Raw genomic sequence first — 109,804 nt, 5'->3', positions numbered from 1 at the left:
AAATACAAAAATTGGCTGGACATGTGCCCGGCCTAGACCCCATCTCTTAAAAAAAAACAAACGTGGGCCGGGCGCGGTGGCTCAAGCCTGTAATCCCAGCACTTTGGGAGGCCGAGACGGGCGGATCACTAGGTCAGGAGATCGAGACCATCCTGGCTAACACGGTGAAACCCCGTCTCTACTAAAAAATACAAAAAACTAGCCGGGCGAGGTGGCGGGCGCCTGTAGTCCCAGCTACTCAGGAGGCTGAGACAGGAGAATGGCCCGAACCCGGGAGGCGGAGCTTGCAGTGAGCTGAGATCCGGCCACTGCACTCCAGCCTGGGCGACAGAGCGAGACTCCGTCTCAAAAAAAAAAAAAAAACAAAAAACAAAACAAAACAAAACAAACGTGGCTAGGCATGGTGGCTCACGCCTGTAATCGCAGCACTTTGGGAGGCCGAGTGAGTGGATTGCTTGAGCTCAGGAGTTTGAGACCAGCCTGGGCAACGTAGTAAGACTCGGTCTCTACTAAAAATACCAAAAAAATTAGCCGGGTATGGTGGCGCTCGCCTGTGGTCCCAGCTACTTAGGAGGCTGGGGTAGGAAGATGACTAGAGCCCGGCGGGGCAGAGGCTGCAGTGAGCTGAGATCCGGCCACTGCACTCCCACCTGGGTGACAGAGCAGGACCCTGTCTCAAAAAACAAACAAACAAAAACCCCACCGCAGAGGCTCAAACAAAAACTTGTAAATCAGTGTTCATATTGGTTCATCATTAACAACAGCCAAAACGTAGAAACAACCCAGATGTCCAACAACGTATGAACATATAGGCCGGGCGCAGTGGCTCATGCCTGTAATCCCAGCACTTTGGGAGGCCAAGGCAGGCAGATCACGAGGTCAGGAGTTCGAGACCAGCCTGGCCAATATGGTGAAAGCCGTCTCTACTAAAAATACAAAAAAAAGGCCGGGCGCGGTGGCTCACACCTGTAATCCCAGCACTTTGGGAGGCCGAGACGGGCGGATCACAAGGTCAGGAGATCGAGACCATCCTGGCTAACACGGTGAAACCCCGTCTCTACTAAAAATACAAAAAAAATAGCCGGGCAAGGTGGCAGGCGCCTGTAATCCCAGCTACTCGGGAGGCTCAGACAGGAGAATCACTTGAACCTGGGAGGTGGAGGTTGCAGTGAGCCCAGACTGCGCCACTGCACTCCAGCCTGGGCAACAGAGGGAGACTCCTTCTCAAAAAACAAAAACAAAAAAAGAAAAAAAACCATATGAATGGAGAAACTAAATACAATTTAGTAAACAATTGTAAATAATACAATTGCACCATAATGCAGTGGTGTGTTTTTCAGCCACAGTAAGAAATAAAACTCCGACACATTATAAAATTATGCTAAATGAAATAACTAGGACACAAAGGTCACCTGTGGTGTGATTCCAGTTCTACGAAATGCCCAGAACAGGCAAATTCACAGAGGCAGGAAGTAGACTCGTGGATGCCAGGTGCTGGGAACAGGGAGAGTTGGGAGGGACTGCTGTGCACTATGGGGTTTCTCTGTGTGGGATGATGAAAATAGTAGTGATGGTTATAAAATGCTGGGATTATACCAAATGTTACTAATGGCAAATTTTATGTTATATATATTTTGCCACAATAAAAAAAAAATGTGTGCATTCTCCTAAGTGTGCTGAGGCTTAAGTTTTCACATCTTAGAAGTCCGAAAAGGTGTGCTTATCAAAGGCAATGAGTTAGACCACGGAAAATCAAACAGTGAGTCATGACCAAGGACCTCATTAAACCCGAGCAGCTGGCATGGGGGTGGGGAGGGCAGGGCATGGGTTGTCTAGAAAAGGTAACTAGGGAAAAGGCAGCAACAGAACGTAGGAGTGTCTCACTGCCAGAGCCTGAGGGGCTGGGGCCAGGGCTTGAAGAAGAGGAGACGGCCATTTGTTCAGCAAATCTAGCCACTATGTCCCCAAGGAAGGGATGTGTGAAATGTTTAAAACATAGATTCCTTTGGCAAAGGAAAGAAAATGGAGTGAAAACCAGAATGCTACAATTCTGGGTTTCTATCTTTAAGGCTTTAAACTTAAGAGCTTTAAAATTGCAGCCAAGAAATTTGAGCTCTGAGCCTCAGCTGTCCTCATCTGTTGGGAGCCAGAGCTTCGAAGAAAACGTGTGGGAAAGCACTTCTCAAGGAGGGGCATCAACCACCACCACCAGGAATCTGAAAACACGACCCATCCATCCATGGGCCCACGAGTCCTGACCTACCTGGTCGTGGGAGTGCCCAGAGGAGGTGCTGCCCGAAGGACGTGCTCGATGTTGACTCCTGCTGGTGCATCTGGTTGTGAGCTGTGGACACGGAATCTGTGCCTTCGTAAGCCCAGGTGGACCTAGGGATCATAAAGCTACTTGTAAAGTGCAGCTCAGGCAGCCTGCAAAGGTGTCAGGTGAGGAACTTAGATCCTTCCAAAGACACGATTCTCAGCGGCGGCTCCACATGAAAATAACTTGAGTGCTTTGGCAATCCTGGTGCCACACTCCAGAAGGACTCAGTAATAACCTCAGCGCTTTCGCGCTCCCGACGCCACGATCCAGAAGGACCCAGTAATAACCTGAGTGCATTCGCAATCCTGATGCCACACTCCAGAAGGACTCAGTTGGCCACTCTGGGCGGGGAGTCCCAGTCAGGAGCGGCTGCTAGCACTCTCCAGCTGACTCCAGGGTACAGCCAAGCAGAGAATCACAGGCTGAGAAGTCTGCCCTTGTTTGGTTCATCCCACTCTACCAGATGAGGGCCAGACATCTCCTGACCCTCAAGGGGAGACTCCACCCCCCAACAGCCAGCCTAGAAACAAGGCAAAGGGGAAAGGGCCTCTTCCTCTGAAGACGCCGCCTGACCTGCATTCTGCGTTTTCTGTTCCTTGGAGTTCACAGCAAGCTTAGTAAAGTCAAACCAAATGCAGACCTCAAGCTAGTAAATGACATCGCTCCTTTTCTTAATCATTCTTCCAACACCTAAGCTATGACCAAGGGACCCTGCAAGACAATTCCTATTCATGTAGTTTGGATTTATAATTTTAAAAAATCAGTAATATATATATATATATATACACACAATGTTTATGAGGGCCGGGCGCGGCGGCTCACACCTGTAATCCCAGTACTTTGGGGGCAGAGGCAGGCAGGTCGCTTGGGCCCGGGAGTTTGAGACCAGCCTGGGCAACATGGGGACACTTCATCTCCACCAAAAATAAAAAAATCAGCCAGGTGTGGTGCTGGGCACCTGTCATTCCAACTACTCGGGAGGCTGAGGCAGGAGGATTGCTTGAGCCCGGGAGGTCAAGGCTGCAGTGAGCCATGACCATGCCACTGCATTCCAGCCTGGGCAACAGAACAAGACCCTGTTTCAAAAAAACCCACAAAACTTAAAAAGTATAAAAGGGTAAATCTCCTTTCATCTTGTGGCTCCAGGACTCAAGAGGGGAAGCTTGATACTGGTTTCATATGGGTCCTTCCAGAAGTATTCTCTGTGTGGACAAGCATGGAGTATACGAAGTACACACTTTATATGAAAAAAATGTGACTGGAATGGCTGAGTTATAAGGTGGCCTCTAAAAATTAAAGGAAAAACAAAATTCAAACCACTCTCTTATCTCTACTGCATGATTGGTCATGTTAAATCAGACCAAACTGGACATTCTGTGGCAGGGACAGAGAAAAGTACTGTCATTTTCTCAACTCCTGCCTTTTGAATTGGAGAGCCTGGCTGAAAGGACAAACATCTCCCGCACGCACGGGCCATCTCGGTAACACGATTTAGAAGGACAAAGGGAAAAAACTCTCTAAACGCTCATTAATAACACAGTTGGGGATTTGGGTCACCTGTGTCTTGTGAGTACCTACAATTTGGCCAGTGTCCTCACCTGCAGAGCAGAATGAAATACAACATATCACATACGTGAGGGAAGATAGAAACAGAGGCTTCAGAAGGCAAAGCCCCGGCCGGGCGCGGTGGCTCAAGCCTGTAATCCCAGCACTTTGGGAGGCCGAGACGGGCGAATCACGAGGTCAGGAGATCGAGACCATCCTGGTTAACACGGTGAAACCTCATCTCTACTAAAAATACAAAAAACTAGCTGGGCGAGGTGGCGGGCGCCTGTAGTCCCAGCTACTCGGGAGGTTGAGGCAGGAGAATGGTGTGAACCCGGGAGGCGGAGCTTGCAGTGAGCTGAGATCCAGCCACTGCACTCCAGCCTGGGTGACAGAGCGAGACTCCGTCTCAAAAAAAAAAAAAAAAAGAAGGCAAAGCCCCACTACAGGACGCAAAAGACGCAAAACAATGCGGGTAAAACTGACTTAACCAGATGAGCACCCACCTGAGCCAGCACTGGGCTCCACTCTGGGAGGGTTCCCAGATAGTCAGCCCCGTGGTGCCTCCATGGGGACTCTCCTACCACTTGGGTGAACCCCGGTCAGGATAGAAAACGGCACTGAACATTTTGGGGAGGATCATCATTTTAACTGACAAACACGGGTTTCTAAAACTGTGAGTCAGCTGTCGAGGCGTTTGTGAAAAACACAGACTCATCTAAGATCAAAAGAGTTTGTGAGAAACTGGTTTAAAAATCATTAATAAGGCCGGGTGCGGTGGCTCATGCCTATAATCCCAGCACTTTGGGAGGCTGAGGCGGCTGGATCACCTGAGGTCCGGAGTTCGAGACCAGCCTGGCCAACATGGTGAAAACCAGCCTCTACTAAAAAATACAAAAATTAGCCAGGCATGGTGGCAGGCTACTTGGGAGGCAGGGGCAGGAGAACTGTTTGAACCTGGGAGGCGGAGGTTGCAGTGAGCCAAGATTGAGCCATTGCACTCAAGCCTGAGGGACAAGAGCGAGACTTCTCTTAAAAAAAAAAAAAATCATTAGTAAGGCTGCGAGTGGTATCTCATGTCTGTAATCCCAGCACTTTGCAAGGCCGAGGCGCATGGATAGCTTGAGCTCAGTTCAAGACCAGCCTGGGCAACATGCTGAGACCCTGTTTCTAAAAAGAAAGAAAAAAAAAAATCAGCCAGGTGTGGGGGCACACGCCTGTGGTCTTACCCACCCAGGAAGGTGAGGTGGGAGGGCCACTTGAACCCAGGAAGCTGAGGCTGCAATGAACCATGATCATGTCACTGCCCTCTAGCCTGGTGACACAGAGCGAAGCTCTGTCTCAAAACAAAACAAAACATCAATAAAAAACCCCAAAAACCCACCAATCAATCAATTAAAAAAACACCAATCAACCAAGCGTGGTGGTTTGCGCCTGTAATACTAGCACTTCAGGAGGCCAAGGCAGGCGGATCACGAACTCAGCAGTTCAAGACCAGCCTAAACAACATGGTGAAACCTCATCTCTACTAAAGTACAAAAATTAGCTGGGTATGGTGGCGTGCGCCTATAATCCCAGCTACTCAGGAGGCTGACACAGGAGAATCGCTTGAACCCGGGAGGCAGAGGTTGCAGTGAGCCAATATCACGCCACTGCACTCCAGCCTGGGCAACAGAGTGAGACTCCCATCTCAAAAAAAACAAACAAAAAAAAAACCAAAACAAACACCCATCAATCATCAGGAGGCTGAGGCAGGAGAATTGCTTGAACTTGGCAGGCAGAGGTTCACTCAGCCTCCCAAGTAGCTGGGACCACAGGTACCCACCACCACACCTGGCTAATTTGTGTATTTTTAGTAGAGACAGGGTTTCACCATATTGGTCAGGCTGGTCTAGAACTGCTGACCTCGTGATCTGCCCACCTCAGCCTCTCAAAGTGCTGGGATTACAGGTGTGAGCCACCATGCCGGGCCAAAAATGTAAATATTATTTTTAACAAACATTAAACTAAAAGGAAATAGAAGAGAATGTTTATGTAACCTTGGTTAGGAAAAGTCTTGAAAGCATGACCCCAAAGGTGGAAATCATTAAGAAAAACACTGATGGGACTAAATATACTCTGAAATGTCTAACCCAAGTTTGTCCAACCCTTGGCCCAGTGTGGCCTAACACAAATTCATCAACTTTCTGAAAACATTCGGAGATCTCATCAGCTACCGTTAGTGTTAGTGTACTTCACGTGTGGCCCGAGACAATTCTTCCAACGTGGCCAGGGAAGCGAAAAGATTGTTACCTTGTCAGCCCCGCAAAACAAACCAGGATAAATATTCCTGGAGATTTCACAAACCCACAAAAGAAAGGCAAGGACCCCAGCGGGGAAAGAGGAAACGAATTCGTAACTGTGCAGTTCACCGAAGAGCACACTCCAGTGGCCGGTGCCCAAGGGAAACACGCTCAGTCTCACTCATAGACACAGCAGGACAAATGACATTAACAAAAGTTAACCATTTCATTTTATTTTGAGACAGGGTCTCACTCTGTCACCCAGGCTGAAGGGCAGTGGCGATCTAGGCTCACTGCAACCTCCTCCTCCTGGGTTCAAGTGATTGTCCCACCTCAGCCTATCAAGGAGCTGGGACCACAGGTGTGCACCACTGCACCGGGCAAATTTTTGTATTTTTTGTAGAGACGGAGATTCGCCACGTTGCCCAGGCTGGTCTTGAACTCCAGGGCCCAAGTGATCCGTCTGCCTCAGCCTCCCAAAGTGTGGGCCACGCCCAGCCTAAAAGTTAAGCATTTTAAAATATGTTGGTGAGAATATAGGATAACAGGTCTGTAGTACAGTAGGAGTGGGAATTTGAAATGGTAGTTATTGGTCAAGTGCGGTGGTTCACGCCCGTAAATCCCAGCACTTCGGGAGGCTGAGGTGGGCAGATTACCTGAGGTCAGGAGTTTGAGATCAGCCTGACCAACATGGAGAAACCCCATCTCTACTAAAAATACAAAAAACAATTAGCCGGGCCCGGTGGTGCATGCCTGTAATCCCAGATACTTGGGAGGCTGAGGCAGGAGAATCACTTGAACCTGGGAGGCAGAGGTTGCAGTGAGCCAAGATCACGCCATTGCACTCCAGCCTGGGTGACAAGAACAAAATTCCGTCTCAAAAAAAAAAAAAAAAAAAAGATGTTACCATTCAGGAAGCAGACTGCAGGGTCCAGCTCTGTGCTATTTTTGCAACATCTTGTGAATCTATAAGTAGTCTAAAATAAAAACTATAAAATAAAAAATCAAAGGAGAAAAGAAAACCTTTACTAAGGGGGGGTGGGGTCAGAGGTTCATGTAAGTTTAAGAGGAAGAACCAGCTTCTCCATAGGCAGCCTTGGTTGGTGCTACCTTAAACATGAAGGTAGCTACCTTATGTTTACAAAGCTACCTACCTTAACATGAAGCTATTTTGTTCCAGAGGCAGGGGTCTTTTTAGTGTTTTGTTTATTTTTGGAAGAATATCAATAGTTGAGTTTTGTGGTAGCCTGAAGAAATACTGAAACAAGAGCCAAACCTCTGGCATGTTACGATTCTCCATTACAAATAATTATCAGCTTCCTCAAAACCATTCATTAAAATAATTTCCCTTTCTACTGTGGGGAAAAAACGGATACACATAGCATTTATAATACTACTCCCCAATGCTTCCCAAGCAAATGCCAGAGTTTAAAAGGGGTCGTCACCAAAGTCAGACAACATGGTGACAATGAAAATGCCCCAAAGGGTGGGAAGTCTTACTGCTATACAGCCTCTGTACAAGCTTTCACACTGGCCTGGCCACAGAAAAGGCCACAGAAAAGGCCTTAACACTAGTAAGGCCTGTCTTTGGAAAATTAAAAAGTTGGTCAGGAATTCCTTCACAGGATCCCCAGGTAAGACTTCCTTTTTGGAAACTTTACTCAGCCACCAGAAAATAGGGGTAGTTATTAAAAGCCACAACAGCAAGGCAGCCAAAGCCAGCCAGGCAGTTCACGATTCAACCAGTTTGCAAATAAGGACACCATGAGATAGGTCCAAAGATTTGCTCATCAATGGCAAGAAGATATCAATGTTTTTCTCGACTATGGTCATTAAAAATACCAGAAACAGTAGCGAGAGCTTCAGGAACCTGATTGACAGAGAAAATCCCCATGGACCCAGGTCAGAGAGACTTGAGCAGGGCACTGTCCTTGCTGTACTTGAGCATCCATACCATTGACCACAGAGAGGCAGGCCATGTGGCTATTTAAAAAAAACAGAAGACAGAACTCGACAAGCTAATAACCAAAAAATTTAACTTCATGGCCAGGCACGGTGGTTCATGCCTATAATCCTAGTGTTTTGGGAGGCTGAGGCAGGAGGATGACTTGAGGCCAAGAAGTCGAGACCAGTCTGGGCAACATGGGGAGACCCCATCTCTACAAAAAGTAAAATAAAATTAGTCACATGTAGTGGCACGCGCTTGTAGTCACAGCTACCTGGGAGGCTGAGGTGGGAAGTTAGCTTGAGCCCAAGAAGTTGAGGTTGCAGTGAGCTGTGATCACTATCATTACATTCCAGTTTGGGCAACAGAGTGAGACCCTGTTTCAAAAAAAAAGTGAGGGCTCGGAAAAAAAAATTTGTCAATATGATATGTATTAATTAAGGTAAAAGACCTGACACTAGCTGGGCGTGGTAGCTCAAGCCTGTAATCCCAGCACTTTGCGAGGCCGAGGTGGGTAGATCGCCAGGTCAGGAGTTCGAGACCAGCCTGGCCAACATGGTAAAACCCCATCTCTACTAAAAATACACAAAATTAACTGCGCGTGGTGGTGCGCATCAGTAATTTCAGCTAAGGAGGCTGAGGCAGGAGAATCGCTTGAACCTGGGAGGCAGAGGTTGCCGTGAGCCGAGATCACGCCATTGCACTCCAGCCTGGGTGACAGGGTGAGACTCAAAAAAAAAAAAGACCTGACACCAAAAATAACTTGAAGAAAGATAAACAAAATACCCCATATATGGTTATTCAAACAGATGATTCCCCTGGCCTACAGAACTATCGGTAAGCCCATGGTGATTCATGCCTATAATCCTAGCATTTTGGGAGGCCGAGGTGGACAGATCACTTGAGAACAGGAGTTCGAGACCAGGCTGGCCGATGTGGTGAAATCCTGTCTCTACTAAAAATACAAAACTGGGTGGGTATGGTGGCGTCTGCCTGTAATCTCAGCTACTGGGAAGGCTGAAGCACGAGAATCACTTCAGCCTGGGAGGTAGAAGACGCAGTGAGGCAAGACTTCTGCACTCCAGCCTGGGCAACAGATCAAGACTCTGTCTCAAAAAAAAAGGACTGTCAGTAAACCAGCCATCCACTCTAGGCTGCTGAGACTGCCACACCTGTCTGTCCTCCAGGGAGTCCACAGGCTACCCAGCCCTCAGTGGAGACTCTGATAAGGAGGAAGAACAAAAAAATCCAGCACAGCTCATTAACATTTTGGCGGGGGTGGGGCAGGAATACCACAGTCCATGCTGAAAGGAAGTAACGGGTCTCTCCCTTTTCTCCAAGGGTTCTTTCTCTAAGAAGTTTACTGAGTCACAGAGAACAGAAAATAAAAACAAAAGTCTCATTCTAATTGCTCTTTTTTTTTTTTTTGGACACAGAGTCTTGCACTGTTGCCCGGGCTGGAGTGCAATGGCGCGATCTTGGCTCACTGCAACATCCGCCTCCCGGTTTCAAGCGATTCTCCTGCATCAGCCTCCTGAGTAGCTGGGATTACAGGCATGTGCTACCACGTCAGGCTAATTTTGTATTTTTAGTAGGGATGGGATTTCTCCATATTGGTCAGGCTGGTCTTGAACTCCCTACCACTGTGCGGTAGGGGCGGTGGCTGCGCTGAGCCACCGCGCCCAGCCTCTAATTGCTTTTTTTTTTTTTTTTGAGACGGAGTCTCGCTGTGTCGCCCAGGCTGGAGTGCGGTGGCCGGATCTCAGCTCACTGCAAGCTCTGCCTCCCGGGTTTTTACGCCATTCTCCTGCCTCAGCCTCCCGAGTAGCCGGGACTACAGGCGCCTGCCACCTCGCCCGGCTAGTTTTTTGTATTTTTTTTAGTAGAGACGGGGTTTCACCGTGTTAGCCAGGATGGTCTCGAACTCCTGACCTCGTGATCCACCCGTCTCGGCCTCCCAAAGTGCTGGGATTACAGGCTTGAGCCACCACGCCCGGCCTAATTGCTTTTTAATTAGGAAAAGTATATGTACTCCAGGAAGGGCAGAATAAAAATCATCACAACGAATAAAAATAATCACCACAAATCCACAAATAAAAAGGAATTCAAGGCCGACGCGGTGGCTCACACCTGTAATCCCAGCACTCTGGGAGGCCAAGGCGGGTGGATCACGAGGTCAGGAGATCGAGACCATCCTGGCTAACAAGGTGAAACGCTGTCTCTACTAAAAATACAAAAAATTACCTGGCCGTGGTGGTGGACACCTGTAGTCCCAGCTACTCGGGAGGCTGAGACAGGAAACTGCAGTGAACATGGGAGGCAGAGCTTGCAGTGAGCCAAGATCGTGCCACTGTACTCCAGCCTGGGAGACAGAGCGAGACTTTGTCTACAAAAAAAAAAAAAAAAAAAAGCAATTTAATATTTTGAAAATAGGCGGTCAAAAAAATTAAATAAAGAAAATATTTAAAAAGTGAAAAATAAAAATGAAAATAGGCCGGGCGCGGTGGCTCAAGCCTGTAATCCCAGCACTTTGGGAGGCCGAGACGGGCGAATCACGAGTTCAGGAGATCGAGACCATCCTGGCTAACACGGTGAAACCCCGTCTCTACTAAAATACAAAAAAAATTAGCCGGGCGAGGTGGCGGGCGCCTGTACTCCCAGCTACTCGGGAGGCTGAGGCAGGAGAATGGCGTGAACCCGGGAGGCGGGGCTTGCAGTGAACTGAGATCCGGCCACTGCACTCCAGCCTGGGTGACAGAGTGAGACTCCGTCTCAAAAAAAAAAAAAAAAAATGAAAATAGGTGGTCTAGGTCAGGCATGGTGGCTCACGCCTATAATTCCACCACAGTGGGAAGCTGAGGTGGGCGGATCACCTGAGCTCAGGAGTTCAAGACCAGCCTGACCAACATGGAGAAATCCCGTCTCTACTAAAAATACAAAATTAGTTGGGCGTGGTGGTGCACACCTGTAATCCCAGCTACCTGGGAGGCTGAGGTGGGAGAATTGCTTGAACCCGGGAGGTGGAGGTTGCAGTGAGCTGAGATCTCACCATTGCACTCCAGCCTGGGTTACAGGGTGAGACTCCATCTCAGAAAAAAAAAAAAAAAAAGGAAAATAGATATTTTCTAAATTTTAATTGCAGAATTTGATGAAAACTTTTTTTTTTTTTTTGGACACAGGGTCTTGCTCTGTTGTCCAGGCTGGAATGAAGTGGTACAATAATGGCTCACTGCAGCCTTGAACCCCCTGGGCTCAAGAGATCCTCCTGCCTTAGGCTCCCCAGTAGCTGGGAGCACAGGCATGCACCAGTTAATTTTTATCCAGCTAATCTTTAAATTTTTTGTAGAAATAGGAGCCTCACTGTGTTGCCCAGGCTTGTCTGTAACTCCTGGGTTCACGTGATCCTCCCACCTCTGCCTCCCAAAGTGCTAGAATTACAGGTGTGAACCATTGTGCCCAGCCTGAAGCAGTCATTTTTGTTTTTTTTTCTTTCTTTTTCTGTAGACCTCCTCTGTGGTCAAGATAGTGTTTTAGGGCTAGGCACAGTAGCATACACTTGTAATCCCAGCAACTTCAGGAGGCTAAAGCAGGAGGCAGGAAGATCACTTGAGCTCAGGAGTTTGAGACCAGCCTGAGCAACGTGGCAAAACCCTGCCTCTACAAAAAAATACAAAAACTAGCCGGGTGTGGTGGTATGTGCCTCTAGTCCCAGCTATGCGAGAGACTGAGGCGGGAGGCTCCCTTGAGCCTGGGAGGTCAAGGCTTGGTGAGCCGAGATCTCGCCACTGCATTCCAGTCTGGGCAACAGGGCAAGACCCTGTCTCAAAAAAAAAGAGAGGAAAACAGTGTGTTTTTTTTTTTTTTTTTTTTTTTGAGATGGAGTCTCGCTCTGTCGCCCAGGCTGGAGTGCAGTGGCGCGATCTCAGCTCACTGCAAGCTCCGCCTCCCGGGTTCACGCCATTCTCCTGCCTCAGCCTCCCGAGTAGCTGGGACTACAGGCGCCCACAACCACGCCCGGCTAATTTTTTGTATTTTTTAGTAGAGACGGGGTTTCACCGTGGTCTCGATCTCCTGACCTTGTGATCCGCCCGCCTCGGCCTCCCAAAGTGCTGGGATTACAGGCGTGAGCCACCGCGCCCGGCCGAAAACAGTGTTTTAAATGGATAAAATATTTAGTTAATATTTAGAGAAAAACTATGATTATAGATTAATATTACTATCTAGTTTCACCAGTTAGAAACAGAAATTGGGGCCAGGCGCGGTGGCTCAAGCCCGTAATCCCAGCACTTTGGGAGGCCGAGACGGGCGGATCACGAGGTCAGGAGATCGAGACCATCCTGGCTAACACGGTGAAATCCTGTCTCTACTAAAAAATAAAAAAAACTAGCCGGGCGTGGTGGCGGGTGCCTATAGTCCCAGCTACTCGGGAGGCTGAGGCAGGAGAATGGCGGGAACCCGGGAGGCGGAGCTTGCAGTGAGCCAAGATCGCGCCACTACACTCCAGCCTGGGCGGCAGAGCGAGACTCTGTCTCAAAAAAAAAAAAAAAAAAAAAAGGAAAAAGAAACAGAAATTGGAAGGATTTTGTCAATGGATTAAAAAATAATAATAATAAGCCCCCAGCTGGGTGTGGTAGCTCACAACTGTAATTCCAGCACTCTAGGAGGCCAAGGCAGCCAGATCACTTGAGGTCAGGAGTTCGAGACCAACCTGGCCAACACGGTGAAACCCCGTCTCTACTAAAAATACAAAAATTAGCTGGCATGTGGCGCATGCCTATAATCCCAGCTACTAGGGAGGATGAAGCAGGAGAATCGCTTGAACCCAGGAGGCAGAGGCTGCAGTGAGCTGAGATCGCACCGTTGTACTCCAGCCTGGGCAACAAGAACAAGACTCTGCCTCAAAAAAAAGAAAAAAAAAAAAAGGCCCAGGTGCAGGGGCTCACGCCTTAAACAAGTTTGGGGTGACCCCTGCTGACCCTGGTTAACTACATTCCACCCCAGAAAACTCAGTATTTTTCTTTCAAAGCACTCATCATACCTCTCTCACCTGGCAGAAAGAAAGCTATTTATTTAAGGCCAGGAAGATGTCTACTGTGTCCCGAGTGAAACGGATGAGAGAGAATTTAAAAGACAAGTAAGATAACTCACAATCATTCTCTCTGCTTCAGCATCTGAATTTTCCCCCAGACTTCATCATCCATAATCACTAACCAATCTTGGAGCAAGTGTGCCCAAATGCTTGTCCCCAAATCCAGCTGCTATACACACAAACGACTTAAGAAATGTATTTGCAAAATGTGGCTGTGTCACCACCAAGAACACTCCGGGTATTTGACAGCAATTCAACAGGAGCCTCAGAGACACCCACAGTAGCCAATGGAGCTTCAGAGACACCCACGGTAGCCAATGAGGCAGATGTTTCAGCTGAGCAAAGCAGATGTCAGACAAGGACAGCTACTGTGTCCAACTGTTTACAGCAAGCGGCTATTTCTCTCTCCACCAAGAATAATCTCAAGACAAAGAACAGGCCCATAACCATTTTTCCAGAACCACTTTAAAGATCATGGTTCCATGACAAAGGCAAAAGTATCACAGCACTTTCAGTCAACACGCAAAAGCCCAAACACAAGTTCCTTTCCTTTACAGAACTGAAAAACTTTTACAGTACTTGAGAAGGGCTCACAATGCCTCCTAAAAATAAGTTGAGGGCGAACAGCTGACGGGCAACTATTACATAGAATAAGTTTTGTAGTCTATCCAGAAAATACCATGGGGTAAGCCTTTCTCCTGAATTCCAAGGTAGATTTCCTGCAACTCCCCCACAAATTAGTGTTAATTTTATTTATTCATTTATTTTTGAGACGGAGTCTCTGTCACCCGGGCTGGAGTGCAGTGGCGCAATCTCAGCTCACTGCAAGCTCTGTCTCCCGGGTTCACACTATTCTTCTGCCTCAGCCTCCCAAGTAGCTGGGACTACAGGTGCCCGCCACCACGTCCGGCTAATTTTTTTGTATTTTCAGTAGAGACGGAGTTTCACCAAGTTAGCCAGGATGGTCTCAATCTCCTGACCTTGTGATCCATCCTCCTCGGCCTCCCAAAGTGCTGGGATTACAGGCATGAGCCACTGCACCCGGCCCAATTTTTATTTATTTTTATTTTTTCTCGAGACAGAGTCTTGCTCTGGCGCCCAGGCTGGAATGCAGTAGTGCAATCTCAGCTCACTGCAACCTCCACCTCCTGGGTTCAAGCGATTCTCCTGCCTCAGCCTCCCGAGTAGCTGGGACTACAGGCGCCCACCACCATGCCCAGGTAATTTTTTGTATCTTTTAGTGGAGACAGGGTTTCAGCATGTTAGCCAGGATGGTCTCCATCTCCTGACCTTGTGATCCGCCTGCCTCGGCCTCCCAAAGTGCTGGGATTACAGGCGTGAGCCACCGCACCCGGCCCCATGAAGAATTTTGCAAAGCACAAGTGGGTACAAAATTCACCAAGTTTGTAGGGTTTTTTTATTATTTTTGAGACGTAGTCTCGCTCTGTTGCCCAGGCTGGAGTGTAGTGGCATGAACTTGGCTCACCACAACCTTTGCCTCCTGGGTTCAAGCAATTCTCCTGCCTCAGCCTCCTGAGTAGCTGGGACTACAGGCACATGCCATGACACCCAGTTAATTTTTTTTTTTTTTGTATTTTCAGTAGAGATAGGGTTTCACTATATTACCCAGGATGGCCTTGATCTCCTGACCTCATGATCTACCCACCTCAGCCTCCCAAAGTGCTGAGATTACAGGCATGAGCCATGGCGACTGGCCAGGGCTTTTTTTTTGTTTTTTTTTTTTAAGACGGAGTCTCGCTCTGTCGCCCAGGCTGGAATGCAGTGCCGCGATCTCAGCTCACTGCAAGCTCCGCCTCCTGGGTTTATACCATTCTCCTGCCTCAGCCTCCCGAGTAGCTGGGACTACAGGCGCCCGCCACCTCGCCCGGCTAGTTTTTTGTATTTTTTAGTAGAGACGGGGTTTCACCGTGTTAGCCAGGATGGTCTCGATCTCCTGACCTCGTGATCTGCCTGTCTCGGCCTCCCAAAGTGCTGGGATTACAGGCTTGAGCCACCGCGCCCGGCCAGGTGTTTTTTTTGAGATGGAATTTCACTCTGTCGCCCAGGCTGGAGTGCAGTGATGCTATCTCAGCTCACTGCAAGCTCCGCCTCCTGGGTTCATGCCACTGTATTTCAGCCTGATGAGTAGCTGGGACTACAGGCACCAGCTACCACACCCAGCTTATTTATTTATTTATTTATTCATTTATTTATTTAATTTGGTGAGACGGAGATTTACTCCTGTTGCCCAGTCTAGAGTGCAATGGTGCTATCTCGGCTCACTGCATTCTCCTGCCTCAGCCTCCTGAGTAGCTGGGACTACAGGCATGTGCCACCATATCCGGCTAATTTTGTATTTTTAGTAGAGATAGGGTTTTACGGTGTTGCCTAGGCTGATCTCGAACTCCTGACCTCAGGTGATCCACCCGCCTTGGCCTCCCAAAGTGCTGGGATTACAGGCGTGAGTAACCGTGCCCAGCCAACACCCGGCTAACTTTTGTATTTTTAGTAGAGACGGGGTTTCACCGTGTTAGCCAGGATGGTCTTGGGTCTCGATCTCCTGAACTCCTGATCTGCTCGCCTAGGCCTCCCAAAGTGCTGGGATTGTAGGTGTGAACAACCGCCCCCAGTCGGCTTTTTTTGTTTTTTTGAGACAGAGTCTCGCTCTGTTGCTCAGGCTGGAGTGCAATGGCATGATCTTGGCTCACTGCAAGCTCTGCCTCCCAGGTTCACGCCATTCTCCTGCCTCAGCCTCCCAAGTGGCTGGGACTATAGGCGCTCGTCACCACACCCGGCTAATTTTTTCTATTTTTAGTAGAGATGGGGTTTCACCATGTTAGCCAGGATGGTCTCGATCTCCTGACCTGGTGATCCGCCCCCCTCGGCCTCCCAAAAGACTGGGATTACAGGCGTGAGTCACCTTGCCTGGCCAGAAGAGTAATTTATTAATGTATTCATTAATAAATTAGGCTTGGCCCTAGCTAATTAATCAGATTCCCAGAGATTAGGGCCACAACCCCAGCTGAAATCACAGGACTAGGCACTCTTGTCCCACAGGAGTGGTAAGTCGCATAGTGGTTTTAAAATGTTTGGATGGGGGGCAGGGGCAGGGGTGGTGGCTCATGCTTCTAATTTCAGCACTTTGGGAAACCAAGGCGGGCAGATCACCTGAGGTCAGGAGTTCCAGATCAGCCTGGCCAACATGGCAAAAACTTGCCTCTACCAAAAATACAAAAATCAGCCGGGCATGGTGATGCACGCCTGTAATCTCAGCTACTTGGGAGGCTGAGGCAGGACAATCGCTTGAACCTGGGACGTGGGGGTTGCAGTGAGCCGAGATGGAACTACTGCACTCCAGTTGGGCAACAGAGTGAGAATCTATCTCAAAATAAATAAATAAATGAAATAGGCCGGGCACGATGGCTCACATCTATAATCCTAGCACTTTGTGAGGCCGAGGCGGGAGGATTACTTGAGGCCAGGAGTTTGAGACTAGCCCAGCCAACATGGTAAAACCCCATCTTTACTAAAAATACAAAAATTAGCTGGGCGTGGTAGTGCATGCTTGTAGTCCCGGCTCCTCAGGAGGCTGAGGCAAGAGAATAGCTGAACCAAGGACAAGGAATGAGCCAAGATTACATCACTGCACTCCAGCCTGGGTGACACAGGGAGACTCTATCTCAAAAAAAAAAAAAAGAATTTCATTAACAAGTATTGTGGTGGAAACCTTCCACTTTCACTCTGAGGTCACCTGCTCTAAGGGAAGATAATTACCATGTGAGGACATGGGCCCGAAGGAAAGCTCCATGAGGCAAGGAACTGAGGGCTCCTGCTACCAGCCAAGAGGGAACTGAGGCTTCCAGTCACCAGGCTTGTGAGTAAGCCACCTTGGAATCAGATCCTCCAGCCCTGGTCCAGTTTTTATTTTATTTGTTCTTTTTAAATTTTCGACCTCTACAAAAACCAGAAAAGTCTCCATCAAGTTTTTAGACGCCTGCAGCCCCAGCCAACATCTTGGTTGCAACTCCAAGAGACCCAAAGTCATAATCACCCAGATAAGCCACTGATCAATTCCTGACCCACAGAAACTGTTGGATAATAAATATTTGTCACTTTAATCCATTAAACTTTGTGTTGTTACAAGCAGCAGAAAACCATTCCAAGTCAGCAGAATGGAAGCAGGAGCCTGAAAAGAAAGTGAAGGGGTGGGCATGGTGACTCATACCTGTAATCCTAACACTTGGCAAGGCCAAGGCAGGAGGACTGCTTGAAGCCAGGAGTTTGAGACCTGCCTGGGCAACACAGTGAGACCCCATCTAGATATTAAAAAAAAAAAAATACACAAATAAACAAATAGGCTGGGTGCGGTGGCTCACATTTATAATCCCAGCACTTCAGGAGGCAAACAAAGGAGGGTCACTTGGGCGCAGGAGTTCAGGACCAGACTGGGAAAGAAAGTGAGACCCCATCCCTACAAAAAATTTTAATTTTTTTTTTTTTTTTTTTTTGAGACAGAATCTCGCTCTGTCACCAGAGTGTAGTGGCACGATCTTGGCTCAATGCAACCTCCGCCTCCTGGGTTCAAGAGATTCTCCTGCCTCAGCCTCCCAAGTAGCTGGGACTACAGGTGTGCGCCACCATGCCCAATTAATTTTTGTATTTTTAGTAGAGACAGGGTTTCACCATGTTAGACAGGATGGTCTCAATCTCTTGACCTCATGATCTGCCAGCCCCAGCCTCCCAAAGTGCTAGGATTACAGGCATGAGCCACCGTGTCCAGCCAAAAACAAATTTTTAATAAAAATAAATATGGGTGTTGTGGCACATACCTGTAGTTCCAGACACTCAGGAGGGTGAAGCAAAAGGAAAAAAAGAGGGCCAGGTGCGGTGGCTCACACCTGTAATCTGAACACTTTGGGAGGTCGAGGCGGGCAGATCACCTGCAGTCAGGAGTTTGAAACCAGCCTGGCCCACATGGTGAAACCCCGTCTCTATTAAAATACAAAAAAAAAAAAATTAGCTGGGCATGGTGGTGGGCACCTGTAATCCCAGCTACTTGGGAGGCTGAGTGGGGAGAATCGCTTGAACCCGGGAGACAGAGGTTGCAGTGAGCTGAGCTCTTGCCACTGCACTCCAGCCTGGGCAACGAGAGTGAAACTCCGTCTCAAGAAAAAGAAAAAAAGAAAAAGAAAAAAAGAAAAGGAAAAAAAAAAGACGGAATCCTCCACCATTTCTAAATCCTGATGATCTCATTCAAGCCCTTGACCCCATCTTACTTCTGGTTCCTTGGACTTCCCAGAGCAAAAGCGAATGGAATGCTTCCATAGCGTGAACTAGTTTTAATATGTTTTCGATGCTTTATGCCAAAAGCATCCCAATCAGTATGGCAAGGACTAAGAGAACTGGTACAATGCCCAAATCCTTGTCCACTTGAGGCCAGGGTCATTCTATTTCCTCCTTCCCTGATCTGCACTTACTCTTTAGCTTTTTTTTTTTTTTTTTTTTTTTTGAGATGAAGTCTTGCTCTTGTCAACCAGGCTGGAGTGCAATGGGGTGATCTCAGCTCACTACAACCTCCGCCTCCCGGGTTCAAGCAATTCTCCTCCCTCAACCTCCCGAGTAGCTGGGATTACAAGTGCCTGCCACCACGCCTGGCTAATTTTTTATTTTTAGTAGAGACGGGGTTTCACCATGATGGCCATGCTGGTCTCTAACTCTTGGACCTCAGGTGATCTGCCTGCCTCAGCCTTCCGAAGTGCTGGGATGACAGGCGTGAGCCACCGCGCCCGGCCCAGCAAGCTCCATTTTTTATTTATCTAATATACTACCTGTACCCTCCAGTGGAATAGAAGCTCCTTGAGGACAGGAAGTTCTTTTGTTGAGTACTATATCCTCAGCCCCTAGAACTATCCCTGGCTCCCAGCAGACACTCGGAGAGTATTTGTAGAGATATTCTGCTCTAATTGAATGCAGATTGAAATTGCAATCAAAGAAGTAGTGTCATCTGATGCTGGCGCTGGAAAGATACCGGCAGCCAATACATGGAAGGGAGCGCGTCACAGCCTCCTCAGCTGGAATCACAAGGTTTAGAACCCGGGAGTAAACGAAACCGCCTACCCTGATAACCTATCAGTCTGTCCATGGGCAATCTCTCTCCTTGACAACTGTCGGCCAACGAACGTAGGGGAGAGCAGGAACGCTAATCACAGTGTTTGGCCTGAGTCCCTCCCACAGACGAGCAACCTCGGCTGCGCTCGGGACGCTTTCCCGGGATGCCGGACGCACGAGCTTGCAGACAGCGTCCTGAGAGGACACACCTCCCTGATTCCCGTGAGGCTTCTCATCCACATTCTTCTACCATAAAAAAACACCCTCAAGCAACCTGGGCGGCACCAAGAGCGAAACTGGCCACGGCCGGCTCACCTACTCTGCGCCACGGCGGGGAGCTCCCCAACGGGAGGTAAAACCCCGCTTTGAGGAACAATGGGGTTTGTTCTGAACGCCACTGAAGCCCAGGCTGCGGCAACCGGGGAAACCCGACAATCAGCCTCCAGAGGCGCTGCGGCCGACCCACTGAAGGCCTTGGGGCCCCGCCGCAGCCTCCCGGCCCGCACCCGACTCGGGAAGGCGGAGGAGCTGGGCGGCAGCACAGGCGGGGTCCTCCAGGGGCCGAGGGACTGGGGAACTTGGGGGCCGGGGTCGCCGAGGCAGGGGCACCGCGTCCCAGAGCGAAGGGGCGGCCTGCGGCACCCCTGCGGCGTGCACGCGCGAGGACGAGGCCGCGCTCACTCACCTGCCGCCGCGCCCTCTCACCCGCCCGCGCCGCGGGCCCGCCCCCTGGCGTCACTTCCGACAAATGGGCGGGCGGGGCCGGAAATGCTCGGGCTCTGACCCCGCCCCGCCGGCATGCTTCGGTTGCTCAGCAACGGGGATCGTGGGCGCGGCCTCCTTCGGGAACCTGGCAGTGTCCTGTTTGTCGCTGTCGCAATGGATGCTGAACGTCCTCGCCCCTCTTCGTTCCCTTCCCCCCCTCCGTCCTTGCTCCTTTCCGTCCTCTTTCCCCTCCTTCCCTGCGTCCTTGCTGCGTCCTCGCTCCCCTCTCCGTCCTCTCCCCACCGTGTCCTCTTCCCGCCTTCTTTCTCGACGTCGACCCGCGATCGCCGATCGCCGGCCTCGCCCCTGCCTCCCGGTGCTCCCAGCGTTTCTCCTCTTTGACCACGAGGAGAATTGCTGGCAGTGGGGATGCGAATTTTCGACCTTGAAATATTGTGGCAAATTGGGAGTGTCACGTGGTTGTACTGACACCCCACGTTGATCAATATTGGGCATGATGATTAGAATCACCACACAGATCAGGGTATCTAAGAACTCCGGCTCCAGCAAGCCTTCCGCCTCCACCTCCGGAGTAGCTGGAACTACAGACAGGTGCCACCACGCCCGGCTGAATTTTTCCTGTTTTTTAGAGACGGGGTCTCACTGTGTTGCCCAGTCTGGTCTCACCTGAACTCAAGTGATCCGCCCGCCTGGGCCTCCCAAAGTGCTGGAATTACAGGCGTGAGCCATCGCGCCCGGCCATCTTCCCTATTTTTGGATGAGGGTATGTAAATTATCTATCCCATTTTATGTTCAGTGTGTGGAGGAAAGGTAATGTGTCTTGTTCATTCACAGGTCTCTGCATGAACAAGAGTTGCACCTGGAAAAGTTCACCCAAGAGAAGGCCCAGTGGAAAGAAAAAGTTGGGGCTGGCTTGTAAACAGCTTAAAATTTTAATGCATTTTTTATTCCATACACATATCCTTCTTCAAGGCTGTAAACATTCCTGTTTTTTTTTTTTTTGAGACGGAGTCTGGCTCTGTCGCCCAGGCTGGAGTACAGTGGCCGGATCTCAGCTCACTGCAAGCTCCGCCTCCCGGGTTCACGCATTCTCCTGCCTCAGCCTCCCGCGTAGCTGGGACTACAGGCGCCAGCCACCTCGCCCGGCTAATTTTTTTTGTATTTTTTTAGTAGAGACGGGGTTTCACTGGGTTATCCAGGATGGTCTCGATCTCCTGACCTCATGATCCGCCCGTCTCGGCCTCCCAAAGTGCTGGGATTACAGGCGTGAGCCACCGTGCCCGGCCAACATTCCTGTTTTATGGGTTTTGACCCCAAAATCTAAGTAAACAACCATTGGTTGTCCAGTAGACTAGGCTGATTTAGGAATGACCCCTTGGAAGACATACTCAAAAATAAAAACAAGAATTAAAAAATCCCACAAAGCCAACGAATGAGCAGAGACATCAGCAGTCAAACACTGTGGGAGAGAGAGACTCTAACAAAATTACTCTGGGCTGGCCGGGCGCGGTGGCTCACGCCTGTAATCCCAGCACTTTGGAAGGCCGAGGCGGGCGGATCACAAGGTCAGGAGATCGAGACCATGGTGAAACCCCGTCTCTACTAAAAAAAATAGAAAAAAATTAGCCGGGCGCAGTGGCGGGCGCCTGTAGTCCCAGCTACTCGGGAGGCTGAGGCCGGAGAATGGCGTGAACCCGGGAGGCGGAGCTTGCAGTGAGTCGAGATTGCGCCACTGCACTCCAGCCTGGGCGACAGAGCGAGACTCCGTCTCAAAAAAAAAAAAACAAAAAAAAAAACAAAATTACTCTGGGGCCGGGCGCAGTGGCTCTTGCATGTAATCCCAGCAGTTTGGGAGGCTGAGGCAGGCGAATCACTTGAGGTCAGGAGTTTGAGGTCAGCCTGGCCAACATGGCAAAAACTGTTCCCTACTAAAAAGACAAAAATTAGCTGGGCATGGTTGCCTGCACCTGTAATCCCAGCTACTTGGTGAGGCTGAGGCAGGAGTATTGCTTGAACCCGGGAGGCAGAGGTTGCGGTGAGCTGAGATCATGCCACTACACTCCAGCCTAGGTGACAGAGCAAAACTCTGTCTCAAGAGAAAAAAAAAAAAAAAAAAAAGAAATTACTCTAGGCCAGGCATGGTGACTCATACCTGTAATCCCAGCGCTTTGGGAGGCCAAGGCAGGAGGAAGATTGCTTGACCTCAGAAATTTGAGACCAGCCTGGGCTACATAGTGAGACTGGCATCTTTATTTATTTATTTATTTTTATTTTTATTTATTTATTTTTTTTTGAGACGGAGTCTCACGCTGTTGCCCAGGCTGGAGTGCAGTGGCGCGATCTCGGCTCACTGCAAGCTCCGCCTCCCGGGTTCCCGCCATTCTCCTGCCTCAGCCTCCTGAGTAGCTGGGACTACAGGCGCCTGCCACCGCGCCCGGCTAATTTTTTGTATTTTTAGTAGAGACGGGGTTTCACTGTGGTCTCGATCTCCTGACCTTGTGATCCGCCCACCTCGGCCTCCCAAAGTGCTGGGATTACAGGCTTGAGCCACCGCGCCCGGCCTATTTATTTTTTAAAAAATTTTTTGGCTGGGCACAGTGGCTCATGCCTGTAATCCCAGCACTTCGGGGGGCCGAGGCAGGTGGATCATGAGATCAAGAGATCGAGACCAGCCTGGCCAGCATGGCGAAATCCCATCTCTACTAAAAATACAAAAAATAGCCAGGCATGGTGGTGCATGCTTGTAGTCCCAGCTACTTGGGAGGCTGAGGCAGGAGAATCGCTTGAACCCAGGACTTGGAGGTTGCAATGAGCCGAGATCGCGCCATTGCGCTCCAGCCTGGGTGACCGAGTGAGACTCCATCTCCAAAAAGGAAAAAAAAAAAGCCGGGTGGGGTGGGTCAATCCTGTAATCCCAGCACTTTGGGAGGCTGAGGTGGGCGGATCACGAGGTCAGGAGATAGAGACCATCCTGGCTAACACGGTGAAACCCCATCTCTACTAAAAATAAAAAAAAATTAGCCAGGTGTGGTGGCGGGCGCCTGTAGTCTCAGCTACTTGGGAGGCTGAGGCAGGAGAATGGCGTGAACCTGGGAAACGGAGGTTGCAGTGAACTGAGAAGAGCCAGACCCTGTCTCAAAAAATAAATAAATAAATAAAAAGGCCGGGCACAGTGGCTCATGCCTGTAATCCCAGCATTTTGGGAGACCGAGGTGGGGGGGGTGGATCACCTGAGGTCGGGAGTTCAACACCAGCCTGGCCAACATGTAGAAACCCAGTCTCTACTAAAAATACAAAATTAGCCGGATGTGGTGTCGCATGCCTGTAATCCTAGCTACTCGGGAGGCTGAGGCAGGAGAGTTGCTTCAACCAGGGAGGCAGACGTTGCGGCGAACCGAGATCTTGCCATTGCACTCCAGCCTGGGCAACTAGAGTGAAACTCCGTCTCAAAAAGAAAAAAAATGGGGTCTCCCTCTGTCCCTCAGACTCAAGTGCAGTGGCAGGATCACGGCTTACTACAACCTCTGCTTCCCAGGCACAGGTGATCCTTTCACCTCAGCCTCTGGGGTAGCTGGGACTACAGGTGTAAACCACCATGCCCAGCTAATTTTTTTACTTTTTTGTAGAATGGAGTTTTGCCATATTACCTAGGCTGGTCTTGAACTCCTAGACTCAAGTGATCTCCTGCTTTGGCCTCCCAAAGTGCTGGGATTCCAAGCATGAGCCACTGTGCCTGGCAGTTGTCTGATTTCTAATAACTGGCAGTTTGGTAGGTGCATAATTCAGATGATGTAATTGCTTTGTTCAAATGGCCATTTGGAAGCAAAATCATGCCTTAGAACATTATTTAAAACTTGTCGGCCGGGCGCAGTGGCTCATGCCTATTATCACAGCACTTTGGGAGGCCGAGGTGGGCGGATCACGAGGTCAGAAGATCCTGGCTAACATGGTGAAAGCCGGTCTCTACTATAAATACAAGAAAATTAGCTGGGCGTGGTGGCAGGCGTCTGTAGTCCCAGCTACTCAGGAGGCTGAGGCAGGAGAATGGCATGAACATGGGAGGCGGAGCTTGCAGTGAGCCGAGATCGCACCACTGCACTCCAGCCTGGGCGACAGAGCGAGACTCCGTCTGAAAACAAAACAAATGAAAACAAAACTTGTCTTACCGTGTCTGGACTTTTGATGCTTCTAGCCCACCAACAGTCTTTGTTGTATTCTTAGAGTAAGTCTTTTTTTCCCCCTTCCAGGGCAGCAATCATTAAATTATCATTTGTGAAATGATTTTTTGTAAATGTAAATTTTATTTTTAAATTAATTTTTTTGAGGTGGAATGTCAAAATAGACCACTCCTGGCCTATTTTTTCTTCTTCTTCTTCTTCTTTTTGAGATGGAGTCTCCCTCTATTGCCCAGGCTGGAGTGCAGTGGCACAATCTCAGCTCACTGCAACCTCTGCCTCCTGGGTTCAAGTGATTCTCCTGCCTCAGCCTCCCGCGTAGCTGGGACTACAGGTATGTGCCACCACGCTTGGCTAGTTTTTTTCTATTTTTAGTAGAGACAGGGTCTCACCATGTTGGCCAGGCTGGTCTTGAAGTCCTGACCTCATGATCCATCCGCCTTGCCTCCCAAAGTGCTGGGATTACAGGCGTGAGCCACCGTGCTCGGCCTTTTTTTTTTTGAGATGGAGTTTTGCTTTTGTTGCCCAGGCTGGAGTACAATGATGCAATCTTGGCTCACCGCAACCTCTGCCTCCCAGGTTCAAGCAATTCTCCTGCCTCAGCCTCTGGAGTAGCTGGGATTACAGGTATGTGGCACCACGCCTGGCTAATTTTGTATTTTTAGTAGAGATAGGGTTTCTCCATGTTGGTCAGGCTGGCCTCAAACTCCCGACCTCAGGTGATCCGCCCGCCTTGACCTCCCAAAGTGCTGGGATTACAGGCATAAGCCACTGCCCCCCGCCTGGCCTGTTTTTTAAGTTTTAAGTCAATTTTTGAGACAGGGTCTTGTTTTTTTTTTTTTTTTTTTTCTGGCCTCCTAAATTGCTGGGATTACAGGTGTGAGCCCCCGTGCCTGGCCAAGACAGGGTCTCGTTCTTTTGCCCAGGCTTCAGTGTAGTGGTGTGATCACAGCTCACTGCAGCCTTAACCACCCAGGCTCAGTCTGTCCTCCAACCTCAGCTTCCTGAGTGGCTGGAACTAGAGGCAAATGCCACCACACCTGGCCTATATTTATTTATTTATTTTAAATAGAGAGCGGGGGCCTGGCGTTGTGGTTCACAGCTGTAATCCCAGGACTTTGGGAGGCCGAGGTGGGTGGATCACCTGAGGTCAGGAGTTTAAGACCAGCCTGGCCAACATGGCAAAACCCGGTTTCTACAAAAGTACAAAAAAAAAAATTAGGTGGGCATGACGGCGGGTGTCTGTAATCCCAGCTACTGGGGAGACTGAGGCAGGAGAATCGCTTGAACCCAGGAGGCAGAGGTTGTAGTGAGCCCAGATCGCACCACTGCACTTCACCCTGGGCGACAGAGCGAGACTCCATCCCAAAAATAAATAAATAAAAAATAAAGGCCAGGCGCGGTGGCTTATGCCTGTAATCCCAGCACTTTGGGAGGCTGGGACGGGTGCATCACCTGAGGTTGAGAGTTCGAGACCTGCCTGACCAATATGGAGAAACCCCGTCTCTACTAAAAATACAAAATTAGCTGGGCGTGGTGGTACATACCTGTAATCTCAGCTACAAGGGAGGCAGAGGCAGCAGATATTGCTTGAACGCGGGAGGGAGAGCCGAGATCAGGCCATTGCACTCCAGCCTGGGTAACAAGAGCGAAACTTCATCTCAAAAATAAATAAATAAATAAATAAAATATAATAAAAAATAAGAAAAGTTTTAATAGAAGTCTATGCCAGACTATGCACACATAAGTGCATGCTATAATTCTATTATCACATAAAGTAATTGCTGAGACATACCTGTTTTTAGCCCCTGGGACGGTAGACCATGAGCTCACAGAAGGACGACCACGAGGTTTTTTTTTTTTTTTTTTTTTTTTTTTTTTTTTTTTTTTTTTTTTTTTTGAGACGGAGTCTCGCTCTGCCGCCCGGGCTGGAGTGCAGTGGCCGAGATCCGGCTCACTGCAAGCTCCGCCTCCCGGGTTCACGCCATTCTCCTGCCTCAGCCTCCCGAGTAGCTGGGACTACAGGCGCCGCCACCTCGCCCGGCTAGTTTTTTGTATTTTTTGGTAGAGACGGGGTTTCACCGTGTTAGCCAGGATGGTCTCGATCTCCTGACCTCGTGATCCGCCCGTCTCGGCCTCCCAAAGTGCCGGGATTACAGGCTTGAGCCACCGCGCCCGGCCGACCACGAGGTTTTAATCATAGAACCTAATATTAATGCCATAACTGATGGGCAAACATGGTGGTTCACACCTATAATCCCAATACTTTGCCGGGCTGAGGAGGGAGGATAAGGAGCCTGGGAGGTCGAGGTTGCAGTGAGCGGTAATCGCGCCACTGCACTCCAGCCTGGGCAACAAAGCAAGACCCTCGCTCAAAAATAAATAAATAAATGAAAATAAGTAAAATTCCATGCTTTATTTAACTTTCACAAAAATCATATGAGGGACACCTTTAGGAATCCTCATTTCACAGATTTAAAAAAAACGAGCGTCGGGGAGCTAAATATGCTCACGGTTTCATGGCTAGCTTAGAAAAAGCACGGATTTATCTTGTTTTTGATAGACTGTATTTGACATTATTGTAGTTTACCCTCCGTAGAGACTCGTTTGAGGTCCTGGGGGTCTAGAGTAAAATCAGCGTTGGGATTTTGGTTCCTTCCTTGGACAACTTCCGTAGGCCACTCAGAACCTCATTCTCCCCCAAGCACCCACCCTAGAAACTACATTTCCCAGCAGGCTGTGCGCCGGCGCCTTCGTACTTCCTCCCGGCGTCCCCCGCGGCGGGAAAGAGCCGAGTGGGCTCGAGGCCGACGCGACCATCATTTGTCGACGCCGCTGCCGCTGCCTTCCTGAGAGAAGCCGTCGCGGCCGTCCCCACCGCCTCCGCCGGCTACCATGTCCGCCCAGGCGCAGATGCGGGCCCTGCTGGACCAGCTCATGGGCACGGCTCGGGACGGTGAGTCACAGCGGCCAACCAGGCGAGGGTCTGGGGTGGGAGTGAGGCGAGGCCGCCGGGCGGCCTGAGGCGGGGGCCGCGATCGTCTGCGCCTGCGCTTGCGCGGGGCACCCCTCCTCCTCCGCCGCGCGCCGACCGCAGGCGCCGGGCCTTTGTCTAAGCCGGTTGGTCTCTGAGGCGGCCGTGGGTCCAGGTCCGGCTCCTCTTTCGGAGTCTGCGCCACGGATGGGGCTTCAGCCTCCTTCCCGTTTACCGTCCCGCTACTTCCTCCCCGACGGGCGCCGCGGCTCCGTGCCCCTCCGCGAACTGTGGAGTCGGCGAGGGGCTGGAATCAGCGTGGGCTCCAGGTCGCTGGCAGCCGGGTGGCAGAACTCCTCCGAGGCTCCTTGGGAAGAAGCTACACCCGAGGGAGCCGGATGGGCCTCGAAACCCTGGCCCGTTCTGGTTCTGTACCATTGCAAGGGGAGCCGTAAACTGAGCCTTTCTAACGTGGGTTTCTGCCGAGTACTTTTCCAGCTCCCTCCTTCCCCCAGCACACAGGAGAGCCTCTGTGTAGCCAGCGCTTGGCAGTGGTTAGGTAGGTTGTACTGTGTAGGGAGGAGCTCAAGATCATGATGGTTGTCACAGGAGAAAGCGGTTGCATCTTCGCAAAACTATATACCTGCTGTGGTTTGTGTTTTCTTTTCTGCTGAAGTAATGAAGTTGTAAGTTCACACTGGCACATTCTCAGGGCTGTGCAGATTATTTGCACTTTATTTCATAGGTGAATAAGTGCTTTTTAGCTTTCTTTGTATATTGAGTTGCTTTTGAATTGCTTCCCATATTTTTATTTCATACAAACTGAACAATTGTGGCCCCTCTATTTTATTTATAAAGGTTCAGTGTATCTTTGCCTGCCTACATCAATCTGCAAGGGAGTTGCAGAAAGCCTCATGTTCATCGAGCCGTGAGTCACAACCAATTTCTAAGCTGTTATAACAAAAAAGTGTTTGCTTTTTTTCACAAGTAACTTTAAAAGTGTAGTTTAGAAAGAAAACATTTTCAATAAAAAGACACTACATTAATCCTGGATGCTTGCAAATCCTAAAATATATTCCTCCTCTAGCGTTGCACAGCTCTGTGTTGTATACACAGACTAGCTTTAGAATTTGTCACATACCACTTTGCCTTTACTTTTATGTATCATTCCCCCGACTTCCTTACTGCAGGTGTGGGCAAGAAAACTTTTCCTTTAACACTTTTCAACAGCGGGCATAAAATTCTGCAGCTGAGGTCTTGAAGAATGCAGATGGGTACAGTATGTGTTGGAGCTCACAGTGTGTATTGACTAACCTAGTTCCTTTTTGCTTTTTTTGGTATTGTCTTGTTAAAAGTGACTCCCAGGTAGCAACTCTCTTTTTTAAGGGTGGGGACGAAAGGGGCATAGGAAGAATAGATCTAGATTATTTAACAGTCTTCGATAGCGTTTGAAAGCTTTCTTCTTCATTCAATTTTGGGCAAAATACTGCCTCTGCATTTGTTCCTAACTAAAAGATTAATAAGTAGCTTTTGTTGGTGGAAATTACCAGCTCTATAAGTCGCCCTTGGTGGTTCATGGACCTCTGATTAGCTTGGGTTTTGGAATCTCATTGCCACATGTATATGTGGAGCCAATGGCCTTTTGGTGCTCAGCTGCTTACATCTGACTCCTTGACTACTTTGGTACACTGATGGAGTCAGATCTCATTAAGTGTGATTCTTCATGATATAACTGGCCTCAAAAAAATGTGTATTCCACTCCAGTGTAAATATCTTTAGATCAGCTTTTCATTGTATTTGATGGGGAGAACACAGAAATGATAGACTGCAAATGATCCAGGTGAATCATTACACTAGTGTTTTCTTGTGGTTAACGTGATAATATTGTCTTATTTAAAACCACAAATGAATTTCAGGAGACGAAACCAGACAGAGGGTCAAGTTTACAGATGACCGTGTCTGCAAGAGTCACCTTCTGGACTGCTGCCCACATGACATCCTCGCCGGGACGGTAGGTGCATTTTGGGGGACCTCATGGAACACTCTGACATGAGTGCTGGGTAGGCAGTGATGGTTTTTCTGTGTTGAATTTTGTTTTAAGTCTTTTTCTCTAAGTGGCTGAATTACAGCAGGTAATCCTCCACTTGTATGTATGCATGCATGCGTGCGATGGAGTCTTACTCTGTATTGCCCAGGCTGAAGTGCAGTGGTGTAGTCACAGCTCACTGCAGCCTCGAACTCCTGGGCTCCAGTGATCCTCCCGCCTCAGCCTCTTGAGCTTCTGGGACTACAGGCATGAGCCACTGCTCCTTGCTCAGTCCTCCACTTTTTAACAGGCAGAAATCCCTGATGCCGTTTAAATGATAGATTCTATTCATTTGGTAGGATTTTATATTATGGTACAGATTTCACTGTTGTAAAATTCTGTCTGTAAGATTACCAGATTTTTTTGTAAAGTCATTTATACTGCGATATTCACAACTAAATAGGGCAAGTATTCTAATTTGGCTGTAGCAAAAAATATGCTTTAGGTCAGCCTGAAGTTCTTTGAAGATTCTGCGTGGGTTGGTTTGTTTGACCTCAAGTTGAATGTGTGGAAGACTTTTGATCTACAAAGGTACATTTTCTTCCCCAGATTATTTGGTTTTTAAAAAATCAGTTGAGGATACGTTGATTTTGTAGTTTTGTGTTGTGCCACCCTTTCAAGAAATCAACATGCTATGTGACGAATATAGACACCTGCAATTTTAAGGTCACTTCAGATGAACAAAACGGATAAATGCTAGCTTTGTGTAATGTGCATTTATTCGAAGTAAGAATTTGAAAAGACTGAATAGTGGAGGATTATCTGTGGTGATTCAGCCACTGAGACAAAAGGAGTCCTGTAGAGACCACCCCCATTCTAAGGTTTCACAGCTACCTCACAGAGGATAAAAACTGTTCTCTCATTTTAAGGATGAAATGTGCATGTGTTAGAGGATGTTTTCTTCATGATGAATCAATCATTGCTTTTATTAGGGAGAAGCACCTTCTGGAAAACCCCTCAGATGTGTTAAATCTTCTCAATCTGACTTTTCTGACAGCAAATGCAAAATGAATGCCAAACCATGTGCCTCTGTTCCTTAGGTGTTGTCTGCTGTTTGGCCTGGGCTGGGAAAACGTTACTGTTTGCTGCAGATTACTGTGGGTACCGAGGTCAATACAGATTAATGATTTCCACTCGTCAAAGGCAGTTTCACTGTAGGGTGTTTTCATAGGATGCTCAACTTGGAATTCTTGATAAACCCATAGTGAAAGAAGTCAGAGCAGATAGCTGTGTACTCTCAGGAAGATTTCAACCATGTTTTCCTCGGCCAGACCCTGTGTGTGTAGCGTAGCTGTGGAATACTGGTGAGAAAAATCTCAGTGAGAGGATTTCTCATTCTTCTTTTTTTTTTTTTGAGTTTGCTCTTGTTGCCCAGCCTGGAGTGCAGTGGCGTGATCATGGCTCACTGCAACCTCTGCCTCCCGGGTTCAAGCCATTCTCTTGCCTCAGCCTCCCAAGTAGCTGGGATTACAGGCATGCACCACCACACCCGGCTAATTTTTGTATTTTCAGTACATACGGGGTTTCACCACATTGGCCAGGCTAGTCTGGAACTCCTGACCTTGTGATTTGCCCACCTTGGTCTCCCAAAGTGCTGGGATTACAGGTGTGAGCCACCGTGCTCCGCCAGAGTGAGGGTATTTCACACAAATGTTTATTGTTAGTTACAGGTGAATTTGCTAGATGTTTATTGGATACCTACTTTGTGCCAGGCACTGGAGATAGTGTGCCAATAAAGTCTTTACTCTCATCTAGTGGGGTGAGAGGATGCATGATGAATAAGTAAATGAGTAGATAATGAGCTGTTGTAGATTGGGGGAGGAGGAAAGGCCTCTCAGGGACGTGTGAGCAGAGACCTGAATGGTGAGCAAGAACACGTGTAAAGTTTGGGGATTTGGTGCTCTGGGTGGAGAGTGCAGAGGAACAGAAGGAACACCCCTGATGTTTCTGGACTGGCGTGAATTAGCAGCGAGAGGGAGGCAGGGGTTATGGAGGCCTGTAAGAACCAAGAAGCCATGGATTGAGGGCCGTCACTCCAGTGTTTGGAATTGGGCAGGGGCAGCTCAGCAGCAGGGGTTGGAGAAGCATCCTGAGAGGGAGGAGGAAACCCAGGAAACCCGTGTGCATGTGAAGACAGTGCCTTGCACAGGTGTGAATGAACAAATGTCAGAGGCTGCTGATGGTCAGTTGGAATAAGGATTGGAAATTCAGATAGGGTTTGTTGTAGAGATTGATCCTTGCTGGGTTTTTTGTTATTGTTGTTGTTGTTGTTGTTGTTGAGACGGAGTATCACTCTGCTGCCAGACTGGAGTGCAGTGGAGTAATCCTGACTCATTGCAACCTCCGCCTCCCGGGTTCTCCCAAGCGATTTTCCTGCCTCAGCCTCCTGAGTAGCTGAGGTTACAGGCACGTGCCGCCACACTCGGCTAATTTTTGTATTTTTAGTAGAAGCGGGGTTTCACAATGTTGACCAGGATGATCTCGATCTCTTGACCTTGTGATCCACCTGCTTGGCTGCCCAAAGTACTGGGATTACAGGTGTTAGCCACCATGCCTGACTGTTTTGTTTTTTTTGGAGACACTGTCTTGCTCTGTTACCCAGGTTGAAGTGCAGTGGCTCGGTCTTGGCTCACTGCAACCTCTGCCTCCCATGTTTAAGCGATTCTTCTGCCTCAGCCTCCTGAGTAGCTGGGTATACAGGTGTGCAACACCACGCCTGGCTAATTTTTGTATTTTTAGTCGAGACGGGGTTTCACCATATTGGCCAGGCTGGTCTTGAACTCCTAACCTCGTGATTTACCCACCTCGGCCTCTTAAAGTGCTGGGATTACAGGCATGAGACATTGCGCCTGGCGAGAACTGTGTTTTCTGAAGGTTCTGGAACCGTTGGTGCCCTTCCTGGTCAGCAGTGTTAGACCAATAGAAGGTACAGAAGAGAACACAGGTTGTTGAGTAAAAAAGGCCTGACACACTGGATTTAGCAGCCATTTGGAATATTGTGGAAGGACTTAATGAATGTGATATCTCAGCTCTGCTTGATGTTAGGCATCCAGGGGAATGGCCAGTAGTATTTTTCCCTGCCTCCTTGGCAAAGCTGAAAAAGGTACATCCAAAATCATAGAACCCAAGCCTGTCCTCAGTGTGCTTTAGCGGGGACTGTTTTGGGAGCTCTCACATTGAAAAGTAAGTGCTGAATTTTGCTTCATGTGAGGTTTTTTTTTTTGCTTGCTTTTTTTTTTTTTTTTTTTTTTTTTTTTTTTTTTGAGACGGAGTCTCTCTCTGTCGCCCAGGCTGGAGTGCAGTGGCCGGATCTCAGCTCACTGCAAGCTCCACCTGCTGGGTTTACGCCATTCTCCTGCCTCAGCCTCCTGAGCAGCTGGGACTACAGGCGCCTGCCACCTCGCCCGGCTAGTTTTTTGTATTTTTTAGTAGAGACGGGGTTTCACCGTGTTAGCCAGGATGGCCTCAAACTCCTGACCTCGTGATCCGCCCGTCTCGGCCTCCCAAAGTGCTGGGATTACAGGCTTGAGCCACCGCGCCCGGCCGAGGTTTTTGTTTTTGTTTGTTTGTTTGTTTGATAGAGTCTCACTCTGTTGCCTAGGCTGGAGTGCATGGTGCGATCTTGGCTCACTGCAACCTCTGCCTCCTGGTTTCAAGCAACTCTCCTGCCTCAGCCTCGTGAGTAGCTGGGATTACAGGTGCCCGCCACCGGGTCCAGCTAATTTTTTGTATTTTTAGTAGAGATGGGGTTTCACTGTGTTGGCCAGGCTGGTCTTAAATTCTTGACCTCAGGTGATCCGCCCGCCGTGGCCTCCTAGAGTGCTGGGATTACAGGCATGAGCCACCGTGCTCAGCCTCATGAGGATTTGTAATATCGTATCTTTCTTGACAGTTGAGGTTTTTATAATGGAAATCAATTTGAACTTAATACTTTGTTGTACTTAAGGTTTTAGGGTCTACTTCCTTTGGTGGTAGTTTGTCTTTGAATAGAAAGCCTTGATTAGTTTAAAGCATTTTTTTCTGATAGCTAGCATTCATTTTTCAGCTACAGTGCTTAGTTTGTGGAGACTATGTGTGTATATTTTTTTGTTTATTTGTTTTTTGAGATGGAGTCTCGCTCTTTCGCCCAGGCTGGAGTGCAGTGGTGCGATGTCGGCTCAGTGCAAGCTCCGCCTCCCGGGTTCACACCATTATCGTGCCTTAGCCTCCCGAGTAACTGGGACTACAGACGCCCGCCACTGCGCCCAGCTAATTTTTTTTTTTTTGTATTTTTAGTAGAGATGGGGTTTCACCTTGTTAGCCAGTATGGACTCGATCTCCTGACCTCGTAATCCACCAAAACTATATATATATTTATATATATATTTTTTGAGATGGAGTCTCGCTGTGTTGCCCAGTCTGTAGTGCAGTGGCGCAGTCTTGGCTCACTGCAAGCTCCGTCTCCCGGTTTCACGCCATTCTCCCACCTCAGCCTCCGTAGCTGGGACTACAGGCGCGCACTACCACGCCCAGCTAATTTTTTGTAGTTTTAGTAGAGACAGGGTTTCACCGTGTTAGCCAGGATGGTCTGGATCTCCTGACCTCATGATCTGCCCATCTCGGCCTCCCAAAGTGCTGGGATTACAGGCATGAGCCACTGCGCCCGACCCGAAACTATATATTTTAAGGGAAAACACCAGAGCTTAGAAGAGTGAATGAGGCCAGGTGCGGTGGCTCATACCTGTAATCCCAGCACTTCAGGAGGACTAGGTGGGCAGATCACTTGAGGTCAGGAGTTTGAGACCAGCCTGGCCAACATGGTGAAAACCCATCTCTACTAAAAATACAAAAAAATCAGCTGGGCGTCGTGGCGTGCCCCTGTAGTCCCAGCTATTCGGGAGACTGAGGCGGGAAAATCACTTGAATCTGGGAGGTGGAGGTTGCATTGAGCTGAGATTGTGCCACTGCACTGCAGCCTGGGTGACAGAGTGAGACTCTGCTTAAAAAAAAAAAGAAAAAACAGAGTGAATGAAGTAAAAGTTGTCAGATTTTCAGTGACAGTGATTTTAATTGCAAATCTGGTTTCCAGAACCACTGTTATCCTATCTCTAGGTCTTCTGTGTAACCGACCATAACGTGAGTTCCATCTGACTTCAGAATAATGATAAAGGAGAAAAGTCAATCTTTTGTCAAAATAAAGATCTCCATACAAGGCAGACCCGTTGTCTGCCACCTCCATGTTGGCTTTGTTATTGGTGATACTGAAGGACGATTTGTTAACGAGCATGCCACATGGTTTCTTTTTAAATTTATTTATTTTATGTTATGTTATTTATTTTATTTTTTATATTTTATTTTGTTGAGACGGAGTCTCGCTCTGTTGCCCAGGCTGGAGTGCAGTGGCATGATCTTGACTCATTGCAAGCTCCGCCTCCCGGGTTCAAGCCATTCTCCTGCCTCAGCCTCCTGAGTAGCTGGGACTACAGGCACCTGGTTAATTTTTTTTTTTGTATTTGTAGTAGAGACAGGGTTTCACTGTGTTAGCCAGGATAGTCTTGATCTACTGACCTCATGATCCGCCTGCCTCAGCCTCCCAAAGTGCTGGGATTACAGGTGTGAGCCACTGCGCCCGGTCTAGCATGCTACATGCTTTCTATGAGACTGTATCCCAAGAGTCAGACATGCAAGCCTCTCTATTTTTTTTTTCCTCAAGATGGATTAAAGGTTTAAAGCCTTCCTTTAACTGAGAAGAGCCAGACCCTGTCTCAAAAAAAAATAAAAATAAAAAGGCCGGGCGCGGTGGCTCAAGCCTGTAATCCCAGCACTTTGGGAGGCCGAGATGGGCGGATCACAAGGTCAGGAGATCGAGACCATCCTGGCTAACACGGTGAAACCCGGTCTCTACTAAAAACTACAAAAAACTAGCCGGGCGAGGTGGCGGGCGCCTGTAGTCCCAGCTACTTGGGAGGCTGAGGCAGGAGAATGGCGGGAACCCGGGAGGCGGAGCTTGCAGTGAGCTGAGATCCGGCCACCGCACTCCAGCCCGGGCGACAGAGCGAGACTCCGTCTCAAAAAAAAAAAAAAAAAAAAAAAAAAGCCTTCCTTTCTTTTTTTTTTTTTTAAAAAAAAAGATGGGGTCTTGGCTGGGTGTGGTGGCTCACGCCTGTAATCCCAGTACTTTGGGAGGCTGAGATGGGTGGATCACCTGAGGTCAGGAGTTTGAGACCAGCCTGACCAACATGGAGAAACCCCGTCTCTACTAAAAATACAGAATTAGCCAGGCGTGGTGGCACATGTCTGTAATCCCAGCATTTGGGAGGCTGAGGCAGGAGAATCGCTTGAACCTGGGACGCAGAGGTTGCGGTAAGCCAAGATTGCACTCCAGTCTGGACAACAGGAGTGAAACTCCCGTCTCAAAAATAAAAACAATTTAAAAAGATAGGGGTCTCTGTTGCTCAGACTGGAGTGCAATGACTCAGTCACAGCTCACTGAAGCCTTGAACTCCCAGGCTCAAGCGATTCCCTCACCTCAGTCTCCCAAGTAGCTGGGACTATAGGCACATACCAGCACACCCAGCTGATTGTTAATTTTTTCATAGAGACAGGGTCTCGCTGTGTTGCCCAGGCTGGTCTTGAGCTCTTGGGCTCAAGTGATCCTCCCATCTTGCCCTCCCAAAGGTGCTGGGATTACAGACATGTGCCACTGCAACTGGTACTAACGTCCCTTTTTTTTTTTCCTGATTATGTAGACATGTTCTTTTGTCCTACTGGGGGTGTCTCCTAGTTGGGATGTTGGGTTTTGTTAACATGCACTCTAACCTGACACCATGATCCTCAGCACACAAACCTCCCTGTAGCTGTGTAAATGGCCAGAGGCAGAAGGTGTCTGCATAAAGTCCTATACTTAGGATTTAGATTAAAATCATACACTGTTATCTAATCGTACTGCATATGGTACACATAATAGCATATCATGCTGTTCTTACTGACAACATAAATCATTTTGTTTTAGTAATCAAACGTTTTGTTTGTCAAATGGAGGAACTGAGTGGGACAATTATCTGTCCTTACTTAGATGTCCAGGGTCATTTCCCAGGTTGAGAAAATGTGTAAAACATTTATTTGGCTATTAACCAGCCTGTTCTCCTTGATTCCCTTTGATATATAATCAGCTACACAAAGTCAAGTGTTAGGTTGTGATGTAATTGCGAACACCTAACTTCTGTCCGCTCTTTCCTCTTCCTCTGTATCTGCATCTTAGGCAGCGAGCATCTCGAGTGGTCAAGATTGCAAGACAGGATGCCTAGAAACTTGTTGCAGTGAGACTGTTTTCTGGCCCTTTCCTTTTTTTTTTTCCCCCTTTTTTGAGACAGTCTCACTTTATCATCTAGGCTGGAGTGCAGTGGCATGGTCTCAGCTCACTGCAAACTCCACCTCCTGGGTTTGAGCGATTTTTGTGTCTCAGCTCTCTGAGTAGCTGGGATTACAGGTGCCCCGGCACTACACCTGGCTAATTTTTGTAGTTTTAGTGGAAACTGGGTTTCATCATGTTCGGCAGGCTGACCTTGAACTCCTGACCTCAGGTGATCCGCCTGCCTCACCCTCCTAAAGTGCTGGGATTACAGGCATGAGCCACCACGCCCAGCCCTGGCCCTTTGCTATCCCTGCCACCCCATATGCTACCATTTACTGAATCCTTGGACTGATGCATAAATAAAACTGGGCCGGGCACAGTGGCTCACACCTGTAATGCCAGTGCTGTGGGAGGCCAAGGTGGGTGTATCACTTGAGGTCAAGAGTTCGAGACCAGCCTGGCCAACGTGGCAAAACCCTGTCTCTACAGAAAATACAAAAAAAAAAAAAAATTAGCTGGGTGTGTTATTGTGTGCTTGTAATCCCAGCTACTCGGGAGAATGAGGCAGGAGAATTGCTTGAACCCAGGAGGCGGAGGTTACAGTGAGCCGAGATTGTGCCACTGCACTCCACCCTGGGTGACAGAGTGAGACTCCTTCGGAAAACAAACAAACAAAAAAGACCGACAAAAGCCAATTAATTTAGTTGTCATGATTGCAGTCCAGTTGTCTCTGAGTCTAAAATAGAAACTTTATTAAATGCATCAGTTTCAAGTATCATGTAGTCACGATGGTAAAAGTGAAATGAGGCTTCTCAGCCATATCTCCTTTCTTAATTTTCTTATTACAGTTTCAGTGTTCCAAAAAATGATCATTTATTTTGGTGACAGTTGAAATACCAAGTCCTGTTACATGCTTTCTACAGTAGGTGGGCACTCAGGTCTACATTTTTTGTTTTTTCCCACAGCGCATGGATTTAGGAGAATGCACCAAAATCCACGACTTGGCCCTCCGAGCGGATTATGAGATTGCAAGTAAAGAGAGAGACCTGTTTTTTGAATTGGATGTAAGTTTTATTTGATGTTGATTTATTACTGCTGTGAAGAACCCAATATTGAACTAACAAGAAAAATGTAACATACGTAAGTTTATGAAGCAAAATAAAGTAGTTGCTTGTTATCCTGCCACTCAAGCTGAGAGCTGGAATACAGCCAGTAATGCTTAATCTTGTGTCCACCGTCCTATCACTATTCTAAATGATAATAAGTGTTATCTCATTTTGTTGCTTTTAAAAAATATTTTAATTACATTTTTATGAGTCCTTGAACAATGTTTTTTTTGCTTAGTTTTGAGCTTTATGAAAATGGTTTCATAGTGTAGAGAGTCTTTAAAATTAGATTTTTTTGGTTCAGTATTATGTTTCTGTTTACCCAGGTTGTTGCATATTGTTTTCATTGCTGCTTGAATAATCCTCAAACGGTCCTTCCTTTATTCGTAGACATTTAGATTGATTCTAGTTTTGCTATTGCAGACTATGAATATTTTTGCATAACTCCGTTGTCACGCAGATAAGGATTTATCTTGGGTATATTCCTGGGAAGGGGATCGCTGTTTTGTAGGGGATACCCATATTTATCCTCGCAAGACAATTTTGTAATGTCTTCTTGTTTCTATTTGGTGAAGTCCCATAGCAGTGTCTACATGCTCACCAACACTTTGTATTATCAGACTATTTAATTTTTGCAGTTTAGTGGTTGTAAAATGGTATTTCTTTCTGTTCTTAATTTGCATTTTTTAGTATTCAGTAGTTGTGTTATTTTATCTGCGTTAGTAAATGCTTTTTTTTTCTTTTTTTTTTTTGAGATGGAGTTTTGCTCTTGTTGCCCAGGTTGGAGAGCAGTGGCGTGATATTAGCTCACTACAACCTCCTCCTCCCAGGTTTCCCAGGTTCAAGCAATTCTCCTGCCTCAGCCTCCCGAGTAGCTGGGAATACAGGCATGAGCCACCATGCCCGGCTGATTTTGTATTTTGTATTTTTTATTTTTTTTTTTGTTTGAGACGGAGTCTTGCTCTGTCGCCCAGGCTGGAGTGCAGTGGCCGGATCTCAGCTCACTGCAAGCTCCGCCTCCCGGGTTCACGCCATTCTCCTGCCTCAGCCTCCTGAGTAGCTGGGACTACAGGCGCCCGCCACCTCGCCCGGCTAGTTTTTTGTATTTTTAGTAGAGACGGGGTTTTATCATGTTAGCCAGGATGGTCTCGATCTCCTGACCTCGTGATCCGCCCGTCTCGGCCTCCCAAAGTGCTGGGATTACAGGCTTGAGCCACCGCGCCCGGCCTGATTTTGTATTTTTTAGTAGAGTTGGAGTTTTTCCATGTTGGTCAGACTGGTATCGAACTCTCGACCTCAGGGCATCCGCCTGCCTCAGCCTACCAAAGTGCTGGGATTACAGGCATGAGCCACCACACCTGGCTTCCTTTTCTTTTTGATACAGAGTTTCACTTTGTTGCCCAGGCTGGAGTGCAGTAGTATGATTATAGCTGACAGTAAGTGAATTGCTAGGCTCAGGTGATCCTTCTTCCTCAGCCTCCTAAATAACTAGTAGTACAGATGCACATGATCATGTCTGGCTAATTATTTATTTAATTTATTTTAATTTTTATTTATTTATTTAGAGATGGAATTTCGCCCTGTCACTAGACTGGAGTGCAGTGGCACTGTCTCAGCTCATTGCAACCTCCGACTCCCTGGTTCAAGCAATTCTCTTGCCTCAGCCTCCCAAGTAGCTGGGATTACAGGCACGTGCCACCATGCCCAGCTGATTTTCTTTGTTTGTTTTTTTGAGACAGAATCTCACTCTGTGCCCCAGGCTGGAGTGCAGTGGCGCCTTCATGGCTCACTGCAAGCCCCGCCTCCCGGGTTCACGCCGTTCTCCTGCCTCAGCCTCCTGAGTAGCTGGGATTACAGGCGCCCGCCACCACACCTGGCTAGTTTTTTGTATTTTTAGTTGAGACAGGGTTTCACTCTGTTAGCCAGGCTGGTCTCAATCTCCTGATCTTGTAATCCACCCACCTCAGCCTCCCAAGGTGCCGGGATTACAGTCGTGGGCCACCGTGCCCGGCCTGTTTATTTTTGAGACAGGGTCTTGTTCTGTCACCCAGGCTCGAGCGCAGTGGCGTGATCATGGCTTGCTGTAACCTTGGCCTCTTGGGCTCAGTGATTCCCCTGCCTCAGGCTCCTGAGTAGTTGGGGATACAGGTGTGTACCACCACACCCAGCTATTTTTCTTCTTTTTTTTTGTAGAGACAGGATCTTACTATGTTGCCCAGGCTGGTCTGAAGCTTCTGCCCTCAAGCGATCCTGCCACCTCGGCCTCTCGCAGGTTTTGGGATTTCAGGTGCAAGCCACTGTGTCTGGCCAGTACATCCATTTAGAGCAGCATTTTTCAGCTTTTTTTCGTTGTTGCCCCCAGTGGAGCCTTTTTAGACATTTTTTTCTGTTGTTTTGAGACAGAGTCTCCCTTTGTTGCCCAAGCTGGAATACAATGGCCCAGTCTTGATTCTGCAACCTCCACCTCCTGGGTTTAAGCGATTCTCCTGCCTCAGCCTCCTGAGTAGCTGGGACTAAGGCATGCGCCACCATGCCCAGCTAGTTGTTTTGTATTTTTAGTAGAGACAGGGTTTCACCATATTGGCCGGTCTGGTCTCAAACTCCTGACCTCGTGATCCACCCGCCTCGGGCTCCCAAAGTGCTGGGATTACAGCCATGAGCCACCGTGCCTGCCCTAGACTTTTTATTCTAATTGTCCCATTTTACCCCTCACCTTGCCGTCACTATGAAATTTTGATGACACAGACAACCTGCATATCCGTTTATGTACTGTGATTTTTTTGCTGGGCCACAGACCATTGTAATACATGGTATTTTTTTACTCTTTAAAATCAGTGTTCTTTCCTGCTTCCATCAATAATACATTAATTTTTTTTTTTTTTTTTTCGTTTTTTTTTGGAGGCCGAGTCTCACTCTGTCACCCAGGCTGGAGTGCAGTGGTGCAATCTCAACTCACTGCAGCATCTGCCTCCTAGGTTCAAGCAATTCTCCTGCCTCAGCCTCCCAAGTAGCTGGGATTACAAGTGCCCACCACCACACCCGGCTTATTTTTGTATTTTTAGTAGAGTTGTGGTTTCACCATGTTGGCCAGGCTCGTCTCGAACTCTTGACCTCAGGTGATCTACCCACCTCAGCCACCCAAAGTGCTGGGTTTACAGGCATGATTACACCATGGCTGGTAAGGATAAGAATACATGATTTAAAGTCACTCAATTTTAATTATTTTTTAATCACCTAATCATCCCTCACTAGTATGACCAGAGGTGAGTAGAGGGGTTTGATGCCTTTCTGGTTCTTGAAGGAACTGAGCGTGGGATGAGGGAGCCAGTGAAAAATATAAAACCCAAGGGAAAGGGTCCCTCCCCTTGCATTACCAGATGTCAATACAGTTTAGAGTAAATTCTTTTTTTTTTTTTGAGACAGAGTGTCAGACTTTTGTTGCCTCGGCCCACTGTAAACTCCACCTCCTGGGTTCAAGTGATTCTCCTGCCTCAGCCTCCTGAGTACCTGGGATTACAGGCACTTGGCACCATGCCTGGCTAATTTTTTTTTTTTTTTTGAGATGTAGTTTTGCTCTTGTCGCCCAGGCTGGAGTGCAGTGGTGTGATCTCGGCTCGCTGCAACCTCCACCTCTTATGCCTCAGCCTCCCAAGTAGCTGTGATTACAGGTACCTACCACCATGCCCAGCTAATTTTTGTATTTTTAGTAGAGATGGGGTTTCACCATGTTGGCCAGGCTGGTCTCAAACTCCTGACCTCAGGTGATCCCACCTGCCTTGGCCTACCAAAGTGTTGAGATTACAGGCCTGAGCCACTGCACCTGGCCTCGAGTAAGTTCTATTTATTTATTAACAAAAAATTATTTTTATCATTTTTTTTTTTTGAGACAGAGTCTCGCTCTTGTTGCCCAGGCTAGAGTGCAGTGGCGTGATCTCGGCCCTCTGCAACCTCTGCCTCCTGGTTTCAAGTGATTCTCCTGCCTCAGCCTCCTAAGTAGCTGGAACTACAGGTGCACATCGCTATGGCTGGCTAATTTTTGTATCTTTAGTAGAGATGGGGTTTGCCATGTTGGCCAGGCTGGTCTCGAACTCCTGACCACAGGTGATCCATCCGCCTCAGCCTCCCAAAGTGTTGAGATTACAGTTGTGAGCCACTGTGCCCAGCCTATTTTAAAAATTTGTTGTGGCTACATAATAGGTGTGTATATTTTGGGGGTACGTGAGATGTTTCATTTGATACAGGAATGCAGTTTCCAATAAAGAATAAATTCTTGGACTGTGTGCGGTGGCTCACAGCTGTAATTCCAGCAATTTGGGAGGCTGAGGTGGGTGGATCACCTGAGGCCGGGAGTTCAAGACCAACATGGCCAACATGGTGAAACCCCGCCTCTACTAAAAATGCAGAAATTAGTTGGGCGTGGTGGTGTGCTCCTGTAATCCCAACTACTCGGGAGGCTGAGGCAAGAGAATGACTTGAACCCGGGTGGTGGAGGTTGCAGTGAGCTGAGATCACACCATTGTACTTTATTCTGCTTGGGTGACAGAGTGAAAGTCCGTTTCAAAAAAAAAAAAAATTCTATTTAAAATAGTAGCCTTGCCGGGTGCGGTGGCTCACGCCTGTAATCCCAGCACTTTGGGAGGCCGAGGCGGGCGGATCACAAGGTCAGGAGATCGAGACCACGGTGAAACCCCGTCTCTACTAAAAATACAAAAAATTAGCCGGGCGCGGTTGTGGGCGCCTGTAGTCCCAGCTACTCGGGAGGCTGAGGCAGGAGAATGGCGTGAACCCGGGAGGCGGAGCTTGCAGTGAGCCGAGATCGCGCCACTGCACTCCAGCCTGGGCGACAGAGCGAGACTCCGTCTCAAAAAAAAAAAAAAAAAATAGTAGCCTTGGCCAGGCGTGGTGGCTCACACCTGTAATCCCAACACTTTGGGAGGCTGAGGCAGGCGGATTGTTTGAGCCCAGGAGTTCAAGACCAGCCTGGGCAACATGGGGAAATCCCGTCTCTACAAAAAAATGCCAGAGTTCGCTAGGCGTGGTGGCATGTGCCTGTAGTCCCAGCTATTTGGGAGGTTTAGGTAGGAGGATTGCTGGAGCCTGGGAAGTCGAGGCTGCATTGAGCTGTCATCACAGCACTACACTCCAGCCTGGGCGACAGAGTGAGATCCTGTCTCAGTCAATCAGTCGATCAATCAATAAAAGCACATCTCAGCATTGCCAGTTCTGAGAGGGTATTTGGTACACTTGCATATGCACGAAGATAAATTTGCTGTCGAATATTCATGCACCATTATAACCTCAGAAGGCAGGAACTGAAACTTCTGTGAGGAGCTGGTCAAATCATAGCCTTTTCTTACAGTGGAAGGACACGTAGCTGAGAAAAGGGACTGAGGTAGGTTAGTGCTGATGGGAGCTTATCTCCGAGGTAGGTTAGTTAAGAGGAAAAGCAAAGCAAAGTGTGATGTGATGTTTTCTTGGGGGTGGTTTTGTTTTGTTTGTTTGTTTGTTTGTTTGTCTTGAGATGGAGTCTTTTTTTGTCACCCAGACTGGAGTACAGTGGTGTGATCTCAGGTCACTGTAACCTCTGCCTCCCAGGTTCAAGTGATTCTCCTGCCTCAGGCATGAGCTACCACGCCCAGCTAATTTTTGTATTTTTAGAAGAAATGGAGTTTCACCACGTTAGCCGGGATGGTCTTGAACTCCTGACCTCAAGTGATCCACCCGCCTCTGCCTCCCAAAATGCTGGGATTACAGGAGTCAGCCACGGCACCAGCCATGGGGTGTTTTTTTTAAAAGGGAGGGTGCCGTATACTTGTTGACCTGTTCATGTGTGCAGAGAAGTTTTAGAGCAACCTAAGAGATTGTGAACATTCTCGCCTTGAGAGAGTAGGTTAGAGGGCTAGAACAGATCAGTGACCTTTTTGTACTACGTGAAAATGTACAATATACAAGAGTTACTCCCTGAAAACTGCCGCCATCTCCCACTCCCTAAAAGTGATTTTTGACCTTTCAGGGGGCTCATATTAAAATATTTAGGTCAGTCACGGTGGCTCACCCCTGTAATCTCAGCACTTTGGGAAGTCGAGGCGGGCAGATCACAAGGTCAGGAGTTCAAGACCAGCCTGGCCAATATGATACAAAACCGTGTTTACTGAAAATACAAAAATCAGCCAGGCATGGTGGCGGGCACTTGTAGTCCCAGCTACTTGGGAGGCTGAGGCAGGAGAATCACTTGAACCCAAGAGGCAGAGGTTGTAGTGAGCTTAAATTGTGCAACTGCACTTCAGCCTAGACAACAGAGCGAGACTCTGTCTCAAAAAAATAAAATAAAATAAACAATTTGAGGCCGGGCGCGGTGGCTCAAGCCTGTAATCCCAGCACTTTGGGAGGCCGAGACGGGTGGATCACGAGGTCAGGAGATCGAGACCATCCTGGCTAACACGGTGAAACCCCATCTCTACTAAAAAATACAAAAAACTAGCTGGGCGAGGTGGCGGGCGCCTGTAGTCCCAGCTACTCAGGAGGCTGAGGCAGGAGAATGGTGTAAACCCGGGAGGTGGAGCTTGCAGTGAGCTGAGATCCGGCCACTGCACCCCAGCCTGGGCGACAGAGCAAGACTCCGTCTCAAAAAAAAAAAAAAAAATAAACAATTTGATAGGGAGTGTTTATGAACATGTGGAAAAGGAAAAGGTCCTCTTCCCTCAAAGAATTAAGAGTAAACGTGTAATCCCAGCTACTCAGGAGGCTGAGGCAGGAGAATGGCGGGAACCCAGGAGGCGGAGCTTGCAGTGAGCCGAGATCCCGCCACTGCACTCTAGCCTGGGCGACAGAGCGAGACTCCGTCTCAAAAAAAAAAAAAAAAAAAAAAAGAGTAAACCAGGGCCGGGCATGGTGGCTCACGCCTGTTACCCAAGCACTTTGGGTGGCTGAGGCAGGCAGATCACCTGAGGTTGGGAGAGAGTAAACCGGGCTGGGCAGGCAAGGTGGCTCCTGCTTGTAATCCCGTCACTTTTGAAGGCCGAAATTGAAGGATCACTTGAGTCCAGGAGTTTAGCCTGAAGAACATGTTTCTAGGAAAAAAAAATTAAAAATTAAGCTGGGTGTGGTGGAGCAGCAGTGTTGTGGGACAGTGATCTGTCAAGGCACTGCTGGTGTTTTTGTTTTGTTTTGTTTTGATTGTTTTTTTGAGACAGTGTCTCACTGTGTCGCCCAGACTGGAGTACAGTGGCATGATCTTGGCTCACTGCAACCTCTGCCTCCCCAGTTCAAGAGATTTTCCTGCCTCAGCCTCATGAGTAGCTGGGACTGCAGGTGCATGTCACCACACCCGGCCAATTTTTTGTATTTTCTTTTTTTTTTTTGAGATGGAGTTTCGCTTTTGTCGCCCAGGCTGGAGTGCAATGGTGCAATGATCTCAGCTCACTGCAACCTCCGCCTGCCGGGTTCTAGTAACTGTCCTACCTCAGCCTCCCAAGTAGCTGGGATTACAGGTATGCGCCACCATGCCCGGCTAATTTTTTGTGTTTTCAGTAGAGACAGGGTTTTACCATGCTGGTCAGGCTGGTCTCAAACTCCTGACCTTGTGATCCATCCGCATTGGCCTCCCAAAGTGCTGGGATTACAGGCGTGAGCCACCGTGCCAGGCCCAGTTTTTTGTATTTTCAGTACACAGGGTTCCACCGTGTTAGCCAGGATGGTCTCTAGCTCCTGACCTCATGATTCGCCCGCCTCAGCTTCCCAAAGTGTTGGGATTATAGGAGTGATCCACTGCACCTGGCCTACTGTTGGTGTTTTAAACATTTTGTTCCAGAATTCCACTGTTGGAAATGTATCTTAAGGATATGTGAAAATGAATGCAGAGAAAAGATGTTTATTATAACTTATTTTAAGGGGGAAAAAAAGATGTAATACAACTATTGAGATAAGATCTTGTTCTGCCCAGGCTGGATTGCAATGGCATGATCATAGCTCATGGTAGCCTCCAACTCCTGGCCTCAAGCTATTCTCCTACTTCAGTCTTCTAAGTTCTGGGATTACAGTCACAAGCCACCAAGCCTGGCCTAAAAGTACCTCTGCCTTGTGACTTATTTCTACAAATCTCTATCCTAAGAAAGTAATTGAAAATACATACAAACACAGATATGGTAAAGATGTTTGTGGGCCAGGTACAGTGATCCATACCTGTAATCCCAGTGCTTTGGGAGACTGGGGCGAGTGGGTTGCATGAGCCCAGTTGGAGACTAACCTGGTCAACATGACAAACCCTGTCTCATACCAAAAAAATTAGCCAGACAAGGTGGCCTGCAATTGTAGTCCCAGCTACTCGAGGGGCTGAGGTTGGAGGATCAGTTGAGTCCAGAAGATCAAGGCTGAAGTGAGCTGTGATTGCACCACTCACTGTGCCCCAGCCTGGACAACAGAGCAAGAGTCTGTCTCAGATAAATAAATCAATGAATAAATGATATTTATGACAAAATTGTTTATGAGATTGAAATTTGGATCCAAGATAAATGCCCAAGAAGAGAAATGAAAGAGTAAATTATAATGAACCTATATGATAGACTCTGCTCTTCATACTAATGTTTGTGAAACTTATCTAATGACTTCAATTGCTTATGATAGGCAGGGCGCAATGGCTCACACCTGTAATCCTAGCACTTTGGGAGGCTGAGGCAGGTGGATCATGAGGTCAGGATACCAGCCTGACCAACGTGGTAAAACAGTGTCTCTACTAAAAATACAAAAATTAGCTAGGTGTGGTGGCGCGTGCCTGTAATCCCAGCTTCTCAGGAAGCTGAGGCAGGAGAATAGCTTGAACCCAGGAGGCGGAGGTTGCAGTGAGCTGAGATCGTGCCATTGCGCTCTAGCCTGGGCAACAGAGCGAGACTCCGATTCAAAATAAAAAAATTGCTTATGAGAACACAAAACACAGACACAAAATACAAAGCTATAAAGATTTCAACTCAGCTGGGCGCGGTGGCACACGCCTGTAATCCCAGCTACTCGGGAGGCTGAAGCAGGAGAATGGCATGAACCAGGGAGGCAGAGCTTGCAGTAAGCCAAGATTGCACCACTGCACTCCAGCCTGGGTGACAGAGAGAGACTCCATCTCAAAAAAAAAAAAAAAAAATTTCAACTCAAGGCAGGTGCAGTGGCTCACGCCTGTAATCCCAGCACTTTGGGAGGCTGAGGTGGGCGGATCACAAGGTCAGGAGATGGAGACCTTCCTGGCCAAGATAGTGAAACCCCATCTCTACTAAAAATAGAAAACATTAGCCAGGCATGATGGTGTCATCTGTAGTCCCAGCTGCTTTGGAGGGTGAGGCAGGAAAATCGCTTGAACTCGGGAGGCAGAGGTTGCAGTGAGCCAAGATGATTGCGCCACTGCACTCCAGTCCAGGAAACAGTGCGAGACTCGGTCTCAAAAAAAAAAAAAAAAAAAAAAGATTTCTGGCCGGGTGCGGTGGCTCATGCCTGTAATCTCAGCACGTTGGGAGGCCGTGGCGGGCCGATTGCCTGAGGTCAGGAGTTCAAGACCAGTCTGACCAACATGGTGATTACCCATCTCTAATAAAAATACAAAAATAAAATTAGCTGGGTGTGGTGGCGTGCGCCTGCAATCCCAGCTACTTGGGAGGCTGAGGCAGAGGTTGCAGTGGGCTCAGATGGTACCACTACACTCCAGCCTGGGTGACAAGGTGAGACTGTGTCTCCCCCTTACCTTCCAAAAAAGACAATTGTGAGCCTTTATTTTCTGCCTGGACCATCACCTTAAGCTTGATGGATGGAACTCCTGGCACATTTCTACCCGGGATCCTCCCAGAACTCAGTTGTTTTTCCTGGGAGAAGATACGCTCCCTCTGCTCATCATTGACTCCTTCTAGCCTGATTCAGCCTCAGGCTGACCACAACAGACCCAGGCCTTGATTTGTTTTATCCAGAAGTTGCCTAGGAAAGGATGTATGCTGTATTTGTTACAAAGTAGTTGATAAATAAACCGTTTCTCAACTTGTAAACTGTCAAACAGGAATATTAATCATATTTAATTAAGGTCTGAAAAAGTTACAGATGGCCGAGACGGGCGGCTCACGAGGTCAGGAGATCGAGACCATCCTGGCTAACACGGTGAAACCCCGTCTCTACTAAAAAAATACAAAAAAACTAGCTGGGCGAGGTGGCGGGTGCCTGTAGTCCCAGCTGCCCGGGAGGCTGAGGCAGGAGAATTTTTGCAATTGAATGTCTTTTTTTAATCATTTAAATCTGCTTTTTTAAGAGACAGGCTAAAGTTGAGGAATACTTTGAAGGGAGAGGGCAGTAGAACAGAAAGCCACCTTTTAAAGAACTTGGCAATTCTTGGTCGGCTTGTTCTCTGTTGTGAAGTTTACCATTTAGTTGTTTTTTTTTGTTTGAGTCAGAGTCTTTCTCTGTTGCCCAGGCTGGAGTACAGTGGCTCACTGCAACCTCCACCTTCCAGGTTCAAACGATTCTCCTGCCTCAGCCTCCCGAGTAGCTGGAATTACAGGCGCCCACCACCACGCCCAGCTAATTTTTTTGTATTTTTAGAAGAGATGGGGTTTCACCATATTGGCCAGGCTGGTCTCACACTCCCAGAGTGTTGGGATTACAGGCGTGAGCCACTGTGCCGGGCCTACCATTTAGTTTTTAGGTTGTCAGACATCCGAGTCCATAGCCACAGGGACACCTGTCTGCTGTGCTGGGATTCTGCTTAAGGTGCGGGTAATTGCTTTGATTGGTTAAGGTATTGGGAGAGTTGTCAGCTGCCTAGTTCCCATTTGACCCCTCGAGTGAATCCCTTAGTCTGTCTCAGGTGGGTGATTGATTGCTCCGCTTGGGCAGACTGTAGAGAGCCACTGTGTGGGTGAACCTGGGGCATCTCAGACTGGTCTGTTAGGGGCTGTTGTCCGAAGTAAGCACGGAAGAGAAGGCACAGTGACCCTTGTCAGCTCCTTAGTACTTGGATCCTGATGAGCTCCAGCCAGCTCTTCATCTTTCCAGGAAGTTCAGTGTGCAGGTGCATAGAAGCAGTCAAATGCCAGATCATATGATTTCCTGATTCTTTGATTTGAACATACTGAAATGTTTACCACAGAGTATCTGGGTGACCAACAAGAGGCAGTTTATTTATTTTTTTGAGAGGGAATCTCACTCTTGTTGCCCAGGCTGGAGTGCAGTGGCACAATCTTGGCTCACTATAGCCTTTGCTTCCCGGGTTCAAGCGATTCTCCTGCCTCAGCCTCCCAAGTAGCTGGGATTACAAGCATGCACCACCACTCATGGCTAATTTTGTATTTTTAGTAGAGACAGGGTTTCACCGTGTTGGCCAGGCTGGTCTTGAACTCCTGACCTCATGTGATTCACCCGCCTTGGCCTCCCAAAGTGCTGGGATTACAGGCGTGAGCTACTGTGCCTGGCCAAGAGGCAGTTTTTGAATTCCAAAATTATGGAGTGATATCTGGGAGTCAGCCTTCATCAGTGGTGCTGCTTGTCTTTTTTTCAGCCTCTTGGGAGATTGGGCACCAGGAGACTTGGAGCTTCTTCCCTATCTTGACCTACTCCCAAGTATGCATTTTTTTGAAAAAAATATTTAAGATTTCTAGAGAAGATCATAATCTTCTCCTGTGTCCGTGTGATCCATTGTGGAGCGGTTTATTACAGCTGACTTACTCTCTCCTATCCGTTTTAGGAGCAGTGACATGGATTATCACCCCTTAGTGTTTTCCTGTCATCTGCCTTCTCATCTCCACCTAAAATTTTGTTTTTGGTAAAAGATCATGCTATCTAAATGTGTCATCATTGCAAAACAAGCTTATTTATGTTTAACATGATGCTGACGTTAGCAGGCTGACTTATGGTGTAATGTTAGTATTTCTTACTATTGGTCACTGGTTGACTGTTGGAAAAGTGATACCGTGTCTGTATTTTTTTTTTTTTTTTTTTTTGAGATGGAGCCTTGCTCTGTTGCCCAGGCTAGAGTACAGTGCTGCCATCTCAGCTTACTATAACCTCTGCCTCCCAGGTTCTAGCGATTCTTCTGCCTCACCCTCCCGAGTAGCTGGGACTACAAGTGCGTGCCACCATGCCCAGCTAATTTTTTTATTTTTAGTAGAGATGGGGCGTCACCATATTGGCAAGTTTGGTCTCTGACCTGACCTCATGATCCTCCCATCTCAGCCTCCCAAAGTGTTGGGATTACAGGTGTGAGGCACTGGGCCCTGCTTTTTTTCTTTCTCTTTTTTTTTTTTTTTGAGATGCAGTCTCGCTCTGTCACCCAGGCTGGAGTGCAGTGGCCGAAGCTCCGCCTTCCGAGTTTATGCCATTCTCCTGCCTCAGCCTCCCGAGTAGCTGGGACTACAGGCGCCTGCCACCTCACCCGGCTAGTTTTTTGTATTTTTTAGTAGAGACGGGGTTTCACCGTGTTAGCCAGGATGGTCTTGATCTCCTGACCTCGTAATCTGCCCGTCTCGGCCTCCCAAAGTGTTGTTTTTTTTTTTTTTTGATACGGAGTCTTGCTCTGTTGCCTAGGCTGGAGTGCAGTGGTACGGTCTCGGCTCACTGCAACTTCTGCCTCCTGGGCTCAAGTGATTCTCCTGCTTCAGCCTCCCGAGTAGCTGGGACTACAGGCACCCACCACCACGCCCGGCTAATTTTTGTATTTTTATTAGAGACCATGTTGGCCAGTCGGGTCTCGTACTGCTAACCTCAGATGAACTGCCCGCCTTGGCCTCCCAAAGTGCTGGGATTACAGGCATGAGCCACTGCGGCCGGTCCTGTCTGTATTTTTATCCGAAATTACGTTAGCCTTTGCCTAGTTATGGTGAATTAACGTTAGCATATGATAGTTGTCTTAATGTTTCCCACCAACCCTTTTCAGAGTAAGCAATTAGACGTCTAGAGTTTCTTTTCCTTTATCTGTTTGGGTAAATAGCAACCAGTTTTTCCTACTACTTTAGACAGTAGGCAATAACGAAATGTATTCATAGCTCTCAGTAATATTTGTTCTATTGTTTTGTTTTTGAGGTGAAAGGGGGGACCCTACCCTCAGAACATGAGGGAATAATATTTACGTGGCTCACAAAGACCAGTGAGTACATCATATGCATCTCTCACAACTCCCCAGAAGAGGGCCTCCAGCACGAGTCTAGGCTCAGCCTTTTCTTTCCCTCCGAGAACTCCGTGAATTGCTCCAAGTGTTTTAATTTTCCTCAGAATTTCTTTGTAATGTTATTGAGGGTTGGAATCCTGTTACAAATTTTGGAAATGAATAAATCCAATGAGAAGACCATGCTTCCAAACAATCATTCTGTTTAACAGATCCCCTTGATTTAATGCAATTATGGATGTGTTAGTGGTAGTGTAGTTTAAGATCTTCCCAGTGAATCCACAGGCTTTAAAAAAATGAACCTAGGAGTGTATTTCCTATCAAGTAAATGGGTTCTAAGACTTTATGCTTTACACATAATTGATTATAGCTCTCTGCTTTTCCAATGCTAGGCAATGGATCACTTGGAGTCCTTTATTGCGGAATGTGATCGGAGAACTGAGCTCGCCAAGAAACGGCTGGCAGAAACACAGGAAGAAATCAGTGCGGAAGTTTCTGCAAAGGTATGCTTGGGTGGCTTCACTACCTGGTATGTTCTTGCAAATACTGGCTTTTCAATAGCTTTTTTTTTTTTTTTTTTTTTTTGAGATGGAGTCTCACTCTGTCACCCAGGCTGGAGTGCAGTGCTGCAGTCTTGGCTCACTGCAAGCTCTGCTTCCTGGATTCACGCCCTTCTCTTGCCTCAGCCTCCTGAGTAGCTGGAACTACAGGCACCCGCCATCACGCCCGGCTAATTTTTTGTATTTATAGTAGAGATGAGGTTTCACCGTGTTAGCTAGAATGGTCTCGATCTGCTGACTTCATGATCCGCCCGCCTCAGCCTCCCAAAGTGCTGGGATTACAGGCGTGAGCCACTGCGCCTGGCCTTGTCAATAGCTGTTAACTCACCCTCAGCACCGATTGTGTGGACAGTACTCTCTGCCTTATTCCAGTTACGGATAGAGGGCTGTGGTCAAGCATTCATGTGTCGTCGAATTCTCATCCCTCAGGAGTTACTACCTCTGTCTTTATTCTGTCCATTTTTGTTCTCTATACGTGGTTTATTATTATTATTTTTATTTTAATGTATTCTTCGCTGAGTTTGGTGGCTCACGCTTGTAGTCCCAGCACTTTGGGAGACCAAGGTTGGGGCAGATCGCTTGAGCCCAGGAGTTTTAGACCAGCCTAGACAACATGAAGAAACTCCATCTCTACAAAAAATACATATATTAGCCAGGCTTGGTGGTGCACATGCGTATCCCAGTTACTCAGGAGGTTGAGGTGGGAGGATCACTTCAGCTTGGGGAGATTGAGGCTGCAATGAGGTATGATCATGCTACTTTACTCCAACCTGGATGACAGAGTGAGACCCTGCCTCAAAAAAAAAAAACATTGTGGGTTTCTTTTTTGTTTTTTTTTTTTTTTTTTGATACAGTCTTGCTCTGTCGCCCAGGCTAGAGTGCAGTGTCACCATCTTGGCTCACTACAAGCTCCGCCTCCCAGGTTTATGCCATTCTCCTGCCTTAGCACCCCAAGTAGCTGGGACTACAGGCGCCTGCCACCACGCCCGGCTAATTTTTTGTATTTTTAGTAGAGACGGGGTTTCACCGTGTTAGCCGGAATGGTTTCTATCTCCTGACTGACCTCGTGATCTGCCCGCCTCATTTTCTCAAAGTGCTGGGATTACAGGCTTGAGCCACTGCGCCCAGCCATGTTTATTTTATTTTTTTTTAAATAGAGATGGAGTGTCTGTTGCCCAGGCTGGTCTGGAACTCTTGGGCTTAAGCGATCCTCCCACCTTGTCCTCCCGAAGTGCTGGGTTTACAGGTGTGAGCCAGCATGCCCGGCCTCTGCATGTTGTTTTAAACTTTAATATCTTCACATAAATCTGGAAAGAACTGGAAAGGAAATGGTCATACTGTGGTACATCCATGTCATAGAATGAAAAAGGAGGTAGATTTATATGTAGTTAGCTTGAGTGCCAGTTAGATCACTCTTCTGTTTTTCTCTTCAGTGGAACTGAGTCTCCCCTTGCTTTTTCTTTTCAGTGTTGTAAAAGCATTGCTTAGGATTTATGCAACTGCTAATTTGACCAAAGGTGCTGTTTTGTTTCAGAAGGTAAATCCTAGTAATTAGGTATTTTGCTTATAGCTTAAATCTGTGCACTGAAACCTAGACATTTTATTAGCCATACCCTGAAGAAAAAGTCATAAAGAGAGACAGCCTAGACAATGACCAATCTATAGTGATCCTTGGAACCATGTTGGAAGTGACAAAGGTGCTCCTGGTTTCATTGGAACACAGCACACAGGATTCGTTTGTGGTTAGTCTCAATGCTGGCAGTAAGGATGCCTTCATTGTTAAGTGTGGATCTTTAGCTCTTCCATGTATTTTCAGTAGAACAGACTGGAAATGGAGCAGGAGAAACCCTTGTTGTCTTTGCATTCACTTTCAGTTTTAGATGTCTGATAACCTCGTTCTTTCTCCTCACAGGCAGAAAAAGTACATGAGTTAAATGAAGAAATAGGAAAACTCCTTGCTAAAGCCGAACAGCTGGGGGCTGAAGGTAATGTGGATGAATCCCAGAAGATTCTTATGGAGGTGGAAAAAGTTCGTGCGAAGAAAAAAGAAGCTGAGGTTGGTGAGAGAAATGTCTTAGGGAAAGAGAAATCTCAGTAATTTGGCAGAGATGACTATTTAAATTAATTTAGCCCATGCTTGCTTGCATTTTTAAAAAAATTTGTAAACTTTGGGCCGGGCACAGTGGCTCATGCCTGTAATCCCAGCACTCTGGGAGGCCGAGGTGGGTGGATCACGAGGTCAGGAGATCAAGACCATCCTGGCTAACGTGGTGAAACCCCGTCTCTACTAAAAATACAAAAAAATTAGCCAGGTGTGGTGGCGGGTGCCTGTAGTCCCAGCTGCCTGGGAGGCTGAGGCAGGAGAATAGTGTGAACCGGGGAGGTGGAGCTTGCAGTGAGTTGAGATTGCACCACTGCACTCCAGCCTGGGCGACAGAGCGAGACTCCGTCTCAAAAAAAAAAAAGAAAAATTATAAACTTTGTTTTTTCAAGCAGTTTTAGCTTCATGGCTAAATTGAGAGGAAAGTACAGAGATTCTCCATGTATCCCTTCCTTAGACAGCCTCCTCCATTCCCAGCATCTGCCCACAGTTAGTGGGTCTACATTGACTTGTCATTATCACCCAAAGTCTGTAGGCTATGGCGAATGGTGTCATGTATGGTCTGTAAACGTTTGCATGTATCTTTTTTTTTTTTCTTTTTCTATTTATTTATTTATTTATTTCTTTAGAGGCGGAGTCTCGTTCCGCCACCCAGGCTGGAGTACAGTGGCGCGATCTCGGCTCACTGCAAGCTCCACCTCCCGAGTTCACACCATTCTCCTGCCTCAGTCTCCCGAGTAGCTGGGACTACAGGTGCCCACCACCACGCCCGGCTAATATTTTTGTATTTTTAGTAGAGACGGGGTTTCACCGTGTTAGCCAGGATGGTCTCAATCTCTTGACCTTGTGATCCACCTGCCTCGGCCTCCCAAACTGCTGGGATTACAGGAGTGAGCCACCACGCCAGGCCCATGGCTAATTTTTTTTTTTTTTTTTTTTTGGCATTTTTAGTAGAGATGAGGTTTCACCATGTTGGCCAAGCTGGTCTCGAACTTCTGACCTCAGGTGATCCATCTGCCTCGGCCTCCCAAAGTGCTGGAATCACAGGCGTGAGCCACTTTTCCAGGCCATTTGCTACCTTTTATGAGTCTTGTAATTTTCCTCATAGTGAAGATCTTATACATACTTTGTTAGATTTCTTCCTAAGTATTTCACTCTTGGGGGTGCTGGTATAAATAGTAATTTGTTTTTTGGTTTTTGTTTTTGTGTTTTTTTGAGATGGAGTCTCATTCATGCGGCCAGGCTGGAGTGCAGTGGTGTGATCTTGGCTCACTGCTACCTCCGCCTCCTGGGTTCAGGCGATTCTCCTGCCTCAGCCTCCCAAGTAGCTGGGACTATAGGTGCTTGCCACCGTGCCTGGCTAATTTTTTGTGTTATTAGTAGAGATAGGATTTAACCGTGTTAGCGAGGATGGCTTTCATCTCCTGACCTCGTGATCTGCCCGCCAAAGTGCTGGGAGTACAGGCGTGAGCCACCGCGCCCGGCCCCCCCCGCCCCCTGCCCCGAGATGGTCTCACTTTCTCACCCAGTCTGAGTGCAGTGGCGCAATCTTGGCTCACTGCAGCCTTGATCTCCTGGGCTCATTTGATTCTCCCGCTTCATCTCTTCAAATAGCTAGGACTACAGGTGCATGACACAGGCCTCCCTTTCCCCCTCCGCCTCCCCGAGATGGTCTGTCTTTCTTACCCAGGCTGGAGTGTAGTGGCACAATCTTGGCTCATTGCAGGCTTGATCTCCTGGACTCATTTGATCCTCCCACCTCAGCCCTTCAAGTAGCTAGGACTGAAGGCGTGTGCCACAAAGCACAGCTAATTTTTTGTATTTTTTGGAGAGACGGGATTTCGCCATGTTGTCAAGGCTGGTCTCAAATTGCTGGGCTAAAGCGATCTGCACACCTCAGCCTCCCAAAGTGCTAGGATTAGAGGCAAGAGCCACCATGCCTGGCCTCTTGTAATGCCTTTATCTGGTTTTGGTATTATGGTAATATTGTCCCCATAGAAGGAGTTAGGAAATATTCTCTCTGCTTTTCTGAAAGAGATTGTAGAGAATTGGCATGATTTCCTCCCTAATGCCTTGGTAGAATTCACCAGTAAACCCATCTGGACCTGATGCTTTCTGTCTTGGAAGGTTATTAATATATAGATCCATTCAGATCATCTATTTCTTCTTGTGTAAGTTTTCGCAGATTGTGTCTTTCAACATTATTATTATTTTTTTTACACAGTTTCTCGCTCTGTTGCTCAGGCTAGAGCGCAGTGATGTGATGTCGGCTGACTGCAACCTCCACCTTCTGGGTTCAAGCAATTCTCCTGCCTCAGCCTCCCGAGTAGCTGGGATTACAGGCATGCTCCACCACGCCTGGCTAATTTTTGTATTTTTAGTAGAGAAAACGGGGTTTCACTATGTTGGTCAGGCTGGTCTCAAACTCCTGACCTCAAGTGATCCACCTGCCTCAGCCTCCCAAAGTACTGGGATTACAGGCCCCTGGCTGTCTTTCAAGGGATTGGTCCATTTCGTCTAGTTTATCACTTTTGTGGGCATAGAGTTGTTGTTGTTGTTTTTAAGAGCTGTTTATATTATTCCTTTAAAGTGCATGGATCCGTAATGATGTCCTGTTTTTCATTTCTGATATTAGTACAGTCATGTCTTTCTTAATGACAAGGATTAAATATTCTGCGAAGTGCGTTCCATGGTTTCATCATTGTGAGCACATTATAGAGTGTGGTCACACAGACCTAGATGGTGTAGCCGTGTGGGCTGTACGGTAGAGCCTGTTGCTCCTGGACTACACAGCTGTACAGCTTGTTAGTGTACTGAATACGATAGGCAGTCGCAACACAATGGTAAATATTTGCGTATGTAAACATAGAAAAGGTACAGTAAAAATACAGTATAAAAGATGAAAAATAACACTTGATATAGTTTGGACGTGTGGCACGTCCAAATCTCATGTTGAAATGTGACCTCCAGTGTTGAAGGTGGGGTCTAGTGGGAGGTGTTTGGGTCATGGGGGTGGTTCCCTCATCAATGGCCTGGTGCCCTCCATGGGATAATGAGTTCACCTGAGAGCTGATTGTTTAAAGGAGCCTAGGTCCTCCTCTCTCTCTCTCTCCTTCTTTTGCCATGTGATATGCTGACTCCCCTTTTGCCGCCTTCTGCCCAGAGTAAAAGCTTACGGAGGGTGGCTGTGGTGGCTCATGCATGTAATCTCAACACTTTGGAAGGTTGAGGCAGGAGGATTGCTTGAGTCCAGGAGTTTGAGACCAGCCTAGGCAACATAGGGTTACCCCATCTTTACAAAGAAGTTAAAAATTCGGCCGTGCCTGTAATCTCAGCACCTTGGGAGGCCAAGGTAGGTGCATCACCTGAGGTCAGGAGTTCGATATGCCATTTAGTGAAACTGTGTTTCTACTAAAAATACAAAAATTAGCTAGGTGTGGTGGCGGGCACCTATAATCCCAGCTACTTGGGAGACTGAAGTAGGAGAATCGCTTGAACTGGGAGGCGAATGGAGATCACACCATTGCACTCCAACCTGGGTGACAGAGCAAGACTCTGTCTCAAAAAAGCCGGGCGCGGTGGCTCACGCCTGTATCCCAGCACTTTGGGAGGCCGAGGCAGGTGGATCGCAAGGTCAGGAGATTCAGACCATCCTGGCTAACACGGTGAAACCCCGTCTCTACTAAAAAAAAAAAAAAAAAGATACAAAAAATTAGCCAGGTATGGTGGCAGGCGCCTGTGGTCTCAGCTGCTCAGGAGGCTGAGGCAAGAGAATGGTGTGAACCCGGGAGGCAGAGCTTGCAGTGACGGGAGATCATGCCACTGCACTCCAGCCGGGGTCACAGAGTGAGCCTCCATCTCAAAAATAAAAATAAAAAACAACAGCCAGATGTGGTGGCAGGCACCTATAATCCCAGCTACTGGGGAGGCTGAGGGAGGAGGATCTCTTGCGCCTGGGAGGGGAGAGGTTGCAGTGAGTGGAGATCACACCACTGCACTCCAGCCTGGGCGACAACAGAGCGAGATTCCGTCTCAAAAAAAAAAAAAAAAAAAAAAATTATCCAGGGCCGAACCAGATGTGGTGGTTCATGCCTGTAATCCCAGCACTTTGAGAGGGCAATGTGGGTGGATCACTTGAGGTCAGAAATTCGAGACCAGCTTGGCCAATGTGGTGGAACCCTGTCTCTACTAAAAATACAAAAATTAGCCAGGCTTGGTGGCCATTGGGTGGGTGTGCAGGACCCTGGCAGCACTGATTGCTGTGGTGTTTTGGCACCTCTGGCGTCTTTTGTAATCCCAGTAGCAGGTGGGGTGTTCAGTAGTCTTAAAGCTTCTTTTCTGCCCTTTGGGTGACTTTTCCTGGTTTCCACATTGAGGGTTTTATCACTTTTTTTGTTTCTTTTTTTTAAACAGGGTCTCACTCTGTCACCTGGGCTGGAGTTCAGTGGCACGATCATGACTCGCTGCAGCCTCGACCTCCTGGGCTCAAGTGACCCTCCCACCTCAGCCTCCTGCTTAGCTGGGAGTATGGGAAAGCACCACTATGCCTGGTTAATTTTTGGAATTTTTGTAGAGGCGGATCACCTGAGGTCACGAGTTCAAGACCAGCCTGGCCAACATGGTGAAACCCCATCTCTACCAAAAATACAGAAATTAGTTGGGCGTGGTGGCACATTCCTGTAATCCCCGTTACTTGGGAGGCTGAGGCAGGAGAAGCACTTGAAGCCGGGAGGCAGAGGTTGCCATGAGAAAGATCGTACCACTGCCCTCCAGCCTGGGCGACAAGAGTGAAATTCCATCTTAAAAAAAAAAGAAAAAAGTTAAAAAAAAAAGAAAAAAGTTATGTAAATGGCATCATACAGTATGTAACTTTTTGGGATTTACTTTTTTTATTCAACATACTTAGAATTTATTTTGAAAGATGTTAGAGGGTGGCATTTAAGGTTTCAAAACTATAGAAGAGGACAGAGTAATATTATGAATATTTGTGTACCACAATATTGTTTTTGCTTCAGTTTTTTTTTTTTTTTTTTTTAAGTTATGTAGCATACAATAATGGAAATTTAAGTTCTTGTTCTTTCCTTGTCTACTTTTTTTTTTTTTTTTGAGACAGAGTCTCGCTCTGTTGCCCAGGTTGGAGTGCTGTGGTGCGATCTCAGCTCACGGCATCCTCTGACTCCCGGGTTCAAGCAGTTGGGATTGCAGGTGCCAGCCACCATGCCCGGCTAATTTTTTTGTATTTTTAATAGAGACGGGGTTTCATCATCTCGGCCAGGCTGGTCTTGAACTCCGACTTTGTGATCCACCTGCCTTGGCCTCCCAAAGTGCTGGGATTACAGGCGTGAGCCACTGTGCCCGACGTGTTTTTTTAATATTAGAGAGAGGGTCTTGCTGTCATCCAGGGTCGCCCAGACTGAAGTGTAGTGGCGTAATCACAGGTCACTGCCCCTTTGACCCCCTGGGCTCAAGCAGTCCTCCCGAATCAGTCTCTTGAGTAGGTGGGACTATAGGTGCATGCCACCACATCGGGCTAATTATTTTTTTATTTTTAGAGACTGGGTCTTGCTGTGTTGCTCAGCGTGGTCTCAAACTCCTGGGCTCAAGTGATCCTCCTGCTTCACTCTCCCAAAGTGCTGAGATTATGGGTGAGAGTCACTGCACCAGGCCTGGAATACAATTTTTTTTTTTTTCTTTTTGGAGTTTTGCTCTGTCCTCCAGGTTGGAGTGCAGTGGCGTGATCTCAGCTCACTGCAATTTCCACCTCCTAGGCTCAAGCGATTTGTGCCTTAGCCTCCCCAGTAGCTGGAATTACGGGTGCCTGTCACCATGCTGGCTAATTTTTGTATTTTTAGTAGAGACAGGGTTTTGCTTTGTTGGCCAGGCTCATCTTGAACTCCTAGCCTGAAGTGATCCGTCCGCCTTAGCCTCCCGGAGTGCTGAGATTACAGGCGTGAACCACTGAGCCTCACCTATTAGCGCAGTTTTTTGTTTTTTGTTTTTTTGTTTTTTGTTTTTTTTAGATGGAGTCTCGCTCTATTGCCAGGCTGGAGTGCACTGCAACCTCCGCTTCCCAGGATCAAGTGACTCTCCTGCCTCAAGCCTCCTGAGTAGCTGGCGACTACAGGCATGTGCCACCATGCCCAGCTAATTTTTGTGTTTTTAATAGAGACAGGGTTTCACGATGTTGACCAGGATGGTCTTGATCTCTCGACCTCGTGTTCCACCCGCCTTGGCCTCGCAAAGTACTGGGACCGTGCCTGGCCGCATTTTTTAAATAGTGAAAATTGAGTTGGTTATAAATATCTGAAGTTTTTTTTTTTTTTTTTTTTAGTATTTGTTTAAAAGTCACCTTTGTCATCTTATCAAATATTTTCATTTTGGAGATAGAATTTGTGGTGGCAGTTCTGTGTATCTCACTTTTATTTCTCCATTTTCCTTCTCCAGGAAGAATACAGAAATTCCATGCCTGCGTCCAGTTTTCAGCAGCAAAAGCTGCGTGTCTGCGAGGTCTGTTCAGCCTACCTTGGTCTCCATGACAATGACCGTCGCCTGGCAGACCACTTCGGTGGCAAGTTACACTTGGGGTTCATTCAGATCCGAGAGAAGCTTGATCAGTTGAGGGTATGTTCATGTATTTCTGGAGAAAGCTGAGGAGTCTTGGGGTGTCTTCACATTTCTTTAATTTTTAAAAACCTTATGTTTTGGCTGGGCGTGATGGTTCATGCCTGTAATCCCAGCACTTTGGGAGGCCAAGGTGGGCGGATTACCTGAGTTCAGGAGTTCGAGACCAGACTGACCAACATGGTGAAACCCCGTCTCTACCAAAAATACAAAAATTAGCTAGGCGTGTTGATGTGCGCCTGAAATCCCAGCTACTCAGGAGGCTGGGGCAGGAGAATTGCTTAAACCCGGGAGGCGGAGGTTGCAGTAAGCCGAGATCATGCCATTGCACTCCACCCTGGGCGACAGAGTGAGACTCCGTCTCAAAAAAAAACAAAAAACCTTATGTTCTGATCTCTGAGAACTTGAGTTTTATAGTGAAATACTCAGATTTCATCACTTGGGTTCACACAAGAGACATGATAGCTCAAAGTCCAAAGATAGCTCAAAGTCCAAAGGAGCCTTGGAGATTTATTCTGGACCCTGTTGTTAAGGGAAGAAAATGGCAGAGCCTATTCCCAGGGTACATACAGCTCGTTGTGTACCTCTGAAATAACTTCCGTTTGGAGATGAAAAAGAATCTGTGTGGTTGGTCAACACAGCATGTCACATATCCTGGCTTCTTGCCTGTGAGCCATCTCAGAAGGGCAAGGTGAGGATGGGATTTTTCTGGTAGCATTGTACCATATCTCTGTTCCTTCCTCAAGGCTCTAAGACATTTAAAACCTTTTTTTTTTTTTTTTTGAAATGGAGTCTCACTCTGTTGCCCAGGCTGGAGAACAGTGGCGCGATCTCGGCTTACTGCAAACTCCGCCTCCCAGGTTCACATCATTTTCCTGCCTCAGCCTCCTGAGTAGCTGGGACTACAGGTGCCTGCCACCACACCCGGCTAATTTTTGTTGTTGTTGTATTTTTAGTAGAGACAGGGTTTCACCGTTTTAGCCAGGATGGTCTCGATCTCCTGACCTCGTGATCCGCCCTCCGTGGCCTCCCAAAGTGCTGGGGCCACAGGCGTGAGCCACCGTGCCCGGCCGACATTTAAAAACTTTAAGTACAAAATGCAAAGAAGAAAAGTTGGACGTGCTTCCACTGCTTTGAATTGTCTTCCTTCACACTGATGGAGCTCCCCCTTACCGCATATTAGGACCTCAGAATAGGATGGTGGGAAATTAGCCAGCCTCCCCCCATATACCTAAAATGTAGTGGAGGGACAGACATGTCGCTGACTGCAGAACGCTGCAGTGACCGTGGCCGAGGGCCTTGTGTGCCCCAGGAAGGAGCTGCTCACTCAGGCAGCATATGGCAGGGCGGTGCACCTGAGGAGGGTTCCATAGGTGATTGTGTGAACCTGGGACCGTGATGGGAGCTGGTGCAGCAGTGAGGCTTTTCTCGGCCACTGATCTTGAAACATTTTGCTTCCGTGTTCCCGAGAGAATTTTGAAAAGCAATGTACTCTGTCACATTTTTAAGTTGTAATTTTTCTTTATAAGTTTATAGGTGGCCGGGCGCGGTGGCTCAAGCCTGTAATCCCAGCACTTTGGGAGGCCGAGAAGGGCGGATCACGAGGTCAGGAGATCGAGACCATCCTGGCCAACACAGTGAAACCCCGTCTGTACTAAAAAGTACAAAAAATTAGCCGGGCGAGGTGGCAGGCGCCTGTAGTCCCAGCTACTCGGGAGGCTGAGGCAGGAGAATGGCGTAAACCCGGGAGGCGGAGTTTGCAATGAGCCGAGATTATGCCACTGCACTCCAGCCTGGGTGACAGAGTGAGACTCCGTCTCAAAAACAAACAAACAAAAAAAAAGTTTATACGTATAAAAGACATAAAAATGAGGCTGGGCGCGGTGGCTCATACCTGTAATCCCAGCACTTTGGGAGGCCGAGGCAGGTGGATCATGAGGTCAGGAGTTCAAGACCAGCCTGGCCAACATAGTGAAACCCCGTCTCTACTAAAAATACAAAAATTACCTGGGCGTGGTAGCGGGTGCCTGAAATCCCAGCTACTCGGGAGGCTGAGGCAGGAGAATCGCTTGACCTGGGAGTCGGAGGTAGCAGTGAGCTGGAATCGCGCCATTGCACTCCAGCCTGGGAGACAGAGCAAGACTCTGTCTCAAAAAAAAAAAAAAAAAAAAAAAAGTCTGGGCGCGGTGGCTCAGCCTGTAATCCCGGGACTTTGGGAGGCTGAGGCGGGCGGATCATGAGGTCTGGAGATTGAGACCATCCTGGCTAACAAGGTGAAAACTTGTCTCTACTAAAAATAAAAAAAATTAGCCGAGTGTAGGCCGGGTGCGGTGGCTCACGCCTGTAATCCCAGCAGTTTGGGAGGCCGAGGCGGGTGGATCACGAGGTCAGGAGATTGAGACTATCCTGGCTAACAAGGTGAAACCCCATCTCTACTAAAAAGACAAAAATTAGCTGGGCGTGGTGGTGGGTGCCTGTAGTCCCAGCTACTCAGGAGGCTGAGACCGGGGAATGGTGTGAACCCGGGAGGTGGAGCTTGCAGTGAGCCAAGATTGCGCCACTGCACTCCAGCCTGGGCGACAGAGAAAGACTCTGTCTAAAAAAGAAAGAAATAAAAATAAAAATATCTATGTATCCAATAGAATTATAAATCACAATTTAGTATGCATTTACCACACCATTAAAAATTTGCTGTTGGCCAGGTGCGATGGCTCACACCTGTAATCCCAGCACTTTGGGAGGCTAAGGAGGGCGAATCACTTGTCAGGAGTTTGAGGCCAGCATGGCCAACATGGCCAACATGGCAAAACCCTGTCTCTACTGAAAACACAAAAATTAGCCGGTTGTGGTGGTGCACATGTGTATTCCCAGCTACTCGGGAGGCTGAGGCAGGAGAATCGCTTGAACCTGGGAGGCAGAGGTTGCGGTGAGCCAAAATCGAGCCACTGCACTCCTGCCTGGGCAAGAGAGTGAGACTTTGTCTTAAAGGAAAAAAAAAATGTTTTTTAGCCGCTGGAAGTGTTACTTTCCCATTTCTCCTTTAAATTATATTTTCGCCGGGCGCGGTGGCTCAAGCCTGTAATCCCAGCACTTTGGGAGGCCGAGATGGGCGGATCACGAGGTCAGGAGATCGAGACCATCCTGGCTAACACGGTGAAACCCCGTCTCTACTAAGAAATACAAAAAATAGCCGGGTGAGGTGGTGGGCACCTGTAGTCCCAGCTACTCTGGAGGCTGAGGCCGGAGAATGGCGTGAACCCGGGAGGCGGAGCTTGCAGTGAGCTGAGATCCTGCCACTGCACTCCAGCCTGGGCGACAGAGCGAGACTCCGTCTCAAAAAAAAAAAAAAAAAAAAAAAAATTATATTTTCATTTCATATCCCAGAATTTTGTCTTACTGTAGTTTTTGTTTGTTTTTGAGGCAGGGTCTTGCTCTGTCACCCAGGCTGGAGTGCAGTGTTACAGTCTCAGCTCACTACAACCTCCACCACCCAGGTTCAAGAGATTCTCCTGCCTCAGCCCCCCAAGTAGCTGGTACTATAGGCATGCACCACCACCCCTGGCTAATTTTCGTGTTTTCAGTAGAGATGGGGTTTCGCCATGTTGCCCAGGCTGATCTCGAACTCCTGAGCTCAGGTAATCCACCCGCCTCTGCCTCCCAAAGTGCTGGGTTTACAGATGTGGGCCACAGTGCTTGGCCTAATGTAGTGTTTTTTTAAATATCTGCAAGTCATGTATTTCCTTAATGTGTATCTCTGCATTAGAAATGTGAATATTGTGAAATGTTTTTCCTTTCTACCTTAAGAAGCATTAACTTAGTTAGACAGCTTGTTTTATCATTGCAGCATAGAGTTGACCAAAACAACACAACTTGTATTATAGATTTTGATAAATAATTATTAAAGTAACAGTGCAAAATATTTGGAAGTGCTCCTCTTAATGATAAGGAGTGTAGGAGTTCTATGCCCTAATTAGAGGAGGCCTCACTTACAGTACTCCCAGAGGTATCCACCTTCCTCGGCCTCCCAAAGTGCTGGGATTCCACGAGCCACTGCACCTGGCCAATCCTTAGTTTAAAAAAAAAAAAAAAAAAAGGCCATCCTTGAGGCTGGGTGTGGTGGCTCACGCCTGTAATTCTAGTCTTTAGGAGGCCAAGGCAGGAGAATTGATTGAATGCAGGAGTTTGAGACCAGCGTGGGCAAAATAAGGAGACACCGTCTCTACCAAAAATTTAAAAATTAGCCAAGCATGGTGGTGTGTGCCTGTAGTTCCAGCTACTCAGGAGGCTGAGGCGAGAGGATTGTTTGGACCTTGGAGCTGAAGGCTGCAGGCTGCAGTGAACTGTGATCACGCCACTACACTCCAACCTAGACAACAGAGGATTGTTTTTATTTTGTTTTCAGGGACAGGGTCTCCCTCTGGCACCCAGGGTGGAGTGTAGTGATGTGATGGTAGCTGATAGCTTATTGTCACTGTAAGCTGGAACTCCTGGACTCAAGTGATCCTCCATCCTGAGTCTCCTGAGTAGCTGAGACTATAGGCATGCACCACCACATCTGGCTAATTTTTCTTTTTTTTTAGACAGGAGGTCTTATTATGTTTCCTGGGCTGGTCTCAAACTCCTGGCTTCACATGATCCTCCCAGTTCAGCCTCCCAGAGTACTGAAATGGCGTGAGCCACCATACCTGGCTTTAATGCCATCCTTAAACATAACCTTAAAGGTGTCCATCCATGTGTGCCCTTCTGCAGACACAGGATGAGCATGGGTGGAGCTTTAGAGCTGCAGATGCTAGTCAGCCAGCTTTCCATCCTTGTCATGCCCTTGTGGGAAGTGTGCTGTCATCCACACTGGGTATGGAAGATTATCCTTATGCCATCGTGGCTCTCTAGACGGAGAAGGCTAGTGATTCTTTGTCTTACTGGCTCTGACTTGCTTCCACTGGGGGCCTCACTTGGCACAGATGAGGGGCATTAAATGCCTTAGAGTTGATATTGGGAGTAGGGGGTACACAGAATGGTGCCCGGTGCTTTTCCACTCAGCTTGCGTTGATGGTGTTTTCATTGGTGAGGTTTCTCATAGCCTCCTACCCCTTACATTGCTTTCTTAATCAAGCCTAATGATTCACGTCATCCTGTGTTGAAAGCCAGTTGCAAAGGATTTGTGGTCCACCTCCCCTGGCCTGCTGTCCTCCAACTCAGTTTGGTCTAAAGCCAGCATAGCACCCAACACCCTGAGGTTGGGCTGCTTTGTGGCTGCAGGGATTCTGCTCCCAGTAGCAAGATGTGTTTGGTCAAATATGTCTGTTCTTTTTTACTGTAAAGTTTGTAGAGTCTCCTAGCTATCTGGGTTGGTTTGAAACAATGTGATCAATTCCCTGTGAGTTAGAAGTATAGCACCACTTAGAATAGACAGTTTGTTACCAAATTGATAAAATCTAATGATAGGCTGGGTGGCTCAGGCCTGTAACCCCAGCACTTTGGGAGGCCAAGGCAGGAAGATTGCTTGAGCTGAGGAGTTCAAGTCCAGCCTGCGCAACATAGCAAGACCCCGTCTCTATATAAAATTTTTAAGGATTAGTCCGCCACACTGGCACACTCCTATAAGTCCCAGCTACTCAGGAGGTGGAGGTAAAGAGGATTGCTTGAGCCTAGGAAGTTGAGGTTCTAGTGAGCTGTGATTGTGCCACTGCACTCCATCCGTCCTGGTTGAACAGAGCAAGATGCTGTTTCAAAAAAAAAAAAAAGTGGCTGGCCGCGGTGGTTCATGCCTGTAATCCCAGCACTTTGGGAGGCCGAGGCGGGCGGATCATGAGGTCAGGAGATCGAGACCATCCTGGCTAACACGGTGAAACCCCGTCTCTACTAAAAATACAAAAAATTAGCCAGGTGTGGTGGCGGGCACCTGTAGTCCCAGCTCCTCTGGAGGAGGCTGAAGCAGGAAGATGGCAACCTCCAACCTCTGGGAGGCGGAGGTTGCAGTGAGCCGAGATCGCACCACTGTACTCCAGCCTGGGCAACAGAGTGAGACTCCGTCTCAAAAAAAAAAAAAAGTAAATAAAATGTAAACGAGGCCAGTTGCAGTGCCTCACGCCTGTAATTGCAACAGTGGGAGGCCGAGGCAGGCAGATCACGAAGTCGGGAGTTCGAGAACAGCCAGCCCAACATGGTGAAACTTCGTCTGTACTAAACATACAAAAATTAGCCAGCTGTGCTGGCGCACGCCTATAATCCCAGCTACTCAGGAGGCTGAGGCAGAAGAATATCTTGAACCCGGGAGGCAGAGGCTGCAGTGAGCGAAGATCGCACCACTGCACTCCAGCCTGGGCAGCAGAGTGAGACTCCGTCTCAGGAAAAAAAAAAAAAAATGTAATGATACAGCGTTTTTTCATGTGTTACCTTCTTCATTAAGAAGTTTTAAAAATGAATGTGTTGGCCAGGCCCGGTGGCTCATGCCTGTAATCCCAGCACTTTGAGAGGCTGAGGCGGGCGGATCACAAGGTCAAGAGATCAAGACCATCCTGGCCTACATGGTGAAACCCCATCTCTACTAAAAATACAAAAATTAGGTGGGCGTGGTGGCGTGCGCCTGTGCGAGGCCAAGGCAGAAGAATCGGTTGAACTTGGGAGGTGGAAGTTGGAGTGAGCCGAGATTGCACCAATACACTCCATCCAGCCTGCTGACAGTGAGACACCGTTTCAAAAAAAAAATGTGTTCCCATTTCCTTAAAGTGTCTCTTCAATTTTTAAATTACCGATACTGAGCTTATGTAAAGGTGCTTTGTTTTTTTTTTTTTGTTTTGTTTTGTTTTTTTTGTTTTTTTTTTGAGGCGGAGTCTGGCTCTGTCGCCCAGGCTGGAGTGCAGTGGCCGGATCTCAGCTCACTGCAAGCTCCGCCTCCCGAGTTCCCGCCATTCTCCTGCCTCAGCCTCCCGCGTAGCTGGGACTACAGGCGCCGCCACCACGCCCGGCTAATTTTTTGTATTTTTAGTAGAGACGGGGTTTCACTGTGTTAGCCAGGATGGTCTCGATCTCCTGACCTCGTGATCCGCCCGTCTCGGCCTCCCAAAGTGCTGGGATTACAGGCTTGAGCCACTGCGCCCGGCCAAGGTGCTTTGTTAAGTAGCATTCACATTCTGGTTTGTGTAACTTGCTCTTCCCTCATTTTTTGTTTCATTTATTTAGAAAACTGTCGCTGAAAAGCAGGAGAAGAGAAATCAGGATCGCTTGAGGAGGAGAGAGGAGAGGGAGCGGGAGGAGCGTCTGAGCAGGAGGTGAGCCTGAGGGCTGGCAGTGAATGAGCTGCACTGGCCTCCAGCATTCCCTTGTCTGTCCATTCCACTGTTGCTTGGAATAGTCAGGGCTGTTATTAAGTAAAGTAGTAAGGCCAGGCCTGGTGGCTCACGCCTGTAATCCCATCACTTTGGGAGGCTGAGGCGGGCAGATCACTTGAGTTCAGGGGTTTGAAACCAGCCTGGCCAACATGGTGAAACCTCATCTGTACTAAAAATACAGAAATGGCCGGGCGCGGTGGCTCAAGCCTGTAATCCCAGCACTTTGGGAGGCCGAGACGAGTGGATCATGAGGTCAGGCGATTGACACCATCCTGGCAAACCCGGTGAAACCCCGTCTCTACTGAAAAAATACAAAAAACTAGCCGGGCGAGGTGGCGGGCGCCTGTAGTCCCAGCTACTCGGGAGGCTGAGGCAGGAGAATGGCGTAAACCTGGGAGGCGGAGCTTGTAGTGAGCTGAGATCCGGCCACTGCACTCCTGCCCGGGCGACAGAGCAAGACTCCATCTCAAAAAAAAAAAAAAAATACAGAAATTAGCTGGGTGTGCTGGCAGGTGCTTGTAATCCTAGCTGCTTGGAGGCTGAGGTGGGAGAATCACTTGAACCCGGGAGGCAGAGGTTGCAGTGAGCCAAGATCGTGCCATTGCACTCCAGCTTGGCCAACAGAATGAGACTCCATCTCAAGAAAAAAAAAAAGCGGCCAGGTGTAGTGGTTCATACCTGTAATCCCAGCACTTTGGGAGGCCAAAGCGGGTGGATCACGAGGTCAGGAGATCGAGACCATCCTGGCTACCACGGTGAAACCCTGTCTCGACTAAAAACTTCAAAAAATTAGCCGGGCGCGGTGGTGGGCGCCTGTAGTCCCAGCTACTTGGGAGGCTGAGGCAGGAGAATGGCGTGAACCCGGGAGGCAGAGCTTGCAGTGAGCTGAGATTGCACCACTGCACTCCAGCCTGGGCGGCAGAGTGAGACTCCGTCCCAAAAAAAAAAAGAAAGAAGTAAACAACATATTCAGTCCAGCAAAATGCGGCCCAGCCCAGGACTGTGTGTGCATGGCAGTCAGGTAAGGGATCCAAGCTGTTGGAGGCTGTGTGTGGGCATTGCTGTTGATTTACTGAGTGCTATGGGGCTGTTGGACACCTGTTTACAGAGGGGGATGGTGCCTACTCCCCTTTGGCAAGCGTGCTGGGCTGGAGTGGAAGCAGCAGGACCTTGGGGAGCTGGGTAGGAGAATCCAGATGGAGGAGGTGGCAGTTGAAGCCAGGTAAGGGGCGGGAAGAGTCCGGGGAAGTTCTGGGATAGAACTGATGGGATTTGCTGGTAGTGTGTGAAGTGCACAGAGGAGGAAATGAAGCTGGTCTCCTGGTTTCGGGCCTGCAGTGCTGCTTGGTGAGGTTGGCAGGCTGGCTGTGGTGTGTGGCAGTGGGAGGAGGTGGGAAGTAGAAGATGCCTCTGGCCACACTCAGGTTGGAGGCCGTCTCGAGGTGGGGCTGTCGAGTCTGATGGGAGTTCAGAGAAAAGACAGGAGCCAGAAGTAACCATGGGTCTTCTTGGACACAGCTCGTTGTCCAGGAAGGTTCCCAAACCACTTTTCCTGAAAGAATTCCTCAGTGCATAACTCAGGGCGAATGTTTATTGTGTGTGGTGGTGTTGTTTTTGTTTGTTTTTGAGACAGGGTCTTGCTCTGTTGCCAGGCTGGAGTGCAGTGGTGCGATCTCGGCTCCCTGCAACCTCCACCCGCTGGGTTCAAGCGATTCTCCTGTCTTCGCCTCCCGAGTAGCTGGGACTGCAGGCCTGTGCCATCACACCCAGCTAAATTTCGTATTTTTAGTAGAGACGGGGTTTCACCATGTTGACCAAGCTCGTCTCGATCTCTTGACCTCATGATCCGCCCATCTCAGCCTCTCAAAGTGCTGGGATTACAGGCGTGAACCACTGCGCCTGGCTGTTTGTTGTTTTAATCATCCAGTGGGAGATTCTGATTGCACAGAAACTTAAACAGCATAGAAAAAAATATTAAGCAAAACACACAATCCATTTTTTACATGGAGGTGGACATTTTTACATGCACTGTCATGTTTAGGCCGTGCGTGTTGTGGGTGTACATGGGGCCGCTTGACCTTAATGGCTTATGGGCACCTTAATGGCTTATAGTTTGCGTTTTTCAGACGCTGGTTGTGTGGCAGAATGAGCTGATGACTCTCACCTGGCAGGAAGCCTGTGTCTGGAACTTACGGCTTTGCTTTCACTTTTCGGTGTTTCAGTGTGCCCCACTTGCTGGCTGCACGTTCTGTGCTGGAGTCTATTGTAAAGACTGGAGAATCATTTGTAGGACTTGGGTGCAGCACAGTCGGTGCAGACTTTTCACGGCCCTTGTAATGTTAAAAGGCTGCGTCTGGTGCTCGGATGTGGCCCCCTCTGTGAGGCTCAGGTGACACTGAGTGTGCCACAGAGCGACTGCCACAGAGTGGCTGTGGGGATGGGAGCAGTGGCACTTCCCATTCCAACTGGGAACATGCAGACAGCTCGAACACAGTAGGCCTTTGGGGGCATTGCCTCCCTTCTGATATGTGGAGCCCTCCCCCTCCCCTGACCCTGAGAGGGTGAGGAACGGGTGCTTTCGGGAAGTCATTCACTTGTATTTTGAGACAAAGTTTTATTCTTGTTGCCCAGGCTGGAGTGCAGTGGTGCGATCTCAGCTCACTGCAGCCTCTGCCTCCTGGGTTCAAGTGATTCTCCTGTCTCAGCTGCCTGAGTAGCTGGGATTACAGGCACCCGCCACCACGCTTGGCCAGTTTTTGTATTTTCAGTAGAGACGGGGTTTTACCACGTTGGCCAGGCTGGTCTCCAACTCGTGACCTCAGGTGATCGCCCACCTCGGCCTCCCCGAAGTGCTGGGATGACAGGTGTGAGCCACCACGCCTGGCCTTGTTCATCTTTTTTTCCCCCTTTTAGGTCGGGATCAAGAACCAGAGATCGCAGGAGGTAGGTTTCCAGGTCCATTAAAATGATGTCAGTCAAATATCTCTTTCCATAAGCATTTTTCTTAACATTTAATGTTTATGCCTTTACAAATGTTATGTGGCAGGTGGGGCTGGCTTGTGAAGGGCACAGGGCGAGGGGTTGCTTGGTGCCGTGGAGGATTCCCACTGTTAATGAGAGGGAAGGTCGGGGCCTGCAGGGTGACAGGAGTATCCAGGCCAGATGTTTTCAGGAGGCCTCATTGGAAAGGTCCTAACCATTGGAGATGAACTGATGGAAATATTTTAAACCCAAATTTGTGGGAGTAAAGGGGAAAATGTCAGTAAAGCAGCCAGCAGAATCTGCTGAGGGGTGGGGCCCTGGTAGTGTTGGCACCTATAGAGTCTCAGCCTCGGAACTTTCTGATTTTTCAGGTCACGCTCCCGGGATCGGCGTCGGAGGCGGTCAAGATCTACCTCCCGAGAGCGACGAAAGTTGTCCCGGTCCCGGTCCCGAGATAGACATCGGCGCCACCGCAGCCGTTCCCGGAGCCACAGCCGGGGACATCGTCGGGCTTCCCGGGACCGGAGTGCGAAATACAAGTAACTACTCTGACTCCTTCGGTAGCTGCAACCAGGAGTGAGCCCTTCTCTGTGTTCCCAGGGTCTGCTGAGGGCCATGTCTGGTGGGGATGGGGCTGGGCTCACACACAGGAGTAGGGCTGGGGGGTCGTGAATGGGACTCAGGTCTGGGAAGAAGCTAGAGGGCTGTGGAGGAGCTCACGCGGCTCCAGGTGATGCTGCAGGGACTGTACATGCACCAGCCTGCGCCCTGGGCCTGTGCACTGTCATGTCCGTACAGAGTGCCTGAGACTTATGTCCTCACCAGGCCCTGCTTACCTCTGTTTTTGTTTTTGATCTTTTTTTTCCATTGTGTTTTTACGTAGTGTCATTTTCTGTGCGTATAGTGTTGTAGTCTCCTTTGCACTGTTTATGTTACAGTGAAGGCTCTCCTTATTAAAAATCTTTGCAAAGGTCACTTTTTAATGGCTATTTAACACTCCATATGTGGTGGGCAAGTCTGGCTGGCCTCTAGGGGGTGTCCAGGTATAGGGGATGCATGGCCTTCCCTGGCCTGGTCTGCAGGTCCATTGTCGTACCTGAGCGGCCAGCAGAAGTGGGGCAGCAGCCTCCACTGAGCCTCTGGTTCCCATTTCCCAGGTTCTCCAGAGAGCGGGCATCCAGAGAGGAGTCCTGGGAGAGCGGGCGGAGCGAGCGAGGGCCCCCGGACTGGAGGCTTGAGAGCTCCAACGGGAAGATGGCTTCACGGAGGTCAGAAGAGAAGGAGGCCGGCGAGATCTGAACCCGTCTCCCGGGTGCTGTAAATAGTCTGATAAACGTTCACACAGTCTAAAATTACCCTTTATATTTGCTGAATACAACTCATCTTTTGTAGTTTAAAATTTCTATTGTTTTGGAGCTAGCTGTGAGTTTCTAGAATTGTACAGAGTTGCTCCTGTGTTCTGGGGTCGTGTTGAGTAGGAATAAATAAATCTGACGACTGCCTCCTGAGGCTGCAGTGGGGTCTCTGCTGTCTTCTGCTTAGAGGCTCTTCACTGTGACCTGTGCCAGTGCCACCATCGCCTCCCAGAAACCATGACTTACTCGTGGGCCGTGTCTTGTCTTCTGGCATCCAGTAGATGGCAGGGCACTTCCTGTTCCCTGCACCTGACTGACGGGACCCAGGTGTGCATGCTGTTTGCTCAGCCCCACACAACCTTCTGAGTGTCTGAGCTGCCCATCTCCAGTGGGGAGGAGGGAGGGGCTCCCGTTCTGCCTTCATTTATTTAGGAAAAGCTGTCTTGTCTGGTCAGCTGCTACCACAGCCTTAACTTGGGACTCAGGTGAGTTACATCGCACTTCCCCTTTTGAAGGTACTAGCACTAAACAGAGACCTATGGGGCTGGGCATAGTGACACATGCCTGTAGTCCCAGCTACTCTCAGAAGGCTGAGGCAGGAGGATCTGTTGAGCCCAGGAGGCTGAGGCAAACCTTGATTCCGCCACTGCACTGTAGCCTGGGTGACAGAGGAAAACCCTGTCTCAAAAAAAAAAGAAAAAAAAAAAGGTGGTTTGTCTCATGTCCCATGTGAGCTGATTATGTTACTCACCTCTCAGTTCTTTCTAATGTACCTGCTTTACATCAGTCAGATACCAAAATGAAGGGCCGGGTGCAGTGGCTCACGCTTGTAATCCCAGCACTTTGGGAGGCAGATCACTTGAGGTTTACAAGTTCGAGACCAGCCTGGCCAACATGGTGAAACCCTGTCTCTATCCAAACTACAAAAATTAGCCGGATATGGTGGCGGACACCTGTAATCACAGCTACTTGGGAGGCTGAGACAGGAGAATCACTTGAACCCGGGAGCTGGAGGTTGCAGTGAGCTGAGATTGCATCCAGCCTGGGCGACAGCAAGCCTGTGTCTCAAAACATCACAGAAACCCAAAATGAAGCCCTTCTGAAAAGGGTAACTGCTAACTAATGTGTAGATGATGGGAGCTCCTTCCCTTTTTCACTTTGTGGGAGATTTTTTGGAGGGAATTCCTGAGGTTCCATTGTTAACACATAGTCATCCTCATCTACTCTGTTTCTGCAGAGGTACAGATGCCACCCTTGAGCTGGTTGGCTCAGTGGGCACACACAGGTGCTGTGGGCTGGGTCTTTTCGCCACCAGTATCAAGATGTAGCTGGTGTCCCTGCTCTGGGCTCTCCTGCCACAGGCTGTCCCCTCCAGGAGGACAAATGGGTAGGTGGGCTGCTCTGCCAGCCCGTGACACAGGTCTTGCCCAGCCAGCCGTCTCCAAGGAAAGGAGGGTGGAAGGGGCCACCCTGCGCAGGAGTCACTTGGGATTGATGCTGTGCTTTGGAGTCATCGCCCGTGTTGGTGTTCCTCACTCGCACCTTTTCCTGCACGTGGGACTCGGGTCCTTATTCAACACGTGAACTTTCCTCCTGTCTTCCGGGAGGGAGTGGCTGGGTCTGGGTTCCCTGTTCCCAAGCCCATGTTGTGGTCATGGCTGTGGCTGCCCGCGTGATGAGTGTTGGTTTGCACCCTGGGTTTCCCTGCGGCTTAAGCAGACAGCCTCACCCTCAGAGCCATTACTACTGTGAATCGTTTGGATCTTTTTCCATCTAGGCATACATTTGTATGTGTAGACAAATAGTTGGTTTTTGCCTTTTTCTTTTGTTTTTGGTCAGGGCTTGGGGTTTACAGAAAAGGTGCTGTGCCCCTGGCCTTCAGTACTCACGTCCTGTCCCCTGTATCTGCTGATGACAGCTGAAGGGGACAGGTCCTCCTGGGATGCAGCATCAGTGTCCTCGGCTGTCCCTGGTAGCCTCATGCTGGTGCAGCCGTCCGGGGCACCAACCGTGCAGGGAGAGGTGCTCCTTCCTCTCTACCATGCAGGGACAGTCGGGTGGGTCTTAGTACACCTGCCAGGTGGTGCTGACCAAACTGAGCTTCGTGCCCCCAGTGCAGTTTTGCTGATACCACCCACGACAGCTCTTTCTCCCTCCCTTCTGTCTACTCCCAAATAACCCACACCAGGTTCTGCTGTCAGAGTCCGCTGTAGGAGACCCACGTTTTTACTTTTTTCATCCAATACAGTGAGTCCTTCCTTTCCACAGCAGTACCAGTAAATCTCGCTGAAGGTGGCTACTGGGAGGTATATGGGTCTGGAAGTGTATCCCTCCCATATGAAGAAGTCTGTCGTGTCAGGTGGAACAGGCCCTTGGCTCCACCCACAGGGCACCACCTTGGCCTGTAGCCCAGGCTGGAGGAGAACAGAAGAGAAGGGGGCCTCTCCAGAACATTTGGTGACTTAAAAAAAAAAAAAAAAAAATTTTTTTTTTTTTTTTTGAGACAGAGTCTCGCTGTCTCCCAGACTGGAGTGTGGATGGTGCCATCTTGGCTCACTGCAACCACTGCCTCAGCCTCCTGACTAGCTGGGAATACAGGGGCCCGCCACTATGCCTGGCTAATTTTTGTATTTTTAGTAGAGACGGTTTCACCATCTTGACCAGGCTGGTCTTAGACTCCTGACCTCGTGATCCACCCGCCTCGGCCTCCTAAAATGCTGGGATCATAGCTGTAAGCCTCTGTGCCTGGCCAAAATTATTTATTTTGTTTTTGAGACGATCTTGCTTTGTCACCCATGCTGGAGTGCAGTGGTGCAGTCATGGCTCACTGCAGCCTTGAACTTCTGCACTCAGGTGTTCCTCCTGCCCCAGCCTCCAAGTAGCTGGGATATAGGCGTGCACTACCACACTTGGCTAATTTTTTATTTTTTTGTAGAGACAGGTCTGACTACGTTGCTCAGAATATTCTTGGGAACTCCTGGGCTCAAGCAGTCTTCCCACCTCAGCCTCTCAAAGCACTAGGATTACGGGTGTAAGTCACCGCAGCTGGCAGTGATATTTTTTTTTAAGGTAAATGGCTCTGTTTGGTAGGTGCTGTCAACGCTAAACTAGCTGGACAGGGGCTGGCCTGGTGCCACCTTTGCCTCCTGAACAGGGTCCCCTTGGGCTTGGGGAGCACATGGGCCTTGACTGAATCCCTGAGTAGGTTAAGGGTAGTCCTGGGGGGAGAAGAGGAGAATGTGGACGAGAGCTGAGGCCGTTTCCTACCCCAGTATACAGCCATCATGGGACAGGCAGGTGCTGGAGCAGGCCGAGGACCCCTATCTGGGGTAGCATCCTTTGGTGGATGGGGTGGCAGCCTGGAGCCAGAGCCATGTTGGCCAGGATGGAACTTTTATTTATTTTTATTTTTTATTCATTTATTGTTTTTTGAGACAGAGTCTCACCCTGTCGCCCAGGCTGGAGTGCAGTGGCACAGATTTGGCTCACTGCAAGCTCTGCCTCCTGGGTTCACGTTTTTCTTCTGCCTCAGCCTCCCGAGTAGCTGGGACTACAGGTGCCCGCCATCACGCCCGGCTAATTTGTTTGTTTCTTTGTTTGTTTTAGTAGAGATGGGGTTTCACTGTGTTCACCAGGATGGTCTCAATCTCCTGACCTCAAGATCCGCCCGCCTCGGCCTCCCAAAGTGCTGGGATTATAGGCGTGAGCCACCATGCCCGGCCAGGATGGAGTAAAGTGCGAATAAAACGTGCTGTTGTAACACTTTTTCAGTGTACAGTTCAATGGCCTGAAGTGTATCTGCATCGTTGTACAGCCTTCACCACCACCTGTGCAGGGGTGACTTTGAAAAGGCAGAGTGCGGCCGGGCGTGGTAGCTCATGTCTGCAATCCCAGCACTTTCGGAGGCCGAGCCAGGCGGATCACAAGGTTAAGAGATTGAGACTGTCCTGGCCAACATGGTGAAACCCCATCTCTACTAAAACTATAAAAATGAGCCAGACGTAGTGGCAGGCACCTGTAATCCCTGCTACTCAGGAGGCTGAGGCAGGAGATCCACTTGAACCCGGGAGCTGGAAGTTGCAGTGAGCCAGGATTGCACAACTGCACCCCAGCCTGGGTGACAGAGCAAGACTCCGTCTCAAAAAAAAGAAAAAAAGGCAGAGTGCAAATTACCCTGGACTTGAGTGGACCGGTGAGTCTCCCCAACAGTGTGGAGGGCCCACAGCTGCTCCCCTAGATCTGCCCCTCTGGGTGGGTTCTGTACCCAGTGGGCTGAGCCCTTGAGCCAAGGCCAGCTCCCTCCAACCTCCACATCTCCAGGGAGGATGGACTCTGGCTTTTCCAACTTCAGTGATGCTCCCGATGTAATCCCAGGCCCAAGAGGGTGTCCACACCTAGTTACAGGAGTCTGAGAGCCTGATGCTTCCCCAGGGCCCCTGAGCCTCCTGGGCTCCAAGTGCTTGCTCCTGTGTGCAAGGGTGCAGCAGCTGCGGGTCCTGTGCTCTGGGAGCACACAGGATGATTGAGGTCAGACTGACTCGAGCTACCCCAACGACAGAGAAACTAGAACGTAGATCCAACCTCGTGGTTCCCAGCAGAGGGGGACTCATGGGTGGGCTAGGGGACAGGTTTTCTTTTTTTTTTTTTTTTTTTTTTTTTAAGACGGAGTCTCGCTCTGTCACAAGGCTGGAGTGCAGTGGTGAGATCTCAGCTGACTCCAACCTCTGACTCTGGTTCAAGTGATTCTCCTGCCTCATCCTCCCAAGTAGCTGGCATTACAGGCATGCATGACCATGCCCAGTTTTTATATTTTTAGTAGAGACGGGGTTTCAACATGTTGGACAGAATGGTCTCGATCTCCTGACTTTGTGATCAGCCCGCCCTAGCCTCCCAAAGTGGTGGGATTACAGGCGTGAGCCATCGTTCCCGGCATTTTTTTTTTTTTTTTTTTTTTTTGTGGAGATGGAGTCTTGCTCTGTTGCCCAGGCTGGAATGCAGTGGTGCAACCTTGGCTCACTGCAAGCTCCGCCTCCCGGGTTCCCGCCATTCTCCTGCCTCAGCCTCCCGAGTAGCTGGGACTACAGGTGCCCACCACCCCCCCACCGGCTAATTTTTTTGTATTTTTAGTAGAGATGGGGTTTCACCGTGTTAGCTGGGATGGTCTTGATCTTCTGACCTCGTGATCCACCCGCCTTGGCCTCCCAAAGTGTTGGGATTACAGGTGTGAGCCACCGCATCTGGCCCCAGCCTATTAAGTTTTAAAAAGACATCACCAATCAAATGTCAGCTCCCAACCATGAAGAGCAGTCAAGGGTGCAGGCACTGGCCCCCCACTGGTGAAACAAATGAAGGCAATTTTGGCAATATTACCCAAAAGCCATAACCGTGGGCACACTTACCCCAGAAATTCCACATCTGTAAACATCCCTCCAGGAAGTGATGTATGTGTATACAATTTTAGCTATAAATATTCACAGCAAGGTTTTCTGCAAAGTTTTCTTTTTTTTTTTTTTTGAGACGGCGTCTCGCTCTGCCGCCCAGGCTGGAGTGCAATGGCCGGATCTCAGCTCACTGCATGCTCCGCCTCCCGGGTTCACGCCATTCTCCTGCCTCAGCCTCCCGAGTAGTTGGGACTACAGGCGCCCGCCACCTCGCCCGGCTAATTTTTTGTATTTTTAGTAGAGACGGGGCTTCACCGTGTTAGCCAGGATGGTCTCGATCTCCTGACCTCGTGATCCGCCTGTCTCGGCCTCCCAAAGTGCTGGGATTACAGGCTTGAGCCACCGCGCCCGGCCAAAATTTTCAAAACTAGACAGACACAAATGAAAAATCACCCCCAACTGCTTTCCTTTTCTGGGATTATATCAAGTGGTGACAATTGCCTTCTCTATCCCTGTAGTCCCACACACATGGAAGACTGCTGCCAATATTTGGTATCTATTTTCAAGTTTTATTGTGGTTATGTTAATATAAAAATTGATTTATGCTTTACATATTGACTGTGGCATGATCTGTTATATGAAGGTCCTGGCATTTCTCCTTGTCTCCTTGTCTGTGCTCAGACTGACCTAATTCTCTGTGATGGGTCCACAGCATTCCCTTGTGACTCTACCGTAATTTAATCTGTCTCCTGTTAATGAATATATTGGTTGTGCATCATATTTTTTATTTTTTATTTTTTTTGAGACGGAGTCTAGTTCTGTCACCAGGCTGGAGTGCAGTGGCGGGGTCTCAGTTCACTGCAACCTATACCTCCCAGTTCAAGTGATTCTTCTGCCTCAGCTTCCCAAGTAGCTGGGATTATGGCACATGTTGCCACGCCCAACGAAGCTTTGTATTTTTAGTAGAGACAGGCTTTCACCCTGTTGTCTAGGATGGTCTTGACCTCCTGACATTGCGATCCACCCACCTCACCCTCCCAAAGTGCTGAGATTACAGACGTGACCCGGTTTTTTGTTTTTTGTTTTTGTTTTTTTGAGACGGGGTCTCACTGTGTCACCCAGGCTGGAGTGCAGGGGCACGATCATAGCTCACTGCAGCCTTACCAAGTGATACTCCCACCGCAGTGTCCTGAATAGCTGGGACTACAGGCACATGCCACCATGCCTGGCTAATTTTTAAAGTTTTGTAGAGACAGGGTCTCCCTATATTGCCCAGGCTGGTCTCAAACTCCTGGGCTGAAGCAGTCTTCCCACCTGAGCCTCTCCAAGTGCTGGGAGTACAGGTGTGGGCTACCGTGTGCCCAGCTAGGTGCATGTCTTTGAACATCACTGCAGATGTCCGTTGGCCTTTGGTCCATCTGAGTTGCCTGTCTTCTGGCTTTTCTGTTAGGTTGATGGACTAGAAAGGGATAGGGAGTATAGGGCCAGAAGAAAGATAATTTGGAGATCTATCTGGTTTTTGTTGTTGTTGTTGTTTTTTTTCCTGAGACGGAGTCTTGCTCTGTCGCCCAGGCTGGTGTGCAGTGGCTTGATTTCAGCTCACTGTAATCTGCCTCCCTGGTTTAAGTGATTCTCCTGCCTCAGCCTCCTGAATAGCTGGGATTACAGGTGCCCACCACCACGCCCAGCTAATTTTTGTATTTTTAGTAGAGAAGGGGTTTCACCATGTTGCCCAGGCTGGTCTCAAAACTCCTGACCTCAGGTGATCCACCTACCTCTGCCTCCCAAAGTGCTGGGATTACAGGCATGAGCCACCATGCCTGGCCCGGAGATCAAATGTAGTAGAGATAACCTTTATCTGCCACATGTATATTTTCTTCAGCTCCTCCCCTCCCCTTTTTTTTTTTTGAGATAGAGTCTCGCTTTGTCTCTCAGGCTGGAGTGCAGTGGTGTGATCTCTGCTCACTGCACCCTCCGCCTTCTGGGTTCAAGCCATTCTCCTGCCTCAGCCTCCTGAAGCTGGGATTACAGGTGCACACCACCACACCCAGCTAATTTTTGTATTTTTAGTAAACACGGGGTTTCACCATGTTACCCAGGCTGGTCTCGAACTTGTGGCCTCAGGTGATCTGCTTACCTTGGCCTCCGGAGTGCTGGGATTACAGGCATGAGCCACTGCGCCTGGCCTGTCCACTTCTCAGTGTCACCTTGAGAATACTATTTCTGAGGAAAAGCATCTCTACATGTGCCTAGAAAGACTGGAACAGCCGGGCACGGTGGCTCACGCCTGTAATCCCAGCACTTTGTGAGGCTGAGACGGGCGGATCATGAGGTCAGGAGACTGAGACTATCCTGGACAACATGGTGAAACCCCGTCTCTACTAAAAATACAAAAAATTAGCTGGGCGAGGTGGCGGGCGCCTGTAGTCCCAGCTACTCGGGAGGCTGAGGCAGGAGAATGGTGTGAACCCGGGAGGTGGAGCTTGCAGTGAGCCGAGATCAGGCCACTGCACTCCAGCCTGGGCGACAGAGCCAGACTCCGTCTCAAAAAAAAAAAAAGACTGGAACAGCTACGCATTAAATGTTAGGGGTCTGGGTGGGGCCTGTCTCTGTCCCGTGTGTGTGTGTGTGTGTGTGTGTGTATGTGTATGTCTGTGTTACACATGTGCTCTTGGATGTGACAGCCGTGTCCTGTTCTTGTTTACACATAACAGTTTGCCACGTGTCAAGTGGGAGCTGAAGGATGTGCTGCACCCATTCCTGGACCTGGGATACACAGGAAGGTGCAGCAAGCGTTGTTTTCGGAAGTTCTACAATGACCATGACTGGTTTTATGTGGACAAATATAAAAAAGAAGGCCTAGCTTCCCTCTCCGTAGTGGTGTCGGGTGAAGGCAGGGGTCTGGGTCGGCTCCTGGTCCACCTTGCCTGCTACGTGGCTAGGTGCTGGGGCTGGTCCCACCTCCCCCACCACAACGCCCCCGGCACCCCAGGTGCCCAATTCCAGACCACGGCTGTGGAGCCTTTAGCGGGCTAGGCGTTGCGCAGGTACCGACTCGCGCCGGGAGGGGGCGCTGTTCCCTAACCTGTTCGGAGTCGGCCCGGGGACCTGACGCCGCCCGCGCGCCTTCACGCTGCAGGTGCGGAGTTCTCGCAGTGGGCCTGGGCCGCGTGCTTGACCTGGAGTGGGGAGGACGAAGCCAGCCGCCCTGGGGATGGGCAGAGTCGGCCGTCCTCGCAGCCCCTACCTGCCACTGCACTTGGGAGGGTCAGGCCGCACACAGGTCGGTGCCCCCGTGGCCGAGGCCCCAAACCTGCTGGGGGTGGGACGAGGCGCGCCTGGATCGGGGCACTGGGGGTGCGCCCCAGACCCTCGCTTTTCCTTGGGGCGGGGCGGCGCCTTGTTCTCGCGTCCTGCCTTTGAGAGAGCACGGCAAGAAGGCTTCACCTTGGGGAGGCTTTACTCATACACGGGGAAGATCGCCTGGGGGTCACACGGCCACCCACCCACAGTTCAGCGGTACTCGGAAGCCAGCGCAGAGATCACGTGGCTCAGGAACTTGTCCAGCGACGCCTGCAGCGCCGGGCTGAAGTCTCCGGGGTAGTGCCGGGCGAGGGTCACCAGCAGGCAGTGGCCCAGGAGCTGCGGCGAGCGCGCAAGGCTCACTTGCCTGCACCCGCCCCACATGCCCCCCGCACCCGCCCCGCCGGAGCCCTCCCGAGAACAGGGGCCCAGCACGGCAGCCGCTCACCGGGAAGTTAGCTGGGTCCACTCGCAGCTGGCAAGCGTGCAGATGGCTCAGAGCGGACAGCGCGCGGGGTAGGTCGTCTAGGCGCTCCACGGCGAGGCTCAGCGCGTCCGCCACCTTCTGGCCGTGTGCTCTAACCTGGGCGGAGCCGGGGCTCAGGTCTAGGTGGGAGAAGTAGGTCTTCGTGGCGGGGAAGGCCAGGAAGGTCCTGCGAGAGGAACGGCGGTGAGGCGCGTCCAGGGGGCTTGGGGAGGCAGGGCCTCGGAGGGCGGGGGCGCCCAGCCTCGCCGCACCTCTCCAGGGCCTCAGTAGCGTAGACACCGACGTTGCTGCCCAGTTTCTTCCACAGGGCGCGCACCAGCGCCCGGTCCTCCGCGGACAGCGCCATTCCCGCGCTGGAACCCGCCGCGCCCTGCGCCCGCGCTGCGCCTGCGCGGACCGGCCAGGGGTTCCCGCGGCCACCAGGGGGCGCCGCGCTGCAGCCTCGCCACCCTGGGGTGCAGGGCCTGGTCCCGGATCCCGGGACCGCGCGGCCTCCATCTCCGACTGCTCCGACTGGGGGAACTCTGAATCGCCCTGGATCCAAGGCCCCCGCGTCTTAGGTGTTCACCGTATAGTTTTTAGTCTCCACTAAAAACACAAAAATTGGCCGGGTGCGGTGAGTGCGGTGGCGCGATTTCGGCTCACGGCAACCTTCGCCTCCCAGGTTCAAGCGATTCTCCTGCCTCAGCCTTCCGAGTAGCTGGGATTACAGGCGCCGCCACCACACCCAGCCAATTTTGTATTTTTAGTAGAGACACGGTTTCACCATGTTGGTCAGGCTGATCTCAAACTCCTGACCTCAGGTGATCCGCCTCGTCCTCCCAAAGTTCTGGGATTACAGGCGTGAACCACCGCGCCCGGCCCTATGTATTATTATAACACTGAATTTCGGCATGGATTCGTCATTGGAAGTGAGTTCATTCTGCCTCTTGAGTCTATTGTGACCCTTGCCCGAGTCTATTTTCTCATTTATTATATAAAATGAGGGTGAAAATTTCTTCTCAGATTGTGAGAATTAAACGGATAACAACTGTCAGGTGCCTGACTCGTAGCAGTGTTTCTTCAGGGCAATGAACGTTTACTGAGTGCCTGGGATATAACTCAAGAATAATAGTAAATGCGTATGCAACACTCACTGTGCTGTACCCCTTATAGCTTTCTTGTTTTAAAAACATTGTGCTAAAATCGACATAAATTATCATTTTAGCCATTTTTCAGGTGTAAAATTTGGTGATACTAAGAACATTTACAATGTTATGCAACCATCACCACTATCTAGGTCAGAGCTTTTTCATCATCCCAAACGCCAGCTCTGTACTCATTAACAGTAACTCTGGGCCGGGCGCGGTGGCTCAAGCCTGTAATCCCAGCACTTTGGGAGGCCGAGACGGGCGGATCAGGAGATCGAGACCATCCTGGCTAACACGGTGAAACCCTGTCTGTACTAAAAAATGCCAAAAACTAGCCGGGTGAGGCGGCGGGCGCCTGTAGTCCCAGCTACTCAGGAGGCTGAGGCAGGAGAATGGCGTGAACCCGGGAGGCGGAGCTTGCAGTGAGCTGAGATCTGGCCACTGCACTCCAGCCTGGGCAACAGAGTGAGATTCCGTCTCAAAAAAAAAAAAAAACAAACAAACAAACAAAAAAAAAACACTAACTCTGGCCCCGGCAGCCACTAATCTGCTTTTGGTTCCTATGGATTTGGCTGTAGTGGATATTGCATATAGATGGAGTCATGCAATGTGTGACCTTTGGTGTCTGGCTTCTTGTCAAATATTTTCAAGGTGCAGCTACATCCTATCAGTGCTTCATTTCTTTTTATGGCCAAATAATATTCCCTTGTATGTATAGACCACCACGTTTTATTTACCCATTCATCTACTGATGTATAATTTTTATAACTTTTTCTTTTTGAGATGGAGCTTCGCTCTTGTTGCCCAGTCTAGAGTGCAATGGTGTGATCGCGCATCACCGCAACCTCTGCCTCCTGAGTTCAAGTGATTCTCCTGCCTCAGCCTCCCGAGTAGCTGGGATTACAGGCATGTGCCACCACACCCGGCTAATTTTTTGTATTTTTGGTAGAGATGGGGTTTCACCATATTGGCCAGGCTGGTCTCAAACTCCTGACCTTGTGATCTGCCTGCCTTGGCCTCCCAAAGTGCTGGGATTACAGCCGTGAGCCACCGTGCCCAGCTGCTGGGCTAATTTATTTTATTTTATTTATTTATTTTGAGACGGAGTTTCGCTCTTGTTGCCCAAGCTGGAGTGCAATTGCGCAATCTTGACTCACTGCAACCTCCGCCTACCAAAGTGCTGGGTTTACAGGCATGAGTCATCGCACCCGGCCAATTTTTGTGTTTTTAGTAGAGACAGGGTTTCACCATGTTGGCTAGGCTAGTCTTGAACCCCTGACTTCAGGTGATCAACCTGCCTCAGCCTCCCAAAGTGCTACAATTACAGGCATGAGCCACCATGCCCGGCCAATTTTTATAATTTTTTCTTAGGCTTAGTCAACTGAAGCAGCAGGAGTGGAGAAGAAAACAATAAATTTATAACTGATTCTGATCAATTAATTGTAAACACTGCTGCACTCCAACCAGCCCACTGATGTACATTTGACATATTTCTACCTTTAGGTCAGACCTCCATTCTTCCTGATGAAATAATGAAGACACTATCTTCCTGAGAGTTGATACTGTACCCACAGGCTGTGGAAAGGACATCACAAACGCAGGCAGAGGGCCTGCCATAGGTATTTACCAAGGGCAATTCATGGGCTTAGGGAAGAAAAGATATTGCTATCAGTTGAGGGCCAGGGCTTTGTGGCTGCGATGTCTGGGAACCCTCCCTCTGATACCCCAGGCACTGAGAGCCTGCTCAGCAAAGAGAAAATACGCTGCAGGGAGGAGGGACCTTCTAGCCAGGACTCCGTGGCCCGGCTCTCCTCTCCAGTCAGGATGGGACAGGCTCCCCAGCCTCAGGGAAGCTGAGTGGCTGCTGAGCTGAGCCCTGAGCTGGGCCCAGAGACGACCTCCTGACCTCGCCAGCCCCAGGGCATCAGTGTCTAGATCCTTGTGAGCATCCTAGGATGGCCTGGTGGTGAAAGGGGAACCCCTATTGAATTGTCTGGGGCCTGCGGTTGCGCCCCTCACCCCTGATTTCGTCTAAACTGTGCCCGTATCTGGGAGGTTTTCCGGAGACTAGTGGGGACAATGGGGGATCAATGCAGCCGCGCTGGAGTGGGACTTTCCTAACCTACCCACCACCCATATCTGGGAGGACCTCTGGGAAACCAGTGAGGTCTCAGGCAGAAAGCAGCCAGTTCTTGGCACAAGAGTGCCTAGAAATGTAAAGATGGATACATTCATTATTTCAACAAACCTGCATTGAATCTGAAAGGCCTGGGAATAAAACTCAGGAAAGAGCAAATGCATCCTCAAAGCACTCTAGGGTCCAGCGGTTTTCCAGTTGGACTTTGCGATGGCTCAACTTCCTTCCTCTCTCCCCTCCTCCCGCCCCTGCCCTTTCCTACCCTATCCAGCTGCAGAGAGGTCCTAGCCATGTGTGTCCCAGCTGCTGTCCATGCCCATCCCTGGCACCTTCGCTGAGGGAAGAAACTCAGGCACACACAGGCTGCCGCCCACTCAGACTTTATTCAAAGACCAGGAAGGGCCGGTGCAAGGAGGGGAGGAGGGCCTGGCGGGAGGCCCAAGGGGCAAGAAGCATGGCCACCGAGGCTCCAGCTTAACGGTATTTGGAGGTCAGCACGGTGCTCACAGAAGCCAGGAACTTGTCCAGGGAGGCGTGCACCGCAGGGGTGAACTCGGCGGGGAGGTGAGCGGCCAGAGTCACCAGCAGGCAGTGGCTCAGGAGCTGTGCAGAGAAGAGGGTCAGTGGGGCCGAGGGCCCGCAGCCGCCGCCTGCGCTGCACCTCCCGCAACCCGCGGGATGCTCTGCCCTGCGAGGAAGGCGCCATCTCGCCCCTCGACCCAGATCGCTCCCGGCCCGCCGCTCACCTTGAAGTTGACCGGGTCCACCCGAAGCTTGTGCGCGTGCAGGTCGCTCAGCGCGGACAGCGCTTGGGGCATGTCGTCCACGTGCCCCACGGCGAGGGTCAGCGCGTCGGCCACCTTCTTGCCGTGGCCCTTAACCTGGGCAGAGCCGTGGCTCAGGTCGAAGTGGGGGAAGTAGGTCTTGGTGGTGGGGAAGGACAGGAACATCCTGCGGGGAGAAGCAGAGTGAGGGGTGGGGTTTGGGTCCGGGGCCAGGACGGTTGCGGGTGGCCGGTGGCTGAAGCCGGGCGAGGAGCCCGGGTCGGAGCAGGGGAGGGAGCCTCACCTCTCCAGGGCCTCCGCACCATACTCGCCAGCGTGCCCGCCGACCTTACCCCAGGCGGCCTTGACGTTGGTCTTGTCGGCAGGAGACAGCACCATGGTGGGTTCTTTCTGAGTCTGTGGGGACCAGAAGAGTGCCGGGCAGCCAGCGCGCCAGGGTTTATGCTCCGGGCGCGGGGGCACGCCCGGCAGGGCGGTGCTCATTGGCTGGCGCGGAGCCCGGGGCGCGGCCTGGACCGCAGGGGAGTCCCGGACAGGGCGGCTTGGCCTCCGCTGGGGGCGCACACGGGGCGGGGGCCAGGACGTCTCCACCCTCCACCCGCCGCTCCACTCCCGCCCATCCGGCTCGCCAGGAAGCAGGGCGGTCGCGACGCTGGGCGAGGGGGCCGGCCCGTTGGGGTCGGGCGCTGTCGGCTCTTCCACCCCGGAGCGCAGCGCCACCCTTTTCTTTGGGGCGCCCGAGCGTCCCTAGTGAGGGAGAAAGTCAGCCCGCACCCCCGCCCCGGCCTGGCACGCGCTGGACGCGCGTCAGCTCCAGCGGGATCAGGGAACACGCGGGCGAGCGAGTGTGAGCCGGGAGGCTTCGCCCAATCCGGGGCGGAGAGGAATGCGCGCACCCGGACGCCCTGGCCCATAGGAACGCAAAAGAATTTCCGCGCAGAGTCCGTCCTCCTCTCCAGTCTCGCTTCCTCTAACTCTCTTTCCCTCTGGCGATAGTCACTAGTGTGCTTGAGTGACAGGCACCAGGAAGGAACAAATACCAGGACGCAAAAAGCACGGGGCTGGGCTCCGTGCAGGTTCAGACTCCTCTAGGGGGTTGTGGGGTGACGCGTGAGGGTGGTGGGTGCTGGCTAAGCCCCAGGTCATGGACTCACAGTGGGACCCTGTGCAGTTTGTGTGACTGACTTTCCCACTGGCCTAGAGGTCGTGGTTCACTGTGACACCCCCATCTCTCCAAATGCTATCTGATGGAAGACTTGCTAGGTAAATAGTTGTGAAACAAGTAAATAAAACAACAGCCAGAACCGCCTGGAGCATTCAGCGTCCTCTGGGAGGTAGGCAGTCCTCTAACCATCACACAAGTACACACAGAGGTGCAAACCTCATCACAGGCCCTGAGGAACTCTGGAGGTGTGGACCAGGCATTCAAGGGGACCAGGATTAGTATGGGGGCTTCCTGGAGGAGGTGAGACTTAAGGATATGTATTAGGTGGAGGAGGTAGAGGAGGGAGGAGGCTTGGCTCAGGGAGGAGAAAGGACACAGGAGACAAGGCCCCTGTGGTTGGAGAATGGAGGTGGGGAGATAGGGGGGTGATGAGGCCGGCCAGCTCCTGCAGGGTGAGGAAGGAAGGAGTGGACTTCTGGGGAAGGGTGAGAGGTGCAGGAGTGCCAGTGAGTGCATCCTTGCTCATGAAAAGTGATTTTTTAGAGGGAATGGTACTGAGGAGAAAACAGCCTGAGGAATCACTGATAAGTCATTTCCTGGGGGTCTGGCAGAAGACCTCGCTTTGGAGAGTGTGTCAGCTGGGCACCCTTCAGCCTGCCCCCTGCCCCGTCCCCCCAAGACCCTTACTCAGGTCCCGCTCTGGATGTCCAGGAGCCTTGAGCAGAGAAGGAAGTAGCTCCCACCAGCTTAGCAATGGTTGGCCCATTGGATCTTCTCACTTCCCCTCCCTGTCTGCCACCCTCTTCTGACTCTGCCCACAGCCTGAAGGAAAGAAAAAAAATGATAAGATGTGGGGGCTTTTTTTTTGAGATGGAGTTTCGCTCTTGTTGTCCAGCCTGGAGTGCAGTGGTGTGATCTCAGCTCACTGCAACCTCCGCCTCCTGGGTTCAAGTGATTCTCCTGCCTCAGCCTCCTGAGTAGCTGGGATTACAGGCTTGGGCCATCACGCCAGGCTAATTTTGTATTTTTAGTAGAGACGGGGTTTCTACATGTTGGTCAGGCTGGTCTCGAACTCCCGACCTCAAGTGATCCGCCCATCTCAGCCTCCCAAAGTGCTGGGATTACAGGCATGAGCCACCACACCCTCCTTTTTGTTTTGTTTTGTTTTTTTTGAGATGTGGGAACTTAAAGTCACCAAAGACCCCTTACCTCAGGCCTGGGACAACCCCTTCTTCCTGCATCTTACTGCAATGTCTCCGCTGCCTGAACCCTCTTTTTTTTTTTTTTTTTTTTTTTTGAGATGGAGTCTTGCTCTGTCGCCCAGGCTGGAGTACGGTGGCGCGATCTCGGCTCACTTCAATCTCCGCCTCCCGGGTTTACGCCATTCTCCTGCCTCAGCCTCCCGAGTAGCTGGGACTACAGGCGTCCGCCAACTCGCCCGGCTAGTTTTTTGTATTTTTTTTAGTAGAGACCGGATTTCACCGTGTTAGCCAGGATGGTCTCGATCTCCTGACCTCGTGATCCGCCCGTCTCGGCCTCCCAAAGTGCTGGGATTACAGGCTTGAGCCACCGCGCTCGGCCAGCTCCTACATCTTTTTTTTTTTTTTTTTTTTTTTTTTTTTTTTTGAGACGGAGTCTCACGCTGTTGCCCAGGCTGGAGTGCAGTGGCGCGATCTCGGCTCACTGCAAGCTCCGCCTCCTGGGTTCACGCCATTCTCCTGCCTCAGCCTCCTGAGTAGCTAGGACTACAGGCGCCCGGCTAATTTTTTGTATTTTTAGTAGAGACGGGGTTTCACTGTGGTCTCGATCTCCTGACCTTGTGATCCGCCCGCCTCGGCCTCCCAAAGTGCTGGGATTACAGGCTTGAGCCACCGCGCCCGGCCAAGCTCCTACATCTTAATAAGAAAAGACAAATGACTTATGAGGACAAATACAAAGGATCATAACCAGAAATAATAGAAATAATCGATGAGGCCAGGTGAGGTGGCTAACTCCTGTAATCCCAGCACTTTCGGAGACCGAGACAGGCAGATTACCTGAGGCTAACATAGTGAAATCCCATCTCTACTAAAAATAAAAATAATTAGCCAGGTGTGGTGGCCTGCGCCTGTAGTCCCAGCTACTTAGGAGGCGGAGGCAGGAGAATCACTTCAACCCAGGAGGTGGAGGTTCTAGTGAGCCAAGATCGCACCACTGCACTCCAGCCTGGGTGACAGAGCGAGGCTCTATCTCAAAAACCGAAACGAAATGAAAAGTAATAATTAGTGAAACTGTGGAATGGCACAGAGCTGAATGAAGTGGCTGAAAGTGATATAGGGGAGACAGTTCACTCAGAATAGGAAGTTGTACACAGGTATCTACAGTATGATGGTATTTTTGTCCAAAAAGAGGGTCTGTGGCAGTAGTTGTAGTTGTAGCTGTTCCCTCTCAGCACAGGATGGGGCCTGTGGGCTCAGTCCCAAACCCTTCACTGTGGTCTCTTGGGGGTGGGGGTGAGGAGACAGGAAAGAGAGACTCTCTCCTACTTTAAGTAACACAAGAAAGGGTGTGTGTGTGTGAAAGCAGGGATGGATTTTAGTTTATTTTTTTAAGTGTTTATGCTTAAATAACAATGCTCTGGGCTGTGAGGCGGAGGAAGAGTGGATGGAGAGGGGGAGGGAACTCCCCAACAATTCAGAGGTCCATGTCCAGAAGAAAAGTGATGACGGTGCCCTCTCCGCCCTCCCCAAAGCTTGATCCAGTTCTGTGAGTGTGGAGGGGGACGCTTGCTCTGGGACAGGAGCTGGGCTGGAAGTGCTGCTCATGTTCTTAGGAGGGCTGAGAGCCAGATGGGCTGAGCAACTTCCCAGCATGGATTCCAGGACTTCAGCACCGGGGACAGGGACGTTTCCAGAAGTTGCTGGCAGCACGGGAAGCAGAAGCACCAGGAAGTCCCAGAGGCCCTGGGTGGGGCAATTAACTGGGGGCTCAGAGCTGGGCACACAGTGAGTTCTGAAAGCACCTTATAAAGTGCAGGAGAAGTGCAGGAGTGAGGCCGCAAGGTACTCTGCTGAAGAGTCTCCCCAGGTGTAGGCTGCCGGCTGTGAGCATCGCAGCCCCTTCCTCCTTCCCCACTGACTGGGCTGCTGTGGGAGGGTTCCCATGACAGAGGCCGTGTGGGTGGGGCCAGCGCCCTCACTCCAGACACCTACCCTCTCCAGACACCTACCCTCTGGCAGGAAGGGGTGGGAATGAGAGAAATGTTCAGGCACCTGCACTTGCATTGGGAACAGCCTATTTTGCTAGTTTGTTTTGTTTTGTCTTGTTTTGATGGAGAGTGTATGTGTAAGTTCAACCAGGGAGATTTCAAAGGAGGGTGGCAATGCTGGGACTCCCTGAGAAGAACCCTGGAGGCCTCTCCTCCGCAGCTCCTGAGTCACTGCCTGCAGGCCTGGCACCTCTCAGGACAGGGACAGGCTCAGCACCTTCTGGTGAGCAGGCCCATCTCAGCTTCCCCTCCCATGCTCCCTGCAATTCTCCCTCCCCAACCCCATGCAGCTGCGGAGAGCTCCTTGGTCAGAAACAGGAAAATACCCCGATGGCTGGCACATTCAGGGAGAGAGAGAACCCAGGCACACACAGGCTGCCGCCCACTCAGACTTTATTCAAAGACCAGGAAGGGCCGGTGCAAGGAGGGGAGGAGGGCCTGGCGGGAGGCCCAAGGGGCAAGAAGCATGGCCACCGAGGCTCCAGCTTAACGGTATTTGGAGGTCAGCACGGTGCTCACAGAAGCCAGGAACTTGTCCAGGGAGGCGTGCACCGCAGGGGTGAACTCGGCGGGGAGGTGAGCGGCCAGAGTCACCAGCAGGCAGTGGCTCAGGAGCTGTGCAGAGAAGAGGGTCAGTGGGGCCGAGGGCCCGCAGCCGCCGCCTGCGCTGCACCTCCCGCAACCCGCGGGATGCTCTGCCCTGCGAGGAAGGCGCCATCTCGCCCCTCGACCCAGATCGCTCCCGGCCCGCCGCTCACCTTGAAGTTGACCGGGTCCACCCGAAGCTTGTGCGCGTGCAGGTCGCTCAGCGCGGACAGCGCTTGGGGCATGTCGTCCACGTGCCCCACGGCGAGGGTCAGCGCGTCGGCCACCTTCTTGCCGTGGCCCTTAACCTGGGCAGAGCCGTGGCTCAGGTCGAAGTGGGGGAAGTAGGTCTTGGTGGTGGGGAAGGACAGGAACATCCTGCGGGGAGAAGCAGAGTGAGGGGTGGGGTTTGGGTCCGGGGCCAGGACGGTTGCGGGTGGCCGGTGGCTGAAGCCGGGCGAGGAGCCCGGGTCGGAGCAGGGGAGGGAGCCTCACCTCTCCAGGGCCTCCGCACCATACTCGCCAGCGTGCCCGCCGACCTTACCCCAGGCGGCCTTGACGTTGGTCTTGTCGGCAGGAGACAGCACCATGGTGGGTTCTTTCTGAGTCTGTGGGGACCAGAAGAGTGCCGGGCAGCCAGCGCGCCAGGGTTTATGCTCCGGGCACGGGGGCACGCCCGGCAGCGCGGTGCTCATTGGCTGGCGCGGAGCCCGGGGCGCGGCCTGGACCGCAGGGGAGTCCCGGACAGGGCGGCTTGGCCTCCGCTGGGGGCGCACACGGGGCGGGGGCCAGGACGTCTCCACCCTCCACCCGCCGCTCCACTCCCGCCCATCCGGCTCGCCAGGAAGCAGGGCGGTCGCGACGCTGGGCGAGGGGGCCGGCCCGTTGGGGTCGGGCGCTGTCGGCTCTTCCACCCCGGAGCGCAGCGCCACCCTTTTCTTTGGGGCGCCCGAGCGTCCCTAGTGAGGGAGAAAGTCAGCCCGCACCCCCGCCCCGGCCTGGCACGCGCTGGACGCGCGTCAGCTCCAGCGGGATCAGGGAACACGCGGGCGAGCGAGTGTGAGCCGGGAGGCTTCGCCCAATCCGGGGCGGAGAGGAATGCGCGCACCCGGACGCCCTGGCCCATAGGAACGCAAAAGAATTTCCGCGCAGAGTCCGTCCTCCTCTCCAGTCTCGCTCCCTCCAACTCTCTTTCCCTCTGGCGATAGTCACTAGTGTGCTTGAGTGACAGGCATCAGGAAGGAACAAATACCAGGACGCAAAAAGCACGGGGCTGGGCTGCATGCAGGTTCAGACTCCTCTACCCGGGGTTGTGGGGTGGCGCGTGGGGGTGGTGGGTGCTGGACTCACAGTGGGACCCTGTGCATTTTGTGTGACTGACTCTCCCACTGGCCTGGAGGTCGTGGTTCACTGTGACACCCCCAGTCTCTCCAAATGCTCTGATGGAAGACTCGCTAGGTAAATAGTGGTTGTAAACAGATAAACAAACTTGGCTCTGGGAGGGGAGAGGACGGGGAAGAAGTCCCCTGTGGTTGCAGAATTGAGGTGGGGGCGATGTGGGGTGAGGAAAGGGTGGACCTGGTGGGGGAAGGGTGGGAGGTGCAGTAGTGCCAGTGGGTGCATCCCTGCTCATGAAAAGTGATGGTTTGGCCTGGCGCGGTGGCTGACGCCTGCAATCCCAGCACTTTGGGAGGCTGAGGCAGGTGAAAAACCTGAGGTCGGGAGTTCCAGACCAGCCTGACCAACATGGAGAAACCCTGTCTCTACTAAAAATACAAAATTAGCGGGGATCGGTGGCACATGGCTGTAATCCCAGTTACTCAGGAGGCTGAGGCAGGAGAATCGCTTGAACCCGGGAGGCAGATGCGGTGAGCCGAGATTGTGCCATTGCACTCCAGCCTGGGCAACAAGAGGGAAACTCCGTCTCAAAATAAATAAATAAATAAATAAATAAATAAACAAATAAATAAATAGTGATGATTTTTGGCGGAATCGTAATGGAAATATAGAAATAGTGAGACTGTGGAATGGCATAGAACTGAATGAACTGGCTGAAAGGGGTGTAGAGGAGACAGTTCACTGAGAATAGGAAGTTGTACACAGGTATCTACAGTATGATGGTATTTTTGCCCAAAAAGAGGGCCTGCAGCAGTAGTTGTAGTTGTAGCTATTCCCTCAGCACAGGATGGGGCCTGTGGGCTCAGTCCCAAACCCTTCACTGTGGTCTCTTGGGGGTGGGGGTGAGGAGACAGGAAAGAGAGACTCTCTCCTACTTTAAGTAACACAAGAAAGGGTGTGTGTGTGTGAAAGCAGGGATGGATTTTAGTTTATTTTTTTAAGTGTTTATGCTTAAATAACAATGCTCTGGGCTGTGAGGCAGAGGAAGAGTGGATGGAGAGGGGGAGGGAACTCCCCAACAATTCAGAGGTCCATGTCCGGAAGAAAAGTGATGACGGTGCCCTCTCCGCCCTCCCCAAAGCTTGATCCAGTACTGTGAGTGTGAAGGGGGACGCTTGCTCTGGGACAGGAGCTGGGCTGGAAGTGCTGCTCATGTTCTTAGGAGGGCTGAGAGCCAGATGGGCTGAGCAACTTCCCAGCATGGATTCCAGGACTTCAGCACCGGGGACAGGGACGTTTCCAGAAGTTGCTGGCAGCACGGGAAGCAGAAGCACCAGGAAGTCCCAGAGGCCCTGGGTGGGGCAATTAACTGGGGGCTCAGAGCTGGGCACACAGTGAGTTCTGAAAGCACCTTATAAAGTGCAGGAGAAGTGCAGGAGTGAGGCCGCAAGGTACTCTGCTGAAGAGTCTCCCCAGGTGTAGGCTGCCGGCTGTGAGCATCGCAGCCCCTTCCTCCTTCCCCACTGACTGGGCTGCTGTGGGAGGGTTCCCATGACAGAGGCCGTGTGGGTGGGGCCAGCGCCCTCACTCCAGACACCTACCCTCTCCAGACACCTACCCTCTGGCAGGAAGGGGTGGGAATGAGAGAAATGTTCAGGCACCTGCACTTGCATTGGGAACAGCCTATTTTGCTAGTTTGTTTTGTTTTGTCTTGTTTTGATGGAGAGTGTATGTGTAAGTTCAACCAGGGAGATTTCAAAGGAGGGTGGCAATGCTGGGACTCCCTGAGAAGAACCCTGGAGGCCTCTCCTCCGCAGCTCCTGAGTCACTACTGCCTGCAGGCCTGGCACCTCTCAGGACAGGGACAGGCTCAGCACCTTCTCGTGAGCAGGCCCATCTCAGCTTCCCCTCCCATGCTCCCTGCAGTTCTCCCTCCCCAACCCCATGCAGCTGCGGAGAGGTCCTTGGTCTGAGACAGGAAAACACCTCCATGGCTGGCACACTCAGGGAGAGAGAGAACCCAGGCACACACAGGCTGCCGCCTACTGGGACTTCATTCAAAGATCAGGAAGTGCTGGGGTGGGGAGGGGAGGAGGGCCTGGAGGGAGGCCCAGTGGGCAGGGGGCATGGCCACCAACGCTTCAGCTTAGTGGTATTTGCAGGTCAACACATCACTCACAAAAGCAAATAATTTGTCCGTGGAGGCACCACATGGGTAAACTGGGAAGGGTGTGATGGACCAGTGTCACCAGCAGGCATTTATCGAGGAACTGTGGAGAGAGTCAGGGGACGTAGATACCACTGTCACCTGTGCTCCACCTCCGCGAACGCATGGGATGCTGTGTCTTATGAGGAAGACCAGCTGCCCCCACACCCTAGATTCCTCCCAGCCCAAAGCTCACCCTGATGTTGCCTGGGTCCACCCACAGCTCATTGACGTGCAGTTGCCTCAGCTCAGACAAGTCATTGGGCATGTCATCTCAGTGGGCCATGGTGTTGGTCAGTGTGTCGGCCACCTACTTGCATTGTTTCTTGATGAGGGCTGAGCCATACCTCAGGACCAAGTGAGAGGAAGGTCAGGAACATGCTTCAGGGGGAAGCAAAGAATGAGGGGCTGGGGGCTGGGGCTGGGGCAAGAATGGTTAGGGGTGGCCAGTGGAGCCCTAGAGTGGGTGTTGGACCCAAAATGTGAGCGGGGAGAGGAGGGTCCTTCCCTCTCAAGGGCCTCCGTGACATAGTCAGGAGCGTGGTCGCAAACCTTCGCCCAGACCGCCTTGATGTTAGCCTTGTCCTCAGGAGACAGCACCGTGGTGGGTTCTGTCTGAGTCTGTGTAAGCTCAAAAGTGAAAGGAGGGGGAGAGTAGGAGCTCTTATGCCTGGGATGCAGGGTCTTTGGCAGGCAAGTTGCCAGGAGGTGCCTGGCACAGGAAAATAGGAAGAGGAGTGAGAGTAGGCAGGTTGCCCAAGGCTGCCCTGCGTCTCTTAGTCCTACCCAAACAGAAACCCAGTTCTGTACATGGTAACCTTCCCACTCGCATTGTCCTGGGCTTCTACACAGGGTCCTGAGCCCCTTACACCCGTAAGGTATCCACATATGGCCCAGACCCAGGCAGCTTCCTGGATGGGAAGAAGAGCACAGTTTTTCCAGAGTGAAACATAAGCTGCTTTCACACCAAACTGCCTGGGACCAAAAGCTGTTACTTATCCATGTAAACATTTGGGGGGCTGAGCGTGGTGGCTCACGCCTGTCATCCCAGCATTTTGGGAGGCTGAGGCGGGCGGATCACTTGAGGTCAGGAGTTTGAGACTAGCCTGATCAACGTGGTGAAACTGTGTCCCTGTTAAAAATACAAAAATTAGCCAGGCATGGTGGCGCGCGCCTATAATCCCAGCTACTCGGGAGACAGAGGCGGGAGAATTGCTTGATCCCAGGAGATTGAGGCTGCAGTGAGCCACTGCACTCCAGCCGGGGCCACAGAGCAAGGCCCTGTCTCAAAAACAAAACAAGACAAAATGAAAAAACTCAAGAAAACAGTTGGGGTATGTTGATAACATGGGGCCGAGTTCTTCAAACTACCAGGCTGGCGTCCCAGGCAGTGCAGGGCAACAGGTCCCTGGCACTGACTGCTGGAGGGAGCTTGACTGACTCACAGTCAGGGCTCCACTTCCAACAGCTCTCTTCAGACCTAGGCGCTGACCGCCAGGTCAGACCTGGCTGCCAGGCCTGGTCTAGTGCTCCCCGCACTGACCCAGGATGGCCAACCCAGAGCCAAACCTATTCAGGATTTGCAGACCTCGAAGGTCCTACTCTTTCCTCAGACCCTGTTCTTTGTCTGAAAAGCCTGGGGTGGAGCCTTAAGATTCCTTTCCCCATCCTGGGGAGGGAGAAGAGGGAACCTGGGGGAGGGAGTGCCTTGGCCTGGGCACCTCCAGAGACTGAGACACGGCAGCTGGGGCTGGGTGGAGGGGTGGGGTGGCAATGAGCCGGCAGGCACCCACCCTATGTTATGATTTCAAAAATTATTTCAAAAATCTTGTGAGTTGAATGTTGTTTTTCCATTCGATGGGTAAAGGCCGGAGAGCTCTGGGACATGCCCAGGGTCGCATAGCTTGTCAATGAGCAGGCTGGAAGCCTAAACCAGGTCTGTCTGCCAATTTGTGGCCACAGAGGACTTCCTCCCCACCTCACCCCCAGGGCTGGAGGGTCACAGGCAGGGCTAACCAGGCTAGCACAGGTTTGCAGCCCAGGAAGTGTCCATGGGGGAAGGAAGGGGAAAGGAACAGTGAGGTCTGCGGAGCCCTCTGCTCTGGGGCCCTAATTAGGTTGCACATTTGGCTCCGGGACCTCAGTTTCTGCATCTCTCTGCAAAGGGTCCAGGATTAGCATCTACAGGTCCCAGCAGGAAGTGGGGATGGAGAGAGAATGAGTGAATAAATGCATGAATGGGGAAGTGCTTTGCGAACAGTGCGGTTGGAAGCCGGATTCAAGAGTTGAAGTCGAAGGCCACCCCCCCCCCCACATCACAGTACTCCCTCTGCCCCACCACACTGCCCGCCATGGGAGGACAAACCTCCGGGGGTGGGGTGCATTTGAGAGTTCTAGGAGGATCCTTGCAGGTCCCTGAGCTTCTCTGGCCAACAATAGTGACCTCACTTTGCCAGCTCCCCAAAGACCACACAGGCGGGGGCAGATATTTGGGGCCTCTGTTTATTGACAGGCACAAACAAAGGCCAGCGCAGCACTAGGCTCAGCGGTACTTTTCCGTCAACACCACGGCCACACCAGTCAGGAACTTGTCCCACGCCGCTTGCATTTCCACGGTGAACTCGTCCTGCAGGTGGGAGGCCAGCACGACGTGGAAACACTGGATTAGCAGCTGCAGGAGAAGCGGCCTGTGAGACGGGGTCTGTCCCTCTAGGGATCCCCGGAGCTCCCCCGGCTGCGCGCTGCACCATTGCCCCGGCCGGAAAGGGCTCACCGGAAAGTTGGCTGGGTCCACGCGCAGCACGAGCGCGTGCAGGTCCGCCAGTGGGCTCAGCGCGGCGCGCAGGTGGTCCATGTGCTGCACCGCCGCGCCCACCGCCGCCAGCATGCGCTGCCCGTGGCTCAGCAGCTGCGTCGCGTCCTGGCAGGAGCTCAAGTGCGGGAAGTAGACCTTGGTGCTGGGGTATACTGTGAAGAGCCTGCAGGACCAGGTCGGTGACCGGGGAGGAGGGCGGCTGCGTGGGACTTCACTAGCGCCCACACCGCCCAGAGCCCCGGGAATCCTCATCGGAGGGACCTTGGATGGCGTTGGCGGCCCACGCGGCCAACACCCTCATCTCCACCTCCCTGAGCTCCCGGAGACCCCGCCTCTACCGACCTGAGCAGCAGCTCCGCCCCGAATTGCGCCTCGTGGCCCGCGATCAGGTCCCAGACCTGCGCGATTTGGGCGCGCTCCTGGGCGCTGAGCATGGCGCCGCCTGACGTGCTCTGGGGGCCGCACCCGCCGCCCTGGGCTCCTTATAGAGACTCCGAGCACCCCGCCTGTCCTTATCGGCCCGAGAGCGGCGGGAACGCGGGGACTCTCGGCCTGCGCCGGGAACGTAGCCAGTCCGGGTTCCTGCCTACATGGAGGCCTCGACCTCCGGGATCCCAGGGTTTCTGGCACTGACTCACGCTGTTGTGCGTGGGTACCTTTACTCCAGACTTCAGGGGCGTCTGTAATTACTCCCTCGGGCAAAGTTACTGGTGTGCCAGAACGGAGCTCATGGGAGGAGCCGGAGAGAGAACACGGGGCAGGAAACCCCTACTCTCTTAGGAGTCGGGGAGGGACAGGCCTCAGGGACCCCCGCAGCTGCCAGAATCCCGGGATTCGGACTTCAGGCTTTGTGGAAAAGTTCCCTGAGTCCCGACACGCTCCCGATACGCTTAGCGAAGTGACAATCTTTGGGCGATATGGGAAGCTGGGAGACGCACAAACGCCCGTCTGACCAAGAGCCCCAGGAGACGCCGTGGGCTGGCCCGGGACTGCTCTGCTCCACCCGGGCTGCAGCTCAGGTGCTCAGGGCAAGAACCTCCCCAAAGCGGCCCCCACGTGACCCCCAGGCCGCGACGTCAGCGGGGACGACCGCGTTCCTGCAAAGCCCCCGGACCCATCACTCAGCTTCTCCCCTTCTTCCCTCCAGTACTGAGAACACAGAGCCCAGATCGCTCTGTCCTCATCCATTTATTGGAGTCAGGGCAGGAATTGTGGGAGGGTGAAGGGCAGGGGAGGGGCCGCAGCCTGTCCTGGGGATCCCGGAGGCGGCGCTCAGCGGTACTTCTCGGTCAGGACAGAGGATACGACCGATAGGAACTTGTCCCAGGCGGCGTGGGCCTCGGCAGTGAAGTCGGCGGGGAAGCGCGCGGCCAGGGTGACCAGCAGGCAGTGGGACAGGAGCTGGGGGCGGGGCCGGCTCAGTGCGGGGGCGGGGCCTAGCCCGGGCCCCGCCCCTCCTCGCGACACCTCCCCGCCCCACCCAGCGATCCCGCCCCGCCCCGCCCGCACCGCGCCCTGCTCACCTTGAAGTTGACCGGGTCCACGCGCAGGACGTAGGCGTGCAGCTCGCTCAGCTTGGACAGGGCGGCGCCGATGTTGTCGATGTTCTTCGCTGCGTCGCCCACGGCGGCCACCACCTTGGAGCCGTGCGCGTGCAGCTGCGCGGACCCCGGGTGCAGGTCGAAGTGCGGGAAGTAGGTCTTGGTCTGCGGGTAGCTGAGGAAGAGCCTGGGACGCGGGGCGGGGGCCGTGAGCTCCCAGCAGCGCGGCCTCCCGCCCAGGGCCCCCGCGCCCTGCGGCCCTCTCCGAGCACCAGGACACATCTGCGACCCCGCAGCAGGCCCCAGCCCCTCCTCGCGGTGCCCGGCTGCCTCCCAGGCTGCCCTGTGCTAGAGGCCCCCCAGGTCGCTGCAGCTCCCGGCTCATCGCCCTGCTTCCAACGGGTTCTGTTCGCCTGATCCCCAAGTCCCCCGCCCTCCACCTGCAGCACGCCTGGTGCCCCCAGCCCCTCCACCGTCTCCTGTGGCCACAGGACCTCCCTCCCAGCCCCAGACTGGGTTGCCCGCCACCCCTTCTGCAGGCTCATGACCTCCCAGCAGCGTTCCAGGGAAGGAAAAGCTCCCTGGCCCCTCCCAGGGGATCAGATGCTGGGACTTTGATACTGGGACAGTGGCCTGATCCCAGATGCTGGGATCAGATGCTGAGACTTTAGAGGCTGTAGTGCCCTGGCTGCCCTGTAAGGCCCTTCAGGTCTAGAGCAAAATTTTTCACCCTCTGCTTGTCAGAACCTGGGCCTGTGCCTGCTCAGGTCTCAGTGAGCCCAGATACCTGTGCAACTCCTAATCGTACCCTCCTTACCCTGCCCTCCTCACCGAGAGGGAAGGCTATCTGTCCCCACTGTCCCCTCCCCACTGTCCCCTCCTCACTGTCCTCTCCCCACAGTCCCCTCTCCACTGTCCCCTCCCCAAGGTCCCGTCCCCACTGTCCCCTCCTTGCCGTCCCCTCCCCACTGCCCCCTCCCCACTGTCCCCTCCCCATCCCCTCCTCACTGTCCCCTCCCCACCGTCCCCTCCTCACTGTTCCCTCCCCACTCTCCCCTCCCCACAGTCCCCACTCACATACCTGGTCTCCCACCCAGTCCCTCTGGCAGTCCTGCCTGACACTCACCTCTCCAGAGTCTCGGTGCCGATGGTGTCGGCCTGAGTGGAGATCTTGGCCCACATGGACACAATGAGGGTCCTATCAGTCTTGGTCAGAGACATGGTGGCAGGGTGGGCGGCTGCACTGGAGTTGGGCCTGCTCAGGACTGGCCTTGGTAGTGCTCAGCCCCCAGGGTCTCCTTATATACAGGGAGCTGGGCCCAGCCAGCCTGTGGCCATTGGTCAGGTGAGAGGAGGGGGCTGCCGGGGTGGGGTTTCTTATCAGATTCAGTGACAAAGGGGCCCTCAGGGCCTGGTGCAACTGGGGGCTGGGGAAGCTGTCACTTCTGTCTCCCCTTCTGCCCACCACTGAGACACAGCTGGAGCCCCAGGTTCTGGGAAATTGGGGCCCCGATCTGGGCATGAGAGTCCACGTGGTCAGTTCAGCCCAGACTGGCCTCAGGAGTGACTGTCCTTGACCTCCCTGTCCCTGTGATTGCAGGGTGACCCGGAGCACATGGACCCTGGCAGAGGCACAAGCCATTCCTCACTTCACTGAAACTTCTCTGGCCCACCTTATGAGTTCCAGTTTGCAAATGGGGAAACCGAGACTCCCTAGAGAGAAAGTGGGACCCAGTGTCACAGAGTGGGAAGGGACAGACCTCTCCAACCTCTGCTGTGCAGCTCCCTCACCTGAATGAGGCTTGATCTGGGGTTCTCCCCTAGTAGCCTTGTGGGGGACACTCTGGGCCGGGCACCTAGGCAGGAAAGTGGCTTGGGAGACCGGACTCTTCACAGAAGGTGAGGTCATATGCGCCTACAGTTCTGCTCACTACGTTCTCATTGCAGCCTGGAGGAGACCCTCCTCCAGCTCTATTGATTTATTTCTTTTTATCCTCTCTGTTTATTAACTACTCCCTCCTCCATTAGACGGCCATTTCGATGTGCTGAATATATTCCTTTTATTTAGTACGTGTGCTTGCAAAGGGTGTGATTTTATGCATGTATTTTAAATTTATATAAATTATAGGTAGATATAAAAATTTTTTTTATTTGTTTTTGACATGGAGTCTTGCTCTGTCTTCCAGACTTGAGTGCAGTGGCGTAATTTTGACTCACTGCAACCTCTGCCTCCTGGGTTCAAGTGATTCTCCTGCTTCTGTTCCCAAGTATCTGGGATTACAGGCATGCACCACCATGCCTGGCTAATTTTTGTATTTTTAGTAGAGATAGAGTTTCACCATGTTGGCCAGGCTGGTCTCGAATTCTTGACCTCAGGTGATCTGCCTGTCTCGGCCTCCGAAAGTGCTGGGATTATAAGCGTGAACAACCACGCCCGACCCAAGCACATCTTTTTTAAATAGAGGATTTTTTAAAACAGGGGAAAAAAGGCTGGGCGTGGTGGCTTGCCATGGGGCTGCACATGGTGGCTCCTGGTTGCGATGAGGTTGCACCACTGCACTCCAGGCTGGGTGACAGAGTGACGTTCTGCTTAAAAAAAAAAAGAAAAAAAAAAAAAAAGGAATAGAAAGAGAGAACATACATCTTCACGCACTGATTCTTTTCACTTGCTGCGTCAGCAAGCGTGCCCCCATCCCCGCTGACGGGTGCGATGCAGCTCCCATGCGAATCAGTGGGTTACATCTTCAGCCGGCAGGGCTCCCCTTTGTGAACAAGCTCTAGTTTTTTTTCTATTATAAACAACTCCATGAAGAATATCAGTGCTTTGGATCTTTTCCTCATGATAGACCTCTAGAAGGGGAATTACTAGAAGGAGACTCAAGAGTATTCGTTTTTTTAGCTTTTTGAAACGAATTACTTTTCAAGACAATTATATGGGCTTATAGTTGCAAAATTAGCTGTTTGAGGCTCACTGTGGGTGCCCTTCCTGCCCTGGGGGCTGTCACGGCTGGCCTGGAGTAAGTTGGAAGTTTAGCACTACACACCATGGGGGCAGCTTTCAGACACCATGCTGCAGAGGTGAGGGGATCCCATAGGAGACTAACACCCTTTGTTTTGAAAACTCTTCCCTGGCTGGGCGCGGTGGCTCAAGCTTGTAATCCCAGCACTTTGGGAGGCCAAGACGGGCGGATCACGAGGTCAGGAGATCGAGACCATCCTGGCTAACACGGTGAAACCCCGTCTCTACTAAAAAATACAAAAAACTAGCCGGGCGAGGTGGCGGGTGCCTGTAGTCCCAGCTACTCCGGAGGCTGAGGCAGGAGAATGGCGTAAACCCGGGAGGCGGAGCTTGCCGTGAGCTGAGATCACTCTTCCCTGGAAGGAGTCTCCAGGCAGAGTCGGGCGGGCAGGGGTGCCAGTGAGGAGGGCATCGAAGGGACTCACAGGACCTTGGGGCCTGCAGTGTACCAGGCCTTGGGGTTGGGTGCGTGGGGCAGAGGGATGCGTGTGCTAGGATGTTAGCAACAGTAAATCAGCCTGGGTTAGAACTGGGTCAGGTGGACCCCCCTGAGTCCCCTCTTCCCAAGCAGGGGCGCCTTCGGCCCTCAGAAGTCAGGGCAGTGGGCTGCAGAGGCCTGGGCAAGAGGGGCCGGGAGATCCTGGGGGCAGGAGATAAAGGCTGTTCCCCCAGCCCCAAGCCAGGCCCACAGCACTAAGTCTCTTCTCCCTGTAGCTGCAAGTTGTCCCGGCACCTCTCGTAGCCTGTGCCCCACAAGCCGTCCTGGGCCACAGCCTATGCCCAAGCCATTGGCACCACCAGGAGATTCCTTGCACCAACAGCTTTTCACCTTTCTTTCTCCTTCTGGATAGTCTTGTGTCCTGCCTCCACCTCATGCCTGTGCTGTTATTTTCTAATAATGTGGGTGTGGAAGCTCAGCACCCATCCTGTCTTACATTAGCCTCTGTCTGTGTCCTGGTGCTCCCACTGATGGATGTGTCCATACAGACCTCTCTTCTGGACTCAGGCCCCTAGATCCAGGGCAGTATTTGATGTCCTCATCTGTGTGTCTCCAGCAAATCATCTCTAAAATAGAGCCCTGAAATTCCCCACAAAACCTACTCCCCTCCCTTCCCTGGCCTCCCTGACTACTGCCCTTCCTTCCTGAGGCTCAGGCCGGAGAGCACAGCACCCTCGACACTCCCCGACTCACCCCTGAAACTTACAGATGGAGGAAAAGACAGACAAGGCCTCCTGTCCTCCCCCGCTCTATCCCTAGCTGCTGGCCACTCCCCTGAAGCCCCTTCCCTAATACTGCTACTCCCTCAAATGTCACCAAGTTAATAGACCTGCAGTGGCCAACCCATTTAAAATCACAATCCTCCCCTCCTCTGTCTAGGCCCCTACTTGCTCTACTTTTCTTTTTCCACAGGAAAAAAAAAAAATGTTCCTGTTTATAGTTCACTAGAATGTAAGCTCAAGGGGAGCTTGAGGAATTTTTTTTTTTTTTTTTGACAGAGTTGTGCTCTGTCTCCCAGGCTGGAGTGCAGTGACACGATCTTGACTCACTTCAACCACCACCTCCTGGGTTCAAGCGATTCTCCTGCCTCAGCATCCCAAGTAGCTGGGATTACAGGTGCATGCTACCTTGTCAGGAGTTGGAGACCAGCCTGGCCAACATGGCGAAACCCCGTCTCTACTAAAAATACAAAAATTAGCAGGGCGTCGTGGCGCGCCTGTAATCCCAGCTACTCAGGAGGCTGAGGCAGGAGAACCTCTTGAATCCATGAGGCGGAGGTTGCAGTGAACCAAGATTATGCCACCACACTCCAGCCTGGGTGACAGAGCGAGATTCCGTCTCAAAAAATAAAAATAAATAAATAAATAAATAAATATTTTAAAGAACATCTATTTTCTTCAGTTAATAACATCAAAAAGACTGCATTGACATGGTTAAATTCGCAGGCCCCTCAGTCCTTTGGGGATGGAGTAAATGGCTGGTATCATTGCTTTTAAGAGGGTCTTGAACTTGTTGGTGCATATGTTGATAAATGGATTTGGATCAGTATTAACCTGATTTTGGTGGTGGTTCTCTGTCTGTGCAGGCTAGTGTCCTTGTTGATTTTAGGAAATACACAGTATGTGGAGGATATTTAGAGTACTGATATTGGCATCCCCCTCTCCAAGGGCTCCGAGAGAAAAAGCAACTGGGGGCAAGAGAGAGACCAGGCCAATGTGGTAGAATATTAACAGCTGGAGATTCTGGATGAGTAGTATTCGAGAGTTTCTATATTCTTGTAATTTTATTTAACAGTGTTATTGAAATAAAATTCACTTACTGAATGTGTACATTTCAATAATTTTTTTTTTTTGAGACAGAATCTCACTCTGTCGGCCAAGCTGGAGTTCAGTGGCACTATCTCGGCTCACTGCAACCTCTGTCTCCTAGGCTCAAGCAATTCTCCTGCCTCAGCCTCCCAAGTAGCTGGGATTACAGGCATGTGCCACCAAGTGTGGCTAATTTTTGCATTTTTAGTAGAGACGGGGTTTCACTGTGTTAGCCAGGTTAGTCTTGAACTCCTGACCTCAGGTAAACTGCCCACCTTGGCCTCCCAAAGTGCTGGAATTACAGGCGTGAGCCACCACCCCCGGCCCATTTCAATAATCTTTTTTTGGTTCTTTCTCTAAGAAGTTTACTAAGTCACAGAGAACAGAAAATAAAAACAAAAGTCTCATTCTAATTGCTTTTTTTTTTTTTTCTTTTGAAACAGAGTCTTGCTCTGTGGCCCAGGCTGGAGTGCAGTGGCGCCATCTTGGTTCACTGCAAACTCTGCCTCCCGGGTTTACGCCATTCTCCTACCTCAGCCTCCCAAGTAGCTGGGACTACAGGCACCCGCCACAACACTCGGCTCATTTTTTTATTTTTATTTTTTAGTAGAGGCAGGGTTTCACCATGTTAGCCAGGAAGGTCTCGATTTCCTGACGTCATGATCTGCCCGCTTCGGCCTCCCAAAGTGCTGGGATTACAGGCGTGAGCCACTGTGCCTGGCCCCATTTCCATAATTTTTAATATGTTCACATAATTGTGCAACCATCACCATAATCAATTTTAGAATGTTTTCATCACACCCCAAAAAGCCCCATGCCCACCAGCAGTCATCCTTGTTTCTCCATCTTTGTCTTATTCTTGCAGGATGTTTTTATTTTTTGATAATTTGAATATGTTTCAAAATAAAAGATTATGAAATTATGATACATATGGTATTAGGAACAATAAACTACAGAGTATTAGAGTGTCTTTGCAGTTCTTTTGGTCATAGCCAAGGTATTGTGTTCAGAAGTCACCTGGAACAATTCTTTTTTCTGATTATTATATCACAACATTCTTACATTGGTTCATTTATTTAAGTTGGTTTTCAATTTGGGGGGTTTTATTTTCTCTCTCTCTCTTTTTTTTTTTTTTGAGATGGAGTCTCACTCTGTCACCCAGGCTGGAGTGCAGTGGCACAATCTCGGCTCACTGAAAGCTCCGCCTGCCGGGCTCATGCCATTCTCCTGCCTCAGCTTCCTGAGGAGCTAGGACTACAGGCACCCGCCACTGCGCCCGGCTAATTTTTTTGGTATTTTTAGTAGAGACGGGGTTTCACCGTGGTCTCAATCTCCTGACCTCATGATCTGCGTGCCTCGGCCTCCCAAAGTGCAGGGATTACAGGCGTGAGCCACCATGCCTGGCCCTCTTTTTTTTTTTTTTTTTGGTAATATAGATAAGGTCTCTCTGTTGCCCAGGCTGCAGTGTGGTGGTGCAATCATAGCTTACTACAGCCTGGAACTTCTGGGCTCAAGTGATACTTCCCGCCACCCACAACCCAGCCTCCCAAGTAGCTGGGACTGCAGGTGCACCACCACGTCCAGCTAATTAAAAAATATATATATATTTTTAGTACAGATAAAATCTTGCTATGTTGCCTAGACTGGTCTTGAACTCCCAAGCATAACTGACCATCCCACCTTGACCTCCCAAAGTGCTAAGATTCCAAGTGTGAGCCACTGCACCCAGCCACTCTTTTTGTTGTGTTTTGCTTTTTTAGAGACAGAGTACTGCTGTGTCGCTCAGGCTAGAGTGCAGTGGCACAATCATAGTTCACTGTAGCCTCCAACATCTGGGTTCCAGCAATCCTCCAGCCTCAGCCTCCTGAGTAGCTAGCACTGCAGGTGTGAGGTAGGAGGTGGGACTCTGTATGTACTCTAGAGGTTGGGCTCGGACACTGGACCAATTTGAGGACTAGCTAAAACAAGTAGGGCAGAAGCAGCTTTCCATAAGACACGCTCACCAGTGTGCCATGGGAGTTTACCATCGCCCTGGCAACACCCAGAGATTACCATCCCTTTCCATGGCAGTGACTGGACCACCCAGAAGTTACCACATTCATCCTAGAAATTTGTGCATAAACTTTCCCTTAATTTGCATGTAATTAAAAGTGGATATAAAGATGAGTGCAGGGCCGGGCGCGGTGGCTCAAGCCTGTAATCCCAGCACTTTGGGAGGCCGAGACGGGCGGATCACGAGGTCAGGAGATCAAGATCATCCTGGCTAACACAGTGAAACCCCATCTCTACTAAAAAATACAAAAAACTAGCCGGGCGAGGTGGTAGGCCCCTGTAGTCCCAGCTACTTGGGAGGCTGAGGCAGGAGAATGGCGTAGACCCGGGAGGCGGAGCTTGCAGTGAGCTGAGATCCGGTCACTGCACTCCAGCCTGGGCGACAGAGCGAGACTCTGTCTCCAAAAAATAAATAAATAAATAAATAAATAAATAAATAAATAAAGATGAGTGCAGCAGTGCCTCTGAGCTGCTCTCCTGGGCACACTGCCTATGGGGTACCCCAGCTCTGTAAGGAGCAGTGCTCTGCTGCTGCTGTCTGCTGTGGCTTCAATATCAACTAGAGTTGCTGTTAAACACCACCAGCTTGCCCTTGAATTCCTTCCTGGGCAAAGTCAAGAACCCTCCCAGGCTAACCCCCAATTTGGAGGCTTACCTAACCCGAATCATCTGCTGCCACCATGCCCAGTTAATTTTTTAATCTTTTTGAGACAAGGTCCTGCTGTGTTACGTAGGCTAGCCTCCGACTCTTGGCATCAAGTGATCCTCCAGCCTTGGCCTCCCAAAGTGGTAGGATTACAGGCTTGCGCCACTGGCAAAGCCACTGTTTTTATTTTAATCTTATTAATTTTGTAAATTTTTTAAAAGACAGCATCTCCCTATGTTGGCCAGGGTGGCCTTCAACTCCTGGCCTCAAGCAATCCTCTCTCCTTGGACTCCCAAAGTGCTGGGACTACAGGTATGAGCCACCATGCCCAGACTGAATTTATTTTTGGTAATGAAAAATATTTACACAATTCAAAGGTGAAAACTATGAAGACAGTCAGACTTGGAGGAGCTTCCCCTCCTACCCCTGTCCTTCCCTATCCTTCCACCTTCCCCTCCATCCCTACCTAACTTATTATTTGTATTCATTTCCAGTTTATCCTCCCATGGTTTGTTTTTGCAGAAGCAAGCACATGTGGGCACATACATGTCTGTGCATAAACACACATGTCCACACACAGCCTCACACATAGTTATGCATATGCTCACATACATGTGCACACACATATTCTTGTTTGCCCTCTGTTCTACCATTGTATACACACCATTCTAACCTCTTTATTTTCATTATTATAAATTATTCTCATTTTTTTTTTTTTTCAGTCGAGTTCTCCATTGTGTGGATATCCTTGATTTTTCCAGTTAGTCCCTGATGATGGACACTTGGGTTTTCAGGTCTTTGGCAAATCAGATGCCCCGGTGGACTTGCGCCCCGGGCTGGGCTCCCTCTGCCCTGGATGAGGGGTGCCCAGTGGAGGAGGGGCCCCTGCAGTCTGATCAAACTCTTGGATTTTTGCCTATCAGGGAGGTGAGACATGGATCTCAATGAGGTTTTATTTTTGTGTAGTTTAACTTGCATTTCTCTTACGAGTGAGGCTCAGCCTCTTTTCCTTTCTCATTTCTGTGAACTGTGATCTGTCTATATCACGTCTGTATCCCCCACTAGATTGTCAGCCCCACCGGGCAGGGGGCTTTCTTTATTTCAGCTGCGGTGTCCATAGCCTAGAAACATGGCTAGGCTGTCTTACGCCCAGTAAATGTTTCACTGAGGAATGGAAGAAGGAATGAGTGAACGCAGACGCCCATCACTCCCCTCTTCGTCCTGATCGTTCTGAAATCAGGAAATAGTACACATTCGGGAGAAATAAAGAAGGAAGACCACGGAGGTCCCAGGGAGAGCCGGGGCGGGTGGGCGGCAGCACTGCTCCCCCTACCGCAAAGGCCTAACTGCACCCCTTTTCCACCACGCCTGGGTGCCGAGTGCCCCCCGCTCCCGCCCCGGGAGCTGCACATCCCTCTGCTTCTTATAGACCCTGGAGTCGGTGCAAGGATCTCTGCGGCCCAGCCGTGGCCGGGAGACAGCCGGGGCGTCCTCCTCCCGCTCCGCCTCCCCACGCGCCCGCCGCCCAGGGACCACAGAGGCCAGGTGGACGCTGCTTCGTTCGTTGGTTTATTGGCGCATTACGCGGTAAGTGGGGCTGGGGAACCTGGAGGGGAGGGGCCGCAGCCTGTCCTGGGGGTCCCGGAGGCGGCGCTCAGCGGTACTTCTCGGTCAGGACAGAGGATACGACCGATAGGAACTTGTCCCAGGCGGCGTGGGCCTCGGCCGTGAAGTCGGCGGGGAAGCGCGCGGCCAGGGTGACCAGCAGGCAGTGGGACAGGAGCTGGGGGCGGGGCCGGCTCAGTGCGGGGGCGGGGCCTAGCCCGGGCCCCGCCCCTCCTCGCGACACCTCCCCGCCCCACCCAGCGATCCCGCCCCGCCCCGCCCGCACCGCGCCCTGCTCACCTTGAAGTTGACCGGGTCCACGCGCAGGACGTAGGCGTGCAGCTCGCTCAGCTTGGACAGGGCGGCGCCGATGTTGTCGATGTTCTTCGCTGCGTCGCCCACGGCGGCCACCACCTTGGAGCCGTGCGCGTGCAGCTGCGCGGACCCCGGGTGCAGGTCGAAGTGCGGGAAGTAGGTCTTGGTCTGCGGGTAGCTGAGGAAGAGCCTGGGACGCGGGGCGGGGGCCGTGAGCTCCCAGCAGCGCGGCCTCCCGCCCACGGCCCCCGCGCCCTGCGGCCCTCTCCGAGCACCAGGACACATCTGCGACCCCGCAGCAGGCCCCAGCCCCTCCTCGCGGTGCCCGGCTGCCTCCCAGGCTGCCCTGTGCTAGAGGTCCCCCAGGTCGCTGCAGCTCCCGGCTCATCGCCCTGCTTCCAACGGGTTCTGTTCGCCTGATCCCCAAGTCCCCCGCCCTCCACCTGCAGCACGCCTGGTGCCCCCAGCCCCTCCACCGTCTCCTGTGGCCACAGGACCTCCCTCCCAGCCCCAGACTGGGTTGCCCGCCACCCCTTCTGCAGGCTCATGACCTCCCAGCAGCGTTCCAGGGAAGGAAAAGCTCCCTGGCCCCTCCCAGGGGATCAGATGCTGGGACTTTGATACTGGGACGGTGCCCTGATCCCAGATGCTGGGATCAGATGCTGAGACTTTAGAGGCTGTAGTGCCCTGGCTGCCCTGTAAGGCCCTTCAGGTCTAGAGCAAAATTTTTCACCCTCTGCTTGTCAGAACCTGGGCCTGTGCCTGCTCAGGTCTCAGTGAGCCCAGATACCTGTGCAACTCCTAATCGTACCCTCCTTACCCTGCCCTCCTCACCGAGAGGGAAGGCTATCTGTCCCCACTCTCCCCTCCCCACTGTCCCCTCCTCACTGTCCCCTCCCCACCACCCCCTTCCCACCATCCCCTCCCCACCGCCCCCTCCCCACCACCCCCTCCCCACCACCCCCTCCCCACCGTCCCCACTCACATACCTGGCCTCCCACCCAGTCCCTCTGGCAGTCCTGCCTGACACTCACCTCTCCAGAGTCTCGGTGCCGATGGTGTCGGCCTGAGTGGAGATCTTGGCCCACATGGACACAATGAGGGTCCTCTCAGTCTTGGTCAGAGACATGGCGGCAGGGTGGGCGGCTGCACTGGAGTTGGGCCTGCTCAGGACTGGCCTTGGTAGTGCTCAGCCCCCAGGGTCTCCTTATATACAGGGAGCTGGGCCCAGCCAGCCTGTGGCCATTGGTCAGGTGAGGGGAGGGGGCTGCCGGGGTGGGGTTTCTTATCAGATCCAGTGACAAAGGGGCCCTCAAGGCCTGGTGCAACTGGGGTTTGGGGGCTATCACTCCTGTTCCTCTCCTGTGGGCTTAGAGGGGGTGTTGGCCAGAGTCTGACCACAGAGTCTAGGAGAGATAGGGGCCCCACCCTCCCAGGAAGTCACTTCTGCATTTGCAGTCCAGTTCTGCACCATCCTTATTCATTTCAGAATCACGACTTGGGGGAAACCACAGGAGCAGGGCCCAGTAAGCAGCCTCCTGGGAACCTGCCCCACGGTCTGCTGACACCGACCTCAGTCAGCCCTGCGCAGCCACATGCCAGTCCCCTTCCCCTTTGTCTCTGGGATTCCTGGGTTTCCTCCGAGAAAGCAAGGGTTCCGTCCACCCAGCGCTGAGGGGAGATGTACTGGGTCTGTCCCCCGACAAGCGGGAGGAGGCAGCAGGTCCAGGGACAAAGGAGAATTCATCTGATCTCATGTGCTAATAGGGATTGCAATATTGCTTTCCATATTAGTTATTGTAACATAATGAGGCAAATATACCTTTTAATTTTTTTTTCTTTTTTTGAGATGGAATCTCAATTTGTCACACAGGGTGGATCACAGTGCGATCTCAGCTCACTGCAACTTCTGACTCGCTAGTTCAAGTGATTCTTCTGCCTCAGCCTCCCAAGTAGCTGTGATTATAGGCACCCAGCATCA

General features: G+C 50.7%; 8 protein-coding genes and 5 long non-coding RNA genes across 74 annotated transcripts in view; 4 read left to right on the top strand and 9 right to left on the bottom strand.

Moving 5' to 3' along the window:
- FAM234A (family with sequence similarity 234 member A) overlaps positions 1 to 20,032 on the bottom strand; it is a 52,785-nt gene extending 32,753 nt beyond the window's left edge. For 11 of the 50 annotated variants that reach the window (XR_013410816.1, XM_077983404.1, XM_077983400.1 and 8 more), the window contains exons 1-3: positions 19,975 to 20,013; positions 17,407 to 17,497; positions 2,264 to 2,385 (exon numbers count right to left, since the gene is read on the bottom strand). The gene's annotated coding sequence lies outside the window, so the exon portion shown is untranslated. 50 annotated transcript variants of the gene reach the window in all.
- On the top strand, positions 17,663 to 20,002 carry LOC144337780 (uncharacterized). The gene is made up of 2 exons (XR_013411285.1): positions 17,663 to 18,213; positions 18,952 to 20,002. It is a non-coding gene; the product is annotated as an uncharacterized LOC144337780 (long non-coding RNA).
- A 6,943-nt stretch (positions 20,033 to 26,975) lies between the features above and the next one.
- On the top strand, positions 26,976 to 71,919 carry LUC7L (LUC7 like). Of its 12 annotated transcripts, none has more exons than XM_015125192.3 (11): positions 26,976 to 27,146; positions 28,023 to 28,092; positions 29,081 to 29,175; positions 37,549 to 37,647; positions 51,202 to 51,312; positions 53,282 to 53,425; positions 59,915 to 60,091; positions 67,274 to 67,362; positions 70,336 to 70,365; positions 70,776 to 70,943; positions 71,562 to 71,919. In XM_015125192.3, exons 4-11 carry the CDS (start codon positions 37,552 to 37,554, stop codon positions 71,701 to 71,703), a joined length of 957 nt encoding a protein of 318 aa, XP_014980678.1. In that variant the 5' UTR covers positions 26,976 to 27,146; positions 28,023 to 28,092; positions 29,081 to 29,175; positions 37,549 to 37,551; the 3' UTR covers positions 71,704 to 71,919. The 12 variants fall into 12 exon arrangements, with proteins under 12 accessions (XP_014980678.1, XP_077841088.1, XP_014980673.1 ...); XM_077984962.1 differs by having other exon boundaries at positions 53,282 to 53,429; positions 59,919 to 60,091; XM_015125187.3 differs by lacking the exon at positions 28,023 to 28,092.
- Positions 44,726 to 50,552, top strand: LOC144337784 (uncharacterized). Of its 2 annotated transcripts, XR_013411291.1 has the most exons (3): positions 44,726 to 45,163; positions 45,433 to 46,300; positions 50,442 to 50,552. It is a non-coding gene; the product is annotated as an uncharacterized LOC144337784 (long non-coding RNA). The 2 variants fall into 2 exon arrangements; XR_013411290.1 differs by lacking the exon at positions 44,726 to 45,163 and having other exon boundaries at positions 45,394 to 46,300.
- LOC144337787 (uncharacterized) lies at positions 46,707 to 63,451 on the bottom strand. Its single transcript, XR_013411294.1, has 3 exons — positions 63,183 to 63,451; positions 48,315 to 49,365; positions 46,707 to 47,139 (listed from the first exon to the last, which is right to left on the bottom strand). It is a non-coding gene; the product is annotated as an uncharacterized LOC144337787 (long non-coding RNA).
- A 27-nt stretch (positions 71,920 to 71,946) lies between the features above and the next one.
- LOC144337777 (uncharacterized) lies at positions 71,947 to 75,523 on the top strand. Its single transcript, XR_013411282.1, has 3 exons — positions 71,947 to 72,086; positions 74,695 to 74,828; positions 75,366 to 75,523. It is a non-coding gene; the product is annotated as an uncharacterized LOC144337777 (long non-coding RNA).
- LOC144337792 (uncharacterized) lies at positions 72,738 to 77,752 on the bottom strand. Its single transcript, XR_013411299.1, has 2 exons — positions 77,510 to 77,752; positions 72,738 to 73,926 (listed from the first exon to the last, which is right to left on the bottom strand). It is a non-coding gene; the product is annotated as an uncharacterized LOC144337792 (long non-coding RNA).
- A 2,830-nt stretch (positions 77,753 to 80,582) lies between these two features.
- On the bottom strand, positions 80,583 to 81,341 carry HBQ1 (hemoglobin subunit theta 1). The gene is made up of 3 exons (XM_002802338.4): positions 81,182 to 81,341; positions 80,892 to 81,096; positions 80,583 to 80,782 (listed from the first exon to the last, which is right to left on the bottom strand). The coding sequence occupies exons 1-3, from the start codon at positions 81,274 to 81,276 to the stop codon at positions 80,654 to 80,656; spliced, it is 429 nt and encodes a 142-aa protein (XP_002802384.1). The 5' UTR covers positions 81,277 to 81,341; the 3' UTR covers positions 80,583 to 80,653.
- Positions 81,342 to 84,572: 3,231 nt separating this feature from the next.
- Positions 84,573 to 85,383, bottom strand: HBA1 (hemoglobin subunit alpha 1). Its single transcript, NM_001266776.2, is given in 3 exon segments — positions 84,573 to 84,800; positions 84,944 to 85,148; positions 85,266 to 85,383. Coding segments are annotated over 3 exon segments (429 nt in total). The 5' UTR covers positions 85,361 to 85,383; the 3' UTR covers positions 84,573 to 84,671.
- A 4,497-nt stretch (positions 85,384 to 89,880) lies between these two features.
- HBA (hemoglobin, alpha 2) lies at positions 89,881 to 90,569 on the bottom strand. Its single transcript, NM_001044724.1, is given in 3 exon segments — positions 89,881 to 90,009; positions 90,153 to 90,357; positions 90,475 to 90,569. Coding segments are annotated over 3 exon segments (429 nt in total).
- A 5,436-nt stretch (positions 90,570 to 96,005) lies between these two features.
- HBM (hemoglobin subunit mu) lies at positions 96,006 to 96,790 on the bottom strand. Its single transcript, NM_001193704.2, is given in 3 exon segments — positions 96,006 to 96,194; positions 96,297 to 96,501; positions 96,681 to 96,790. Coding segments are annotated over 3 exon segments (426 nt in total). The 5' UTR covers positions 96,773 to 96,790; the 3' UTR covers positions 96,006 to 96,065.
- A 754-nt stretch (positions 96,791 to 97,544) lies between these two features.
- LOC100428886 (hemoglobin subunit zeta) lies at positions 97,545 to 99,100 on the bottom strand. The gene is made up of 3 exons (XM_015125184.3): positions 99,006 to 99,100; positions 97,862 to 98,066; positions 97,545 to 97,739 (listed from the first exon to the last, which is right to left on the bottom strand). Exons 1-3 carry the CDS (start codon positions 99,098 to 99,100, stop codon positions 97,611 to 97,613), a joined length of 429 nt encoding a protein of 142 aa, XP_014980670.3. The 3' UTR covers positions 97,545 to 97,610.
- An 8,358-nt stretch (positions 99,101 to 107,458) lies between these two features.
- Positions 107,459 to 109,547, bottom strand: HBZ (hemoglobin subunit zeta). The gene is made up of 3 exons (XM_028840872.2): positions 108,858 to 109,547; positions 107,809 to 108,013; positions 107,459 to 107,686 (listed from the first exon to the last, which is right to left on the bottom strand). The coding sequence occupies exons 1-3, from the start codon at positions 108,950 to 108,952 to the stop codon at positions 107,558 to 107,560; spliced, it is 429 nt and encodes a 142-aa protein (XP_028696705.2). The 5' UTR covers positions 108,953 to 109,547; the 3' UTR covers positions 107,459 to 107,557.
- Positions 109,548 to 109,804: the final 257 nt, after the last annotated feature.

Source organism: Macaca mulatta, chromosome 20 (assembly GCF_049350105.2).
Source record: "Macaca mulatta isolate MMU2019108-1 chromosome 20, T2T-MMU8v2.0, whole genome shotgun sequence".
NCBI lineage: Eukaryota > Metazoa > Chordata > Mammalia > Primates > Cercopithecidae > Macaca > Macaca mulatta.
This window is presented reverse-complemented; position numbering and strand designations above follow the sequence as displayed.

Bases quoted from the DNA above. Each gene is read 5' to 3' on its own strand.
- LUC7L (XM_015125187.3), top strand. From the start codon at position 27,086: ATGTCCGCCCAGGCGCAGATGCGGGCCCTGCTGGACCAGCTCATGGGC. The intron at 51,313-53,281 runs GTATGCTTGGGT...TTCTCCTCACAG, and splicing joins GTGCGGAAGTTTCTGCAAAG to GCAGAAAAAGTACATGAGTT. The intron at 60,092-67,273 runs GTATGTTCATGT...TCATTTATTTAG, and splicing joins AGAAGCTTGATCAGTTGAGG to AAAACTGTCGCTGAAAAGCA.
- HBQ1 (XM_002802338.4), bottom strand. From the start codon at position 81,276: ATGGCGCTGTCCGCGGAGGACCGGGCGCTGGTGCGCGCCCTGTGGAAG. The intron at 81,097-81,181 runs GTGCGGCGAGGC...TTCCTCTCGCAG, and splicing joins GCTACTGAGGCCCTGGAGAG to GACCTTCCTGGCCTTCCCCG. The intron at 80,783-80,891 runs GTGAGCGGCTGC...CGCTCGCCGCAG, and splicing joins TGGACCCAGCTAACTTCCCG to CTCCTGGGCCACTGCCTGCT.
- LOC100428886 (XM_015125184.3), bottom strand. From the start codon at position 99,100: ATGTCTCTGACCAAGACTGATAGGACCCTCATTGTGTCCATGTGGGCC. The intron at 98,067-99,005 runs GTGAGTGTCAGG...CCCGCGTCCCAG, and splicing joins GGCACCGAGACTCTGGAGAG to GCTCTTCCTCAGCTACCCGC. The intron at 97,740-97,861 runs GTGAGCAGGGCG...CCCCGCCCCCAG, and splicing joins TGGACCCGGTCAACTTCAAG to CTCCTGTCCCACTGCCTGCT.
- HBZ (XM_028840872.2), bottom strand. From the start codon at position 108,952: ATGTCTCTGACCAAGACTGAGAGGACCCTCATTGTGTCCATGTGGGCC. The intron at 108,014-108,857 runs GTGAGTGTCAGG...CCCGCGTCCCAG, and splicing joins GGCACCGAGACTCTGGAGAG to GCTCTTCCTCAGCTACCCGC. The intron at 107,687-107,808 runs GTGAGCAGGGCG...CCCCGCCCCCAG, and splicing joins TGGACCCGGTCAACTTCAAG to CTCCTGTCCCACTGCCTGCT.